Here is a 144179-nt window from a genome sequence, read left to right as displayed (position 1 = left end):
AAATCACGGCGCCCCACGTTTTTGCTCGCTTATAGTAGAGTGATCGCTTGCATTATTGTGATGTAGGGCCTATAGCATTTATTTTCTACTTTTTAGTTCAATCAGAAAACGTGGGTTTTTTAAAACTTTTTTAATGATTATTATTTTCTACTTTTTAGTCTTTGTCTGTTTGTTTGCATTAAAATCTTGCTATCGATTTTATCTTTTCACTTTTTTTGGGTAAACGAAGACAACTCGTAAAAAGACAACTCGTAAAAAGACAACTCGTAAAAAGACAACTCGTAAAAAACACTTTGTTTGAATACGTTACTGACTAGAACACATAGATTTGAACCCGTGTCGAGTGGGATAGCAATCGTGTGCCCAACCACTCGACCATATCGTCTCCCCCAAACTGGCCTACCTCCTGTAAGTTTAAACTCGGTTCAAGCTAAATTCTCTGCCCCTAAGCCTGTGGCGACATGTGATCGTTCGCTTCACTGCGCGCGAGGTACGCGTCGCTGGTTTTTTTTCTAATGGCTAGCAGAGGAGAATTATATATATAGATTATATAGCGGTCTAAAATGCTCAATAAAATGTTTCCATTGATCAATTTAGTAATAATAACAATTGAATATTCAATGGTCATCCAAAAGAAAGCTTCCCTGAAAATTTCAGCGCGCTAGCTAACTGGGAAGTGCCAGAAATTTCGATCGCAAGATTTGATTGGAAAGACAAACAGAGAAAGCAAGTTAAAGAAAACGTGGGAAAAAAATGGTATACATATTTATTATATCGAAATTTAATTAACGCGTTGTATACAGAGTTTCTTCCAGGCATCTCTTCTATCGCCCCCGTCCTCCGAGCGAAATAGAATTTATATAGAAAATATATACTTTTTTTTAATGTTTTTTTTTTTAAATGTGGCAATATTACCAATATTATATTAATGTAATTTATAATAATTAATAGTAATACTATTAGGCCTAATGTTTGTAAGCCCCTGACTTCGCCTCAGTTAGTGTCAAGCAGATAGTAGGCCTATATTCTTTTCGGTTTTTTTTTTTTTTTTTTTTTTTTTTTTGCATGAGGTTTTAGTAAAGGAAGGTTTTCATACAGTCATAAAACAGTTCACTCGAATCCGAAAACCAAAATCGCTAGCTCTACCTATTTCAAACGGAAGTGACTTGTAGTGAAACCGGCAGACGATCCACGCCGACCCTCCGGCCATTTTGGATTTTTTTTCCCTTTCTCTGTTTAAAAAAAAAAAAAAAAGTCCGCCTAACAGCTTTATCTGAATCGATCCGGTACGATTCCATTCGCGTCTAGAAGGAGAATTGACCAATCCATCAGAGAGGTAATTATGTCTTCCAACACGACTCGATCTAGACGGGGTGGTTCGCGCCGATGGAAAAATTTTGGAGGGCCGCTGCCTGTTCTATAGACGATCTTCTTGTACAGTAGTGGGTAGCGGTGGGTTTTTTTTTTTTTGGTGTGATTGTTTCGTTTTGGTATGATGGTTATCGCTTTTAGAATTATTGTTATCATTTTTTTTTTGTATAATTGTAATCGCTTTTAGAATTATTGTTATCGTTTTCTTATCGTTTTTTAATGATTTATATCGTTTTGGTTTGATTGTTATCATTTTGATATGGTTGTTATCGCTTTTAGAATTATTGTTATTCTTTTTCTTATCTTTTTGGAATGATTTTGATTGTTTTGGTAAGGTTGTTATCGTTTTGGTATGGTTGTTATCGCTTTTAGTTTTAGAGTTATTGTTATTCTTTTTCTTTTTTTTTTTGGAATGATTTTGATTGTTTAGGTATGATTGTTATCTTTTTAGTATGATTGTTATCGCTTTAGTATACGCTTATTGTTATATTTTTTAGTATGATAGTTGTCATTATGGTGTGATAGTTATATGATTTTTTTTTGTATTTTTAATGCTTGTTGTCGTTTCCAAAATGAAATTTCTAAATTATGAATATTATAATTTAAGTATAATTGTTGTCGTTTTGGTATTGTTTAGATTATACATTTAAATTTTTGAATGTGTTGTCTTTTTTGTGTGCAGAATATGCTTTTTTTTTAATTTTCTGTTGTTTTTTGATTTATCATTTTAGTATGACTTTTATACTTTTCAAATGACTATTGTCAATTTGTTATGATAGTTATTGTTTTGACAGACTATGATAGCTATTGTAAAGGTTGTAGTATGACTTACATTATTTAGCTATGATTTGTTATCACTGAAAGACCTCTGTTTAATGTCGTCTTGTCAATGTTGAAAAATTTCACTGAGATTTTAACTGACATATCTTGACTGTTGGGATAATCCAGGCGTAGCGGCCCCTCTCGTCGCCAGGTGATAAACTTTCAATTTGGAACCCCCCCCCCCCCCCCCCCATATATTTTTTTTATTTTTATAATTCAAAACTGCAGCTAAAATTAGCTTTTAATATTTTTTTAAAAACCATTTTGGCACCCCTAGGGTCGGCGTTCGGGGACATATGTAACCCCGCCCCCCCCCCCTCCCCTTTCGCTACGCCTATGGGATAATCTCAACGTTTACTGCATACTTACCTGTTTTATATTTCAATCGTTTAAACTGGTAAAGCTGGAAGTTTATATTATGTGTGTCTTATACATCCAGGTGTGACAGTGTATGATATATGTCACATCCATCCATATATGATAGTGTATGATATATGTGGCCAGAGAATATTTTTTAGAAGTATGCACAACTCCAGAGGCGTAGCGACCCCTCCCGGCGCCCGGGGCGAACTTTCAGTTTGGCGCCCCCCATATATATATATATATATATATATATATATATATATATATATATATATATATATATATATATATATATATATATATATATATATATATATATATATAATATGCGTGTGTGTTTGTGTGTGCGACAGTCTGGAAAAAAAATAACAATTACGCTAATTTTCGTTCCCTAAAACTCCACTGGACGCCAATTAAATTCCCCATAAAATGCCGAAACGAATAGAAAGTAGAATATCAAAATAGCTTAAAACAGTGGGCTCCATCGAACCTGAGAGGTTCCGTAATTCAGTCTCAGGGCTTCCGCGGAGGTCAAGACACACACCCGACTCATAGGATTCACGATCGGATTTTGTCATTGTGGACTATACAACTATTAAGGAGTGCTCGGTGATTGCGCATATGAAACTGGTAGGGTTCGGTACTCCAAAAGTTAAGAACCACTGCTTGGTTTACTTTTGGTCGTGTCTTTAGAACAATTTCGATAATAGTAGACCAATATTGCAATTTTGAATTATCAGTTAGGTTCAACAAAGTAATAATCAGTACAATATACTTATTTTCTTCTCTCTTAAAATTTTGGCAAAGAGTGTCGCTTCCCATCCACCCGCTCCAACAGTCTGCTATTTTACTGATCGGATAGCGATTCAAGAATCCGTGATATTTATTTCTCTTTAATGCAGTGATCCAGGCAAGATGTAATACAATCAAGTAAAAGTATCTGATCTATCACGATCAAGTTGAGAGAATCGTAAGAATCGTACAAAGAAGTAGTCGCGTTATTACTTATCAAAACTGGGTAGTGAAATCGTACATTAAGTGTTAATACAAGTGGTTTCTTTTCTAAGTGTTAAAAAAGTTATCTAGCAACCGATCCAGTACAAATCCTGCGGTTTTTGTTGATGAAAAAGCGCCCCCCCCCTCCCCACCATCTTGGACAAAAATGGTAGAGCGGATTTTAAACGTCACTAACTCTTTTTTTGTTACACAATCGTAAAATACGCTTTAGTTCAATGTGTTTCTTTTCTGACTGATATCGGTTTTTTATTCCTTAATCTGGTGTTAATTTTTCCGATTTTAGTCTTCGAAAAAGCGCCCCCCCCCCTCCCCATCTAGGAAAGCTGGAAAGCGGTTTTTCTGGCCACTGTTTCTTAAAGATATACGTTTTACAGTTACACAATCAAGGTAGAAAACAGTTAAATCAGTATGCAAAGGCTCTCAGCCGTTAAATTTCTTTACTTTGACTGTTTATAACTCAAAACTGCAGTTTAAAATGAGCTTTTAATTTTTTTTCCTACCCCTTTTGGCGCCCCCCTAGGGTCGGCGCCCGGGGCGGCCGCCCTCCCCGCCCTCCCCTAGCTACGCCTCTGTGCACAACAATATGTTCCTTTATATAAATCCAATGTATGTTGTGTCTTTAATTTACTACAAAGGGTCAAGCACTTGAAAAAACCTCAAAGATGCAAACAACTTTATAAATAAAAGGAGAAAATAGAGTTCTTTAGTCCCCTTAAGTAAAATAATTCTAAATTTTAAAAACTTAATAGATAATTACAATCTTTGTATTCTTTCATTTCTAAATTTAGAGAACCAACGAGTCAGGTTGGCTGATGAGTTAAAGAGATGGTAAGTGAATCATCTTAAAGCTGAGGATTGGTGTCCTGACTTAAAACACGGGTCGTTTGAGTGCGATGATTGACATACTATGACCTATTTAACAACAAACCTGGGCCTCAGTGCACGACAAATGTGGTCTAGATCTGATGGTTGGTTTGTTTGTTTACAAACATTGGCGTTCGATATTTGTACAAAAAAATATTTAACGCAACCTAGCTGAAGAGAAGGTTGAGATAATATTTCAAGGGGCGTATAAGAGAATATTTCAAGCAACAAATAGACGGTATATTTGTTCAAAACTTGCGTTTGTAGAGAGTATTTCAAGCAATAGCGTAGTACACTTTGCTGCAGGGGCATGTAGGAGAGTATATCAAGCAATAGTGTAGTACACTTTGCTGATGGAGCATAAAGAGTATTTCAAGCGGCATCGTAGTACACTTTACTGCAGGGGCATATAAGAGAGTATATCAAGGACCAGATAGCGCGTCACACTTCGATAAATACTTCATCTAAGAAAAAGGAATCGTCACTTAAAATGGTAAATGTTTACTTATACTGGTATACATTTATTTTTATACAGCATGTATCCGAAACAGTAGATTAATCAACTACAAATACTGATGTGGCGAGCCAGCCAAGCTTACTCGGTTACCTGAAGTAATAAACAAAATTTCGGCCTCCAGAGTTTGAACGGGCAGATCAGGCTCGTTAGCTGGGGACAGCAATCCTTAAAGGAGTAAAAAGTCCAAAATCAAACAACTGGTGCCTTGTAGCTTGTTCTTAGAAGGACAAAGATTTTGAAAGCAAATCAAGAAAGAAATTTTAATTTTAGAGACCAGAGTTTTTGTTTTGGTTCAGAATTATACAGATTATTTATAGAAAATTATTTATTTTCTACTTTTTAGTGCATAATTAAATAAAAACTTTTTTTAATTAAAACGTTTGTATGACCTTTTTTTTAAATTAAATTATATTTAACTATGGATTTAACACACATATTTACTGGTTACTGAAGACACAAATGGAGCATCGATCACTTGCTGTGGGGAAAAAGTGTTTGCATGACTTTAAGTTCAATAGAGGGATAAGGTGTTCGATCAGACATAGATGCTATATCGTGTATTTAAATTAGTGTTCTTCTATGACTCCATATTATATGTGATTCGTGTATGAATATGGTATGTAGAAAATGTACGCGACTGGGAATAAAGAAGTTTTAGAAAAAAAAAACAGACCGAGTTCTAGTGACTTATGGTCATGTGACTTGGGCATTGGGTTTACACTGAGAGTATGTCGTAAAATGTTGGCTTGATGAATCGGACGATCACTCGCCTGAAAACTCATGTAGGACTTACCACCCCTGACAAGAGTTAATCCGCCGTGTTTTAAAATCGTTTATAACTTTAAGCCGTTTTTATGTGAGGTAAGATTATATGTCACCTGGTGGATGGGTCCATGGGGTCTATGTCATCTGGTGGATGGGTCCATGGGCTCCATGTCATCTGGTGGATGGGTCCATGTCATCTGGTGGATGGGTCCATGTCACCTGGTGGATGGGTCCATGTCACCTGGTGGATGGGTCCATGGGCTCCATGTCATCTGGTGGATGGGTCCATGTCATCTGGTGGATGGGTCCATGGGCTCCATGTCATCTGGTGGATGGGTCCATGGGGTCCATGTCACCTGGTAGATGGGTCCATGTCATCTGGTGGATGGGTCCATGGGGTCCATGTCATCTGGTGGATGGGTCCATGGGCTCCATGTCATCTGGTGGATGTCACCTGGTGGATGGGTCCATGGGGTCTATGTCATCTGGTGGATGGGTCCATGGGGTCTATGTAATCTGGTGGATGGGTCCATGGGATCCATGTCATCTGGTGGATGTCACCTGGTGGATGGGTCCATGGGCTCCATGTCATCTGGTGGATGTCACCTGGTGGATGGGTCCATGGGGTCCATGTCATCTGGTGGATGGGTCCATGTCATCTGGTGGATGGGTCCATGTCACCTGGTGGATGGGTCCATGTCATCTGGTGGATGGGTCCATGGGGTCCATGTCATCTGGTGGATGGGTCCATGGGCTCCATGTCATCTGGTGGATGTCACCTGGTGGATGGGTCCATGGGGTCCATGTCATCTGGTGGATGGGTCCATGGGGTCTATGTAATCTGGTGGATGGGTCCATGGGATCCATGTCATCTGGTGGATGTCACCTGGTGGATGGGTCCATGGGCTCCATGTCATCTGGTGGATGTCACCTGGTGGATGGGTCCATGGGGTCCATGTCATCTGGTGGATGGGTCCATGTCACCTGGTGGATGGGTCCATGGGGTCCATGTCATCTGGTGGATGGGTCCATGGGGTCTATGTAATCTGGTGGATGGGTCCATGGGATCCATGTCATCTGGTGGATGTCACCTGGTGGATGGGTCCATGGGATCCATGTCATCTGGTGGATGGGTCCATGTGGTCCATGTCATCTGGTGGATGTCACCTGGTGGATGGGTCCATGGGGTCCATGTCATCTGGTGGATGGGTCCATGGGGTCCATGTCATGTGCTGTATGGGTCCATGTCACCTGGAGTCAAGTTTCGTAAATGGCATCACATATCAATTTGTGTTCATTCATTATCTCTCTGTTTATGCTGAGCTTGTCATTTTCTGCACTGTTTTGTCGAAAGCATTTCAATACATTTATTGTTGCTGTATCCCTTGTAATTAAGTTTTTCTTTCACATTTTAACGTTAGCACATCTTCAGAGATTTCAGTGTGTTTTGATGTGCACATGTGTAGACAATAAAATGTGATTTGGTGTCTACATTTTCAGACACGACGAGCTATGAAAGATAGGCGTGATCTAGGATAGATCGACGTGATCCAGGAAAAATTGACGTGATCTAAAAATATTGAAGTGATCCAGCAAAGGGTGGCCTGACCTATGACAGACTGGCGTGATCTAAAAATGGATGGCCTGTTCTATGACTGATTGACGTGATCTATGTAAGCTTGACGTGATCTAGAAAAGATTGGCGTAGATCTGGAAAATTTCGAGACCAAAACAACCCCCCCCCCCCCCCCACCCCAATACCTGCATGGGTTTTCTATATCCGCCAGACCACTGTCCATTCTGTATGAAAAATTACGGACGCGCAACTCGCCGCTAATTAACATTAATTACTCCCCGGTGATAAACGGGCGGCTTTGCGGGCAATGATGGCCTCCCCGGTACGGCTAGGTACGGCAGAGCTTCAAGCTGCACCTCAGAGGAAATGAATTATCCCCTCCTGCGGCTGACGTCCCAACTTGCGCGTCCGTCCGAGAGAGCAAGGGGAGAAGGCATTTATATATGGATGGAGATTAGAGTTGTCTCGTGCAGATAAACCCGGTGAAACTTTTTAAAACAGATATTTTTGTTTTAAAACAGAGGAGTATTTTGTGAAATAGTGCAAGAAATAATGTTGCGGCCATACGTCTTCGTCAGAGAAAAAAAATAATTTTTAACAACAAAAAAATATAGAGCACATTTATTAGAGAAAAGAATACAACGTGGATTTAAGTGTAGTCAGTTGTTATAAATATTGTGAGTGGTACATAATTTAAGTTATTAAAAAATGAAAAGGCGCGTCGTATATCTTTATATTTGTGTGCAGCTACTATTTGTAAGATGAATAAGTAGTTGAGTATTAGTGTGATACTTGTACTGGTTAAAAACAAAGTAGAAATACTGTATAATTTTAAAAGTGTAAAAAAAATTAAAACAGATCTAATCAAAATTTATTGTCTTGATGGTTTGGATCAATATTGTAGAAATTTTAAACACCCCCTCATATTACATACTTTGGTTGTTTTTTTTAATTGAAATTTTATATATTTGCTTATCACGATGTAAAATTAGGGTAGGATGTTTTAATTCTTACAATGATTATTAAAGATTGTAGGCCCTCTGTGAACTAAGTTTGATGAATCTCAATGAGTAGAAGAACTCGTCTCAACATGTCTGACTATTTAATCCTTACCATCTTTTATAAAAATGTCACGTGAAAGGCAAACTAAAAAGATGGAATTAAAATTTAGACGAAAAAATTGTTTTCCGACTTAGACTTCAGGTCGGAGCTTTTGTTTTGGTTTTTTTTTAATTTCATTTATAAGATTTAGTGGACGTATATTTTTTAATTAATTAGCTGGGGATGTTTTTTAAATTAAAAAAAATAAGATCTCTTTATACGCCCATAATAATTTTGCCATCCGAGAATGTCAAGATGACATGGAAATGTCATGGTGGCCTGGAATAGAGATTTCAGGTCAGATAGTGGGGAGAGAGTCTAGGTCAGGTAGTGGGGGGTCTCTGTAATTTAAGGACAGATATTGGGGGTCTCTGTGTTTTAAGGACAGTAAGTGGGGGTCTCTGTGTTTTAAGGACAGTAAGTGGGGGGGTCTCTGTCTTTTAAGGACAGTAAGTGGGGGGGTCTCTGTCTTTTAAGGACAGTAAGTGGGGGGGGTCTCTGTCTTTTAAGGACAGTAAGTGTGGGTCTCTGTGTTTTAAGGACAGTAAGTGGGGGGGGGGTCTCTGTCTTATAAGGACAGTAAGTGGGGGTCTCTGTGTTTTAAGGACAGTAAGTGGGGGGGGGGGGGGGGTCTCTGTCTTTTAAGGACAGTAAGTGGGGGTCTCTGTGTTTTAAGGACAGTAAGTGGGGGGGTCTCTGTCTTTTAAGGACAGTAAGTGTGGGTCTCTGTGTTTTAAGGACAGTAAGTGGGGGGGTCTCTGTCTTTTAAGGACAGTAAGTGGGGGTCTCTATATTTCGAAAACAATTCTTAGGGGTCTATGGAACTGCGTGGTCGAACCTCCAAGGTTGCTAAATCCAAAAATCTTGAGTAGATGAGGGTACACGAGCCACGATAGCTGATTCAAAATTCCAGAAACTTCTACCTTACAAATTGTTCTTGGGTGGACTAAGTCTTCGGAAGCAAATTTGGACATCTGTCCATAATGCGCATGACATGTTGACGCGTAGGACGGATGTTTGACATTTTTATCTATTGCTACCGCTAAGATCGAAGAAGAAAAAGAAAGTACATGGGGGGAGAGGGGTGGGTTGGGGTTTTTAGAGGACAGTTAATGGGGATCGATATTTTAAGAATTGTTTGGGTGGGATGGGGGGAGAGGTATGTGTTCAAGCGGAAAACGATGGGTATCCGACCCTACGAATTAATATTTTGTTTAAAAAGGGGGTTCCGACATGTCGCCTTTGTACGAACTGCTCATAATACGAGCTGGTTTTTAAATGAAAAAGAAACATACGGTAAACAGTATGTTTAATAACAATTTACTGTTTGATAGACTATAATCGTTTACCGGCAATATATGTTTCCCAGAATAATTAAATTTTAAGTATCGCAGCTCAAACTAAAAATGGCGGATTGAGAACGGTGGTCGGTGCGGATTGAAGCGTTAGACAGAAAGATAAAATATGGCTTTCTGGCTATCTAGAGCTAATTGGTTCTTATTAACATACCGAAAGGGCAAGGTAGTGTTGTATTGAAGGTTGCTTTATGGGGTTTTTTTGTTATTGTTTTTTTTTTTTGTGGGGGGGGGGGGGGGGGGGGGATGGTTAGAGTACAGGGTCAGGGTTAGGGTTAAGTCTAGGGTCGAGGATAGAGTTCAGGGTTAGGGCTAGGGTTATAGCCTGGCTTAAAGTTAGGGCAGCGGTATTAATTTAACGTCCATTTCAAGGCCACAGATACATTAAGAAATCATGCAGTGAAAAGGGACACGCCGATTCTTCGTTACACCATATAATATTATATAACATTTCCATTATTTCTCACAAGTAACTACACATATACTAAATATATACTGCTCAAGTGTTGATATCTAAAAATAATAATTGGAATCAAATAATGTGGTACAAAATAGCGTTTAACAAATTCATTATAAAACTATCTCAAAGCCTTGTATTGTGTTAAGCAGGTATTGTGTAAGTAACCCTCGACAGGTCTAATCATTCTAATATGGCAGAAATTATGCTCTTATGTTCTTTGTATAGCCAGGCACGAGTCAGACACTGGCCCCTGCCCATCCCACTGAGGGAAAAATTATATGGGGCACCTGCCAAACTGGAGACCACAGTCCGGTTTGTTCACGAAGTTGGACTTGTTGTCTGAATCCTCCACCATATTCTCAATTAAGAACGAAGAAGAAGAAAGATGCAAAACATGTATATGAGAATTTTAACAATTAAACGTTAACATTTTAAAAATATAACGCTTTCTAAGCCACACTCTACCCCATAAAACATATTCCGTAATTGGTTGTATACATAGATTGAATACTAGTTATAAAATGTCAGGCATATTTTGGAACCAGGAATAACAAATGAGTTCAAACTTAAGAGAATCATTGAATGTATAAAGGTGAAAAAGTTTCACGCAGATTTATTTTTTTAATATACTAGCTCTGTTTGGATGTTGAGTGAATCTAGAATGATTGAAGAGAAATGTAATTAGCATTATATCAGTTTAGTAACATAATGATCAGTCAGATTAATTAAAGACTATTAATAATTTTTAAAAAGTAAGTGCACTGATTTTATAATTCTATAACAAATAAAAATTTTAAAAAAGAAAATCAATGATGTCCATGGTCCCTTTTCTAAGCCGGTTAATTTTTTTGAAGACTTTTGTGAAAGCCATGGTAGAATTAGCAAGACCAAAACCACGAAACGTTCTTTGGAGGGCCACTTTACCCCAACCGACAGTCCTACAATTCTCAGGCGTGTAACGCCATGCTTCACTTCTTATCCATGGATCATTGAGTACCCCATAAAACACAATTTTTACTTTTAATGTTTTTAAACACAATATAAATAAACCGGGAGTGATCTCAATTTTTCAATTTTCTTGCGTTTTTTGAGAAATCGGAAATAGCGTAAATTAGTACTTCCGGTCAACGGAAATTACTCAAAATTTGACAGAAGGCAGAGAATTAGATCTTTTACTTACATGTGAAATTACATTTATCTATCTGAAATAGTACTCAAGTTATAGGCTTTTGAAAAATTCAGAGTAGAAAAAGTATCACTTCCGGTTATCGGAAATCGCTCAAAAGTTGATCAGGATCTACGATTTTTATAAAATACTTATATATGAAATTTCATCAACCTAGCTGTAACGGTACTCAAGTTTAGTGTTTACACACAGACAGACAGACACGCACACACACACACACACACACACACAGACATACGGTAAAGATTGCAAAATTATGTGTTTCCGTATCAGTGAGGTGTAAAACGTCGAGATTAGTAAAATTTTCGTCTTTTTTTTTTATTGCACGATTACAAGACTTTCTCTATACTACGTATATACGAGAAAGAAAGTAAAAATAATAAGCAATCCTTACAACAGAATGAAGATTAATGAATTGCGCACTATTTGTGAAGAGCAGTAGCCAGATTTAATTTGTTGATGGTGCTTACGTAGTACATTTTAATTATTTTTTAAAGAATTTACTTTCCAATTAAGTCTAATTGACGCTATTACACGACATACCATTAAATTGTAAACTAAAATGCGACACAATGACGTCACGCGTGGTTACGATTTTTTGGATCACCTGTTTGGAAAACGTTGCGCTTTTAAAAGTTGCCGCCCTTTAGTGTAGGTCAGCAGATTTTGTCAGGCGGCGAAGCTAATGGGGGATGGCGGCCGCCCCGGAGCCAATTTTAGGGAGGTGCCAAAAAAGTTTTAAAAAAAGGAAAGAAAAAAAAAAGAAAGAAAACTTTTCAAATGCTGATTTCGAGCTAAACTACTGAATTATACAAATTAAAATTTTGATGAAAAATTGCCACATGTGCATGGGTATTCAGACCGATTGAACTATTTTTTACGAGAGCAAGACATAACCTCCGGTCCCCCCCCCCCCCTTCTTTATTGCACTTAGAAGGATTATTAAATGTCATTTAGCCCCCCCCCCCGTGTATTTCCCCTTCTGTATATCCCCCCCCCCCCCCGCCAAAATAACTGAAACAGGGTATCACCCCCCCCCCCCATAATTATGTATCTAAATCTAATTAGGAATAGGACTAGGTTTAGGGCTAGCATTAAGGTTAGGGTTAGTTTTAGGAATAGTTTTGAAGGGAATAAGCTTATTCTTCACGCTGCCATTTACCCTGCTTTGCGTTCTATTCAGAATGCCTGGCAAAAATGCAAAACTTTATTATTTGGTATTCTGTCAGTTCATTGCATTAGTATGTCTAGGCATTGTATAGAATGCCGTGTTTCTAACTGATTACATGTACAACAGGTATTCTTAAAGGCTGGGTGGAGCCGAACTCGAGAGATTGGAAATAGCTAACATGCGCTCTACTACACGACCACGCCGCATGAAAATACATTACGTTCATATTCTGTGTATGTGTATGTTGGTACTTCTATGCGATTGTCTTCCCAGAGGCGTAGCGATGGGGGGTGGGGGCAGGGGGATATATGTCCCCGGGCGCCGACCTTAGGGGGCGCCAAAATGGGTTGGAAAAAGTAATCAAAAGTTTGAAGGGGGTGTAGAAAATCGAAAGTTTGAGGGGGGGGGGGGGGGGGGAGGGTGCAAATCAAAAGTTTGAGGGGGGGGGTGCAAAGCGAAAGTTTGTCCCCGGGCGCCGGGAAGGGTCGCTACGCCTCTGTGTCTTCCTTTACCTTCTGAGACACCGTATGTTTTCCCTCTACATGTGTATGTGTATGACTGTGTATGTTGGTACTTCTATATGAGAGTGTATTTTTTTCACATTCTAAAACACAGTATGTTTTTCCCTCTATATGTGTATGTCTGTGTATGTTGGTACTTCTATGTGACTGTAACTTTCTTCACATTGTAAAACACCGTATGTTTTCCCTCTATATGTCTATGTGTATGACTGTGTATGTTAGTACTTCTATATGAGAGTGTATTTTTTTCATATTCTAAAACACCGTATGTTTTCCCCTGTATATGTGTATGCCTGTGTATGATGGTGCTTCTATATGACTGTAACTTTCTTCACATTCTGAAGAACTCTATATTTTCCCGTCTATATGCGTATGTCAATGTATGTGTATGTTTTTACTTCTATATGAGTGGAATTTTCTTCACACTCTGAGACACCGTATGTTTTTCCCTCTATCTATATGTGTATGTCTGTGTTTGTGTATGTTTGCACTTGTATATGAGAGTGTCTTTCTTCACTATACGTGTCGGTGTGCTTGTCCTTAGCATGAGACACATTGGAATTGCCATTTGTCAGGATTAACGACCATCATGTCAGGTGCGCATGCGCCTAGAGTACACCAAACCTCAGTACGCCACTGTCAAGGTCACGTGTTTAAAAATCTTACTCGCCTAGATACACTGATTTAACTGTTTCAAGGGGCGTAACTGACGGATTACGTAAGACACGGATTATGGTTTACGATGTGTCCACTTGTGGTAATTTAGCTGACGCGAAAGACGACCTACTTTTTTTTTCAAATAAAATTTGGATTAAGACATCTTAATTAACGCAATCAATCAATGTGTTAAAGTACAGCTATCTATTTTGAAAAATAGAAAGTTATCATGTCACGATGTAATTGAAAAGTAATGATGACAAACTGTAAATAGGAAAGTAACAATGACACGATGTAAATAGAAAAGTAATGATGACACAATGTAAATAAAAAAGTATTGATGACACAATATGAATAGAAAAGTAACAGTAACACAATGTAAATAGAAAAGTAATGATGACACAATGTAAATCAAAAAGTAATGATAACACAATGTAAATAGAAAAGAAGCGATGATACAATGTGGTCAGCACTACGCCCCGCCGCTTCTACTCTCCCCAACGTGATTCAGGTACTCATCAGAGCTGAGTGGACTCAGGTACGTCTTATGGACTTGAGTCCTGGGATCCGAACTCTAGAATTTCTTGTTGATGCGCTCTACCGTCCGACCACGACGACAGTCAAAAGTGTACCTTGTAAATATGTCTTTAGGTCATCTGACCAATGGACCATCTAGTCTACAAGGGTACCTTACAGATACATATTTACATCATCTGACCAATGGACCATCTAGTCTACAAGGGTGCCTTACAGATACATATTTACGTCATCTGACCAATGGACCATCTGGTCTACAAGGGTACCTTACAGATACATATTTACGTCATCTGACCAATGGACCATCTGGTCTACAAGGGTACCTTACAGATACATATTTACGTCATCTGACCAATGGACCATCTGGTCTACAAGGGTACCTTACAGATACATATTTACGTCATCTGACCAATGGACCATCTAGTCTACAAGGGTACCTTACAGATATTTACGTCATCTAGCCAATGGACCATCTAGTCTACAAGGGTACCTTACAGATACATATTTACGTCATCTGGCCAATGGACCATCTAGTCTACAAGGGTACCTTACAGATATTTACGTCATCTGACCAATGGACCATCTAGTCTACAAGGGTACCTTACAGATACATATTTACGTCATCTGACCAATGGACCATCTAGTCTACAAGGGTACCTTACAGATATTTACGTCATCTGACCAATGAACCATCTAGTCTACAAGGGTACCTTACAGATACATATTTACGTCATCTGGCCAATGGACCATCTAGTCTACAAGGGTACCTTACAGATACATATTTACGTCATCTGACCAATGAACCATCTAGTCTACAAGGGTACCTTACAGATATTTACGTCATCTGGCCAATGGACCATCTACATATTTACGTCATCTGTCCAATGGACCATCTAGTCTACAAGGGTACCTTACAGATATTTACGCCATCTGGCCAATGGACCATCTACATATTTACGTCATCTGTCCAATGGACCATCTAGTCTACAAGGGTACCTTACAGATATTTACGTCATCTGACCAATGGACCATCTAGTCTACAAGGATACCTTACAGATATTTACGCCATCTGGCCAATGGACCATCTACATATTTACGTCATCTGTCCAATGGACCATCTAGTCTACAAGGGTACCTTACAGATATTTACGCCATCTGTCCAATGGACCATCTAGTCTACAAGGGTCCCTTACAGATATTTACGTCATCTGGCTAATGGACCATCTAGTCTACAAGGGTCCCTTACAGATATTTACGTCATCTGGCTAATGGACCATCTAGTCTACAAGGGTCCCTTACAGATATTTACGTCATCTGGCTAATGGACCATCTAGTCTACAAGGGTACCTTACAGATATTTACGTCATCTGACCAATGGACCATCTAGTCTACAAGGGTACCTTACAGATATTTACGTCATCTGGCCAATGGACCATCTACATATTTACGTCATCTGTCCAATGGACCATCTAGTCTACAAGGGTACCTTACAGATATTTACGCCATCTGGCCAATGGACCATCTACATATTTACGTCATCTGTCCAATGGACCATCTAGTCTACAATGGTACCTTACAGATATTTACGTCATCTGTCCAATGGACCATCTAGTCTACAATGTTACCTTACAGATATTTACGTCATCTGACCAATGGACCATCTAGTCTACAAGGGTACCTTAAGATATTTACGTCATCTGGCCAATGGCCCATCTAGTCTACAAGGATACCTTACAGATATTTACGTCATCTAGCCAATGGACCATCTACATATTTACGTCATCTGGCCAATGGCCCATCTAGTCTACAAGGATACCTTACAGATATTTACGTCATCTGACCAATGGACCATCTACATATTTACGTCATCTGTCCAATGGACCATCTAGTCTACAAGGGTACCTTACAGATATTGACGTCATCTGGCCAGTGGACCAAGATACCTTACAGATATTTATGTCATCTGACCAATGGACCATCTAGTCTACAAGGGTACCTTACAGATACATATTTACGTCATCTGACCAATGGACCATCTAGTCTACAAGGGTACCTTACAGATACATATTTACGTCATCTGTCCAATGGACCATCTAGTCTACAAGGGTACCTTACAGATATTGACGTCATCTGGCCAGTGGACCAAGATACCTTACAGATATTTATGTCATCTGACCAATGGACCATCTAGTCTACAAGGGTACCTTACAGATACATATTTACGTCATCTGACCAATGGACCATCTAGTCTACAAGGGTACCTTACATATACATATTTACGTCATCTGTCCAATGGACCATCTAGTCTACAAGGATACCTTACAGATATTGACGTCATCTGGCCAATGAACCATCTAGTCTACAAGGATACCTTACAGATATTTACGTCATCTGACCAATGGACCATCTAGTCTACAAGGGTACCTTACAGATACATATTTACATCATCTGTCCAATGGACCATCTAGTCTACAAGGGTACCTTACAGATACATATTTACGTCATCTGACCAATGGACCATCTAGTCTACAATGGTACCTTACAGATATTTACGTCATCTAGCCAATGGACCATCTAGTCTACAATGGTACCTTACAGATATTTACGTCATCTAGCCAATGGACCATCTAGTCTACAAGGATACCTTACAGATATTTACGTCATCTGACCAATGGACCATCTAGTCTACAATGGTACCTTACAGATATTTACGTCATCTAGCCAATGGACCATCTAGTCTACAAGGGTCCCTCACATCGCCAGGTAGGGCATGCCAACACATGTACCTGTTGCTTTCATCCTTGACCCCCCCACCCCCACCCACCCCCACCCCCATGTCACACAGGCGTGTCAGCCTAACCACAGCGACACGTGCTGGCACTGATGGATTTAATAAATGGTGTGATTTAACGAAACAAACCTAAAGAGGTGCATGTTTTACATCTGTCCATTTACGAACTAGCAAGACAGGTGTAGAATTTGCTGGGGATTTTTTTTTTAGTGTAATTACGTGAATGTGGCGGTGATAGGGTTAAAGTTGTAACCTATGGTAGTGTTTAGATTGTGACCTATGTAGGATAGTGTTTGGGCTTAGACCTATTACATAGGTATGGTAGCATTTAGATTGTTGGTATGATGGTTTTCAGGTTGAATTTGAGATAGTGTTTAGTTTGTAACCTAGGTATGGTAGTGTTTACTTTCTACGTATGATGGTATCAATGTTGTATGTAAGATAGTGTTTAGGTTAGAACCCATGTATGGTAGTATTTAGTTTGTTGGTATGATGGTGTTTAATGATGTATGTAAGATAGTGCTTAGTTTGTGTGGATGATAGTGTTAGGTTTGTAACCTAGAAATGTTTAGATTCTTGGTATAATGGTGTTTATGTTGTATGTAAGATAGTGCTTAGTTTGTCTTGATGATAGTTTTTAGGCTGTATATATTCTTGTGTTAAGTTTGATATTATGCTAATTTTAATTTTTTTTTTCTTTGCATTTTAATGCTCAATTGTGGCTTTATTGTTTACTTTGTTATTGTTCTTACAATGTTTAGACTGTTACATTAACAAGGTAGCCTATATTGGTGATTTTAGATTTAGTACCGTAATCCATATATATATATATATATATATATATATATATATATATATATATATATATAGTACCGTATATATATATATATATATATATATATATATATATATATATATATATATATATATATATATATATATATATAGTACCGTATATATATATATATATATATATATATATATATATCACCTCTTCTGACCACATATCATCGACCTCATCATCATCATCATCATCATCATCATCATCATCATCATCATTATGTTTTCGTGCTATAGAAACGTAGGGCAGACGAAATAGAGTTTAGCTATTTCTATGATCTCGGCATGCAACAGCCTTAGTTTCCCTAGCTTGTAAGGTACTCATCAGCTGGGTGGGTTCAGGGAGGTCCTAGAGAGTAGAATACGAGATCCGAACTCGAGACTTTCGGGTTAGTAGTCGTGTGCTCTACCAACCAACCACTATCTTAGATCAAGGTATAATAATCAAATTAGGCTTATAATCCATAAACAAGATTTTAAAAAAAACTTTATACAACTTTTCTTGTAATTGTCTTTAATACATCTTTCATCAGTGTTTTCCAATATCCGATTAGTTTTGTTTATAATTAATTTTTTTTTTAAATAAAATCCGCAGAGACAGACTGCTTGTCTGTTTTTTCTCTTTTAGTTTAAGAGAAAGAGAAGGAGAGGGAGAAAAACATGGCGGTAAGTGTAAGAATTCTCCGAGCATTAATCGAAGCCCGGACAGGGCTGTGCACTTGAGTTGAATAGCGATATTGGCGCTCCTAATGGATGTTAACGGTAAAAGATAAATATTTGGTACCGTATAATAGATATAATAGTAAAATCAGTGAAATGCTGGTATTCAAACGGTAAGAGGGTCTGTGCCGCTTCTTTACCGGGAATATAGATTCTAGTATTGTATAACTAGAGGTAATATTATTAAGGTCTGATGACTAAGGGTCAATTCAATGCCCAGAGTTTACAGCCTTATTAAAATGATAATTGGTTCTTACCAGGTCCGATGACCTCTTGTCTCTGGCAAGGGTTTACGGCCGGTTAATAAAATAAAATAGCAGGTCCGATGACTACGGGTCAACTCAATGCCCGCAGTTTACGGCCTGTAGTAAAATAGAATGAGGCTGTGTATGATATATGATATCTACTGCTCCGTGGCTGATACACGTGCAGGATAAAAGTAGTACAGCAGGTAACAAATATCTACTCAACTGCCACGTGGAATTACATCACAGGCAGGAATAGTTTAGGTCAGATAAGTATTTAAATGCCCTGTGGGCTAAGGCACGGGCAGTGTAAAGTTAAGTAATTCAGGTAAGTCATCGACTAGCACAATGTAAAGTAACAATGTATAGTGTTTATGAAAAAATACATGACAGCAAGATAATATCTATATATGGTATTTATTAAAACTCCTTGATACACTGTTAATCAATTATGCATATAAAAAAGTAAAGTTAAGTAAAAGTAAGAAATAACTAAGTAAAACCAAACCCAGAAAAACACGTGGAGGTCGGGCCGACGGCCCCAACGCCGCGTGCGACACCACCAGCTGAGCTCAGTGCTGGGAGAGTGCGAGATTTCTTTGTTGCATCCCCTTATATTCATTAAAACATTGGCGGTGTGTCACGTGGACAATCTAGCCAACTAGAGAGGGGCCTGCGAGGGGGACGAAATATATGGTTGTACGTAGCAGTAGAGAGGGGCGGGGAGTAATAGAGCAGGTAGAGGGTGGTGGAAGAATAAAATAGAGCTAGCCTAACGGTTTTACCGTCACACCCCCTTTCCTCGCTAAAATTTCGTGGTAACGCAATTTTCAGCGGACCAGAAATAAAACAATATCTATCTTTTCATGTGTCTTTCAAAGTATAGTTAAACAAAAATGTAAATGTACATTGTCTTTAGACGAAAAGTTAATAACATTGAAACATAAGCCATTAACAGGCAAAATGAGTATACATTGGCCATGATAGGCGAGTACAACATCAATTACAACATTGTGATATGCCATTAGAGGGCATAGTAAACAAACAATTTGTTTTTTATGTAAATTGTAATAAGACATAAAGACAACGGTGAATAATGGCTTTTTTTTGTTCAGTATAAGTTTACATTGTATTCATGAAATTAACTAATGCCAAGTTCTGTTTTAGAAGTATGACAACCAGGTCTAAGCAGTCAATGGAAACCTGTGAAAAATACTGCAAAAACAAGGAAAAACAACCAATTTATGACATAGATATTAAGTTATGATTACATAAGATATGACAATAATAAATGCCCATAGCATTTTTTAAAGTAATGCTTGTGTATACAACATATGTCAAAGTAAGTCATAAAATAGCTTCATTATTATTTAACTGGGCAGCTTGCATCAATTGAGTGCAAGACTGGATTTGAGCTAAGTTCAGGCAATCGACCATGACTTACTAAGAAATTCCACCCTAAGTCTAACTAGCTAAGTTATGCTTAGTGACTTGTCAAAACTCAGAATGGGGTGGGTGGCAAAACGTGAAGCGCCAGTAATTAGAGATGGGTAGACATGGACACAACAGCTATAGAGCAAACGGCACGTCTCCCGATAACTTAGGCTGGTGTCCTTGGACCGTTGTTTCATCAAGTTGTATGTAGGAGGGCGGGGCTTCCAACGAGGTTGTCTGCGTTGGCCAATTTGAGCGTTAGAGTTCTTGTTTTGGCCAGGTACGCAGTAATTGACTGTGCTGTTAGTTGGGGACGATAAGTCTGATTCGGTCCGCAAGGGGCGAGAACCAGTATTTGTTGCTAAGGGTGATAATTGTAACTTGCTTTGTTGATTATCTGCCCCTTGTATAGCTGCGACAGGTAATTCAGGACCGAGAGCGATCCTCCTCTCGTCGGCGAATTTTTTCCCTCTGGGCAGGGGCTGGTAAGGTTTGGTATGTGTGGTAGGTATAACAATGGGGCCGATAAGGCTGACAATCTCAGTGGTTGGGTTGTTTGCATAATTAAGGTCGACTGAAGCATCCGGTGCTGTGTTTATTGATGATTCAGTCGGGGCAGGGGAAGTAATTTTAACGAAGTTGCTGCTATGGCTCAGTGTAGCATCATGAGTGTTATCTTCTCCCTGTGGCAGGGTTGGTGTGTCTGGTGTAGCGGGTGTTGGTTCAGGTCCTAATATGGTTATATTTTTTTTTGTCAGCTGCTCAAGCATCGCCTGCTCGGCTATCTGCAAGCGTGCTTTCATTTCGGTCATTCTTCTTATACGTTCGTTACAAATAATAATTTTCTCAGCTATTGATATGCTGGTATCTGCTAACATTTCGTCTTCTTGTTTTGCTATTGGTTTGATACTATCCCACTCCGATCTTTCAAATTCATAGAACCTGGCTTCTATAGCCCATTTTCTCTCTTTTAATTTAATTTCTTCTTCCCACTGCAGCTCATTTAATCTTTCTTCTTCGTCTAATCTTCTTCGTTCCTCTTCTTCTTGTAAGTCCTCTAAATTCTCTTGGTATCTTTGTCTAACAAATGCACTGAGTGCCGCCCCTTCGTAGCCATAGTCAATGGCGTACCTGATAAGGGCGGGGATGCTAGTGGAGCCACTCATTATGCAGCCTGGCTAGGCCGTTGACACTGGTAACGTGACACGCGTGTGCTCAAGCCGTGTACCGGGTCACGCCTAACAATAAACTAACTACAAGAAAAGTATTTGACAGACTAACAGAAGTAGGCCTATTCTGCAAATAATAGACTACTAAGCTAACTACAAGAATAGGAGACCAGTTTTAAAAGTACCACTAAAGGAATCAACGTAGTAAGTCAGAGTCAAAAGCTAAAACTTGACACTTAGCTACAATTCCAGTGGTCTTGCCTTTCTTGTGCAGCCGTCAGTTGTACAGAATACTTCTTGAGCAGGTAGCAATAACACACAGAAATATTTTTTCTGAAAATTCAAAGTAAACAACAGCAGTAAAATTCAAATATGTGAAACAGCAGGATTTATTCAAATACGAGTGGCTAACTCGTGTCTAGTATTTAGTTTGACGAGCCCCCATGTTAACGGTAAAAGATAAATATTTGGTACCGTATAATAGATATAATAGTAAAATCAGTGAAATGCTGGTATTCAAACGGTAAGAGGGTCTGTGCCGCTTCTTTACCGGGAATATAGATTCTAGTATTGTATAACTAGAGGTAATATTATTAAGGTCTGATGACTAAGGGTCAATTCAATGCCCAGAGTTTACAGCCTTATTAAAATGATAATTGGTTCTTACCAGGTCCGATGACCTCTTGTCTCTGGCAAGGGTTTACGGCCGGTTAATAAAATAAAATAGCAGGTCCGATGACTACGGGTCAACTCAATGCCCGCAGTTTACGGCCTGTAGTAAAATAGAATGAGGCTGTGTATGATATATGATATCTACTGCTCCGTGGCTGATACACGTGCAGGATAAAAGTAGTACAGCAGGTAACAAATATCTACTCAACTGCCACGTGGAATTACATCACAGGCAGGAATAGTTTAGGTCAGATAAGTATTTAAATGCCCTGTGGGCTAAGGCACGGGCAGTGTAAAGTTAAGTAATTCAGGTAAGTCATCGACTAGCACAATGTAAAGTAACAATGTATAGTGTTTATGAAAAAATACATGACAGCAAGATAATATCTATATATGGTATTTATTAAAACTCCTTGATACACTGTTAATCAATTATGCATATAAAAAAGTAAAGTTAAGTAAAAGTAAGAAATAACTAAGTAAAACCAAACCCAGAAAAACACGTGGAGGTCGGGCCGACGGCCCCAACGCCGCGTGCGACACCACCAGCTGAGCTCAGTGCTGGGAGAGTGCGAGATTTCTTTGTTGCATCCCCTTATATTCATTAAAACATTGGCGGTGTGTCACGTGGACAATCTAGCCAACTAGAGAGGGGCCTGCGAGGGGGACGAAATATATGGTTGTACGTAGCAGTAGAGAGGGGCGGGGAGTAATAGAGCAGGTAGAGGGTGGTGGAAGAATAAAATAGAGCTAGCCTAACGGTTTTACCGTCACAATGGACACCGCTAAAAGCGGGCGTTACTGAGAGCCGCTAGAGGGGGTGAGGGGGGGGGCGGTTATTCTGGAACTTTCTTGCTCCATTCTCGATCTATAGCTGAGTCGATAAAATGAAAATTTTTAAAAGAACTTTCTGGAAGATTTTGGGGTTTAAAATTTTATTTTTGGTTGATCCACAATTTGAGGGTTAAACTGGGAAAAGAAATATTTTTGCATCTTCTTAAGCCTATCCTTATATTTTTTGTTTTACAAAATATTTTGAGCTACAAATTGAATCCTGTAGAGGCGCCTTTGTGAAAACTTGAAATATGAAATTTGGCGCAATAATGCGTTTTTATTTTCGAATACGTGAGATAGACCTACACAATAAACAGTGAAATTCATTTGTAAAGAGTATGGTGTATCACACTTTGTAAGGATTTATCGCATTTTGTAAGGGCATATCACGTTGTGTAAGGGTGTATCACATTTCGAAAGAGTGCATCATATTTTTAAAGGGTTTATCGTATTTTGTAAGGGTGTATTGTATTTTGTTAGGGTGTATCGTATTTGGTAAGGGTATATCACGTTTAGTAAGGGGGCATCACATTTTGTAATGGTGCTTCATATTTTGTACGGGGTATTACATTTTGTTAGGGTGTATCACATTTTGTGAAGGGTGCATCGTATTTTATAAGGGGTATCAGATTTTGTAAGGGTGTATCGTATTTTGTAAGGGTATATCACGTTTAGTAAGGGGGTATCACATTTTGTAATGGTGCATCATATTTTGTAAGGGATATCACATTTTATAAGGGTGTACCACATTTTGTAAGGGTGCATCGTATTTTTGTAAGGGGTATCACATTCTGTTTCCTCAAATGAGGGAGATGAATCGTTATTTTGGCAAACTGTTGAAAACAACTCACCAACAAACATGAAACTTCCTGGGATGTATGGGTAATTATGTTTTTTACTTCTTGAGATATTTTATATATAAGAAATTCAATTTTTTTTTAAATCTCTGTTTAATTTTTTTTTTAAATAATGCGCCTTTGGCAATATATTGGCAATATTTTAAAAATCACCAGCAATTTTTCTACAAAAGCATTACATACCAAAACAATTCAATCAATTATCAAACTGCAAATTCAGTTTTGGCGTTTATTATAAATCATTGAACTACATAAGCATTCAATATGTTCATAATTGAACTACATCAGCAATCCAACATGTCCAACAATATATATATATATATATATATATATATATATATATATATATATATATATATATATATATATATATATATAATTCTCTTCTTGGAGACGTTAGAAAACAAGCTGTAAACGAGCCTTGCAGCCCCCTCTCTTCCTCTCAAGGAAGTCTGGTGAGCTGTGGTTCACGCTAAATGTTTACAATCGTAGAGCCGGGTTTAGTGACGGCTATTAGGGGCAGATAATTTACTTTGAAACGATTTAAAACTTAGGCGAGGTAACTAAGAGGAGTTTACGTTCACGGGGGGTGGGGGGTAGGGTAGGGGTTGGGGAAAGGAGGGGTTAATCGTCCTTAACGAGCTAATGATAGTGTTTTAAAGCAATAATTTTCAGTGGCAGCGTTGGTACTGTCGATTTCACAAATTATGAATTACTGAAAAGTAGAAAATAAAACAACTAAATAATGGCGTATGATACGTCGCGGGTCGGCTCGTGAAATAAAATCCATGTATGATAGACAGTGTGTTGTGTGATGTGCTATTTTTATAATTAATTTCATTTCAAGTAAACGTCGAGGACAACTAAAGGAAATTCTCTCCCCAATTTTTTGCGACAAGCGCATGCGTCGACGGAAGTGACATGAGGATGTCTATAAGAAACCAAATGTCAAACCCCCGGGGGACCCGCAGCAGACGATGGAATGACAAGCAATCACGCTATGCCATTCGGTCAACACGGCTCCTGCTAGACTTATCCAGAATTCAACTTATCTTGAAATCGAAAGGTTTTTTTTTTAAAGTAGGATTCAAATACTATTTTATTCCAAAAAAAAATATTTTTTTGCAAAAATTACACTGTAAAAGATGACAATAAATTTTGAAAGTATTTTTTCTAAATATTTGAACGCTAAGTTACCAGATCATTTTTATTTGATCGAAGTCACTCGTTTTATTGAATGATCGCTATTATTTCTTATTGTAGTTCAATAACGGTACAGTAATAAACATCATGCTTTCCATGTTAGATTAAAAGTAAGGATATGTGTGTATGTGTGTGTGTATGTGTGTGTGAGTGAGTGCATGCGGGCGGGCGTACGTGCGTGCGTGTGTGTCTGTTTGTGTGTGTGTGTGTAAACGAAAAGAGTACATCTTTTAAAAATAGTCTGTCCTTTAACATCTCACTTTCCTTAATGACCATAAGTACAAAGGAAGGGGAGTGGAGTGGAGGCGTCTACCTGTAACACGTTGACTTGTGATCTCTGTTATTGGTGTGTCGCCAAAGGCTTGACGGATTAATGAGACCTCTAACGTTAATCTGATTGAAAGAAAGCTTAACCACGAGGTAAGAGTTTAAACGTGTAGAATTAAATGTCCCCTGTCGAAATGACCCTAAGGATGGTTGAACAAACCCGGGGAGGGGGTATTTATAGTACATTGAAATGTGGGGGGGGGGGGGCACCTCAGAAGTAAACAGATCAGTGTACTTTAATGAATTCAATTGCACGTAATTTGGTCAGACAGTGATTAAGAAAAGTTCATTGTGTTTTTGTTGTAAACTGACGTGACCATAGATTGTTTTTGCATTCGTCTTGAATATTTTTTTGCGAATTTTAACAGCTTTTATTCAATTTACACCATCCAGTCATCAGTGGACAAACATCATCCACTTATTGCTGTAAGCTCCAGGTCGAACCCACCATCACTATTCACGTTAACTTGCACGCCGTTCCTTCACTTTAACACTAACCTCCTCCTGATTAGAACGTATAACCCTAACCCTGCACCCTGCACCTAACTACTAACCTAACCTGAACTTAAACCTAACTATGAACACCTCCTTCACCCCGCTTAAATACTAACCTGAACCTGAACCAAACTTCACCTTGCACGTTAACCTACACCATATACGTCATCCTTCATCCAACCACGAACCTAAACTTGAACCGAACCCTACAATCAGATGTGATACAACCCAGTCCAGCACGCTATCACTCGACCAACTCAACCCCCCCCCCCCCAACTCCCCCTTCCCCAGCATTGTTCGACAGCAGACAACGCAGTGAGCGTCCAGCCTCTGCCTCCCCCAAATCTCCGCGTTTTGTGCCGCTCGTGTTTACCCTCAGCTCTGACCAGCGGTCAATCGGTCAAACCGCGCGGGCTAGCACCGGTCTAGGGTTTTCTTTTGTTCTCTGCTAGCGCTGGCTTGACTCGCTGGTCGGGTTTGACCCAGGTACTTACCGTTGCTCTAAGGCTCTGTGCCAGCGTTGCCGTTTAGCTTTGGATTGAAAGAGTAAAAAAATGAAAATATTCAGGTACAGTGGCGTAGCCAGGATCGTCTCAAGGGGGGGGGGGGGGGTTCCAATTTTTACCCGGGGACAAACTTTCGATTTGCACACCCCCCCCCCCTTAAACTTTCGATTTGTACCACCCCCCCCCCCTCTCAAACTTTCGATTTGCACCCCCCATCAAACTTTCGATTTGCACCCCCCCCTCATACTTTTTCTATATACCGAGGGGTCTATGGGGGGTATGACCCCCCCTAACCCCCCCCCTGCCTACGCCACTGTTCAGGTAACTACATACGGAGAATGGGACAGCATGGTTGAATGGTAGAGTATATTACTGATAATTCGAAAAATTGGCGTTCGAATCCGGGTTTAAATATGTAGAACGTCATTGAGTCAACGCAGCTCTGATGAGTACCTGACTCACGCTAGAGAAAGTAATGACGGCGGGGAGTAGTACTATCACACTATCCCTTCATAGGGGCATTGTAATTACCACACTATCCCTTCATATGCTGTGGTCTCAGAAACAAAGGAACTCTACTTCTCTTGCCCCATGGATCGTCATGTTCGAAACCGAACCTGATTTACTTGAATCCTGCCCTTCATCTGCCTTTACTTGAACTCTACTTCATCTGCTCTACTGACCGCCAGGTCTGAAAAGATGGCATTAATGTTACATTTTAAGCTGGAAATTTTTTGGATGAAATTAATAATGTTACATTGGATTCGATGGATTCGAACTCGTAACGGCATCTCACATGGGCGATAACTTCCTAGGGTCTGTCGACATCTTACATGGGCGATAACTTCCTAGGGTCTGTCGACATCTTACATGGGCGATAACTCACAAGGGAGATAACTTACATGAATCAATCGACAACTTACAAGGGAGATTACTTATATGAATCAATCGGCATCTTGGAGAGTGGGTGAGGCAGGGGGTGTAATTTCTTAACGAGCGATAAACTGCAGAGAGCCGTGAAGGAAATTTTAATTTAAATAAATCTCAAGATCGAGTTCAGTTCGGGAAGTGTTTGTGTGTGTATGTGTGGGGGGGGGGGAGTAAGTTGGAAGAAGACGACGAATAAAATCGTGCGTCAAAATATGTCTAGCTACGCTATTGGCATTGGTACAATCGCTAGCAGCGTAGCCGCTGGTTTTAAGCTAATTTAGAATAATTATTTTCCAGACCACGAGCTTGCAATCTCATGAAGTAAAGAGCCTTCGTTGGAAGAGGGGATAGTAGCATTTCAACCCCCCCCCCCCCATACACACACCATCTTCCTAGAAGATATTTCGTTTTTTTTTCTTTTTGGGCCTAACAGTTATCCTAGTTTTCACAAGAGCCGCATTAACATACCAGCGACCCCGAGGCCGCACGTGGCCGACCTATGGCCCACCCCACCACGTGCATATATCACAACAACAACGCCATGATATAACGCTATATGCCTATTACGTTGTATCGAGCACCTTGCAACTGTGTCTAAAAATAGCGCGCCAGCAGTTTTAAAAAAAAAATTCGCGTGTTGATTTCTCGTTGGACAGAAATGCGGTCAGGTAGATGGCTATATTTAGTAACACGGACGTGACATGTTGGTCGTGGGCACAGCAGTCAAGGTGGGCGGTGTCCACTGACCACGTCTTGGCGTCTGCTGGACGGTCCCCCCATACACAAACAGACTATATTTGCTGATAGGCGAAGGAGGTAAAAAAATTAAAAAAGAAAAAATAGCGAAACCTGAGACAGGGGATGGGAGGGGGGGGGGGGAATGGGAGGGGGGAGGCAGGTCAGGCGAGATCGAGACCAGGGTCACGGAAGTGGCCGAAGCTGGACAATAACAGATGGACGCATCTTACTTGACCTGGAGGGAGGGGGGTGCTGGGGAGGTAGAGAAGAAAAGGTAACCTCCCTTTTCTACAGCAGAAGTTGAAAAAAAAAAAACGTTCTTGATTCTTAAACGAAGGGAGGTAACTGAATATATTGAAAAAAAAATGGAAAGTTCAGAATGTAGATTAACAAGACTGACCATATGGGATTTCAAATATATTTAAGATAACTTTTTATATAACTTTTTTTTTGTTTAAAGTATTTAGTTTTACCCGTACAGTACTTGGCACGCTTTATAAATCTTTTAGAAAAAAAATCAGAATTTTAAAAAATGTTATAGGATAATTTTTTCAATCAAAGATGATATAAATAACAAAAAGATGATATTATCTATTAAAAGAAATAATGTTGAAACAAATTATATTAAGGAAAGATTACAGAAGTTAATAATATCAAAAGATAATACAATTAACAATATCAAAAGGTCATACAATAATAATATCAAAAGGTAATACAATTAATAACATCAAAGGCAATACATTTAAAAGATTTTTTTTTCTAAAGGATTATCGCATCAAAAAATAATATTATATATCGCTGATTTTTACGAAAGCTTATGCTGATAAAAAAAAAGGATGTTAATATTAAAAGATGATATATGGCGTAAATATCGTTGCTATAAATAGATATAAAATTCAATTAATTCGGCAATTTATTGTTTGAACAAAAATTAATTAGCCGCAGTGTTGATTGAAGAAATGCCGTCTTGGAGCAATACATTTCAGTGATTTATAACCCGCCCGCATCGGAAGACGAAATAATCCAAACAATAAAATTATTAATAAACATAAGTCCGAAAGGTTTTTTTTTTGGAATATCTAAAACTTTTTTGTAGAATATATTATATATAGCAATACTTTTTTTTTTCTATGGAGAAATAGAAACTGTGTCGACATCCGTGCATAATTTGGAAGCGGTTTTCATTTCTTTCGTTTATAAGTTGGGTTGTTTTGGCTTTTTTTTTTTTTTTTTTTTTTTTTTTTTTTTTTTTTTTTTGTGGATCGATGCATCAAAATTAGAAAATTTGTAACACGTTTTATGTATACACGCTGGGACATAAAAAACACGAAGCCAGGAATAAGTGTTACACGTGGGGGGAGGTTCTTCGTTCTGGGGATGGGGGTGAGTTGGGCAGCTTACGTTTTGTTCGTTAATTTATCTGACAGCGGATATTTTGTGAGCGAACTCATCAGAAATCATAATTTTTTATGGCCAATTTATCAGAGAAATGTCCATTTTTTTTGTCTGCCAATTTATCAGACAAATGTCTATTTATTTTGTCTGTCAATTTATCAGGCAAATGTCCATTTATTTTGTATGCCAATTCATCAGGCAAATGTCCATTTATTTTGTCTGAAAATTTACCAGACAAATGCCCATTTATTTTGTCTGTCAATTTATCAGACAAATGTCCATTTATTTTGTCTGCCAATTTATCAGACAAATACCCATTTATTGTGTCTGTCAATTTATCAGACAAATGTCCAAGTATTTTGCCTGCAATTGATCAGGCAAATGTCTATTTTGTCATGCAATTTATCAGAGAACGTAAATTTTGACTGCCAATTTACCAGATAAAGTGTACATTTTGCACGCCAATTAATTAGAAAGTGTACAATTTGCCCGCCATCTTTTACCAGAAAGTGTACATTGTGCCCGGCAATTTAGCATAAAGTGTACATTTTGCACGCCAATTTATCAGAAAGTGTACACTGTTCCTGACAATTTAGCAGAAAACGTAAATTTGGTTCACAATTGTACATTTACAATATTCGGATGTTACATTGTAAATTTTAGATATTTAACACTAAAGACGAATGTGAAAATTATGAGTATATTTACTTGTAATGTTTCCGTATGTCGGATCAACACTGAGAATGTATGTTTTATGTATGTGTTGATTTTAACCAGTCTATATTATCCATTTTGTTAATGTATATCAGGGAATTATATAGACAACTTATATAGACAACTTTTTGTTAATGTATATCAGGGAATTATATAGCAAGTTTTTTTGTTAATGTATATCAGGGAATTGTATAGAAAGTTTGCCCTGCATAACGCTGGCCGGACACTCGGAACTGTTCGTTTGAATATCACAACTGCCGCGCGCTCCGAGCCAATTTAATCAAGTTAACGCACGCGCCGTGGCAGCCATGTTGTTTGAGAAGGTGCTTGGGGACGTCAATGAAGGGGAGGGGTGGGGGGAATAAAGTCAAGCAGAGTAGCTCCCCTTTGTGGAAATGCACCGCAATTTTTTATAATTTTTTTTTTTTTTACTGCTGAGAAATGTCATTATTGTAGCAACAGCGTACAAAAAAAACGACACGGAGCCACACGTATGCATCGGCAGACTCGGTCGTCCGTCCGCTGACATGTACACAAATTGTGGTCACGTGGTGTTTGTGTGCGGGGTTGGTTTTTTTTTCGTTAAAATGGCGCCTCTCAAAATGGACTGGTATGTATTCCCATGTTGGATACATCCAAATATCAGTCAAAATTTTAAAACGAATGTTGAAAAGTTTATTCCAGACCATACAATTTTATCTTCACTTTTTATGTTAAAATTAAAAATCGTAATATCGTTAAGAAAGTAAAAAAAAATAATGACCTTTGTTATGAAAACTTTGAGAACCGTTGACACAGAAATGAGGATGCATAAAAAGTGGCTATTCTCGCTGTTATTAGGTTATTAGGTGGGACACCGTACTTCATCATTACCACTGTTCATCCTTCCGTCCATCCATCCTCTCCTATTCCCCAGTTCTCCGTCCCATCCTTCTTGGACCATAATTTTGTGGGCTGAATTATGTATAAACTAGAATAATAAAAAAGAATTAACCTAATAAAACGTATTTCAAACTATACATATGTATATAGTATATATAGATCTACAAATGTATTATAGTATAGCACTCTTCTTCTCTCAATGGTAGAAATTTGACGGAGGGCCTTCCTTCTAACACAATTTTCCACGATATTGTTCATCAATATTTATCGTATTTACAAATTAAATGGTAGTTTTTTTCCCTTTACTGTTCCTGTGTCTGTGTTGCTGAATTATTCTGCTTGTTTTGTTTTATGTTTGTTTTGTCTGTTTGTTTTTGTTTATTTGATGTTGAGTGCAACTTTACTCAATGGCGTAGCAGTTGTTAGGTGAGGGCTAGAACCCCACCCCTACTTACCACAAAATAGCAAATGTATTTCAATACTCTGCTGAAAGGGCTATGACCCGATCGTGTCGCCGTCAATTTTTTAAAAATGTAAATGTCTTAAAAACCGAAATAGTAATTTGCAAGTAAACATACAAACTGTATGCACTATACAGCACATATATATCTACTCACATAAAGCATATATATATATATATATATATATATATATATATATATATATATATATATATATATATATATATATATATATATATATATCTAATATATAAAGCTCAATTCTGTAACGCATATGTTTGTCGTTGGCATTTCTACGGATTTAAGTGTTAGATCAATTATCGTGCGCAGTTGTCTAAATTTATGAGTTAAAAAATTACTATCAAAAGTGTTGGGAAATCATTTTCATTTTTCAAATTATAGTAATAATTGTCGGCATGTTCATTAAACACAAATTTTAAAAAAATATCATCTTTTACAAAAATTCTAATTATGTTTTTATTTAGTCCTATAGCGCTTACTTCCCTTTGATAAATTAGGCAAAACACAATTACTTCCCTTTATGAAATCATTGCATTAGTTGAAAAGCATTTACTTTTTAATTACTTTGTTTTGGTGTTGGGAAAAAAATAATTACATAATTAGCGGGGATTGATCAAGTGCAAATGTTGTAGGTATTTTACGGATAAGCTTGGAGTATTATAATTGTTCATTAAATTGAAACAGGCGCGTTCGTTTAAGTGAGTGCAAAAACTATGAATAAGTTGGGGTACTATAGTCGTTTATTAAGCTAAAACAGGCGATTCTGCCCCGGGCGTTTATGTTCGCGTTAGTGTTTTCTTTGTGTTTAGGTGGGTTTGCGTTAGTGGTTGCGTTTTGATTTGGTTCGTTTTTGTTCTTTCTTTTTTCGTTTTTGTTTGTGTTTTTTTTTTGTTTGGGTTTGTATTTGTGTTTTTGGTTGGTTTTGCGTTTGGATTTGGTTTGTTTTCGTTTGCTTTTTCGTTGTTTTTTTTTTTGGTATTGGTGTTTGTGGTTGGGTTTGTTGTTAGGTTTTTGTTTTCGTTTGTTTTTTCTTTGTGTTTGTATTGGTGTTTGTGGTTGTGGTTGGGTTTGTTGTTAGGTTTTTGTTTTCGTTTGTATTTCTAATTGTGTTAGCGTTATGTTTGCGTTTTGTTGTTTTGGTTGGTTGTGGTTTGGGTGGGCAATGCCGGGTTTATGATGATTACTAAACACACAGGTAATGGTCTTTAACGGAAATGTTTTTCACAGAAGCCAGAGCAGGGCCTGGCCGGGACGGCTAGTATATATATATATACTACCCACACGTTAAAAATTACACAACGCAAACATAATTGCAATGTCCACGGCACACACACACATAGATACACTTTTCACCACATATACATACACGTTCTCTCCCATAAAAGGCCTACTACAGCTTACATGCACACACATACACACACACTAGGCCTCCAACAGCTTACAGACACACACATACACACACACACACTAGGCCTACACAGACGCACATATACACACGTATTCTGTCAAAACAAAACTCGCGATTGAAGTCTGCGACGCTGCCAAGCAAAACGTCAATGACGCATTCAAATGGCGCTTCAGAGTTCAGCAAGAGCAATTTCGCATCACCCCCCCCCTTTCAATACCACTATTCTCCCCCACCCCCACCACCTCATCTCCATATTTCCCACCCCCCACGTCGCTTACTCTCCCTCCCTCCCTCCCCTCCCTCCCAATCAACGGTGACAGTTGCGGCACGTTAACTAATGGCGGGAGTTGATAATTAGAGCCGCCCTTTTATCAATCCAATCACAACACAGAGAAAAAATTTAAAATCTCTTGCCGTGAAGTGAAAGACATCGCAGCATAATTTGTGAAAGGGGGGGGGGGGGGTTGCGGTTATTTGTGACGGGGAGGGGGGAGGCGTGGAAAAAATTAATTGAATAAAAGCTTAATTAGAGCTAATTAATCGGCGGGTACCGCGTCGTGTGTCGTACTGTCTGAATGGCGTTAATCCTGGAGATAACCGGAAGTGAATTGGAGAATTCTGGGATGCGCCGTGATATTAATCTAACGTATTAAGATTAAATTAATGAGGAGTCTAGGACAGAATGGGGGAGTAATACACTAGGGAGCCGGTTCCGGTCGCTTAAACCGTTTACGACCGGTTCATTAAAGTTGTGGGCAGAGATTTGGAACCCAGTTAGTTTGTCATGTGGTTGATTGAAAGAAATTCCTCCTAATGTAGGCTGGTGTTCGGATCCAAGTCTGACGGGTGGTTCTAAACTTTTAGAGATATGTTACATTTCTTAATTGTTTTTTTTTCGGGAACATAAATTGTGAACTTAACCGAAAAGTCACCATTTTTTTAAATTACTTTCTCATATACGAAGCATAGAGAAAGTATTGTAATCGTGCAAAAAAATCGACATTGAGATTTTCACAAATCTCGACGTTTTACATCACCCTGTGTCGGAAAACTTTTCTTCTGTATGTATGAGTATTTTTCTTTTGAACATTTTGTTTTAATTTTGAAAGATTTCCGATAACCGGAAGTGGTATTGTGCTGTATTTTCTTAGAAACACGCTAACTTAAGTAGTGTTTCAGTTAAGAAGACGAAATTCCATACATAAGTATGAGATCTTATACGTGAATCACGTTTGATTTTTGAGTGACCTAAAATAACTGGAAGTGGTACTTGACTCTATTTCGGGCTTCTAAAATACAGATAATTTGAGTACTGTTTCCGTTAGGTAAACCAAATTGTATACATAGGCATAAGATCTTCTTCTCTCGCTTCTGTCAAATTTTAGACGATTTCCGGTTTTTAGAATGTAAGAATTTAAAAAACGTAATTAAAAAAAATACAGTTGGAAAAGTTTAGCATGCACGAAATAATAAACGTGCATTCTTCGTTGTTCTTAACGTTACAGATATCGCAACACAATTAACACGTCAGGTTAAGCTGACACTAATCCATACACACTCAGTGAACTGCGGGGGGGGGGGGGGCGCTTGAAAAAAAAGGGCACATGTTGTGTCACCATGTGTAGCATTCAGACTTCAAATATGACTTTATATCATCATTACGTTTGTGGGGGATGAGTGCAATTACAATATAAAACCAACGGACACATTGACATATATATATATATATATATACATATATATATATATATATATATATATATATATATATATATATATATATATATATATATATATATATATATTATATATCGGAATTTTTTAATGTAAACAAAGACGAGACAAGCGTGAAATTAACATTTCCGATAACGGAAATATATTTAATGTTCGCGTGACAGGACGAAAAAAATCATTATTTTTTGCGGCAAGTTGACGATGTGGCGAGAAAATGATTCATTACGGATTTTTTTTTTATCATTTGCTCATTTTTTAATTTGTTTTTAAATAGATAGGCGGCTAGATAAAATATGGCAAATTGTAACACTTACCGGGCAATGTTGCCAGATTTAGGGTTAGTGGTGGGGTGTAAGAAGAGCTTAGGTCAGTTTTCTGTGGTGTAAAAGTGGATGGACGCACAGATAAATAGATGAACAGACAGACAGACAGACAGACAGACAGACAGACAGACAGACAGACAGACAGACAGACAGACAGACAGACAGACAGACAGACAGACAGACAGACAGACAGACAGACAGACAGACAGACAGACAGACAGACAGACAGACAGACAGACAGACAGACAGACAGACAGACAGACAGACAGACAGACAGACAGACAGACAGACAGACAGACAGACAGACAGACAGACAGACAGACAGACAGACAGACAGACAGACAGACAGACAGACAATCGGAAAGACAGACAGATCGACAGATCGACAAACCAACAGACAGACAGACAAAATGTTCTAACTCGCGTGGACAGCAAGCCAAAGTGATTGAAGTGGCCAATGACTAGGGAATGATAGCTCCATGTATCCACTTCATTTAGGGATACTCATAACGGCTGGGCGTTCCAAGGGAGGGGGGTGGACGGGTTATATTGGAAAGAGCAATGAAGGATAATCGAACCGAGTGGGATATAGATTTTTAAAGTGTGAGTTCGGTAGGGGGGGGGGATACAAAACAGGGAATGGGGGTAGGGGGAATTCATTCGTTCAACATCCTCTGTGTCAGAGGAGAAATTTAGAAATGTGAGGGATACATCGGCCATCTTGACTCGTCTGACAGGCCGGTAGGTGGCGGGAGAGCCGGTGATTGGATTAGGGGGACGGGCGTTCCTGGCCACTCGCGAGGAGTGGGGTGGGGGAGGGCTCAATTAGTGCGATTAGTTGGCCCGGCCCCGCAAAACACACAAGTCTCTAGGGAGAAGGATGGAGAGGAGGGAGGGAGAGATGGAGGGATGGGGGACTCTGATTGGAATTACCTCTTTTGATGAAGTTGATGATCTTGGAGTGAGAAGTAAAAAAAAAATGTAAAAAAAAAAAAACCGCGAAGAATCAAAACAAGGACAACCACTCAATTTTTTTTTTTTAAATTATGAATAATAAATGAAATATTTTTTGAAATTCTCGGAGAGATTGAGAAAGATTGAACAGTGGTAAGGAAAGCAAAGATTATGATTAGATTAAATTGAGATGCAGAGTTGATATATTGTTGAAGATTATTTGTAGTGCTGTGTATTCAGGAGTGGACTCGATGTATCCAAGAGGCCTTAGACGTTTTTAAAAGGGCCCTTAACAACAGATTGATATTTTCATGAATTTTTTTTTTTTATTAAATTTTGAATTTTAAGCCTTGGTACCAACAATATAAAAAAAAATTAAAAACCCAAATATAACCCAAGAGACCCTTAAATTTGTAAGGTCCTTAACAACAGAATGATGTTTACATGAATATTTTTCTTTATTAATGTCTGAATTTTAAGCCTTGGTACCAACAATTTAAAAAAAAAATAACCTAAGAGACACTGGACAGTTTTAAAAAGGGCCCTTAACAACAGATTGATGTTTTCATGCATTTTTTCTTTATTAAAGTTTGAATTTTAAGCCTTAGTACCAACAATTTTTAAAAAAAAATTAAAAACAAATATAACAAATACAGCACCATTCTTGTGGACTGACCAAGATTTTCTTCCTTGGGGGCTACCTGAACTTGTGCCTTGTAGGTCGGCAGGCCAGTCCCCTTCCACCAGTGTATCTAGGGAATAAAGTACACACACCATAATCTTATGGACAATGTCACATGTAATCATATGGATATTGCCATATATAATCATATGGATATTTTGTTAGTTTTTAATTGAAGGCCACTAGACTATAATTAAGTTTTTAACCAGGATTACTCTTTGTGTAACTCTTTTGCTAAAAACCCCACATAAAGCCTACAAAGAATGTTGTTTATACCACTAAGAAAACTTTTTTTTCATGTCTTAATTAAGAATAATATCACGGGAATAACAATGGCGAATATCATCTTAGACGCTACGGGCAACAAAAAAAAAGTTTTGAAGTGTTGACCCCAAAAAAATGAATGCAAGCTTAAACTTCCTAAACCAAATAGAAATGAGAGTATAAATTAGGAAATGAAGTAAGAATTGATAATTTTTATAAAATTAAGAATGAATGCAAGCTTAAACTTGTTTTTAAACCAAATAAACAATAAGGATACATTAGGAGAGCAAGACGAATTGATACTTTTTTTTTCAAAATAGCCAAGCAACTGTTATTTCACACTTGCTATTCTTTTTTTCGAAAAACGACAACGATCAATTTAATAAATAATTCAATTAAATCAGAAAGCTTAATTTTTAAAAAACATATTTTAACTACACAAACACAAAGAAATGCGATCGTAGTATTTTTATAAAATTCAAACAAAGCTTTGTTGTTGGTTTTTTTTATTCGTCACGTAGGTTTTCGAAGCAAAAATATTTTTGTATTTTATCAGTTTTTTCTTCATATACGTAAATACGATTTTTAGATTACGTAAGTTTTTTTTATCACTTTTTATTGGACTAGTGGCCTCACACAAATGAGAGAGGAAATTTATTCCGTAATAGATTTGCTCAAACTGAAGTGGCGTTTCGGTGCTTTGCGTTGTGTGTCGGTGGGTTTCTTTTTTTTTTTTTTTTTTCTTTACCGGAACAATTCTAAAGTGATGTTATGCAAAAGAGGGGAAATAATTTCGTTTCTACCAAATAGGCAACGGGAACATAGAAGGGCATTGTGCATAACAAATACACCAAACTTTATTTACATCATAAAGTAGAGGGGTTTTTTTGTATTTCTGTTACTCATATTTTTTCGTCTTTTTAAACTCTATTTTCCTTATATTTTTGTATTTTGTTTCGCTATTTTTCATATCGTGATTTTTTTTTTTTTCGTTTCTTGAGGTTTACTTTTTGGTGCTATAAATAATACAGCATATACCAGCACGTGTATAGAGGGTGTCTAAGAAATGTAAATATAGAGGGACTCGGTCTGTTTGTCTTGTCTGGGCTTACATTCAAACAAGAAAACAAATAGTATCCAAATGAGACGGGGGGGAGGGGGGTGAGTTAAGCGTTGAGGACTGTGGCTACGTGAATGCGTCACGTGGTCTGAATATGAGGTTTGGTTATGAAAACCATTTAACTAGAGATGTTTCGTTGGATTAATATTTTAGTTTTTTATATTTATTTCTTTTTTTATTTACAGGAACGAAATGTGTAAAAAAAAAAATGGTCAAGACCCTAATGGTAAAGAAATTTTTAAAAACGCAAATGGGGAAAGATTTGACACATTATTCGCAAACCAACTAGCAGTAGCAGCATCACCAGAAAGTTTCTAGATTGGACTCCTCAAGGAAAGAGGAAAGTAGGTAGGCCAAAAGAAATTTGAAAAAGTCGGCTATCAGTGAAGCAGAAGCAGCCGAAATGACGTGTGCCCATCCAGAACAGAGTACGATGAAGAGGTGTAGTTCCGTCCCTATACTCCACAAGGTTTACGCAGCAATTATATATATATATATATATATATATATATATATATATATATATATATATATATATATATATATATATATATATATATATATATATTGTAAATGTGACCACACGTTAAAGACTGAGAACATTAGTTACAGGATCATAACAAGTTAATAACCTATATCATACAAATAATAAATTAACAAAGTAGCAAGACACATGTGAACAGTAACACGTTATCCTGTTCTGCTTGTGACGTCACACTTTAGAGTACAGCCATTTGTGTGAGCGTGATATTTTGTGACAGGAAATTTTAAAGTTTCATGGTGTGTTTTTTCTATGAGGAAGGGATGGGTGATGGGGGGGATGTTCAAGGAAAATCCTAGATGAACGTTATGTAGTTATTGAGAAAAAAATATTTACGCACATAGCCTTTTTCATTTTTGGTTTTACAACAGGTATTTTTTTTTTAAATGTTGCAGCTATATATTAGAAATTTGTTTAAAAGTTCTGAGTTTAACCTGTAAATTCAGGGACAATTTTTCTTCAAATACACTTAGTCATTTGCATAGTTTATCCTTTTTAATTTAGAGCTTAAATAATCGTATAATCGTGAGGATATATTTTATGGAGCCAAATTTTCAATAGAGAAAACACAAAGTAATCGAATAGGATAAAAAAAATGTATTAAAAACTGCATCGGTACAACCCAAAAAATAAGCTAAGGCATATAAAAGTCGAAATTGCGTAAAGGAAAAAAAAGAAACGAAACAAAAAAAAATATAATAAAAACTCTATAGTCGATGATTATAATGGGGAGGCTGGCGTCCATGGGCGAATCCGCAAGCTGTAATCGAATTGTAGACGAAACGTTACCATAATTTCACATTATTTGGCCATTCTGTGATGGCTAAAGAAACGCATTTACCACAGTGAAGCAATTTACTCGTGGAGCGTGGCTTGTAGCTAGTTTTATCATTGCTTGCGGTGAAACAACGAATGCCGAGAAAATTCGGGATTTAGTGTTAGGAGATTAGGCGAGTCTGATGGGTTTGTCCATGAGATTAAGAATTTGGGAAATTAAGACCAGTTATGCGTGATGTAGGGAACGGAGTAGCCTAGCGAAAGAGTGTAAGACGGCTAACCTGGCAATAGTTCTGACCCCACTATCCCTGCATAAGCCGAGGTCACAGAAACAAGTGATCTACTTCACTTGCCCCAAACACCTTCAGGTTTGGAAGGGAACTTTACTTATGTGATGTGTTGGTGTTTGAAAGTGGATCATTGCTTTTAAACTTATTTTTTATGTTTTGATGTAGGACGAATTTTGATTGATATCTTGTAATTATAAAAATATACTTTTAGCTTTATTAGCCTTTTTTTTATTCATATTTTTTTTAGCTTTGATTGGTCTTTTGTAAATGTAAAAATTACACTTTTAGCCTTTGACTGATCTTTGGTAAATGTAAAGTGCACTTTTAGACTATGCTGTGAATTCAGCACATGAAATTAAGCTATCTGTTTCTTTGGCCTTAGAGTATGCCGGTATTGTGTTGAAGCGTTAAGCTAAGCAATGTTTTTACTTTCTTGACTTGGCCAGGTTCTCGTCAAAGCTGCGTGCATTCAAGAACTTCCTTACTGACTTAATTAAGCTCTATTCGGCGAATTGAAAAATTCAAATACGCCAAAATGTATATAACTTCTCGAGCAAGTACGGGAGAAATCTAATGTTAAGGAAAAAAAATAGTTGAAAGCTACGTAATTTTATTGACGTCTAGCGTCAGATATCTCGCATTTCTCATAACGTTGCCCAAAGTTCAGTCTGGTTAGATCAACTGTATTTAATTTAAAAAATTATTTAAAGTAATTAGAGACATGCAAAAAAGCACCTGCAAAAACGATAGTTCTCTATGGTGCTTCCAATGCAAAATGCATAATCGAATTCATTTTAACCTGTTTTTTTTTTATTCTTTCTTTTTCTTTTAAAAGGGTTATAATAGTTATTTCATAAAAGAGAACTTATAAATTAGCTTTGAAAAATGTGACCTTGACATTGGTTTGATTTTAATTTGCTTTTAAATATCTGTGAGACAGTGATAAGACTCATGAGTGTTAGTATTTAGGCGATTATATCTTTCTGAGAATCCCTTGAATACATATATATATATATATATATATATATATATATATATATATATATATATATATATATATATATATATATATATATATGCTGAAATGCCAGGATATATCCACAACATCAAATATTTCTATTGAAAATCTTTCTGTTAGTTTACCGCATTGTAAAGAAAATTTGCCATTCGCTCGTTTGACAGCTGAACAGTGTTAGGGCGGCGTCATTGGCTGAAGATAGGAACGAGGCAGTCCTGTTCGTTACTCAGGGATAAGGTGCCTATAAATTTATTGGGACTCGTATGCAGATTTCTTCGAATGGAACCAAAAGGATGAATGGATGGACGAAGGCTGGGAAGAAATACGGGTTTGGATTCTGAGGACGTAAAAAAAAAATCGAGGGGGGATATAGAAACGATAAAGAACTAGATATTGGAGGAGTCACGAGTTTGCCTATGAGTTGCCTATTTTAAATGGTGGATAATACAAGGGGAGCAAGTCTGCAAGTTTTGAAGCAGTAATAGGTTATGTCCCTGTCGTGTGTAGTTATGGGTTGCGTCCCTGTCGTTTATATCACCAGGATTATGGGAGGATTCCTTTTAGTTGAGTTGACTTATGGTTCTGAAATCAGAAGTTGAATTCACAGAACTTTAAATAAATGCATAGATTAAGATTTTTTTTTTCAAGAAAATGTTCCATTTTACACGTTTTAAGCATTAGTCGAGGAAGAATTTTCTAAAAGAAAAATATGATTCGTTTTATCTAAAGTTAGGCCTTATCGTTCTAAACTGTCTTATTATTCACGTAACGCCGCTTTTGATGTTGCCTCCGCGAATTTACTGATGGCGTTAACACTAAGCCATAAATAAAACTACAAAAGTAGCGAATTATCTCCCTGTTGGATTCTGTCCCTTTACAAACATGCAGAGATTTTTTTTTTCTCACGTTCGCAAGCCACCTCTCTATCTCACTTTACCTCGCTAATTATCTCCCTTTATCTCTGTCTTTCTGCTGATGTTTATCGTGTTGAAACTACACAAAAGAAAGATCTAAAGAGAATACGAAACAAAATATTTTTTAATGGTTGGTATGTGTTTCTTAAAACAATACTTACCTTCTACCTATTTTTCCTATACATTTTTTTATATTTTTTTTCATATGCATCTAAAAGAGCTACAATTTCCTCTTGTTTTTGTTTTGTTTTTTGTTGGCTTTTTTTTTTTAAGTATTATTCGTTTCACCATCGTCTCACTTTTTAATTACCCCACGCGTTATATTTTACACCTCAACCCATTTATGCTTTTCCTAAATTTTTCCACCCTCTCCCTCACTCTCTCTCACTTCCTCCCTTTCTCTCCCTCTTTTCAACTCCCTCTTTTTACCCCCAAGTGCACATCCCCTTTCTATCACCAAGCTCCTCTCTTTACTTTCTCTCATTCCCAAACGCATTATTTCTATCTCCCAATCATTTTTCCCCCTTTCATTCTGTCCGGCTTTGCTGGCAATTCGTCATCAATACGAGCAGCCAAACTAGAAGGAGGGGGGAGGGGGAGGGAGGGGGATCGTTTGTCGTATCGACAGCCGGCCATCCGGAGAGCGAAACCCCCCAAATGGATACATTCAATCAAAAAGATGGGCCGCGGCTACCCGGGCTCCTGTTTCAGCATAGCAATCATAAAAACAGGGGAGAGAATTGAAAATACAGTCAGTTGGGACACGGACTCGCGTAGATAGATGAAGATGTAGAGGAGAGGAGATGATACAAGGAGAAGTTGTATCGATGTGGGGTGGGGCAATATGTGGTGTTGAGTAGAAATTGATGTAACTATGATGTGCTGGTTGGGAGAAATCGATGTAGCAAACTATGATGTTTTGTTCAGGAGAAATGTATGTAACAATGATGTGTTAGTCAGGAGAGATTGATGTAACAAAATATGATGTTTTGGTCAGGAGAAATTGATGTAACAAAATATGATGTGTTGGTCAGTGGAGATAGATGTAGCAAGCTGCGTTGTTGTGTTGGTCAGGAGAACTATATGTAACAATCTGTGATGTTCTGATCAGGAGAATTATATGTAACAATCTGCGATGTTCTGATCACGAGAATTATATGTAACAATTTATGATGTTCTGATCAGGAGAATTATATGTAGCAATCTATGATGTGTTGGTTAGGAGAGATTGATGTAACAATCTATGATGTTTTGGTCTTGAGAGATTGATCTAACAGTCTATGATGTTTTGGTTAGGAGAGATTGATGTGACAATCTATGATGTTTTGGTTAGGAGAGATTGATGTAACAATCTATGATGTTTTGGTTAGGAGAGATTGATGTAACAATCTATGATGTTTTGGTTAGGAGAGATTGATGTAACAATCTATGATGTTTTGGTTAGGAGAGATTGATGTAACAGTCTATGATGTTTTGGTTAGGAGAGATTGATGTAACAATCTATGATGTTTTGGTCTTGAGAGATTGATGTAACAATCTATGATGTTTTGGTTAGGAGAGATTGATGTAACAATCTATGATGTTTTGGTCTTGAGAGATTGATGTAACAATCTATGATGTTTTGGTTAGGAGAGATTGATGTAACTGTCTATGATGTTTTGGTTAGGAGAGATTGATGTAACAATCTATGATGTTTTGGTTAGGAGAGATTGATGTAACAATCTATGATGTTTTGGTTAGGAGAGATTGATGTAACAATCTATGATGTTTTGGTCTTGAGAGATTGATGTAACAATCTATGATGTTTTGGTTAGGAGAGATTGATGTAACAGTCTATGATGTTTTGGTTAGGAGAGATTGATGTAACAATTTATAACATATGTTAATATGCAGGGAAATATGTAACAATTTATAATGTGTTGGAACAATTTATAGTTTCTGTTGATAAGCAGAAACAAATGTTGTAGTTTATTATTTGCTTGTTTGTAAAAGAGGAATAAACGTAACATTCTAAAATATGTCTATAAAGATGAATGGACAACCTATTAAATTTGTTGAAGTATGGATACACTTTCAGTACATAAATAACGTGTAATATTTTAGGGCTTGATCCCCCCTCCCCAAATCTTATAAAATAAATAAAAATATCACTTGCATATAATATTCTTCAAACATCATTTCCATTACGTGTGATTCGTCTTGTCTCACACTTTTCACACACACACACACACACACACACACACACACACACACACACATACACACACACACAATACACACACTTTCCGACTTTCTTCCTTTTGTATCTGCTCATCAAATTTGACCACTGAAAATTAGATTATAACCACTGATTCATTTAACGTTCATTGGGGCTCCCGCTGATTAATTAACTGGTCATTATGGTAGCCTAATCCCACTCTCCTTCGCTGGTCCAATTCATTTTGTTACTTTAAAATTATCTCCTTAATTGATTGAAAACCAAAACACAAGTAAAACAAACTAGTATTGTGAAAACATGGGTCGGCGTGGCCTAGCGGTAGAGCGCTAGACTGCTAACCCGAAAATCACGATTTCAAGTCACTACAACGTCCTTGAGTACACCCAGCTCTGATGGGTACTTAACTCAAGTTAGGGAAAGTAAAGTCGGCTGGGCATAGTGCTGAACACACTATCCCTTCATAAACCGATGTCAAAGTGTTAGAAACAGATGAGCTTTACTTCAATTGCCGATGTGGACCGTCGGTTTCGAAAAGTGAACTTTTTATTATAAAAACATGAATCTATCATTGACAAAACAACGAGATTGATGCTGCCATCAAATTAAACATCACATGTTTATGTATTGTTATTCTAAACAAAGCCTTGGCTGAAATATCAGTTAAGTCAGTTTTGTTTTGATTCTTGGAGTTTTCCAAGCTATACTTTTTAATGTTTTCTACCAGACGATACAGCGAACAGTCACGTGAGACCATAAGCAAGAACCCAATGCCCAGACAACATAATATAATTTAAGTGAAAAAAAAGTTTCAAATTTTAAAAAAAACAAAAGGCAAAAATCAAAGGTAATAAAAATGTTCGAAACAGACAACTTTTCGATTACTTTTTTTTTTAATTGTAATCCCTGGCATTCATGTCATTATTTGGGTAAACATTGAACTACAAATTTGGACTAGACACTGAATGGTGAATACCTGCATGTTCGTGCTACAGAGTAACAGACCAGAGTGTCTTCTGGTAAATGTTTTGGTTTGTAACATTTGAAACAGCTTAGAATAAACGCTTTTTGAGGAATGGGCCTATTTTAATAAACTTAATCAGCGATTCAAGTGTTATTTCATTTTTATTTTCCGTAATTAGTTTTACGTTGAGTTGCAAAAGAAAAAAAATTCTTAGGGTCCTAAGGGTTTGTTGTTGTTTGTTTGTTTTTTAATGGATTGATTGGCAGAAATTATTAATAACATCAAATACATCGAATTTGTCCAAAATCGAGAAAAAAATTTAACAATCCATTTTTTGGTAATCTTTTTGTAAGTGGTTTGATTGAATTGATTGTCTTATTTCTTTTTATAAAGTTGGTCTAGTAACATCATTATTATTAGAAATAATAAACAGCTGTTTATGTTTAATAGAGATCAAATCTTCTGTTTTTGTTTTATTATGTTGGTGTTAACAGCGACATGAATATGATATAATGAAAAGACGTGAATTTTTTGCGCTAAGGGAGTTAACTGAAATATGAAATGAAAAAACTTAATTAGTCATTTTTATGTTCCCCTCATTTATTAATGTTTTTTTTTTTTTTTCTATTTATATTTTTTAAAACTTGTGTTTCTAGAAAATAAACTAGTTATATCAAAAACACACGAAGTCTCTTTCTTCGTTTTGGGACTAGTCGGATCATTTCTTGATCAGGTCCTGTAAAATTAACAAGAATAGGACCCAGCAGGAAATGATACATTTATTTATAGTTTTTGAACGTCAGATTCTTATGGCGGAGGGGCAGCGGCGTGTGTGTGTGGGGGGGGGGGGGAGGGGGGGGGGAGGGGGGGAGGGAGGGGAGGGGGGGGGGGGGCAAATGATTCGGACCGCACCTGGTGACACGAATGGGGAGGATGATGTGATAGCAAAACCATAAATTGCTAAATATACTGAGAACACGATTTGTCCCGTTTATTTATTAAATAAACCATCTGGAAAGGAGATTGGTGGGCATGACAACTTAAACATCTCTACACACACAGCCATACATACATACATACATACATACATACATACATACATACATACATACATACATACATACATACATACATACATACATACATACATACATACATACATACATACATACATACATACATACATACATACATACATACATACATACATACATACATACATACATACATACATACATACATACATACATACATACATACATACATACATACATACATACATACATACATACATACATACATACATACATACATACATACATACATACATACATACATACATACATACATACATACATACATACATACATACATACATACATACATACATACATACATACATACATACATACATACATACATACATACATACATACATACATACATACATACATACATACATACATACATACATACATACATACATACATACATACATACATACATACATACATACATACATACATACATACATACATACATACATACATACATACATACATACATACATACATACATACATACATACATACATACATACATACATACATACATACATACATACATACATACATACATACATACATACATACATACATACATACATACATACATACATACATACATACATACATACATACATACATACATACATACATACATACATACATACATACATACATACATACATACATACATACATACATACATACATACATACATACATACATACATACATACATACATACATACATACATACATACATACATACATACATACATACATACATACATACATACATACATACATACATACATACATACATACATACATACATACATACATACATACATACATACATACATACATACATACATACATACATACATACATACATACATACATACATACATACATACATACATACATACATACATACATACATACATACATACATACATACATACATACATACATACATACATACATACATACATACATACATACATACATACATACATACATACATACATACATACATACATACATACATACATACATACATACATACATACATACATACATACATACATACATACATACATACATACATACATACATACATACATACATACATACATACATACATACATACATACATACATACATACATACATACATACATACATACATACATACATACATACATACATACATACATACATACATACATACATACATACATACATACATACATACATACATACATACATACACACACACACACACACACATATATATATATATATATATATATATATATATATATATATATATATATATATATATATATATATATAACAAATAACCTGTATTAAGTTGGTTTGATGATTTATTAGTGACCACCTGTAAAGACTTCACACTTCTAGGGGGGAGGGTGCTGGATTTTGTAATGATGTTTGGCGAAGGAGGTCATAGTGTGTGATGACACACTTAAGTATCTATCTATATATATAATTCTCTTCTGGGAGCCGTTAGAAAACAAGCTGCAAGCGCCTCCTTGCAGTCCCCTCTCTTTCTCTCTATCACTATCACTACCACCCCCACCCCACCCCCACATTGTCTGGTGAGCTGTGGTCAAGCTAAATGTTTACAAAGCTAAATGTTTACAAATCGTAGAGCCGTAGAGCCGGGTTTCTATTAGGGGCAGATAATTTAGTTCGATTTTAAACTTACAGGAGGTAACTAAGAAATAACTAAGAGGAGGCTGCTTTCACGGGGGGGGGGGTGTAGGGTCGGGGTTAGGGGAAAGGGGGGGGTAGTGTTTTAAAGCAAATATTTTCAGTGGCAGCATTGGTACTGTCGAATTCACAAATTATGAATTACTGAAAAGTAGAAAATAAAACAACTAAATAGCGGCGTATGATACGATGCGGGTCGGCTCGTTTTTTTTAATTGATATCAGTAACTGGACATAGTATTTCGCGGTTGTTGTTTTTTTTTTAAGAATTCGTTCGTAAATTGTGAAAAAAAAAAGTACCAGTCTTCTCAATGTTGACCAAGCTCAGTAAATAGTTTACATTGAAATTGCAAATTAAAACAAAAAAAAAATTTCATTTTGATGGGATGTGACTTCATTTTAGAGAAGAGAATTGGTATAACGTCACCATCGACCCTTTTTTTACACAGCGTATTGCTCCTGACTTTGACGGCTAAGTAACTGACAGAGTTTCTCTCAGACATCTCTTCGAGGGTGGAGGGGTGAAGTGCCCCTCTCCCGATTCCCAAAGCATATCAACTGCCCAGCACGAAAATATATACGTTTATTCTTCCCCCCTCCCCCCTCTTGGAAGTTTTAGTCCGCCGCCACCTCCAGGAAATTTCAAGAGCACCCCCCCTCCCCCGGAGAAAAATGGCTGAAAGTGATACTGGTAAATGATCATTGCTAAATTTGTTATCGAGATGACAGATTTGAAAATGTAAAATTGCTGGTTAGAGTGGGTAGTGTGGCTTTGTCTCACATTTGGTTAACATCACAAAATTTTCCCCACCCCCTTGGTTTACCAGTATTGCATCAGATTTTTGCTATTTTTTTTGTCCATTAAAAAAAAGCTACTTTGTTTACCTCCCCCCCCCCCACCTCCCACACACTTTTTTTCTGTCCTTATAATCACAGATGTATGATGTCTGTTGTTTTTTTTTTGTTTGTTTTTTTTTTAATTAAGTTCAGTTTTTAATATAACTTTAAAGCATATGACTATATTTTTATCCATAAAATTTGAAATCAGTCTAGATCTTTATCCTTGTCCATCTTATATAGATAGGACTATATCTAATTCTAGATCTAATGTTCTGTACGACAGTGTATGTAGGGGGGGGGGGGGGGCAGTCAAGGTCTAGTGTACGGAGGATGAAATGTCATTACCTACAATTCTGTTTGACGTTTCATCAGACAATATCAAAGATGGCTGCCTCCATCAGAACATGGTTTCATGCAAGTGCGACCTTCAACACCGCTAATTTTCTTCGTATGCGCCTCACGAGCAATTCTTTACGAACAGTACCGGTCTATGTTGCACAAGCTAAAAAATACAAGAGTACATGTAAGTTTAATTTCGTTAGTTGACCTCACATTCGTTGCTTTTTTAACAGACGCAATCAGACGGTCCAGTTCGAGACCAGCGCAGCGAGAGGTCACTACTGACTAGATTCCACTGAGTACTGTCCAGGCATTGTCACTGCGTTTTATATTTTACTAGACACCCGTCCCCCGTGCGTTGCCACGGGGATAGAAGAAAGTTTGACGAAATGGTAAAACCTTAGTTTAGCGTCGGAAATTATCGGGTAATGTTTGTTGAGTTTCGGTAACTAGAGTTACGGTAAACCTTGGTTTATTTGACAATTGAAATATAAATAAATTGAAAGTCAAATGTAGTAAATTAATGTTTTAATTTTTTAAGTTTAATCGACAAAAGGAAACAAGAATAAATATAGATCTTATAGTAGATTTAAATTAGTAGATCTAAAAATAAATAAAAACATATATTAATATAAATAATGAAGTCAAATATAATAATTTAATGTTTTTAGCTTGCAGCGGATTTGCGACCATTAATTAATTAGATCTAGATCTAGCTAGATATCTAGCTGCTAGGCCAAGTTAAAAAAATCTAGATTACGAAAATAGTAAAAATGATTACAAAATGTAAAAATGATTACAAAATGTAAAAATGATTATAAAAATAAATCTATCCAAATTTTAAATATTCTGTATAAAAATAAAAGATGACGCCAAATAAAGTATGGTTTACAGTACTTCCGGTGAATTCCGCCGAATTCCGGAAGTGTGTGACAGACTTTGACATTGTTTTACTGTTTTTTACTGCTATACGATTCCGGAATAATAACCGACGCTAAACTAAGGTTTTACCGACGAAATATATTAGAAGCATTTCACCAACGCATTATCAATCATATGTTCTTAGACCCGTGACCTTCTTTTCTAAAAGTGAGTTATTTAAATGTAAATTCAAGTAAAGTGTAAACAATGCCTGCGCTTGGATCATAAATATCAGGACATGGGTTTACCTACACTACCGCATGAAAACCTTGAGTGTACATTAATCACTCGCCGAAATAATATGGAATAACACACTTCAGTGACCGCCCATGTGTCTGAGACGTAGAGGGGCGCTCTCAGGATCCGAGCCCCCCTCCCCCCGATTACACTACCGCATAGAAACGCCGTACGACCCCTGGCTCCTTAAAACTAATAGGCGCCATTGTGCCAAACAGCATCCTGTTAACAATGATGCAGATTGCGGCATTCACTAAACTAAAGTGACACAAATTAACAGGCTTTGTTATTTAACACGTAAAAAAATTATTTGACGTGTTTTAAACATCATTGTGACTGATGCAATATGTTAGCGTTACTAATGGTCTATTCTTAGATGCTTGATCTCAATTTCTGATTGAATTATCTAAAAATAGATGTTAATCCATGGGGGCCGCCCATGCAAAATTAAAACCCCCCACCCACCCCAGAAACCTTCTCGGGAGTATTCATCAACTCCCTAAAGTTTTATGGCACCGGGATAAATTGTGTCGAACCGCAATCGTCTTATATTTTCATATACCGTATATTGAGAAAAATCCCACCATTCCGTGGCGCCGCCCTTGCGAAATTTTTAAAAAAAAGTTTTTTTTTACAGAAACCTTCCCTGGAGTGTTCAAATCAACTCCCCAAAGTTTGATGGCGATCGGATGAACGCTGTGAAACCGCAATCGACGTTTATTTTTATATACCGTATATAGAGAAAATCGCACCCTCCTGTGGCGCCACCCTTTGCGAAATTAAAAATGATTTTTTACTGAACCTTACCCTTGAGTGTTCTAATCAACATGACGTTATCTCTGACTTCATCTTTCGCTCCTTTGTACCAAGTGTATTGAACAAATATAGCAGACATTATACTGCTTTGTTTTACTCTAATCAGTATTGTTATAAAATTTGCTTGAAAAACTAATTATATAATAGAGTTTTGAAATGACTTTTAAACTTTGTAACAAAACGAAAACATAGATTGTTTTTTTTTTTATTTGATAAGCCTAGGCCTTCTTTAACAGACTATAGATCTAATTATAGTATTTAGATTCTGTTGATTCTAATAGTAATACTGTTACTTTCTCTTCTTTGCTCACCATCAGTCTGGGTTTTCATAATTTAACAATACTTGACTAAGCAATCATTTCTTTTAGTTCTATATTCAAATGATCTATATAAAGCACACTTATAGTTGAAGGTGTTACCTATTCACATTGACATTTCAGATACAAGCAATAGCCCTACAGTTCTCTGTAACTCATCACACTTGTGGTTTCCTAAAAGATCAATAAATACATCTAGAGTGCTTTGGAACAATCAAGAAGAAGCCAAAGAGGAAACGGATGAAGATTATCATAACCTTATCAAAGATACAGAAAGAGGGAAAGGTCAATTATTGTTTAAATTTGTTGGTTCTGAATTCACATGTTTATGTCCAATAATATTAAAAGATCTTAATCCACACTTTATTCTGAAAAATAATTGTATTATTTTCACTGCTGCTAAACAAAGGAACAAAATCTCTGTTCCATAAGGAAGAAGTAAATCAAACTATTATTTATTTTTTCATATTTCTTGCATTAAAGATGTGTTTTATTTTAGTCTAATATTTTTTTTTTATCAGGACCTGCTGACACACATGAATTCCAAGCTGAGACTAGACAACTGTTGGATATTGTTGCCAAGTCTTTATATTCGGAAAAAGAAGTACGATGTTATTTATTTTACTTTTTTTTTTCAATATCTATGCAATGGAAGGAAACATAGTAGTATGTTTGGCTGCTAGACTAAAGGTCTTGATTAAGACTTGTCACTATATGACGTTGATAAGTCCACCCAACTCTGACAGGTAAGTAAAGGCGGCAGGGCAAAGTACTGACTACACTATCCCTTCATATACTGAGGTCAAGAAACACATGAATCTATTTCATCTGCCCAATTAAAGAGGACTTTACAGCTTTACTTAGTTTTTTAATGGAATGAAACCTAAATTTGATTTTTTTAAACTTATTTTCTTCTAGGCAAGTAAAGCATTTCCATTTGATTTTATTAACCAAACAGGATTTCTCCTTACAAATGTTCAATGAAATTTATCTTCTTTTTTTTTCAATTTTAACTATTGCATAAAGTTAATTGAATTTGGTTTTGTCTAAACAATCAGCTGAATTTTTTAAACCTAACAGGTTTTCATAAGGGAGCTGATCTCTAATTCAAGCGATGCACTAGAAAAACTTCGGTATTATGAATTGACCGGCCATGAAATTGTTGACAAAGATATTCCATTGGAGATTCACATTGCAACCAATGATGACAAAAAAACATTCACCATACAGGTAGATTCTTGGAGTTTCTCAGTTTTTAACTGATTGTTTTAAGTTTATTTTAGTCATTTTATTTCATTGATCCATGTTTTTATCAAGGTTGTAGGCAACATAACAATCAAATAGTATAAAATTCAATACCTGTCACTTACCCAAAATTAGTCCCTAATACTTTTTCACTAAATTATTATTTTTATGTTATTGCTCAGTTTGAAAAATATTATGTTTATTTATGATCTATAATTATTTTGTTTTTTTTTTAAATTAATCTAGGATACAGGTGTTGGTCTTACAAAGGAAGAACTAATAGATAATCTTGGTACAATAGCTAGATCAGGTTCAAAGGTATGTCTAGATTTTGTAAATCTATATTTTAACCCTGTAAAAGTCAAGTTCATTTGTTCTCTGGTGCTAATATTATTTTCAAATGCTTGTCAACCTAAAACCCCATAACTCTTTAAAAGTTTCATAAAATCAAGTTGTTGTTTTTTTTTCAGATACTTCATTCTGAAAAATCTTTTTACTATACTACTTTCAAAAAGAAATTAAGAATTTTAATATTCATAACTTTGAAATTTCTCTTGCTAACAGTAAATAATTAAAACAGTAGATGTATTAGAAAATATATTTATTAAAGTAATATTACTGGAATAAGGGCAGCAACTATAATTGCTTAGTATCATTTTTTTATTTTAACAGAATAAATCAAAGAGACAAGTACTTTTTTCATTTTCTTATCCTTAGATACATTCTAAGTGTCACACATGGACATTTTAAAAGTTAAAAAAAAAAGAAAACAATCTGCATATGAACAAAAATAAATGTTGATAGACATATTTTTAAACAGGAAACAGGAAGGGAATTGATTTTTTTATTTTCCCTTTACCAACATAAATTAAGTAATTTGAATTTTATGCCGATTTTAATCATGGCTCTTGTCCATAACTCCATAGAAAGAACATAAATTATGACCATCACCCGTTATGGGTTGTAGAGAATAATATATTATTTTATTTTTAATTTTCCTTTATATTTCATAGACAGAAGTGTATTACTTTTTTGTTTTAATTTAAATTACACTATTTTTACTTGCATCCAGGCATTTTTGGAGCAGTTGTCTGACAAAACTTCAAAAGGCAATGTTAAAAGCAATCTCATTGGCCAGTTTGGTGTTGGCTTTTATTCCACTTTTATGGTTGGAGACAAAGTTGACGTGTACACAAAGTCTTTTAAACCTGACTCATCTCCATACAAATGGTCATCTGATGGGTAAGGCTGTAAAGCTTTTAGGCAGCCTACAAAAAGTACATTCAAAAACAGATTGTAGTTGCTCATTGTTTGAAATTGTAGCTGTTCACAGTTCATTAAAATTATTTTTTTCTCAGGTCGGGAAAGTATGACATATCTGAAGCTGAGGGTGTTCAGAGAGGAACCAAAATTGTGATACACCTGAAAGGTGACAGCTATAATTTTGCTAAGGAAGAAATTATTAAAGGTAATAGTTTTTCAAAGATACTTTTGTCTTTAATTATGTATTTTTTTTACTTCAGAGTTGAACTGATCTATTAACATTTTATATCACCAGAATTTATTATTTTAATTATAATGCTCTTAAAGTAATAATCCTATTATGAAAGCCGACACTTGTGTTTATATTTTTAAAAATGTCATGAAAGAAAAATTTCAATGAAGAAAAGCTGTTGCTGAATGATTTTCCCTATGATGACTATTCACTGCGCAAATCTGACTGACCATACATTGTTGGACTCCAACCATTGGTTGTTGAGGCCTGCTTTTATGGAAAGTGTGATCATAGGTGAATCTGAGGGTTGAAATAAGTCTGTTAAGTGATATTAAATGGGTTGCAAAATATGGAACCTGATTGAGCCATATAGAATTGTAGTTTTAAAACAGTGCATAGCATGGCACTTGCATTTTAATTTGGAGGGCAGAATCCTTTTTATCACACAGAACTTATTTAATGGAAAATGGGTGCTTCAAAACAATTACACTTCATTTTAACACAAGTGCCTTTGTTTTAAGTACTTAGATGTACCATGATTTTGATCATATTCTAAACAATATCTGTTTTCATTGAAGGTTCAAAAGCTTATTTAAAATTTTTTTTTTTAAATCTTTGCAGAAGTTGTGAAAAAATACAGCAACTTTCTTGGTGTGCCTATTTATCTGAATGGCAAAAGGGCAAATATTATTCAGGTATGCTTATATCTAGCTCTGATATTAAAGTATAAAATTTAATTGTTTTTTAATGTCTATTGTAACCAACAAAATACAATTTTAAAAGAAAGATCTGTTAAATACACAGAACTTAAAAAAAATTAGTTCCAATATATATATAAACTAATATAAATTTATTTGTTCCGTGTAATTTTGAAAATGTTTGGAGAAGAGCCCTACACAGACTGGGGTTTTTTTTTGTATGCATGATAATTACTAAAGTACTATCATTAAACAAAACATAATTTTTATAGGCTCTGTGGACCATGGAACCTAGAGATGTAACCCCAGACATGCATGAGGAATTCTACAGGTTTATTGGGAATGTCTATGACAAACCCCGCTATAATCTACACTACAAAACTGATGCACCATTGAATATTAGAGCACTTTTCTATATTCCTGAATATAAACCAAGTAAGTAAAGACTGAAAACCATTGAATATTAAGCCCTTTTATTTAAACCTGAGTATAAACCATGAAAATAGCTGCCTAAATATTGTTTGTTTGGCTCTGTACCAATATTTTAAAAGACTTACTGAAATCAGTTTGATAAGATTAACTGTCAAGCCTACTGTGAAAAGTCATTTCTTTTTCATTTTTCAATGTTTTGTTTCTTGAATTAGCTAACAACTTTTTTACTGTTTTCCTTCACAGCTATGTTTGACATGAGCAGAGAAACTGATGTTGGTGTTGCACTCTACAGTAGAAAAGTGCTCATTATGGCTAAAGCTAACCATGTGTTGCCGAAATGGTTGAGATTTGTCAAAGGTTTTATTTTTTGTTCATACTAATAGTAATAGTGGTTAACTTACTTTAACATATTCCTTTGAAGCCCCTGAAGAGCAAAGGGCTGCAGCTACACCTCATCACTGAACTCCATTTTAGACCTCTCTTTGGTAGAGCCCACATAAACCCAGCAGCCATTGCTTTTCCATCCACTGTCTTTCTTCAGGATTGCTTTTCTTTTCCCCTGGTGGTTCCAGCCACACCTACGATTGTCGTAAGATATTAACCTATCCATCCCCAATTACCAGTTTTAATATCATTGTCCATTGGCTGTTGCTTTGTGGTTTGCCATGGGTCTTCATTGGTAATGTTGTCTGGTAGACATCTATTTGTGAACAGCTGTAGTCTGTTGGTATTTGACTTGGTAACCCTCCAGGTCTCTAAGCCATAAAGCAATACAACCAGACATTTATATTGAAGTGAGGCTGTATTAAATAGAATTTATTTAAACTTAAGGTAAAAATGGTTGGGTTGATTTTAAATACTCTAACATAACATTTTGCAGGTGTTGTGGACAGTGAAGATATACCTTTAAACTTGAGCAGAGAATTGCTACAAGACAGTACTTTGATCAGGTAATATGGTTGATTTTATCTTTTGTACTTTCTTGAATAGGTTTGTTTTTCTGCCAACATCCTAACATTGATTATCAGGTTTTAATATTAAATATATTTTTTAAATATTTTTTTCTTTATTGAGATAATCAATCAGTATGTAAAACATTTTTAAAAACGGTTGTTTTTTTAAAAAAACGAGAGTGCTTGTGTACTGTCCAGTGATGAATGACCATGCCATTTAGGCTCCTGTCACCGTGTGGGTGACGTGGAGATCTGAGCTGTTACTGTAATGTGGACATTGCATGGGGCCATCTGAGGACTGAAACAGGAATAAACCATAATCTCAAATTTGTGTATTTTTTATAATTTATCATGTATAATATATCATTTTAATGCATGCTCATTGAGTGGGAAATAATTTAATTTTATTGTTTTCGTGATTATTATAAAGAAATTTAAGTAATTATTAAATATTGAAATTATCCTTAAAATTTATCAAAGAATTATTTATCTGTATTTTACCCATCAAGTAATGTCTTTTTCCACCTAGAAAATTGCGAGATGTTTTGACCACAAGGCTTCTCAAGTTTTTCATTGACCAAGCTAAGAAAGACCCACTGACATATATGAAGTTTTATGAAGATTATGGCCTGTTCTTCAGAGAAGGCATTGTTACAACTGGGGACCAAGCTCAGAGAGTAAGGAGTTGTTTGTTAGCCTTTGTTAATTAATTAACCCTTTGAGCCCTGGCTTCCCTGACCTAATTTCTCCCATTTCCTGAGCTCCCAGGGCCAAACCAATTTTCACTTATCTGCTTCTAACTTTGCCTATAACTTTTGAACGGTTTGAGATAATCAAGCCACATTTGGTATCCAGACTCAGGATCAAACAACAATGCAGCAAGATTCTGAAATTCTTTATTTTTTTACAATGTATGAACAGAACAATGTATATAAAACGAACACATAATTATTATCAAAACACCAAGGAGACTGAAGTTTTACAGCACCATGTTCATCGGAACGTACTTGAACAGTTTCATTGTCACTGTCAATTTCAATGTCACTGTGTTCAGTCTCAAATTCAACGCCACTATCATCACAATATAGACCAGGAATATTATCTTCTTCATCAGAATCAATAAGTAGTTGTATTGCCTGAGATGCAGTCATTCTACTTCTTTTGTTGATATTTTGGTCTTTTGCTTCATCTTTTGCACCAACTTTATATGCTGAAGTCGATGGCTGTGGCTCAGCTTTTCGTTTTGGCGGCATTGCTACAAAATGTAAACACTTTCACTTTTCCTAAAATTTATTTTTAGAATCATAATCCCGCACTAAAAAGACATGCGCAGTTTTAGTCAGTCTTCCGCTAATTATATTTAATTAGACGGTATAGCGGCCTCTATATCATCGGGCTGGAAAACCGGCTTTTCTGACATATATGCCTAATGTTGAAGCCGGTTTACCGGCCTGCCTGGCTCAAAGGGTTAACCTCTGGTGTCAGTAGTAAATCTACTTTAACCAGCTTAGATGAAAATAGTCAAAATATCAGTGACTGTGGTTTTTTCTGAGTAGATTTATTATGGTGTTTTGCATAAGTTAGGATAAAAATATGTTACATTTATCTTTTTACAGGAAGACATTGCTAAGCTTTTGAGGTTTGAATCTTCAAAACTTGAGAAGGGGCAGTTAACTAGCTTAGATGAATATGCTCAAAGGATGAAAGCAGGGGAGAGAAACATTTATTTCTTAGCAGCTCCTAGGTAAAGGATAATTTGATACCTTCTCTATGCATGTTCTCTTAGTTATTACATTTTTAAATTTGTTTTTAATTGATTAATTTTTTATAATGAAAATTGCTGTAGCTGGTTTCAAAGTAAACATGAAAGATGGTTGTCTGAATTAAGTTGACTTTTAGCTTGTTCCCTATGATGACCATTCACTGCGCAAATCTGACTGTCCACATAAAACATGTCTCCAGTCTTTGGCTGTTGAGACAGTTTTTTGTGGTCAGTGTGATCACAGGTGATTCTGAGGGTAAAGATTAGCTGATAGGTGTACTGCCAAAATTGCATGTGTTCAGATAATTATTAAAATTTGCTTCCTTATGATGACCATTCACTGCGCAAATCTGACTGTCCACATAAAACATGTCTCCAGTTTTTGGCTGTTGAGACAGTTTTTTGTGGTCAGTGTAATCACAGGTGATTCTGAGGGTAAACAGGTGTACTGCCAAAATTTTGTGCTCAGATGATTATTAAAATTTGCTTCCTTATGATGACCATTCACTGCGCAAATCTGACTGTCCACATAAAACATGTCTCCAGTCTTTGGCTGTTGAGACAGTTTTTTGTGGTCAGTGTGATCACAGGTGATTCTGAGGGTAAACAGGTGTACTGTTAAAATTGTGTGTGGTCAGAGAATTATTATTAAAATTTGCTTCCTTATGATGACCATTCACTGCGCAAATCTGACTGTCCACATAAAACATGTCTCCAGTCTTTGGCTGTTGAGACAGTTTTTTGTGGTCAGTGTGATCACAGGTGATTCTGAGGGTAAACAGGTGTACTGTTAAAATTTTGTGTGCTCAGATAATTATTAAAATTTGCTTCCTTATGATGACCATTCACTGCGCAAATCTGACTGTCCACATAAAACATGTCTCCAGTCTTTGGCTGTTGAGACAGTTTTTTGTGGTCAGTGTGATCACAGGTGATTCTGAGGGTAAACAGGTGTACTGTTAAAATTCTGTGTGCTCAGATAATTATTAAAATTTGCTTCCTTATGATGACCATTCACTGCGCAAATCTGACTGTCCACATAAAACATGTCTCCAGTCTTTGGCTGTTGAGACAGTTTTTTTGTGGTCAGTGTGATCACAGGTGATTCTGAGGGTAAACAGGTGTACTACCAAAATTTTGTGTGGTCAGAGAATTATTATTTAAATTTACTTCCTTATGATGACCATTCACTGCGCAAATCTGACTGTCCACCTGAAATATGTCTCCAGTCTTTGGCTGTTGAGACAGTTTTTTGTGGTCAGTGTGATCACAGGTGATTCTGAGGGTAAACAGGTGTACTGCCAAAATTGTGTGCTCAGATATTTATTAAAATTTGCTTCCTTATGTTGACCAATCACTGTGCAAATCTGACTGTCCACCTGAAATATGTCTCCACTCTTTGGCTGTTGAGACAGTTTTTTGTGGTCAGTGTGATCACAGGTGATTCTGAGGGTAAACAGGTGTACTGCCAAAATTGTGTGTGCTCAGAAAATAATTATTAAAATTTATTTTCTGCAATTTATGTTGTGCATAAAATAAAACACCATATGGTGAAACTAATTGCCCTGAAGGCAATGTCTGGGCAATTAGTCAATATTATTATTTAAAATACTTAAAGAAGTGTTTAATAAGTTTAAGATAGTACTGAATTTTAACCTTTTTCTTTAGCCGCCAGTTAGCTGAAACATCACCATACTTTGAGGCTCTGAAGAAAAAAGACACTGAGGTTCTGTTTTTATATGAAGGCTATGATGAGCTAGTGTTGATGAACCTTGGTCAGTTTGATCGCAAGAATCTTAAATCTATTGAGAATGAATTATATGAAGACAAAGAAAATACAGATACCATAAATGAAAATGGTTAGTAATAACTTTTTTTTTGTATTATAGGAAATTATTTTGTTTGTGAAATGCTGTAAAAGTACCTAGCAATCGGTCTTTTGCGAACTGTCCATGAAATAATTCAGAGATTAACCTCTTCATATTGTCTCTAGTTAATTTTTAGCATTGGAAAAACACATTTTTTGGTAGTTGGTTACCGATGTGTTGATTACACTTGAGTAATCAACTTGAGGTGGCTTTTGTATGTAATGATTTACAAAGTCAGTATGAACTATGTTGATTAAATCTCCTTTTGCTTACTACTGTTTTCTAAACTTCCAATGATCATCAGCAATAATCTTTTTCCAGATGAGAAAAGTCTTAAGCAGCAAGAGGCTGAGGATCTGAAAGTTTGGCTCAAATCTATTCTGTTAAATAAAGTCAATAATATTAAGGTAAGCAAGCAATGTTAATATGAAAACTATTACAGACAGGCAAAACCATTTTACCATAACTATTATATTCCTTGATGCGACTGCATGGTTAGATAGTACAGCATTTGGCTGCTATTCAAAGGTCTCGAATTAGGATCTCGTTTTCAGACTGTAGGATGTCCCTGAATCCACCCAGCTCTGGTGTGTACCTGACTCATGTTGGGGAAAGTAAAGGCGGCTGAGCATAGTGCTGACCATACTATCCATTCATATGCTGAGGTCAAGAAACATGAGAACTCTATCTGCCCAATGGATCACTAGGTCTAAAGAGGAATCATTACTTTATTATATTCTTTTATGAAAGTTTAATTTTATTTGAGAAAAATTTTGTGTTGATCAATCGTTAGTATAATTAAACTGTAGGGTTAGATGACATTAGAAACTAAATAACTTGCCAAAACATTGGTAACTTCACTAAACTGTACCTAAAGTATCGCCAGTTTTGTGAGGATCTTGACAAGAAAATAATTAGCTATGTTAAGCTAAAACTGCAAGCATCTGGTTATGTTTGTTGTGGTCTGTGATAAATTAAATTATTCTACAAACAGTAGCAGTTAAAACTTTGAGCTCCTTTGATTTATAACTGTGTTGCCTATATAAATTTCTATGAAACCAGGTTACCAAAAGACTAGAGAGCCATCCCTGTGTTATCACAGTTCTAGAGATGGGCTCTGCCAGACATTTCCTGCGCACTACTCTAGCAGATAAGAGCCAGGATGAGAGGTTGCGCCTGTTGCAGCCTACTCTTGAAATCAACCCAAGGTCAGGGTTAATGCATTTTTTTATACATTTCTTTTAAAAATTAGTGAGCCTCTAATTTTAATTTGTATGGAAATATTTTTTTAAAACAACTTTTTTCTCTATAGAATAAATCTTATTTTAGCTGTAACATGACTATAGAAATATTATTTGTGTTGTTTTTTAATTATAAAAAGCTCAAAAGTATTTTTAAAAACTTAAGTATCAAACAGTTTGCCATATTTTGATGTATAGTGGTACAATATCTAGGTACAATATTGCAAATTATCTTAATGGCTTCACATGTTCAGTGTTTATTTTTAAATGATTTTTAATTAAAAATCTGATCCTCTTTTTTATTTCCAACAGTCACCCGTTGATTGTTAAAATGCACAAACTGATGGCTTCTGATCCAGAGCTTGGCACACTTTTAGCTGAACAGGTATGTTAAATTTTGTTTTTAGTGAGTAGCTGTAACAGCTGAAAACAATCTCAAATACTGTTGCAACCTTTCAAAAACTGTTGCAAAAAATGTAAGAGTGCTTGTAATTCAGCAACACCTGGCTTTTCTAATTTGCTGTCCAGGATTTGGGTTTGAGTTTTCAAGGCTCAATCATATTCTTAAATCCTGTATCAAAATAAAGATGAATTTGCTTTTTGTTTTGTTTAATTTGAGAAAGCCCCACGTTTTTGTGTTTCAAGTTCTCTATCATAAATCTATTCAAATAAAAAATAATCATTTTTTAATGAATCAATATTAATTAAAATCCCAGAATTAATTGAATTCCACATTTTCCGCTTTTAGTTAAAATGGCAAAGGCGCAACATGACGTCATTTCTGGTATTTAGTTACATTTACAACTCTTCGCCTGCCATTTTTGGTGTGTCCATTCTGTCTATAAATAGGACTACTGAGAGCTAACTTTTTAGCAGTCAAGTTATTGCTGTAAAAATGATGGATTACTCCTTAATTTAGGTTGATCACTACATAAACTTTCAGATTTTCCTAGCCATTTTAATAGCTAGATGTGACTTGTGCACAGTGACTGAATAGTAAACTAAATATTGAGGTTTTAATTGTGTTCAGCTTCAATTGGGTGTAAATATTTAATAAAGTATTGACAGTTATTTAACCTGTACACTTATTTAATATACATCTTCAGTGGATAACTTATATTGTAACAACTGGATATCTACATTACATCACTGTTTTGTTACTGTAAAAGGTTAATGTTACTAATGTCTCTGTTTCCAATTTTTGCAAGATACAGCTACACAGCCATTTACTGATAAACTGTGTAGCACATTTGGTGTTTTATCAGTCTCTTCTGGGGCAGTTTATCTTATAAGTGTTTTACTTGGGATCTAATAAAAGTGTTAGTTCATGTCTGAAATACAGATAAGACACCTTCAAAGTCTTAACTATTTCTTGATTGGTATGTCAAGAAAATGGTTTGGGTGGTTCTCACACTGGGCAAAGAAAGATTTCTCTACTTCCCAAGTGCAGGGTTGACTTATTAAAATATTAATTTGTTACCAGAAAAAAAATTAGTAGTGAAAATGACTCATGTTTCTAAGGGTATAAAAATAATAGTTGTATTTCAATGGCGCTTGTGCTCCCACCTTTAAAATGTTAATAGTTGTTACTTGCTCACAGTATTAAAAAAAAATAATTTATGATTTTTTTATTTTTTTTTCTCCAAATTTTTTATTGAAATGTTTTTCAACATTTAAAAATAAGAAATTAATGTGACAATAGTTATCAAATTACATTTTAAAATATAAAGTGAGATGACAATGATACAATGTAAGAAATATTTTAAATAACCCTTAATGTGAGCATACAGACAGAGGCGTAGCTAGGGGGGGGGCGGCCGCCCCGGGCGCCGACCCTATGGGGGCGCCAAAAGGGGTGGGAAAAAATTTTTAAAGCTGATTTTATGCTGCAGTTTTGAATTATAAACTGTCTAAGTTAAGAAATGTAATGGCTACACGCCTTTACATACTGATTTAACTGTTTTCTACCTTGATTTCTTAATGTAAAACATATACTCTTAAGAAACAGTGACCGGCAAAACCGCTTTAAAGCTTTTGCTAGATGGGGGGGGGGGCGCTTTTTCGAGACTTAAAACGGAAGAATTTACACTAGATTGTTGAGTCGATAAACATTACCACTATTAAAGAAACCAATTGTATTAAAACGTATTGTACGATTGTTGAACTGTAAAATACGTTAGTGACTTTTATCAAGATGGTGCAGGGGGGCGCTTTTAGGCTAAATAAAATAGCAAAATTACACTGGATTCTGAGTAAACAACCTTTAGCTCTCAGAAAGAAACGAATTGTACTGTGCATTGTATAATTGTGTAACATTTTTAAAAAAAAAGTTAGTTACGTTAAAAACCGCTCTACAAACTTTGTCCAAGATGGTTGTGATGAGTGTGTGTGGGGGTGGGGGGCGCTTTTTTCGCTAACAAAAATCGCAAGTATTTGTACTGGATTGGTGGGTAGATAACTCTTTTAACACTTAGTAAAGAAACCAAGTGTATTAACGCGTAATGTACAATTTCACTAGCCAGTTTTGTTAAAAAAAAGACGCGACTAGTTCTTTGTAAGATTCTTACGATTCTCTCAACTTCAACGTGAGAGATCAGATACTTTTGATTGATTGCATTACATCTTACCCGGATCACTGAACTATATTAAAGAGAACTAAATATCACGGATTCTTGAATCCCTAAGCCACTAACCACCACTTTTTTCCATGCTCTTATTTCATTCTCCACTGTCTGTAATCTAGCTCCAAGCCATACAGTAAAAGAGACCACATTTAGTTATAGATCCTGATTGAATTTTTTTGACAATGCATTTGAATTCCACATTTTCTTAGAGTGTTAAAACGCGTTTTATTGCTGCTGATTATAATCAGAACGTCATGGGCTATCATTAAATTGATTGTTACTGCTTCTTCAACCAATACAATTAGTTCTGCATTTGTTGTTGACGTTGTGCGAGCAGTGTTTCTTCCAGACTTTTTTCTCCGGGGGGGGGGGGCACTTGAAATTTTCGGGGGTGGGGGGGCGGTAGACTTTCTTCGGGGGGGGGGGGGGGCGGACACTGTTAAAAGTATATATTTTCTATATATAAATTATATAAATTTCATTTCGTTCGGGGGGGGGGGGGGGGGGGGGGGGGGCGGTAAAAAAAATCGGGGGGGCTTCGCCCTCCCCCCCCCCCCCCCCCCCCCCCCGAAGAGATGTCTGGAAGAAACTCTGTGTGCGAGAAGGCAGGGCAAATCTGCGAAATCCAAGACCACGAGCTGTTAACATCCGTTGGATTCCAGTTTGTTTTCTCTAGCTTGTTTTGTCATACCATAAACCAATCAACGAAATACCCATGTCGTATTCCAATGTGAACAATAAATATTTCTGATAACTTCTTCTTGTATGTCACTTGTGTGTCCTTACTCTAACTATCTTCGAATCCAACTATGTACCATATCACAACAGAGATCGTTCCAAAACTAGAACATAAAAGGCTGGTCTAAACATATTAGCGTTAGCTACAAACTACCCTCTAACACAGATCAGGCTTATTTTTTTTTTACTGACATTACTAATCTTTTGCAAAAAAAGTTAAACGCATCTAAATGGAATTAAATTGTCGTAAAGTTTTAAGGAATGAAAATCATACAATGTAATTATTAAACCTTGTCCGGACTGTAGCACACACGCTTACACACACGCTTACACACACAAATACTCTTACCCACACACAAGCTTATATATAAACACACTATTACACACACATAATTATACACACACACACACACACATATATATATATATATATATATATATATATATATATATATATATATATATATATATATATATATATATATATATATATATAAGCGGGGGGGGGGGGCGCCAAATTGAAAGTTCGCCCCGGGCGCCGGGAAGGGTCGCTACGCCTCTGCATACAGAAAAAAATATTGCACAAGATGTCTCTTAAAATAACCATTCTATTTCATAGTCAACAACATTGCAACACTCTCCCTCCTTTAAAACATCCCTTCTCAACCCCATTACATCTGCAATTACAACAAACTATAAAATATGAGCTAATTATAGTATTGTTTGAGGACACCTTGTAAAAACAAGAACATACAAGCAGATAAGAACTGATCCAAGCCTAACACATTTTGAACTGCTGCATATTTTACAATACAAGCAAACAAGAACTGATCTAAGCCTAAACACACAAATTCAACTGCTGCTAACATAAGGATTTTTGTTGAGATCTCTTGGACTCATCTCTTCTCCAATGATTTAAATTTACTCTCTAAACGTTTGGAATACTGGTCCAGATTATAAGCAGCTTGTTCCAAGAGCTGTCACACTGAGCTCAATCTGGTCAATCTGTTCTAGATAGGGCTGCAAACTTTGATATTTCTCATTGAGGTCATGAAGAGCTCCACTGATGCTGAGGGCTATTTGCTTCATCTCTGAGTACTTGCTCATTGTAACTTGGTTCATTTTTTTCCCGAAAGTCTGTAATCTTCAACGCTGCCATCCAACTCTCCTTGCAAATATTCTGCTGTTTTTATAAAAGTTTCTCCACATAAATCCACTACATTAGATGGTGGCGCCACTTGTGCATTATCTGGAACCCATCGTTTTATCCTTGTGTTTATCTTCGTTATTAAAATGGATCTCTTGATTTTGTGTTGGTGAAAATACAGATCGATTTTCTCTCATATCTGCCATTTTGTTTACCATCCTAATTATGATTTTTTTAGAAATATAATTCTTTTTGTGCCCTTTTTAGTAGTAAAGACAAAGTTGTGCTTGCCACTTTCTAATTCTCCAGTTTGCCTTTTGGAGTTACATAGCATATTTCGGTTACTTAATTCAATGTATTGTTAATTTAAATTATATTTCCCTAGAATTGTAACAAAAAATGTTATTATGTGTTATCAAAAAAATTGTTTAGATTTTTGCTCCCTTTATTTAATTTAAAACTTATAAGAAGTAAAAGTCAAGGTACTCTTTAAATATATTGCCTTTCGGTATAATATTATCTCCCTTGTTTATTTATGCAGTTAGTTCCCCTACTCCATGTAATGTGTTCTGGTCTGAATTTTTCATAAATATCTTTTTGACTTTATTGCATTCAGTTTAAAACTGAATACTAATATGAGAATAATATCTCTGCTTAAAGTAATCACTTAAAGTATTTATACATTTCAATTGATCAAGAAAGTTGCCAAAGTAATCTTGCTACACTTTGTTCTTGTTCTCTTATTTGTTTGCTCATACATACTTAAACACATTTGCCTAAAGCTTTTTGTTTCTTTCAACTAATATTAGATACTATTAAAATCCTTTATTTGACCACTTTTTATCTCTTTTAAGTTTTTCACACACCTATTATGATCCATTGTTTGACTACATTTTACATCTTTTTAAGTTTTTCATTGTCCTATCATTATACTGTTCCAGTTTATTATGATCCTTTATATTATTTGACTACTTTTACAAAGAGTTATCTGGCATTGTTTCTTCAAGCTGGAGATAATGTGAAGGTGTGTTTTACACACCACACACCTTCACACTTATTCTGCTGCTCCATATTGTGTCCTTGTTTACCACCTTTTGTTTCTGCATGTGTTAATTACCACCATGCCTGGTGGTCTGTATAGATAGTTTGTTTATCAACTTTGTCATGGTCTGTGTTGATAGTTATTCATCACTTTTCTTTCTTGTTTACTATCTTTGTTGTTTATGATCTTGCTTTAGGGGCCTGTATTGATAGTTGTTTACCACCTTTCTTTCTTGTTTACCGTTTTACTTAAATGACCTATATTGATAGTTGTTTACCACCTTTCTTTAGGGGCCTGTATTGATAGTTGTTGACCACCTTTCTTTAGGGGCCTGTACTGATAGTTGTCTACCACCTTTCTTTAGGGGCCTGTACTGATAGTTGTTTACCACCTTTCTTAAGTGGTCTGTATTGATAGTTGTTTACCTACCACCTCTCTTTAGGGGCCTGTACTGATAATTGTTTACCACCTTTCTTTACCGGCCTGTATTGATGGTTGTTTACCACCTTTCTTTAGAGGCCTGTATTGATGGTTTTTTACCACCTTTCTTTAGGGGCCTGTATCGATCGTTGTTTACCACCTTTCTTTAGGGGCCTGTATTGACAGTTGTTTATCACCCTTCTTTAGGGGCCTGTATTGATAGTTGTTTACCACCTTTCTTTAGGGGCCTGTATTGATAGTTGTTTATCACCCTTCTTAAAAGACCTATGTTGATACAGTTGTTAACCTTCCCTGATATTTGTTAAGGACTCAAGTTAAATCAGGCTACAGCACCTCTTCTTGTGCTTGTTATTGTTTACCTAAATGAAAGTACAGCAATTTTTATCTATGGCAAATTTTTCGTAACTCATTTAATAAAAACAGGCATTAGATCTACTTTATGAGCAAGTCGTATTTAAACAAGCATTAGATTTACTTTATAAGCAAGTCTTATTTGAACTAGCATTTGTTTTAATTTTTTAAAGTATTATTTCAACAAATCTGTTATCACATGACAGCATGTGATCGCCGAATGACTGCTGTGACGTATATCCGCTTCCTTTAGCTGGGTAGTCCCAATGTGACATAACACATCCACCTGACTAGAAAATATCGCCCAAAGGACGAAAAGCGTTCAAGCGTTTCAGAAATTTTATATAAGGTTTTTTTTTCCCTCTGTTAAAGTGTATTTAACTTTTAAAAACGTACTTATTTTTTTTCCTTCTCATTCCTTTTTGCCCCCCTTGAATGATTCCTGGTCAACGATGTGTAATACCTGTCAATAAATTTCAACACTGGTTATGTTATAAAGAGAGTTTTCACTGTGTATTGTTTACTTACCGGTTATTTTCCTCCGGGTTTATTAATAGACACATAAAAAAATCCTCAGCCTACATCCGCTTTATATCAATTTTTAAGAAAAACAATTTTAACCGCTGACAGCTCTTTAGTTAATTAACGAAAGTTAAGGGTAAAAGATTGTGTGTGTGTGGGGGGGGGGGTATTTTAAAGACGTGTTTAATGTGGTGTAACACATGAGGTCAGACGAGGGGGGGTATTTTAGGGACGTGTTAAATTTTATTATAACACATGAGGTCAAACCCCGTATCGGGTGTGTCTAGGCGCGCGTGTGTATGGCCAGGGCGAGGTGAAGAACGTGATCTTTGACCTTGTATACTCTCGACACTTTAAAGTTCACTAACTCCTTCTCTAGTGATTGCTTAAAGGATCACTTCTTATCGAATTCTACAGTCGTCGTGCACCCCTCTCTCTCCTTCAACCTCCTTCTGTTTAACCTATACCTCACAAGCCTGGCCCGTTCAGCCCATATAGTGTACCCTCGCCATGGGTCTCGCCTAGTGTCCCACGCGTGTAGCGAGTAGTGACAAATATCGTCCAGTGAACCGGTTTCAAGTTTACCCCCACCCTGTGATATCCCAGTCGGCGATGTTCTGCAGGAACCCTTGTCCTTCAAAGAACCTTCCCTACAATTGTACACTTTACTTATCTCCTTTATTCTCTTTTTAACGTCGGCTAACTTTTCTCGTACAGAAATACCACTGTAGATATGTCTACTGCTCTTTATGCAAATATTCAAGTGTTTTCGACAAGACTGATATGGCATCTGAAAAATATTTCTATTTGTGTTTTGTTTTATGATATATATATATATATATATATATATATATATATATATATAGGCCTATATATATATATATATATATATATATATATATATATATATATATATATATATATATATATATATATATATAGGCCTATATAATTTATATAAACAGACCTATGTATATGTGCGTGTATATAGGCCTATACATATAAACTGACGATCGTATAGTTCAAGGCAAATGTAATGAACGTTGAAGGACTACAGTGATCTTTAATTTATTTAAGCCCCTAATGAGCAGGCGGTGAATACAATAGTATATTAAATAATGGAACAGATGTTGGTAGCTTTAAACCCCGCATCACAAGTGTAAGGTCCTTTACACTGGGGGGATAACGGTTGGATAGACGTTAATAACGTGGGGTATGATTCGAAGGTTGTTCACATCACTGCTGGTAATGTTTCTACATGCTCGAAGATGGTCGATCTGTATAGCACTTGTGTTCTTCACATAACGTGTCTGGAAGAGTTTGAGTTTGGGGGGGGGGGGGGTTGATGTGAAAAATAATGAATAGCAAGTCAGCTGTAGCTATAGCATCTAGACGAACTAATTTGGTATGGGATGATTTAGGGGAGAAACTCAATGTATAGCTACTTTATTTAGAGGATTTTTGATGGCTTAAGGAAGGGGTCGCAACCTTTTGAGACGGAAGAGCCAAAAGTTGAATTTACAAATTGTCCCAGTTTATAAAGAGCCACATTCATATTTCAATGTTATAATATTTGATTAGGATTAGGTAAATAAATTTGATTTTTTTTATTTAAAAGCATGGGATTGTTGCCACGATGCTGTCCACATCACGCTGTGGGGGCCGGGCCTGGTGCCCAAGCGGCTGTCAGCTGTCTGTATACTTTCTACCTCACCTATTCTCACTGGTCTCTGATGAGTGTTTTTATCCTGTTTAAAGGTGTTTTTCTTTACAGTATAATATTTGTTATGAGTTTTGAAAATGAAATAATGTAACTGTTATTTGTGCAAATAAGCTGGAGAGCCATATCTTGACATCAAAAGAGCCGCATGTGGCTCGTGAGCCTCAGGTTGCCGACCCCTGGTATAAGGTAGTTTTCCTTAAGACATTCCTACGTCCTACCTTTACCTCAACTACCTTTAGATGTTTGTTAGTATAGGTGGTTTTATTTGAGAGAAACATTTTTATCACCATTGTATTTAGATTATCTTGATAGGTATAGTGTGGTTTTATTTGAGAAAAACCTGTATCGCCTCTGTATTTAGACCAGTGGTTCTTAACCTTTTTGGAGGTGCTGAACCCCACCCTGTTTCATATACGCATCCACCGAACCCTTCTTAATAGTTCTATCGTCCGCACTGACAAAATACAATCGTGAATTAAATGAGTCGGGTGTGTGTCTTGATCACAGAACCCCTGAGACTGACTCACGATCCCCTGGGGTCCGATCGAACCCAGGTTAAGAACCACAGCTTTAGACGATCTTGATAGGTGTAGGGTTAATTAAGTGAAACCCCTGTATCAAAACTGCCGTCCACCTATTGACCCCAATATTTCCCGGTGTGTTGAGATATGCACGCATAGTTTCGATTATTAGATATAATTAGCCCAGCGTTTAACATCTGTGAATATCGGCTTTGCTGTATGTAGGTTGGTTGTTTTTTTTAATCGCGCGTGTTGTGAGTGTGTAGGTAGGTGTTGCAATGTTTTATCACTCATATCTACAGGATAATAGGTCAACTGGTCTCACATGGGCGTTTTTTAACATTCCTCTGGTATTCTATGTTAACTGTTTAGGGTGTTCATTGCAATAGTTGGGTGATTAGAATAAATGGTGTTAATCAAATTTTCGAAAACACAATTTTTTACTTAGGGAATCCGTTGTTTACCCCCCGTTGGTGTCTGGTGAAGTTAAAGTTTTTGGGAGTTGATCATTTGAAGCTGTCTATGTACGGACCGACTTGTTTTATCATTGTGTCAGCATTGCTATCTCTCCAGGTAGCCGAGGCCTAATTGTATGAACGTAATGCCGCTGTGTGTGTATCTCAGCCCAACAGTTTGTTATAACCTAGAGCAGAATGGTACGGTTAGATAGGCTGTCTGCCTCATTTCCTAATCCATGATGCTTGAATTTTTAAAGTATTTTTATCATAAGTATGTAACACAAGTGTATCGGTAGTGTATGTCAATTTGTAAAGGCGGAAGGGGGGGGGGGGGTGGCATGTACATGTTTACAAATAGCTAGCAGGTAATGAATGCACTGTTGGTAAGGTGTAGGGGTCATAATATGCGTCTGTACTCTCTAAACCTCTGGCTTCTCCTGACCTCCATAGACGTTTTATCGACTGATTGGCCGACTACCAGCGGCCTAATATTTTAATGAATCAATTCACTAAAACAAAGCATCATTAATCTTAAAGTACTGTGGGGAATATTTAGCTTAGTTTTCAATGAGGGGAGAATTGGGTACTATAGTATCGTCACATTACTTTTGTTTGTAATTTTACTCGCATTTCTGGTGGCACAATAGGTCATTTCCCTTTCCGTCTGATCTGCTACAATAGGTCATCTCTTTTTTTTCCAAGCCGACCTACTTCATGTTTAATTCAGTGTCTGTGAGATCACGTTTAATTAGTCCGCTTGTTGTACTTTGGTACGTCTGACAAATGTGCTTTCAAAACCACAAGAATCACGCCTTAATTAGGGGCGGATTACTCTGGACAACCTGTGTCTCTGACTGCTGTCCCTTCATAGCATAGTACAGAATGTACAAAGTATTGCAAGTCATTGTTACAATGAAAACTATGTCCCGTTTTGATGTACTTGTGCCTTGTTGCTAACGTTTGATGTTAGAAAATTTTGAATATTTTGTCTGCCCCAACAACCACACCATCCTTGTTACGTAACTGGTGCGTCTTTACCATCAAGCTTATAAACATATATCTATTAACCATCAGTGTTTGGATGCTTCTGTTTTATGCATAAACTATTAGCAAATAACTGTTACTTATAAAAGTAGTGAAAGTAGTATCAAATAAAATCGCTCAAGTTGTTTCTTAAAAAATACATGCTCAGCTACACATTGGCAGGACATGCAGACACCCTCCCCCCTATTTTACTGGAACAAAAGTGTTTCCTCCAAGATACACCAACGACATAGATAGATAGATAAATAGATAGATAGAGAGATAGATAGAGAGATAGAGAGATAGAGAGATAGATAGATAGATAGATAGATAGATAGATAGATAGATAGATAGATAGATAGATGGATGGATGGATGGATGGATGGATGGATGGATGGATGGATGGATGGATGGATAGATAGATAGATAGATAGATAGATAGATAGATAGATAGATAGATAGATAGATAGATAGATAGATGCACATACATACAGACAGACATACACACACTTCGCTATGTCTGGTGCTTCTATCTCATGACAAAGTGTGTCTTGTCTTCGTATAGATAAAACAGATTATCCTTCCCAACTACAGATATGTAATCAGGCACAATGTCCTCTTTCTTCGTGGCCGTGGGTATTTCTTCATTTTTTTTTTCAATCCAGTGTTTGTTTGATCAGAAAATATTCCTACAGTTAAAATGTGTTTGAATTTCTTTAGACCAGGTCCACATACACTGACACCTAGACAAGGCCGGGTCTGTCGCTTTATGGGTCGTTTTTTTTTTTATCTCTTACATCTGATGTTGCTTTGTGCTTAAGTACTTTGGTCATACATTTCATTTTTTTTTTAAAACTATATATAATAGATTCTAACCAAATTTATTAATAATGCATTGAATTGACGTTTGATATGATTTTTTTTTTAAATTGTGTTGCTATTTATAAAAATCAAGGGAAGGCGTGGTCGATTGGTAGATCGTTTGGCTGCTAGCCAGAAGGTCTTGAGTTCCGATTTCTATGACTGTAGGAGTCCACCCAGCTCTGATGAGTACCTGGCTTACGTTGGGGAAAGAAAATCGGCTGAGCATAGTACTGATCACACAATCCTCTTCGTATGCCGAGGTCAAGATACTTTTGTAAAGATTTTTTTCAACTCTTAATTCTACTCTATTATTTTTAACAAGAGCTTTAATGAAGCATGAAATTACCTGCAATCGGTATCATACTGACCACACCATGCTGATCACCGTATTGAAACAAAGCTGATCAAACTATAAACTTACATTGACCTAACCATTCAAACCATGTTGACCATTTATTGTTCGGCCATGAAGTAGTCCACTGGTGCACCAAACGTCTCCCCTAAGTACTAATTAGCGCACCTTGATGACACCTAGAGTAAGGTCATTCATTGTGTGGTGGCCGGCCATTGTTTGACTGTGTAGCCGCCATTTTGTTGACAGGGGCTGAAACATGAACTTGGAGAAATGTCTGACGTGATGGGGGGGGGGGGGGGCTGTGGTAACGACGGCTTCATCGTTAGTCATATTCAACGTCTACGTTTGTTGGTTTTTTCTAAGCCGCGCTTACCTTTTGAGATGAGAAGAGGAGGGGGGGGGGGGTATTTTTTTTTTTAATTTTTTTTTTTTTTGGATTGGCTTATTTAAGTTTGCACATTGGCTAATGAGCGTAACGAGTAATGGCACCTTTTTTCCCATAATTTTTTTTCATAAAACTACATCTCAGTGGCATTAGAAATGACAATTCCCTACTACTAGTAATGAACAAACATGGCTGAAACATCTACATTGGCTACGTTTTAACAGCACAGCACAAAATTGTTTGATGTTAGACTGTCCTGGTAACTTACAAATATCAATATCATGTCATCAAACTCATAACATGATTGTCATGTGATCTGACTATCATCACTTTACCATCCCATCAGACTGTCATGGCATCACATTGGTATCACATCAGACTGTCATGACATCACATTGGTATCACATAAGACTGCCATGACATCACATTGGTATCACATCAGACTGTCATGACATCACATTGGTATCACATCAGACTGTCGTGACATCACATTGGTATCATATCAGACTGTCGTGACATCACATTGGTATCACATCAGACTGTCATGACATCACATTGGTATCACATCAGACTCTCATGACATCACATTGGTATCACATCAGACTGTCATCTTGCCCACTTCTATCAAGTTGGCCATATCATGTTTCTACTACCACTTTCATTGTTGATTTCACTTTAATCTAACCTGTTGGTCCGTCTGTTTATACGAGGACACTAGAATGGACATCCTTAAGTCACTAGCGGCTCCAGCCTCTGTTGTATGGAGCTAAATTTAGATGCATTCCAATTCCATAGATCCGCCTATATCTTAAGTATGCATGCAATGGACATCTTCAAGTCCTGTGTTCACTGGGTTTTTAGTTTTTGTGCTGGGTTAGTTGTACGCATATACAAGAGTAGTTTACTACAGGTGTCTTATCCTTAAAGACTTTAATCCTTACACGTTTTATCTTGGACTTCTCTTATCTGATATAGATATAGACGTTATTATGTTATTTAATGTAGTTATTCAAATTTGCTCTCAAGTCCTAGTAAGATTGCACTTTGGTAAGTTTTGAATGCTGACGAATAGCAATAAAAATGGGTAGTGTTAGTATCCTGGCGATTTAAAGACAATTACATGTACCACCGGACGTTTCGACCCAAGGTCTTCGTCAGCACATAACAGTGTGATTAAAGACTAGACAAAAAAATGACAAACAGTAACATAAGTTTGGACTGTGAAAACAAGTCTTTTCTAAATACCACTATACGCAAATGAAAAGACGCGTGTTTAATTAAGGACGCTTGGACAACGTATAGAGTTGGGGGGGGGGGGGGGTGAAAGATACCTACTCGTAATAGCCTTCTGGTGTTCGAGTGCCCAAATTAGTTTTGACGATGTAGCAATGGTATTTTCTTATACTGTTGAAAATAGCCTTTAGAATACACGCATTACAACAAAAATAAATACACAAGCAAGTCCTTCACCCAAACACCCGAGTCCGACCCTTCGTCGCGTATAATTTGTCCAGTGACTATCTTTAGACAGAAACCAACATTCTTCTCGCCACGCTAAATCCTATAAAGTCGACATGGCTGCACTTTGTTGTGTATGCTTGTTTGTTTTTTTTCTCTTGAGAATGTTAGCACACGGCACCAAACCCTCTTGTGTTATCGTCAGGTTTTCCTGCTGTAAATGATAGCATATAATTTAAAGAAAGCTCTTAGCTTTTATGTATTAAGGGTTTTAAAAGTTCTTCTCGTTTTGTTTTGTTTTTTGTGAGAATATTGTCCAGTGGCTGTGTAAGTGCACAGGTTATGTCATGTTGATTTATGTCTACCCACACGTTCTCAGTGACTATCACGTGACACTGCCCAGGCACCTAGGGCACGTAGAATGGTGTAGGGGTGACACGTAAGATCGAACACAAGGCTGTGTTCAAGTAATCGATAACTCTCGCGGCTTGAGAATCACCGGGTCAATGGGGCCAGTGGAGGGGCAGACTTTCTGATGTACAGGGGGGGGGGGCTATCTTTTGTACAGATGTGTGTGGGGGCGGACTGTTGGCAGACTTTCTGATGTGTGTGAGAGTAAATTTCTGCTGTATAAGGTAGACTTTCTGCTGTATAAGGCAGACTTTCTGCTGTGTCTGTGGGCAGACTTTCACCTGTGCGTTAAACTTCTGAAGTATAATCACACGTTCCGCTGTATGGGTAGCTTTTCTGATGTCTTGGGGGGGGGGGGGGGGCAAAAAATGTACACACGCAGACTGTTTTGAAGCTGTGCGAGATTTTTCGCTGTTGGGTTTTGATTTTACATGACCAGTACCCCGTTAAGGTAAATCAACCCGTCTATCAATAGTATATCCCGTTACGTAATAGTCAATAGAAAAGGGCGTCACGCCACTAGTGCAGAAATAAAATTTCTTATTGCGTTGTGACCTTTGGCGGTGGAATTCGACAAGCGGACAAGAAAAAAGAAGAGAAGCCGAAAAAAAAGTACTGGTTAGATTAAAACAGTAATGTTGTGGAAGCCGAATGACAACTTCAATGCTGCACAGTCATGGTAGCTGTCTGGTCATAAGTTGCCTATGTTGCAGTCTTAAAAAGACAGTAGTTGTCAAGTAACTAGTATCTAAGCATAGACCAAGCAAATGTGAATCATGTTTGGGGAGGGTGTGGTCGGATGGTAGAGCTTACGACTGCTAACCTGAGAGTCTCGTGTTCGAATCACGGATTCAAGTCTATCAGATGTCCTTGACTCCACCCAGCTACGATGTCTAACTTACGTAAGATCTTTGAAACTGGTGATTTATAATTTAACTGTCCCATGTGTCTTGGGCACGAACGGGAAAAGATAATGATGATGAATGCCGTCGTATGACATGAAACAGGACGTATCTCTCTGAAGGCCTTATTTTTCTAATTAATCTACGTGACAGACTGGTAAAACCATACACGCATGCTTGTGTCATTGATAGCAATAGCCTCAACAATAACCGTAACCTGAACTCCTTATAATGGTAACAAGCTAGTACTAACAACCAACAAACCCTGTCAGAGCAGTGACAATTTGATTACATCTGGTAGGTTTAGTTGGGATTTTTATTTGCTTAACCAAGTCATTTTTTTTAATTTGTAGTTGTTGTGCCTGTTAAATCTGCGTGTCGGTGGGGGGGGGGGGGGGGGGGTTATAAAGAAAAATTCTGAAACTCAGGTAGAATAATTTCGATACCCCCGGGGCAGAATAAATTTAAGTTGCATCGGTGTTGAATATGTGTGAAAATTTGAGTAAATCCAAAATCTGTGCGCTTGAGTGGTCCATGAATGAGCTAAGGAAGAAGTATGCGACGTGTGTACAGTCACAAGTGGAATGTACCCAGTGTAAATGTCACTTGGAGGACTCAGCCACAATGACGGTGGGTGTCAACGGTCGAAGTTCACATCTGAGACACATCAAGTAGTGGGGGGTCGTATGGTTGGATCACTACCCTGGTTGTTCAAGTCGGGGGGTTCATTAGTTGGTCCGTTGTCTGTCAAAACTCGTATGCATGTTGTTTTCGTTTTAAAATATGCGTTATCTCCCTTTCTGCTGCGGCGACGATAGAGATGTCACTTTGTGATAAGGCTTAGTGAGTGATGGTGGGGAGGTGAGGGGGGGGGGGTATAGTAAGACGTGGGTAACTTTGTTTTTATTGTAATGTAATTCAAGGCTGAGGACTTGATATATATATATGTAAAACACAACTATATTATAAATGCATTGACATTCGATTGTTTGTTCAATGTTTGGTTAAGTACTGGGTATGAAGAGGCTTCACGTTATACGGAAGTATACTCATGTCAGCGTCTTTGTTTTAAATGTATGCCTCTTATATACACACTCATACATACTATACGTAAATAATCTATACCTATAAACAACACGGGGTATGAAGAGGCTTCACGTTACACGGAAGTATAGGGCCTACTCCTGTCAACGTCTCTTTTTGTTTTACGATGTATGCCTCTTAAATATACACACATACATATTATACGTAGCTAATCTATACCTATAAATAACACGAGGCGTGAGATCGACGTACGTCAGTTTAAAATGTAAGTCATTACTTTACCCCGGGCCGTGGGTTAAACAAATGTTATTCCCCTGTGTGTGGCAGGTATGACTGAGGTAGAGCTACATTGTAATAAGATACACTAAAACAGGACTGGAGTAGAGCTACACTATCATAAGATACACTACAACAGCATGCTGGATAGTTGAGTACATGGGTACTGGACTTTATTGTACGTTTGTTCCTATGATTAACACTTGATGTTGTATTTGTGCTCGTCGTGTGTTACCATGAAAACGGTAGACTAACAAACTTTAGCTTCTTCACATTACTGCGGTTGTATAGGTTGGAGTAGAGCTACATTGTAATAAGATACACTAAAACGGGATGCTGGATAGTTGAGTACATGGGTACTGGACTTAATTGTGCGCTTGATTCTATGGTTAACACTTGATGTTGTATTTAGGTTCGTCGTGTGTTACCATGAAAACGGTAGACTAACAAACTTTAGCTTCTTAACATAACTGCGGTTGTATAGGTTGGAGTAGAGCTACATTGTAATAAGATACACTACAACAGGATGCTGGATAGTTGAGTGCATGGGTACTGGACTTTGTTGTACGCTTGTTTCTATGGTTAACACTTGATGTTGTATTTGTGCTTGTTGATTGTGACCATGAAAACGGTAGACTAACAAACTTTAGCTTCTTCACATTACTGCGATTGTATTATGTAGTATATGTATCTCTAGATCGGCATATGTTGGCTTTAATTTAATATCGATAAAACATACCAACGCATTTGATGGTTTGCCCCAGTTTCATGGAATGAGTATGAGAAATTATTTCTACTAATGGCAAAAAATTGTTTACTTGCAGTATCATGTGACCGCGCAGATCATTAAAAGTTTGACAAGTTGTTTTACTATTTTAATGAGGTCCTTTTGTTGATCCTTACCAGTTGTTTTGTATCGCAGTTTATAGATCTACAGCCAGTTTTTTTTAACTGGATTGTTTTGTTTGTCCTGTTGCTGTGTTGGTTGACCTTAAATCACGTGATCCAGCGGTGTCTTAACTACCAACTATACTAACATGTAATTTTTATAACTGTATACAGTGTTTTGAGTTGTTGTTTATACTTTCTGTTAGTTGTAGTACTCCGCTCACTTGTAACCACTACGGATGATCCGGTTTGTCAAAGCTCCAGTGGTGTTTTTTTCCCACACCAAAAAATTTACTAGGGAAAATATATCCGGTAAACACCTTCAGTCTGTGTACGTCTCTACACTACCATATCCTTCATTGGCGCATTTGGGGGAGGGGCTACGGCCAATGGCTCCCGGTTTAAGCTCACTCATACCGTGTTAATTAGTTAGCTGTTAATTTTTTTATATTAGCAGTGATGTTCATTTTTGTGGTCAGCTACTCGTGTGGACCGTTATGACATCGGCCCCAAGTCTTATAAATATTTCCTTTAAACAACAACAGTGAAATGAGTGCAGCATTGTGGCCGTCACTCAGACGTAATCCCTCCGTGCTAAACGCTCGAGAACTCGGACAGTATAGGCCTACACGCCATCTGTTTGTGAAGTGTACCAGTTGTTGTTTGGTGAGCATTTGGAGCAGTGCAATACAATTAATTACGTCACGTGTGCTAGCTATGGTGCTCAGAGGCTGTTTTACCCCAGTCAGTCAGCCCAGTCCACTTCTATTTTTTTTTTTACAGTCGAGCTAAGCCTGTACTAGAGTCTGTATCTGTAGTATATAGTATGTACGTTTTACGTTGTTGGTGTGCTGTAGTTTAAGTGTGTATTCACATTTTTTTTCTAATGATAAACTGCTCTTGATAAGATTATCTGTGTTAGGTCTTGGGGCCTTTGTTAATATCTCATTAGATAAAGATTTAACTTTGGGTAACATTAACTCAACTTTGCGTTTATTTTAAATGTGAATAATAAACTTTCTTTCAATGTGTCTTTTTTTTAGTTTTCACTTGTAATAAATATTTATTAGTACACAAAAACAAAGCAACACAGTGTATTTTTTTTTTTTTACAAATTTTTCTTCCACTTCTGACATGGTTTCGTCTGTAAAAGGTTCATGCTGGTTGGCGAATGCCAAAAAGGTCATTCCTCCCTTCCCTAACCCTTGCAAAGAGTGAATTTATCCCCAAGGTTTAGTCGTATGTTCCCACACCTTACATAAGACACTATCGAATGAGAGATATATAATTTTTTTTTGCTCTGAAGCAATCACATAGTACCAAATATTCCCCCTGTTTTCTCCAATAACTCTTACGTTACGTGAGGCGAGGGAGGCGGAAACAGGCAGGTTTATGTAGAGGCTGTGGTGACAATGATAACTTGATGAGAGCCAGTCAAATTAGTATCTGTCACGTCTCGGTGATGTGTTTATGTTGTTGTGTTTTATAGGGCGGTGTGGTCTGCTTGTTAAGATACACATTTTTTTTAAACGCAGTTACAAAAGTAAAAAGATATTTTGTTGTTAGCTTACAGGTTGACTTAAGTCTAATTTTATCTAACATAACAAAAATAACGCATTAATAATTGTATTATTTCGCCCTCCAAAACGAGGTCCATTGCACATTTAATGAGTTAGTACATTGTCACATAGATGTAGAAGCATGTGACAGTTATTATGAGTAGGTGAATTAAGAGGTAGGACCATGCATAAGGACCGTGGGGTAGTTAGGACTGGTAGGAACTTGGGCTGGTAGGACGGTGGGGTAGTTAGGACTGGTAGGACGGTGGGGTAGTTAGGACTGGTAGGACGGTGGGGTAGTTAGGACTGGTAGGATGGTGGGGTAGTTAGGACTGGTAGGACGGTGGGGTAGTTAGGACTGGTAGGAACTTGTGGCTGGTAGGACGGTGGGGTAGTTAGGACTGGTAGGAACTTGGGGCTGGTAGGACGATGGGGTAGTTAGGACTGGTAGGAACTTGGGGCTGGTAGGACGGTGGGGTAGTTAGGACTGGTAGGACGGTGGGGTAGTTAGGACTGGTAGGAACTTGGGGCTGGTAGGACGGTGGGGTAGTTGGGGCTGGTAGGACGATGGGGTAGTTAGGACTGGTAGGACGGTGGGGTAGATAGGACTGGTAGGACGGTGGGGTAGTTAGGACTAGTAAGACCGTGGGGTAGCTAAAACAAGTAGTACGCCATACAAATTTTAGCAGTATTCGATAATTGTTGTTATTGTCATTAGTTTTAGTTGAGCAGTTAAAATTAAGTAGTACAAGGCTTTACTCTATAAACTTGTCTTCTTTTTTTTTTCGAGCCATTACTGAATGTTCAAACAATTTTAAACTAATTGACAATACTCATAGATGATTTATCGACATCAAATTGGTAAAAATCCGTGTAAAATTTACTTGATTATTAAAGTTTTGTCGTATCACTATCAGCATCTTTGAAAAGTCTGTTTACGTATAAATTAAGAATATAACGTAAACCACTATATCAGCTGAGAGTTGATTGGTGTAAGCCTCACACCAATCAACTGTCAGCACATTTTATTTTCCTACAATTGGCTATGTGTTCTACAACACTTGTCTACACACCAATCCAGTAAAAAGCGGGCCACAAGCCATTAACGTCGGCCGCAACAGTATTAAATGTGATCCTTTACTATCAATGTTATGCCGCGGATTTGGCTATTTACTTTATTTCGACAGTGTATAATAAACTAATGCAATTCGAAAAATAAAGTATCCCCCCCCCCCCCCGGCTACGCCACTGGGGGCCCATAGGTACAGCAAGAATTCTTACACTAGCGACTCGGCCTCTGTGTCACGCGTGATCTTTGTGTTGCTGTAAAACATGTGACAGAACGATCGACTAGAGACGTGTGACTTTCATCTGACCGTTTCATCTCGATGGGCAAGCTGGTTCCTGCCCTTTAACATCCACGAGACGGTCACTGACGTCCATTGTTGAAATATTTTTTTTAATCGTTGTAATACATGTCCAATATAGATCCCCATAACTTGTTACCCCAAGCACTTTACAACACTGGTCACACAACTCATGCGTATTGCTGTCATATTTTTCATAATTAATAAAGTCCTCTCCACCTAATAATTTGATGCCATGTACGTAGGCCATTCTTTAACCCTATCCCTACAACCCTATTTCACTGTATTCGACTACAAGGCGGGTCATTTTGACCCGTATACATTTTATATAAGAATCTATTATTGCATATGTATATTTTTTCCAGCATAACTATTATTTTAATGATAAATGGTCTCTAAAATTATAGTTTATACATTTCTACACTAAATTTTAGTTTTAGGTATTTTATTATTATACTTTTTAGGCATAAATAAAACTAGACGTTACTAAATATAAAAACTTATACCTTTACTATCAATATATTTTTCATATGCAAGAAAACTTAATCACAATTATTATCAGTTTGCACAGTAAAGCTATATACTATATAGACTAGAGATAGAATCTATATATTTGACAAATAGTTGATATTTTCTCATCTAACATGTTATCGTATCTCGCAGAATAACTTTTGTTTGGATGGCGCTATTGGGCCCAACACTCAGTGGGTGGTTTCAGAAGGCATCATTTTGTCTACTATTTGATCTAATGTGAATTGCAGCAGCTTGGACATAGTACTCTGTGCTCAAAGCTCAACTTGGGGCAGAACCAACTCTTTTGACAATATACAAATTTTGTAAATCTGCTGCTGTCTATTTGTAATAGCTGTCACTCTGTATTTCAACTTATTGGAGACATTAGTTGCAAATTGAAAAATATAGTAATCAGCTATCACTTAGTTTGCCCACTGGGGCATATTGCTAGAGCCATACATGGATGAATCTATGCAGTCTTTCCATTTTGATGTCATCATTTTGGCATCAATATACATGCTTGACACAGATTAGTAGCCAAAAACTTAGTTCAATGTAAAGTACAAAGTTATAGAGATAACCAATGTATCAATCTCTGATATCAAGATCCATTGATTTATCAAAATATGGTTCCATGTTCTTCACAGCTGTAGTCAAGGAGTTGGTCCTATTTTACCCAACTATGGTTGGACTGTCTGAGGTGACATGGTCTAACACCCACGGACCATAAAACTGACCTCATAAGATGGCTTTTACCACAAAAGACTGCATAGAGACAAATCAATATTGACTTTCTGCTGTATTTTTACTATATCAAAGCCTATTACACAACTTCCTAAATACTTTATTGACAGTATGGCCCTAATTTCCAAATTCAGCAGCAAAAATAAGTTCAGGTCTGATTCATTGCTTTCAAATTGATACAGTAGCCAATGAACCCATGCAGTCATCGGTTGGTATGTCTTTCCTTACACCTTCTCAATGTGTAGGCCCAAACCTAGCAATCCACTACAGTTTTATTTGTAACAAGAAGGTTGAGTCTAAAAACATGCTATCAACAATGTTGAACAAAGGATTGTTGTGCTTCGGCGATGAAAAAAATGTTTCTAATTGGTGTCTTCAGTAAGGCAGGAAGGGATACAAACTTATGAGCCCAAAAGTCTAGCCCCAAGGGAAGTTGTTTGAAACTTCTATAGATTTGTACCACATTCCCCTACACTAGTAGAATTTTTCTCTATATAAATGTATACGGGTCAATTTGACCCACGTTAGTAGGGAGAGGAATAGTGAACCTAAACCTGCTCACCCTCATGCACACGTGCAAAATTAAACATTCATTTTTATGTTGAAATCAAGCATTGTATGTGTAGGTAGCATATCTAGAAGCTCAAAACAATTGGTCCATTGGTTGACCGGTAATTAACTAAAATGTAACATCGTCGGGTCAATTTGACCCGCCTTGTAGGGATAGGGTTAAAAAAAAAAATTTCATTGCAGCTGTACGACAATGCCATGATAAACGCAGGGCTGATAGATGATCCAAGGATTGGAGTATCCAGGTTACAACTCCTGCTGGAGAAGGCACTGGCCAAGATTGAATAGTTTGTCTTCCACTTCGTTGTTTTGTGTTAGTCCTTCCTGTTTATACACATTTTCATGTAACGTGTACCAAGATTTGTGATTTGATATTTTATAATGCATCCATGGATTTCATAAGTAGTGAATAAACCATGCCATCAAATGCTCCCTGACTTGTTATGATTGTATTTGGTAAAAATGTTCTCTGGGTGTGAAAATATGATAGGTCCTGGCAAGTGTTGAAATATCCAATTGAAATTCACTATTTGATATGCCAGTGAAATGTTAATTAAATGCAAGAACTCCATAAAGATTTAAACTTTTATTGACATTACTGCATGACACCAATAGAAAAAACATGCACACTCAAACCAACTTTTCTAGGCAAGAATCACTACTCTTACAAAAGTTTCCTTATGAACTTATGGAAGTTTTATACCTTTTATTTTCTTTTGACCTCACTCAAATGCACAACCAAAAATACTACCAAACTAAAAAAAAAGGTTCAATCATCCACACAATGATAATGTTTAGACTCTCTTACAATAGATTAAATACACATGATTGCCTCTACAGTTTATTAGGATTCTTCATAATACAATTTCCAAGTATTTTGTTTTTAAAAGTATAGAATAGTATAAATTAGCTATCATCCTGACACTCATAATGATGACTTAGTATTTACTGTTAAAATACGAGTATCAAATGCTTGAGTGCACCACACAGATCTTTCTATTTTAAAAAAAATAGAAAATGATAACATGGACACTAGTAATTAACAAAAAATACGAGTCATTCTTGACAAACATTCATTCCATAAATTATCTAGCACTAGACCTGTACAATAACATGGCAACTATCTACAACAAAATCTGGTGAATACCATGAAACTAACACAAAGATGCCAACATTCAAGATAATTTGACAACCAAAAATGTTCTACCCTTCAAAAATAGAGTGGGTACTAGGTGAAATAAGTAGTAAACATCAGAAACAAGGGTTACATCAACTACTTAAAGCAAACAAGTGATTGGACAGATGAAAGCTTTAAAAATTCTACTTTAATTTTCCAAGATTACAATGAACGGAATGTTAAATTTCATAACATTACATGTGAAGTTTTGACCAAAAATTGCATCCCAAGAATCTACAGATTACCCTTTTATTGACAAAGATTTACAGTCACAGAGCTCCTCAATGCTTTATTTTTAAGCTAGCAAAATTTCTTTTAAGCTGTAATTTAGATAAGCAGTTGAGCTTAGAGCTGACCAAAAACTGATTAACATGAACAGAAATCACTTTGAACAAAATGAATTAAAAACAAAATCCTGTTATACATGGCTTTTAAAACATGACATGAAATAAGGTTTATATATATTATATATATTGACACCTGTTTTCTAATTCATCAATTGATGAACAACCATCTTAGTTGTGCATTATTCAATTTAATCCACAACAAAGTAGAATGCAACAGTGTCCATTAACTAATCACAGCAATTTAGTGGAAAATTCGCCCTTTAAGTTGTCAAAATTATAGAGAAAGAAATAATACCTATTTGGCACATTCCTAAATGGTAATTTGCTTTAGGCCAACCTCATCAGAAATTATTTAATTTTTGGGGCCAAGAATATTTTTACAAATAGACAAGAAGGGCCTATACAATGTGCAAAATATTTAAGTTCTGAAAAGTTTTGATTGGGAAAGTTAGTCCAAAAGTTAGCTGCAGAATTTCTCTGTCTGGTATAAACGCTTGTCATGAAAATAGTGGTAAAAATTAAACTAACAAAATGAGAACCAGTTCAAAAATTAACTTTATCACTTACTAAACCCACAATACAATATTTATCAGGTACACTATATGCTAGATTCAAGGGAAAGGATCAATTTCAGCTAACACTTAAAACTAAGAAGACCGCCCTTAAGTTGGCATTTTGAAAAATAAACCATACTATAACTGCTCTTTTCTTGGCTTTAGAGATATTAACTTTGGAAAGATCTACTTTACTGACAAAATAAGGGCAACGATGAGCCCATATAGACCCAACACTTCCGCAAAAATGAGAATTAGAATCATGCCGACGAATAACCTTGGTTGCTGTGCCGTACCCCGAACACCTGCGTCTCCTACTATTCCAATAGCAAAGCCAGCAGCCATCCCACTAAGACCAACACTAAGACCTGCACCAAGATGAGTGAAACTCCTGAAATTTTAAAATTGAACATTAACAAACTCATTGACAGTAACTATTAAAACATAATGATCTAACAGACACCAAAATATTTAGTATAAAACAGTTTTACATCGGAAACTGAATATACTGCCAAAATTCTGACAAATACAAAGGCATTTTAAGATCTTTATACATGGAAATTATGAATTTAACAGAAAGATTAGGAATAAAAAGTGAAATGCAAATTTACTTTATTCTCACACATTAAAATTTCTCTAAGGGATAAATATTTCTTGGAGAAAAAAAAAGAAAAATTGCGCCTCTGGTAGACTCTAGATGTTATAGATTATAGAATCTAGATCAATTTAAATTTTAACTTACTTGAAAAGTGAATAGCCATCCTTTGGCATATCCTGTGTAATAACTACAGCCACGACCAGACCATAAATGGCAATGATACCAGCCATGACGACTGGAATAACAGATTTCATGATGAGTTCAGGCTTCATAACAGCCATTGCTGAGATTCCAGTGCCTGATTTGGCTGTTCCATAAGCTGCACCCAATGCTGTAAAGACATTCAAAAATAGAATTAACAGTCAACCTATCGAATATGTAAAATTAACTAAATCTAGATCATGAAAATTACAAAAGTCTTTTAAGTTTTAAGCAAAAAAACTTAAATCTAGATTATTCTAGATCTAGAATCTAGATCTAGATCTACATTAATTAAAATATAATTTCTCACTTGTATGACTTTTCACTTTTTTTTAATGAGAAAATTGCCATTGCAGCTAACTTCATTTTAATGATTTTTTTGAAAATGTCTGAATCTAGATCTAGATCTTAGCTTTGAACTTTTAGTAATAGATCTAGATCTATCTAGATCTAGTCTAGATTTAGATAAATTCTATAATATTAATTTTAATACTGGTGATTTTACCAATAAGTCCAAAATATTGAAAATAAAAACACCCACAACTAGCAGACGTCATAATTTTTGTTTATTAATATGAGGAATACTTACCACAAAATGAAATAGCAGACGTTACTCCCATTACGCCAAAGAAGCCAGCATAGGGAGGTGCGTTCATATCGTATGTAGAGCCAGACATTTTCTTTGGTTTTAGGAGTAAGCTGGATCTAGAAACTACCTCTAACAAAAATGAATGCAAAATGAATGCTTAGCTCGGGATCTGCAAGATGGCGAGTGACGTAGTAGTCATATGATCATGTGACTCTCATAAGGAAGGGCTCTTTTATAAGGCAAAATAGCATTGGTTTTACATAACCGTGTAGTCCAATCACAATAAGGCTTACAAAGTTACAAGTGTCATATGCTTCCGGTCTACTTTCGGGAAAAAAATAATGCTATAATTAGGCCATAACTTGCATAGAAATCGTGAATCTATGAAAGTCTATGGCTCCTAATGACCTAATGTAAGCGAGCGAACTATTAAACACTAATAAATAGGCAATCACATATAGATCTAAGCTTTTTGTGACGATTTCCTCCACACCCCACAAATACCGTATTTCTCCCCTCACTTGAAATGACAGCATGCATCAACAAACCACGCCCCCCCCCCTCTCCCAACACAGGTAGATCTGGAATTCTAGATCTAGGTCTATATTGATATTAAATTTTTATGACTATTTATTTTTTTAAAGTCATTATTTACATTCAGAAAAAAAAGGCAAACATACAGTTGGATCAATCAAAATAAACTTTAGGTATAACGTGGTAGTCGATGTGGGCTTTTGGCTTTTATATTTAATAATAATAATCTTTCTATGACATGATACTAATCCGATTCTCACTTGTTATTTTGTCATTGTTCCAAAGCACGCTTATAATCAGCCCTATCAAATATAAATATGTATAACTAAAATTTAGTTTTAAAAAGGTTAAATGAGAAGATGCAGAAATAATTATAAATAATGGAAAATTAAACTCGTGCGAGGGCGGGTGTAAATGTAAAACAGTAGCAATCGAACACAGCGAAACGAAAAAAACAAAGACATGCTTCCTTCAAAATAGAACTCTGATTTGATGTAGATCTACAATGAAGTTTTCTTTTCAGGTATTAAAACCTTTGCAATTAGATCTGGATCTATATCACCGTAATCTTGAGATATGCGTTAACTTTATTTCTTTACACTTAAACTTAAAATCATGCTTTAATGATTTGATTTAATCACTTCAATGTAGGTCTAGAATCTAGATCTAGAGAATCTAGTTAAAAATTAAAAAGTAAAAAGGCCGGGTAATCTTAATAATCTTATCGTTCTGGGTACGTAAAATCGCCCGCGGCTTCTAATGTACGAAAAAGTTGCCTCATTGTCAAGGCTTTAATAGTTAATAGAAGTATATTGGGTAAAATCACGATATAGCGTCGGAAATTATTGGGTAATGTTCGTTGAGTTTCGGTAACATTCGTTACTGTAAACAATACTTTATTTGACCGGTGAAAGAAAAATAAAAGTCAAGTGCATTAAATTAATGTTTTAACTTAATTTAATGTTTAACTGACAAAAAATTAGCAACAATTAGTAAATCTAAATATTATTAATAAATTCGAGTGTAGTAATTAATGTTTTTTTTAAGAAACAGAAAAAACCTGCAGAAGATTTGCGACAACCAGCTCTAGTTCTGTTAGTAAATAAGACGATTAGGCTAGATTAACTAAAGTTAAAAGTAGTAAGAATAACCAGAATAATGTTTAGTAGCAGCAATAATTAGCACATAGACTTAAATAATTAGAAATACAAAATAATTAGCAAAACAGTATTTAAAATGCAACTAAAATCAATCCTTGCACATTTTTAAACATTATGTACTAAAAATAATATGGCGGCAAATAAATGATGGTTTACAGTATTTCCGGTGGTTTCCGGAACGGCTCGACAGACTACGCCATGGTTTTACTGTTTTTTACTGCTGTACAGTTCCGGAATAATAACCGACGCTATATCGTGATTTTACCGTATATTGTGATATATTTGTGTCAAATATTGTAGATAAATGAATAATAATTATAATAAACCTAAATCAATGGTTAGGCCTAAATATTAACAAATTAAAGTTAAAGAAATTAACTTTAGTTTAGGCCTAAACTTAAACAAACAGCAGTGTTTGCGTGTAAGATTTGCTATATAAACAGCAGGCATTTGTAATATAGAGTGGCTTCCCCATGAATCTTGCACTATAAGTTTAGAAAAAAAACTTAGACAAGATGGCTAGACAACATCGCTAGTCTTCATTTATTACTGAAAACTTTTAATTCAATCGTTTAAAAACAGGTTCATAAATGAAACAAGGAAACATTTTTGTATTTTTCTAAATATAACTCCTCCTCAAAATGTGAAATAATTATTAAAATTTATGGAGTCACCTGTTTTTCACATTACTAGTCGCGGCGATTTTACGTACCCAAAACGAAAGATTACCCTAAAAAGAATAGATCTAGAATCTAGACCAATCTGAATCTAGGGTAAAACTCCATTTTAATATTTTAGTGTAGGCCTATTATTTTAATTTTATTCCCCGCTTCACATTCACCTCCAGTTGAGCGTATGTTATTAGCCTATAAACACACAAAAACGTTAGGAAATCATTTGCCCTATTTTTTCATGAATTTTTTTGATGATTATAGATACCGGTGTCCAATAATGGAATCTTCTTTAAAAAAGGGGTGTTGGGTTGTTAGTTTAGTAGTATTGTAATCTCTACTAATTTTATGGTTAGAAATTAGGGTTAGGCGTATGGTAGGACCAGTGTTAGGGTTAGGGACAGGGTTAGCATTGACATTAGCCAGCCATGTGTGTACAGTATTTAGTTCACTACCAGTAAACTATAGATTCACCGTGGCCAAGCACGGGTATGCAGCTCGTTATATTTTGAGCAGGCCTGCATATTTAGTATTACTCTCACAATTTAACCTCAATTCTAATGTTTAAAAAGATTTTACTTTAGTCTAATTCCATGTCCATTGTTTTCATATTTCTCAGTTCTCCAATTTACTTGGATCTGTCTATAAAAAGGGAAATGTTATTTTTACCCCAGATGGAAACAGTGTAATTAGCCCTGTTGGCAATAGAATCTCTGTTTTTGATCTTAAGAGGTAAGAAATTAGAAATTTATAAACCCTTGTAGTGGTAAGCTACTAATTTGGCAGAAAACACATTCAGCTACTGTCATTTTATTTGCATGGGCTTTTGATATTTTTTCTCAAAGTAACAATTATGTCATAGTATAAACCAATTTTGTGAGTTGAAAAATGAGATTTAGAAAACATTTTTGAAATTAACATGCCCATCTGAATTTTAAAAATAATTATCTTAGTATATAAAAAAAAATCACTGTACCCTACCCTCACCCCCATACAATTACAAAAAATGCTCCATTAAATCACATCTTGTGTAAATTATATGAAGTATATTTTAAAATGTACAACTAAATAAGTCAGCAAATAATGTATAATGTGGTTATTTATTTTCATTTGCACAAATTAGATAAATTTCTTACAAAGATTATCATTTATTAATATAGGAAATACTTTATGCTGTTTTCTTCCTTATTCACTTTGAAAAAGATAGTCACCGTGCATTTTTAATTATTTAATTGTTCTGAACATGTCTTTTTTGTGCAGCAATAAATCCAATACCTTGCCTATTGAGACCAAGGTCAACATAACATGTACTGCCATTTCTCCTGATGGACGCACTGCCATATTAGTTACTGAAGGTGGTACTTTATATATTCATATTATATCTATTTTGATTACTAAATATAAGAGCTGTACGTTTCTGTTTTAAAATGTTATCACATTTGTGACACTAGCACTATGCTTTTAGGTGGTGAAGCCATCCTTGTAAGTCTGATAAGCAACAGTGTGCTAGGTAATTACCATTTTCACCATGAAGTCTATCAGATCAAGTTCTCCCCTGATGGAAGGTAAAAAAAACTCTTTGTTGTCAAAATTTCTAATTTCTTTTAAATTTCTTAGTTCTAAAAAGAGCTGGCACTTTAGTTTACAAGTTATAAATGGGGGCTGGAATTATGTTTATGTGTGCCTTAAACTTAAACCTCATTGTTCTTCTTTTATGTGCTTTATTTTATTATTGTGTGTTTTTTTAAGACAGTTCTCATATGACATATTTATTGCCTCTCTAATTAGGAAATTTGCTGCAACAAGAGACAGTGTTGTGCAGGTATTCCATGCACCTGGAAAAACTTATGAGTTTAATCCATTTGTTCTGTACAAGACATTTCCTGGTCATGTTGATGATGCTGTGTCACTGGACTGGTCATCAGATTCAAGGTGTTTTGATAAACTTTTGTAGTTATATTAAGTTAAATTTAGTTTTATTGTTTTAATGTACTATGAATTTTAATGTTAAAGTAATAGGTTTATTTTGAGGAGTAATGAATTTAATATGACAATAATATGATTGTTTTGAGGAATAGACAAATTTTATTACATCTGCATTTTCTTTTTAAATATATTATTTTCTTTTTAACTATATTACTTTCTTGCTGTTGCTAAATATGTTATTTTTTCTGTAGGGTTTTATGCACTGGTTCAAAAGACAGACGAACTAGAGTTGTAGCAGCTGAGAGATTAAAGAATCTCAATGTATATGACTTGGGTGGTTTACGTGATGTTGTAGTTGGGTCTTATTTTGACTACAATTCTTTAGATGTATCCTTTGCTGACATTTACTTTATGATACGTGTTTGTTTTTTACACGTTTTTTACTTTGTTCACAATATCTGTAAGCAAGTCAATTTTGACCTGTTTCTAGTAGAGCAATTTATTTTACTATCATAGCTTAAGAATAATTATTTTATTTTAATGCATTTAAAAGTTTTTAAACTTAATGAATTTATTTTTTATCCAACTAATTGTTATTTTTTCAATTAAAAACCACATTGATAATGAAAGAAAACTATGATAAGACATCCTTAACCAAACTTGCCAGCTTTATTGTGTCGCTAGAGATGGTTATGTGTTTGTGTGGAAGTGTGATACAAAACTAAAAGATCTACAACCCTGGGAGGAGCAAGTTGAGAAAAGCCAAGAGGAAGACGAGGAGGTTGAAAAATCTAAGAAAAAGGTGACTGCAAAGAAAGATGAGCCAGGTTAGTGGTCCTTGTATGTATAGGTAAACTGTTTAGTTGATATTTGATCAGCTATTTGTTTATCATCAGTCTCATCTGTCATTAATTATTACAAAACTTTTGTTTCCAGTTAAAGGCGTGTTGTATTCACCGGGTGGAAAGTAAGCATTACATTTTTATTAAATTACTTTATATAGTTTTGTTACAATTAATTATTGTTGATAAAAAATGTGTAAAATACACAGCAAAAATAATCATTATATTATGTTTTAATCTCATTAATGCCTTAATTAATCTGCAGTCTTAGAATTTATTGTTTTATGATTAGAGATGGAAATTTTTTTTTTTTAAAGTTTATCCTAATTTGTTCACAATTATTCTTGCCATAGATTTTCATATAGAGATGTCCGTAAAGGATGTGAATTTTCTGAGTTGACAGCCACAGCTTTCCATAAATCTTCACATTTACTGGTGTCTGGTTTTTCTGATGGTACATTCTTCCTTCATGAAATGCCAGGTTTCAGCTTGATTCATTCTTTGAGGTAGATTTTTTTTTCACAAACATTAATTTATTTTTAACTGCTCTCCTCTTTGTTTCATATTTTGTATTTATTTCACATTCTAATTTCTTATTTATTTTAAAGAGCTTATGATAAGTATAGTATTTTAGTTTACAGCTTTTTTTAATTGTTAATAATACATACACATTTTTTTCTCTATTTTCAAGTATATCTGAACAGAGTATAGACTCTATAGCCATCAACAACAGTGGAGACTGGATAGCTCTTGGCTGTGGCAAGCTGGGACAGCTGCTAGTGTGGGAGTGGCAGTCAGAGTCTTATGTGCTGAAGCAGCAAGGTCATTTCAACAACATGACGTGTGTCACGTACTCACCTGATGGGCAGAACATTGTCACTGGGGGTGGGGATGGAAAGGTAATATTTTTTCTTCATTTTTTTTTTAAAGTTATATTTCTTCAGTAACTATAATAGGTATTTTTGCTAGAGCTTAAACAGTTATATTTCTTTGGTCATCTAATTAGTTCCTATTTTTTGTACGCTTTAAAAGGAAGATGTTTTTTTTAAGAGTGCAAATGTGTTCATATTTCAATTTTTTCAAATTATTTTGGAACATATTTTTTTAAAGTATTTAAGAAATATTTTAAAACATGAATTTCATTTTAGATATCAATTGCATGTATCTGATGTTTTTTAATGTAGTTTATGAGTGTACCAAGACTTTTTTCCCCTGCTTGTTTTAGGTGAAGGTGTGGAACACAATGTCTGGATTTTGTTTTGTTACATTCACTGAGCATTCAGGGGAAATCACTGGTGTTAAAGTGACTCAAAATGGCAAAAGTGTTCTGTCAAGTTCACTGGATGGGACAGTGAGGGCTTTTGATTTAACCAGGTTTGTTGGATTTCGTTAGAGTTCTTGTTAGCGGAAGCAAAACAATGTATTTTCTATCCAGTCTGACTATTCATTGAATCATATCAATTATTTCTTGAATAGGTATCGCAACTATAAAACATTTACATCACCCAAACCAGACCAGTTTTCATGCCTGGCAGTTGATGGCGCTGGTGAAATTGTGTGTGCTGGTGGGACCAATGAGTTTATTATTTATATCTGGACTATGAAAACGGGAAGATTATTACAGGTTTGGGTTTTTTTTAGTTGTTGTTTCAGGCATTTTGTCTTTTGTTAACGAAACTTTAAAATGTTTTTTAGATATATTTAACAAGCATTACAATAAAACTTTTCAACTATGTCTTAGAAACTGTGAAAAAAAGTAAATAATTTCTAAATTGTCAGTTAAATTATTTTAATATTATGAAACATAACATGAGCCACTTTTCTATTGGTTTGTTAGACTCTAGCAGGCCATGAGGGTCCAATCAGTGCCTTAGATTTTAGCCAGTCTGAGGGAATCTTGGCCAGTGGCTCTTGGGATAAAACTGTAAAATTGTGGAACATTTATGAGCATGGGGGAAGGAGAGAAACAATAGATCTTAATTCTGATGGTGAGTATGGTATTGCCTAGTTATATATCATTGACGCTATTCTGTTAAGTGATGCATTTTTATTCATGAGTTGGTGTTTTTTTTTTTAAGTGTAATTGTTCCATACATTTTTTATTTGGTATGTATTTTTTTTTAAATGTAATTGTTCCATACATTTTTTTATTTGGTATAATACCTCACTTCAGCTTAAAAATATATTTTTTTCAGTTCTGGCCTTGACTTTTCGTCCTGATGGAAAAGAACTAGCAGTGGCAACACTTAATGCCCACATAACATTCTGGGACACTGTATCCACCCAGCAGAAGGGAACTATAGAGGGTAGACATGATTTGGGATACTTCCGTAAGGAAACTGAAAAGTTTTCAGGAAAAACAGCAGCTGAGGGAAAGTATGTTTCATCATGTTTTTTTTTTTAAACTTTTGCTTTAAGTTTACTTTAACCTTTATTAAAAAATATCTGGTGTTTACTGCTTAACGAACGATTCTTCATAGGTGTTTTTTTTTATGTCTTGCAGAGCTTTTGAATCCTTGTGCTATAGCGCAGATGGTGAGTGTATCCTGGCAGGAGGGCAGTCTAAGAATGTTTGCATCTATTCTGTTGCTGACAAGTTGTTGATGAAAAAGTTTGTGGTTTCATGCAACTATTCCTTAGATGGGATGGAGGTACTTAAAACATTATTTAGTTGGCAATAACTCTAGTTAGATATTGAATTTCATGCTTGTTTACCTCAGTCTTGTTTGTTTACTATTAACCCCTTAGTGACATAGCAAGTGGTTTTTTTTTTTTGCTACCTACATTAGGAATTAAAGTTTCCCTTTCAAACCTGACGGTCTATGGAGCAAGTGAAGTAGAGTTCACTTGTGTCTGTGACCTCGGCATATGTAGAGATAATGTGGTCATCACTATGCCCAGCCGCCTTTACTTTCCCTAATATGAGTTAGGTAACCATCAGAGTTGGGTGGACTCAGGGATGGTCTACTGACTTGAACCCGGATTCAAACTCGAGACTTACGGGTTAGCAGTCCAGCTCTCTACCGTTAGACCACTCCGTCCCACCATTAGGAATAAACCCTTTTATAATTTAAATTATTTGTAACTTTTCAAATTTTTACTTACCTTCTTTGGATTTCAACAATTTAGCATTTGAAATTTTAATATGTGAAATGGCAAATTTCTAAGTTTTTTCTTTAATTTCTTGAGGAATTTCTGGATAAAAGAAAGATGACAGAGTGGGGAAGTCTGTCGCTGGTGGACACTGGTCAAGGTGAGGACGGTACAGCTATAGCCCTGCCTGGTGTCAAGAAAGGTGATCACAGCTCCAGGTTTTGGAAGCCAGAAGTTAAAATATACTCCTTACATTTTTCACCCACTGGTAAGATATGTTACTGTTGTACACCTTTAACTTTGGAGAATAATTTTGTATCTACACACGTATTATTGTGGTTGTGAGTTAATACTTGAAGCTTAACTATATAAGTAAAAAGCCCTGATTACATAACTAAGTCATTTTATTTGTAAAGAAGTGAACATTATTTTTCAATGGTACATATATTACAGCATTGAGGTTTCATCACTATGATAAAAAAAATTTCAACTTACAATCATCTTTTTTTTTACTAATTAGTCTTCAGCTAAGTGATGTATTTACAGTAAAAATAATCAATATTCCAGCAATTATTAAATTCAGTTAAATAAAATATATATCAGATCCATGTACTGTTCATAGTGATTTTTTAGCATGGTATTCTGGTGTCGTTCTGGGCAGTGATTTTTACTATTGTGCTCACATAAATTTAAGTCTTAACTTAGCAATCTGTTCTTTGATCAAATTTTTGAACTCCTCACGAAACCTGGACCCTGCCATACTGTAGAGAAGAAAACTGACGGCATTAAAGAGAGAAGCTAAGATGACAAAACCAAACTTGATTTCTGTGTCTGACGAGTTCATAGGCTTTTCAATATTTGAAAATCCTTTGAGTGTCATGCCATGGATGAAATATGGTGCTTTAGTTGCAAGAAATGTGAAGTTTATGAGAATCAAGATAACGGTCATTGTTCTTTCCTGACGCTGTTTGTTAGAAATATTCTTCTGCTGTTTAGTTTTAGAATTGTCACAGGTGTGTCGGAAAGTTTTGTGCAGGTTCTCATTTGTTGGTGGGAAATTGTCCCAGTGTGATTCATGGCTGTTTGTGAATGGGATCTCGTCATCATTGATAGAGCTGAGGGTACTGATTACAGTTTCAGCCACAGAAGATTTACGCATTTGTCCAGGTGTCTGAGTGTCAAAGTCTGATAAGATAAATAATCCAGTAAAATTTTCTTCATTTATTTGTTTGTGGCACTGAATTACAGAATTGCAAAGATCCTCTCTGTTTGTTGCGTTTAATGTAATATCTGTGATCTGGTGGCTTTCTGTGTAATTATTAGGGTTGTCAACAGCTTCTGTTTTACTATTATTTTTATAAACAAGGTTCATTGTTAGTTTTGATGTTGATTCATTATTATTGATAACTTCATGGTCACTCCTTTGCTCACTTGTTCCTTTGATTGATTCTTGTGTTTGTATTATCATATTGCAAGTTGTCTCTGTGCTAGGTTGCTGTGCCTGGTCTCCTTCTAGAGCTGGTGGGTCAATGTCCTTCAACTTACCTTCAACTTTTGTGTTTGTTTTACTCCAAGAGTGAATCAGTTTACTTTTCTTCAAGTAGAAAATTATTAGAAAGTTGCTTAGAACAAGTAGAATGCATGGGAGAAAATGCATGAAGATTATTTCTAACCATGTTCTTGTGATCTCTAAATATGAATCATCAAAGTGATAGAGGCAGACAAAAACTAACGAGGAGTTATTTCCCATGGTGTTCAAATTTGTGTCCATGTAGAAAAGACCACTGTAAATAATGATGGTGAAACCAATTAGAGAGAAGAATAACACAAGGATTCTCTTCTTGGTGCACAGAATACGCACTCTCAAGGGCTGTACAACACATGTCAGACGCTCAGCCGTAACTATAACAACCATCCAGTTGCAGATGATGTTGATAACATGCATCAGATAGAGCAAGAGCAGACAAACCAGCTTTGTCAGAATTATTTGCTGGTGAATAAGAGTTATGCCCCATGAAACAATACCCATGTACACTGTATCCAACACGCACAGCAGTTGATGACTGAGAGAAGCTGGTGAATCTCGAAAAGCTTTACGGCTAAACACAACGATGGATAGAATGTTTCCAATAGCGCCAAGTGAATACAGGAACATTAAAACGAGATAGAAGTTGAATGACACATTTAACGGCACTACAATATCAGAGTTGTTGGATTGGAGTTGAACATTCTGCTCCATGTTTTAAGCTTAAGGTGTGCAGATCATTTGTTTTTTCAAGTTTTTTGTCTTCTGATTAGTTTGAATCCTTCTTGTTGCTCCCTCTAAATTATCACTTTTTATCATACTTGTGTCCCTTTAATCCCAATTGTGAGTTGTGAAGTCAAATTTGAATTACCAATCCACCATATAGATGTAGTCACATTAAATAAATGTTGATGCTACACCGATAAAGCACCAAGATATTTCATTGGTCAAACACAGTGTTCAATAACAGAGCAGCTTCAAGCATCATTGGAACTGTTGCAATGACAGACAGAGATAGTGCTTGAAGGACAGCAGATAATGGGGTGTTTGTTGTGATTTTGAAGGCCATCGTCTAACTCAGGGGTCTCCAAACTTTTCAGCCCGAGGGCCGCATTACCTTTCAATTTTCAGTTCGGGGGCCAGTTTGTTCCAGGCATGTCTTTGATTTTTGTGGGCAAAGTCCCTCAGCCATCACCCACTAACGTTTTTTCCGTGGACAAAAAGATCTCCGCGGGCCGGATGAGAGGACCTCGCGGGCCGCATCCGGCCCGAGGGCCGTAGTTTGGAGACCCCTGGTCTAACTGATAATTTTTAAATTTAAGAAGCCAGTGAAAAGCTTTTCTACATAGTTGAGCAGATAAAAGAGATTCATCTTTTAATGCCTCAATGAATGTAGTTGTCATTGTTTTGTGTTTTTTTTTTTTTTACTTCTAATCAATTTTTTTTCTTGTAAAATTAAATTAAAATTGAAAGTAAAGAACACTTACATACATGACTTAAGACATGCATGGTTAAAAATAAAGTACCTATATCTGATTGTGCATTTTAAATAAATATTTATTTTTTGTCCTCTAATTTGTAATCTGTTTTATATATATATCAACTGAATTTTTATTGAATTGCTAACAGAAAAAGATCAATATTTTCTAAATAGGTTTAGAGATAAATTTTCATCAATTTGAAGACTAGTCTTATCTATTGATCCATGTGTAATCTTTTTTTTTATTACCCTTTCTTATCAGCCCTCTTGGTTTACAGGATAAAAGGATTTAAATCTGTTGTCAGATATTTTAACTTAAATAATTATATTGAACATTACAATTTTTAGGTTCAGGTTTAGGGGTGTCTAGTTGTTTTTTTTTTAGTTATTGTTATTAATGAAAAATCCCAACAGTATGTTATACATACATATCAAACTTTAATATTTTAATAATTTATGAATACCAAAAAAAATTAACACAATTAAAGTTGGTTGAAAAAATTTGATATCCTAAATTTAATAGTAAAATGTATATTCTGGGTTGTTTTATTTTTTTAACAAAGGGGCTATGGCTATGGTTCTGCTTGTTCATAGATGCAGCTGCATCATTACTGAGTTGGATATTCTTTACTCTTACATTTTAAAGCTGTCCGTGCACTCTGTTCTTAAATAAACTTTGCAGTGTATTCTATTAAAAGTAATAGTTTTAAAAATGATTCTTCAGGTAGATCATGGGTTGCCTGCTCAACCGAGGGGCTGCTCGTTTATTCTCTGGATCAGGGACTGGTCTTTGATCCTTTTGAACTAGAAATGGACATCACCCCTGCAAATGTCCGGGCCACATTAAACAAGGGAGACTACTCTGCTGCACTTATGTTGAGCTTCAGACTGAATGAACAGAATCTAATTATGGAAGTGCTGGAATCTATTCCAATTGATAGTGGTAAGAATTTAAATATCTCCTGTATCAGGTGTAACCTGTAATGATCAAATGTAAGTGCTGCAATTTAAAATCAACCTGGGGTTGTTTTTCTAAACTTGGGATATTACATTTTTATATCACTTTTCTTTGTACTGCTATTGCATGTATTTTTATGCTTAATATTTTTAAAAACAATGGTTATCCTCTATTTGCACTTAATTATCTTCTTAACTACTTTAAGCTACTGTATAGCTTTTTTTTTTAAATGATCTAATTCCCAAATAGCCTTAGGATTGTATTGAACATTCTGCTAAATTAGCTACAGGTATAAAAGAAAACAGCTTGCTTGATTAGGTTTCATTTCATAAGGAAATGAGTGATATATTGATCTTTAGAATCTGCTAAAGAAAACATAATGTAGAGCTAAACCATGTATAATTCCACGATTAAAATGTCTCCACAGCTTCTGTTATTATTGAAAATTTATCAGACACCTATGTTGACAAGCTGCTATCCTTTGCTGGTCACATGATTGAAACCTCTGCTCATATTGAGTTTTATTTGTTGTGGCTCCTGCCCTTGTTAGTCACACATGGTCCCAAGTTGAAGCAAAGGTCACAAAAAATTATGGCATCACTTAGGACACTTCAGAGGAATATGAGCAGGAAATATGAGGATCTCAGGAAAATGTGAGTGAAAATTTTCACTTTTCTTGACTAAACCAGAATTAACAATGCTTTTTTTTAAATTATATTCTGTTTGTGTATGATTAAGTCATTTTGTTTGTTTATTTTGTTTGCTGATTGTTTTTATTTAAGATGGCTAAAAGTTTTCACTCCTATTTCCCCAGATCTGATTTTAACAAGTATACATGCCAATATCTGCTAGCTTTGTCCAAGTTAAAGAGAAAGAAGGAACATACTGGATCTGGAGAGAGTGAAGAGGATAGTGATAGTGAATTGGAAGAACTGCCTTGGCAAAATGCTAGCTCTGAAGATAGTATGGACATGACTTAACTCACTGATGATTCCTGTATGATTGTGTAGGGTTGACTGTGACCATTTAAAAATAAACTTGTTCAAATTTGTATCTCTGACTTAGTTAAGTTTTTTTTTCTTTCACTCAAAAAAACAGCTTTTAAAAATCAAAGTGAAAAATTATTTTGATATAAATCTATATTTTAATTTTAAAAATAAATAACAAAACAAAGCATAATTGAAGGAGATAAATTTAAGAAAAATACCAAATATTAAAATGCTGCATAGAAACCTAGATAATGATTACTTAAATTTTATTTGACAAAATCAATGCCCATAATTTTCATTTTAGTTGTGCACTGTAAAATATGTACCTTTCAAAACTTTATAAACTGCATTGAATCTGTTTTTGTTTTAGCATGGAGCAACTATTTAATTAAAAGAGGTTAAAAAGCTAGAACAGAAAGAAGATATTTTACCCACAAAAAAAAGCTCCACCACAATAAAATGAAAGAAAAAGATTTGAATAAAGGAATTACATATACAATCAGTCATTGCATCTATACAAAAAAATTGTAGTTTTTAGAGTAACATTTTTAAAAAAGATGTAACATTTTCTGTAAATGCAACTGAACCACAAAATTCTTTGATTTATTTGTTTCTAAATAAATGCCTATTTAAAACAAAAGTTAAAAAACAAATGTTAGTTTCTAGTGAACATTTTTAAAAATATGTAACATTGTAAATGCGCCTAAATCACAAACTATTTAAATTCATTTATTTCTAAATGAATACTAATTTAAAAGTAATGTATCAATGAAATATACTCTGATTTATTTGAACTTTTTTGATAAACTTAAAGTTTTAAAACAACTTACTACAAATATTATCAACACTATTTTAAAGCTTTTTTATACAAGCTTGGTCAAATAGCATATTACCGTTTCAACCTTTCTAATGAAAAGAAAGGTGTCAAAGATAACTTGAATATACAGTTAACAAATGACATGACAACATGAAAAACAATTATTTGACAGCAGGACCAGCAGATTTTTTTTACTTGAATAAGAAGCTGTAAAATAAATAAAAATTCAGTTAATATGCTATGACATTTAGGGTCTAACAATAATAACAGTAAGCTAAATCTACTTAAAAATTATAATAATTTGAAATAAAAGCTATATAATAATAATAAATACTCTCAACACGAGCTGTGTTGTGTAGTAAAAGGTAAATTTAAAAATTTTATGTTGCTTTGCCTCTTTAACCAAACAGCTTCCCTTTCTCATAGCTTCATGTCCAGACATGTTAATTTTCATTTTTTAAAAAGGTTATTGAATTTAAAGTAAACAAGGCATTACCCAAGTACAAGGCAGTATGTCTAGTGGAAAGACATGCCTCATACCCAGTTTTCCTTGGTAAGTTATAAAAAAATTGGGTAGAATTTAAGTTTTTTACATCAAGCTTGGTGTTGATGAAATGTCTTCAACAAATTAGTCTGTAGAACTAGTGAGCCAGGCTGAGACTGGTTAATGAATGTTAACAACATTACCAGCAGAAATGTTTAAAGTTCATAAAAATGATTGTTACCTATAAGGATAACCCTGATACTTGGATCTAAACACAGACAGCAGTAGACTGAAGAAGATTGTTACACATCCTAACCCCACTAAGGACAAAACTGAAAGAAAAACATATTTTAAAGTTTTAAAACTAGGTTGCTGTAAATAAAATTGCAACTGCCTTACACAGTTTCTTAAACAATAGAATACTACTCCTTTAAACAATTTATTCAATAATGGTAACAACAGTAGGCAAGGAGGCCTTTGTTTACTTTGGCCATTAAAAAAAAACAACAAAAACATAATAACAGCATTGTAATAAAAAGCAATGGAATAGTAAACACCTAGCAGTAACATAGCATTCAAAGATTTGGAATACAGAAATATTATGTTAAAATACGAAATGAGAATATAATAGATGAATGAGAAATGTTGCATTGAGTCAGTTAAGGAGTAATAAGTTGTAAAGGAAGAAGTGTTAATTTCCATTCTAAGTTTGGTTTTGCTAGGTGTAAAGTTTTATTCATTAAATAAAGGGATATATAGCTGAAAATCAGTTTTATATTTACTTCTTTTTTTGCCCGGATCTCCTTTCATAGTCTGTGCTTCATTCAACATAATGAACCCAACAACAACAGCAGTGTCTAGTGTTGGTTAAGGATATTTGAATATGAAAAAACTAAACTAGTTTTCTTTTTGTTTTTTTTTTACAGGTCATGAAGTTTCTATTGCAAGCTCTAATCTGAGAGCCTATATTTTTTTTACTATTAACACTAATTTTGATAATTTGTTTGGAACATTTGTTTAGCATGGCTTATGAAAAAATATTACTTAAGCAAAAATAAGTTAACTGCACCAGTCGAAAGGATACTCAGCAACATGACAATGTAGGTTTCCATGATGAACTGTCCTTGGCTGCTGCCGTGGATGTAATGCTGGTAAAAGTAAACAAAAAATTGTGTTTAATTTGTAAACATTGAGAAAAAAATAATTTTAAAACATTGTTCAAAGAGGGCTAATTTAGAGGGGGGAGATTTGATATATTTACAAAAAAATAAAACTGAGTAATATTTTTTTTTAAACAAGAATTGTTCTTCTTGGGTAAGGACAACCTCTTGATCTATAACAAACTTTAAATCCACTCAATTCAACAATTAAGGAAAAAGAAACTTTAGTTTAATGTTTACCATTTGACCAGTGTTTGGATTTCTGTGCATCACTGGTGGTCCTCTAATGTGATTCCACATTTGGCCTGAAGTCATGGCAAAAATCACAGCCTGAAGGATGGTCAAAGATTTAAACATAAACAAATTACAATGAAAAAAAATATTCATAAAATACTGATGACATAAGCTTTTAAGCGTTTGTAGCAAGACAACATGACCCATAATTTATGTTCCTTAATAAAGTTAAACAATATAGGCCTACAGATTTCTATTTTTAAAACCAGCTTTACCAGTGCAATAATTCCCCATGAAGTTTTGTTGTAGAGGAACTCAAGGTTGTTTCGTTTGAAGTATAGTAACCCGCCAATCATTGCAAAAAGCAAGGCTAATGCAACTGTCCCAGAATAACTTGGTGGACGGAAAATGCGAATCTGAAAAATATCTCATGAATGTTAAGATTTGATAGCTAGGAAATAGGACAGAAACATCAAAACTATGGTTAATGCTATTTGAGTTGAAACCCTACTACTAAAAAATTAACATTCCGCTATTATAGTATTATTACTGAATATTTAAAGAAAAATATTTGTTAAGATATTAATATTTTTCAATGGTTTTTTCTCAAGTAAAAGAAAATATTTTTGTTTCAAAAAGTGAATTATAAACATCTTACCTGAATGTCAGTTCTCTCTCCAACCCACTTAGCCAGCATTTCTGCAGCAAATCCAACCCTGAATTTTTTTAAATGCAATTATTTTTATTTACACTATTTGAATGCTCATACATTTGTATAAACTGATACTGATGCACACATTTTAAAGAATAAGAAATCAAAATAAATAGCCTACCTGTGAATATCAAGGGTGTCACCTTTCTTGGGTTTTCCTTTTGGGGGGAAGTGAATGAAAGCTGGTGCAGTGTTCAAATTCATCTAAAGCCAATGGGACAAGAAATATTTTAAGATACTTTAAGTTGTTACACTGAAGAGTAAAACAGTCCACACATGAGAACCTCAGAAATTCACAAGGAACACTCACTCATATTTATTTAAAACAAGGAGGCTACACAGCCTTTATAAAAAGTTGTTTAAGCTCCATTCAGGAGGTAAATAATGTTAAATTGAAATTAGTTTATTAAAATGATAATCATGGATACATACGCTTTTGAATATGTCAGGGCCTTCATCGTAATCAACCAATGCAAAAAACAGTCGATTGGAATACTGTTGAGAATATCTCCATGAGTTGGCTAAAATCTGGAATTCATCATTAGCTTGCCTGTGGTGATTAAAGAATAAACATTACATTAAGAGAGAATTTAAAAATTTAGAAAGGTGTCAAACATTTTGTAATGAGGATGCTACAGATTTATTCTCTTTACTCTACAGCTCTTCCTTGATTTATTTAAAGTGTACATAAATATCTCTTGTATAATGCTAACAGACTAATAATAATAATTTTTTTTTAAAATTCCAACTGTTACAATAGTAGACAATGCAATCATTTTTATAGTATAGCGACTGTAATCATCATTTGTTGTCTACTGCAAAGCTCAATCCATACATAAAAAAAAAATTTTAAGCTGTTATAATTTATCTATTTTAAAATATGCAAACATACTTGCAAACTGAACACCCCCTCTGAGGTTGGAGTGCTGTCAACATAACGACTATAGAATAGTTCCTTGGTGCAGACTTGACATACTGGCGAAACTTGTCTCCATTCATTCGAATCACTGATTTCTTGTTGTTCCATTCCATTAACTGGTGAACTTTTTCTGATATGGATTCCTGAAAATAAAGCAACAACAATTTAAGTACTGCATTCAGGTCTATCGATTGTTTTGTTATAAAATCTTAAATAAAATAGATATATAAGAAACATTTAAATGTTCTATGCACCCACGGTCGCCCAAGAATTTTTTGTGTGGTACATTTATTTTCATGTAGTAAAGGAAGTCTTGTTGGTAATGAGATTTTGAAGATAACAGCAGAAACAGGAAATAAGTTTTATTTTAAATTGTTTTCTTGTTCTTTCACTAGTGGTTTGTTTTCTACAATTTATCTTAAGAATTATTTTATTTAAATTACAGGAAATATAATTAGAGAAATTAAATTTTATTAAAATGCCTCTGTTGTTGAATCGGGTTTTAATATTAATATAGGGATATTGAAAAAGAAAATAGCTCCAGTGATTACACTGAACTTTTTTTAGCATTCAAAATAAATTTTCTATAGAAATAATACTACAATTAGCTGAGTTTTTCCCCCCAAGTTTTTTGGGATTAATGTCATTTTTAGTTATTATGCTATTTTACCTCAAACATAATAAACTAGGACCAGTTTTGTGTATGATTTATATTTAAAATTAATTTTTAACAGTAGTTTTGGTTGTTTTTTTTTTTTAAATAGTGCTGCGGTTGAAAAATGTGTTGTCTGTATGCCTAGCCGTACGAAGAGTAAAATAGCTTTGATGCCCTGGGCAGTAAATGGTCAAGTAGCAAACAAACAACAGTACCAGTTATAGCACTGGCCAAAATTTCAATAATGTAGTTTGGGACTTGATGTTTTGTTAACTTGTAATAGATATTTTTGGCAAGGGTAAGTTAAATTTTTAAAAATAGTAATTTAAAATTTAGTGAGACAAGCTAGAATATCAATATCAGGCTCTACTGGAAATGATAAGACTCACAAGAGAAAATAGCCTTAAACTGAATTTTTTTCAGACCCTACATAAGGCTAAATCAGTTAAGAGTTGTAAATTTGGTGTTTTGTTAACTTATAAATGATATACATGCAATAAAATAGGTTATATAAGATAAAATTAGGATAAAGATCTAGTTTAATTTGTTTTTAATTTAAAAAACCGATTGGCCTACTTATTAAATCCATATTTTTAAACATCAAGTACTTGAAGGAATAGAAGATCCTTGCAATTTTTACAAGCGCATCCAAAATGAGGGTGGATATAAAATTGAGGGGTTGATGGTTCATTGTATAGTTATAATATATCTAGTAAAAAGTTCTAAACTTTAAGACAGTCAAGAAGGCTTATTAAAAAAATTGTAATCTATTATAACAGCCTATTATTTAAATCTACTGTTAAAGTATTTATTATATTAATCCCTGTTCGATCAAGACAACACATAGGCCTAAACAACAAACAAACATTTAGATGACAAGAAAAACCAGGCCATTTTAGCGCATCTTCTCATTGAATCGGCCAAAATATAAATTACAAACAATGACCTAGAAAAATTTTCAAGTAGGTCAAACCAAGCCAATTGACTTAGCTAGCTTGTTGTAGCATTTTAATGGTTGTTTTTTTTTGTATTTTTGTTGTCATACATAAAATGAATAGGCCTAAGCCTCTAGGTAGGCATTTTGTTGACAATTTCAAAATGATTTTTTTAATTTAAAAAAGTATCAATAATAGCTAGCACACTAATAAACTAAGCCAATTTATCATATATTAACTTTCTGTGCAAAGTCCTTATTAATGAAAAAAATTCCAAAGTCAGGTCGGCGTGTGACACCCTTCACTGAACTTGACTAAAGGAAAAAAATATTTGACCTGTGACCTTCATTAAAACAGAATTTACTTACGTTTTTTTTAACTATTAGTAAACATGTGCTTAATATTACCCAATAAGTAATAAAAATTTGAAAATTAATTTTAATTACTGTTGTAAAGTGAGATAAACAGCTTAATAAACATGTGTTTTCTTGAGGGGGTGTGACATTGCATTGTAACTTTTTATTTCTGTGTTTTATGACTATATTTGTTCACAATCAGCATGCTATGCTTTTAAAATTGATAAAGGGTAAGTATACCAAGCTACAAAACCTAAAATCTAACTAATAATTATTAGTTTCAGTTTAAAAATAATAAAAAACGATCATCAATGAAGAAAGCATAAAAACTCTATTTAGGTGTGACATAAAAAAAACAGTCATAAACCTAGCCAAATGATTGGATTCTTGCGCGGCACACATTTTCCCGCGCCTCCTGTTCACCAAAAAAAAGATTATAATAAAATGGCATTATTATTATTGAACGGAACACATCTCATTCCGACCATAAGTTATTACCAGAATTGTAATGTGTGTAAAATTGATACTTTCAAGTTTCATATACACATAGTTTGGTTTATTATACATGGGGTATTTTAGAGTTATTTGATTCGAAAGATGAGAATTATATAGAGTTTCTTTCACTAAGGCGCCGCTTGCGAGACAAAAAAAGAAATTAGGCCAAAAGTAGATCCGACAATTCTTAATTAATAGACTTAAATAGAAACGGATAGTTCCGATTTCTAAAATTAACGATGGCTTCGTAATCTTTATTTTTATCCCTCTACCCATTAGTGAAAGCAAAACTGGTCGCCATTTTTGGTAAGCGCATGACCCGTGAGATGGCTTCAAAACAACAAACTCGGAAGCTGAGAATCGAACGGCCTACTCTAGGCTAGGGACCTAGCTAGGCCTACAATGGCCTAGGAACACTCTAATTTAAGTAATTTTAATAACACAAATGGCCTAGGAACTCTAATTTAAGTAATTGTAATAACACAAACAAAAAACACACAGGCAGGGATATCACTTCACTAACTTTTGACTATTAATCATTAGATCTAATTTCAATAGGGAAAAATCGCTAAAAGATACGAGCAATTTGAGGTGCGAACAAGGTTATGCAGTTGCCTGTAGTATTACGCTACGTCATATTGGTATTGATTGAAGTATTCGTTCTTCGTGGGTACCCAGAAAATAGCGGTGAGCACTGCCACTATCTAAGTAAAATTATCTGACATTTGTTAATGCTTAACTACTTTTTAAGTTTGATTTATATCAATGAAAACAAATCAAACAGCGAGGGGAAACATTTTAACAAACAACATACTTCTTTCTTTTTAATCTCCGATAAAACATTTGCAAATAGGCAGCTTATGATTAACGCCGACAAAACAGTGTAAGCTGCCATTTTGATATTTCGCAGGAAGTCAGTACGTGGATGAAACAAATACTTTCATTGGGTAGCCAACAACCAATTAGATGATGCTACACGTCCGTATCCCACTGTACAGTTAATTTTCTTAGCCATTTATTATTTACGAACAAATAGATCTAATTCTTGGTGTCTCCCTCCAGGTCACGTCTCCAGGTCTTTCTTGGTCTGCGTCTCCTCCTCCTGCCTTGTAGATTCCAGTTGAAGGCCTGTCTTGTTATGCTGGATACAGGCTTCCTGAGTGTGTGGCCAATCCATTTCCATTTTCTCTGGGGGATCTCTTCTTCAACTGGCAGTTGATTTGTCCGTTGTCATAGAACATCATTTCTGAGGCATGCGTTTATAAACAGAGTTTCTTCCAGGCATCTCTTCGGGGGGGGGGGGGGGCGGAGCCCCCCCCCCCCCGAACGAAATGAAATTTATATAATTTATATAGAAAATATATACTTTTAACAGTGTCCGCCCCCCCCGAAGAAAGTTTACCGCCCCCCCGAAAATTTCAAGTGCCCCCCCCCCCGGAGAAAAAAGTCTGGAAGAAACACTGTTTATAAATGATTGTATTTTCTTCTTATTTATAGCAGTTATTCTCCATGTCTCAGCTCCATAGAGTGTTATTATTGACAAAGGTAATATAGACAAAGCAAGAGGATCTTCTTCTTCTTCGTTCTTAATTTTAGTGTTTGAAGGGATCCCCCTCCAACACAATTAAGGATACGTGTCAACTGGTTATACGCCATTGATGCTATTGACTCCGATTTCAGCCTGCTTTTCTTTTTTGGATTTGCTTCCATAGCCTTTGTCCAACAAAGCAAGAGCTGAAATCACATAGCTACTAGCATATGTGCTGCAGTGAGCTTTGCTTGACAACCAATGTACGCCTTTTAAGTTTTTAACTCCAGTGTAAAATCAGTACCGCTGTGTGAGGTAGAGATTGAGTATGACAAAGACCACCATTGATACAGGGGCGGAACTACAGTGCCGCCAGACCCCGCAATGCGGGGGGGCCCAGACCTATTGGGGGCCCAAAAATCCTGGCTAAATTATTTTAAAAAAAATTAAAAAATTAAAAAAAAAATTAGGTGGATGTCGAGTTATCTTTCTTCTACAGTTACAAACAAACACGATAGTCGGCAAACGTCTTTGAGAAAAATGCACAGACTATAGCTCGAGAGACCGCCAGACATATAGACAACTTCAAAGACGTAGCCTACCGTTCTTTTTAGTGGCGTCGATTAGGAGAACAAAAAAGCATTGTTATATTGTTTACATTATTAAAATACATATCTATGATTGTGTGTTTAAACTACTGGCCTGAATTCTACAAAAATATAATTATTTATTTCGATCTCATACATTTATAATTGCGTTCATTTTTTCTTTAACAACTGTATCAATAAACTTGTAGCGAAACATCTGAAATTTGACTGTGCCGGCACGCTTTGAAATCGGGCTGGGGAAATGTTGCGGCGACTATCCTGGTCTTCTAGACGACCGGAAAAAGTCGGCACTATTGATGTAGATGTTTATCGGCGCTTTCTTGTCCCCTTCCAATGAACCTTCCCAACTCTCTCCCCCCCCCCCTCTCACCCCTCCCCCTCCCCTCTACCCCTCACCACACCCTTACTCTTACAATAAGATGTAATGCATAGATTAACGAACCGTCTATGAACTACTGAACTGTAAACTGACCACTTCTGCACATTTTGTTAAAGACACTAGCCAGTAGTTGTTCATTTACCTGATGAACAGGGGCGGAACTACAGTCCCGCCAGACCCCGCAATGCGCGGCAGGGGGGGGCAAGCCGTTTAGGGGCCCACGGCTGATTAAAATTAATATTTTTAAAAATTTTGAATTTAATTTTCGTGCATTTTTTGCCTTAATATTTGGTTTGTAAAAGAAAAACACTGTAGCTGCGGTACGATTATCTTTATTTTACAGTCACTATAAACGCTCTTCCGCAAAAGATAAAATCCATCACACAAACTAGTGTAAAATATAGGTAACTCTTCAAATTTGAATGACTTCTTTGACTCGTCCCCCCCCCCCTTTTAATAGTTAAATAGAGGACACGTAACTGTTTGACCGATCCTCCAAAGTGTACTGTGGCGGGTGGGGCAGGGGATGGGGACCAAAAAGGGGGTTAAAAAATTGTCGACACATTTTTTACATATTTAAAAGTTATTTATAGTTGTATTTTTTAACCATCGTCAAGGCCGAGTTCTATTTCCCTACAATCAAACACACGCTGTCGCCGGCAAAATTCTTTTTAAAAAACAACAAAGTCCATAGCACGAAAAGCCGCTACACATGAAGTGGGCTTTCATGATGCGCGGTTTTTCTTTGCGGCATTTTGTTGTCTCTTTCAAGTTTTTTCCCGAGCCGAACCCTATCCCATCCCTCTTTCTCAACCTCACAAGTATCGAGGAGATAAATGTATCGTTTATGAACTACTTCCTAACCGTACGATTCACCACTTCAGCACATTTTGTCAGACACTAGACAGCACTAGATCTAGTCAACAGTTATTAATTTACTTTCATAGTATTAGGCACATCTAATTCACAAAACAGGGCAGGTAAGATTATTTTTTATATATATTTATATAATTATTTAGAAATTAATTAGAACGTTTAGAATTAATTGAACATTATTAATAGTCAATTACTATTTATAAATGACGTCATTGAGGTGGGAGGTGTGTGAGGGTCTGGCTTTTTGTTAGTTCCCCCGCGCCCCCCTCCCCTAAATCAGAAGGTTATCCAACGCGTGACCTGGCCACATACAGTTGTACATGTGAAAAACATTTTTCTGTCTATTATGCATTACTGCATCATTCACCCAATCGCCATGAAAACTTGGGAAGCTGTTGAGTACAGCCCCGCAAAGGTTTCTGTCATAGGCCTAACATTTGTACATATTGGAGTGCGGACGCCTAACGGAAATATGTGATTTAACGCCCGAAGATCCTGCATAAGCGGATGTACTACTTGAATACAACCGGCGGCAGTGTCATCCTGAGCGCATCACATATGATCAAGTTGGCCCCCACAGACAGTCGATTAAAAGTTCCCACAACACTAGGAATAAGTCTCGCTACAACACTCGATGACTAAATCTAATTAGGTGTCGCACCAATGTTTCTTCCAGGGTAGACTGTTTTCGGGGGAGGGGAGGGGGGGGGGAGCTCTGCCGGAAGAAACAATGTGTTGCACCCATCACCCGTGCAGTAATGTAACCGGTAGCTCCAAGAGCCCCGTGACTCCCCTGAAACCTGGGCCGTCGCCGAGGGACTTACAGCATGCCTTGGCGTGTCTAGTTGGTAGTGTGGACAAACCCGCGCCCTAAGATCCAAGAAATGAACTGCCGACATTGTTAACATTTAATTCAACTTCTGGAAAACAGGGCACACGGTTGGTAACGTTTTGATGAAAGCCTCAGTTTGGTGTGTTGGACTAGATTTAGAGAGTTTGTGCTTCTCACTTGGAAAACTGAAAGGGGCCAGCTCGTGTGTTGGAAAACCTCTGATTTATTCGTGTACCAGATGGAACTTTTTTTTTAATTTAGAGCGACCCATGTTTTCCATATATATATATATATATATATATATATATATATATATATATATATATATATATATATATATATATATATATATATATAGGGGCCCAAAAAAAAATTCTGCGGGGGGGCCTGTTTTTTCTAGTTCCGCCACTGCATTGATAAAGTCCATCAGCTGCCTCAGATACTCAAGATCCGCTGGAACACGACACCATCAGAAACACACATCTATGGGAAACTATAGGACCTTTCTGCTGTCGCAGAAATCAGGAAAAGACGATCAAGTTGAGCACACATTGCGCAGACCTCCTGCCAGTATCACTAGGCAGACATTGGTATGGAACCCGCAAGTAAAGCGCAAAAGAGCTTAATTTAAAGAGGTCGACCAAGGAATAGGTCTACTTGGCGACGGGACGTTGAAGCTGGAACTACAAGGCCGGTTAGCAGCGTTTCTTCCAGGCATCTCTTCGGGGGGCTTTGCCCCCCCCCCCCCCCGAAAATGTTTTACCGCCCCCCCCCCCCCCGAACGAAATGAAATTTATATAATTTATATAGAAAATATATACTTTTAACAGTGTCCGCCCCCCCCCCCCCGAAGAAAGTCTACCGCCCCCCCCCCCCCCCGAAAATTTTAAGTGCCCCACCCCCCTGAATTCAAGTTGGACAAATGAGGCGCGTTCTAAAATAGTTCTGGATCGAATCGCAGCGATTACTGATAGCTTAGAAGATTTTGAAGGCGACAAAGCTGCTTTACGAGGTCGTCCATATATAACGTTACATTCCTAAGGAGCGGGTGGCTCGAAATTTTGTGACAAGGCTGGGAGGAAGGGTAATTAATTAGTCTTTGAACCTGAGTTTTAGCAGTCTCTTTGCATTCAAAAGAGCATTTTGTTTTTGAAAAAAAAAGTAAACAATAATACAAATTGACGAGTAGCCTAAATCTAATGTTGATCCAGTTCGTCAAACATTATAGAAAGAAATCGATGTTTCAAAAGACTATGAGGGAAAAATAAGGGAGTTAGGTATAGGCTAAACAAATCGAGACATCACTTATTATTGATGAACTAATTCCATTGATGTCGCCAAAGCTTTATTAAAAGGGGGGGGGGGGTGGCTGTAGACGTGACATCATTTCTTTTTGTGACGAAAAGGAGGTAAAACTCGGCAAAAATGCGTGAAGCCATTTATGGATGATACCCATGTAAATAAAAGACATCCAATACTTTTAAAAAATATCTTGACTACAGGCCTACTTCCCACTCATGACTACAAGATTACCAAGGGAGACAAGCTATAGCCATTGAAATGTAGAGAAACTCAATAGCAATGGTTATAGTTATAAAGATTTATTTTTACTAATATAAGGTTAAACGTTATAGACTAGACAATAATTATTTTGTCCACACTTCTGATTTAATAAATTTTTGTTTAATCATTTGACTCTTATTTATTTGTGGGCTATTAATTTTGTAATTCTTGGTTTGTTTACATTCCCAAGCATTTTGATTTACAGAAAAATGTGAATTCTAGATTATCCAATGGATATAATAAGTGTTATAATTTATTAGAATAGAAGAACAGAAAGGCCCACAAAGATGCATTCCGTGTACCACTTTTTTTATAGATAGCCAAAATCAGCTTCACTTTATTTCTATTCTTTTATCATTCATTTTCTTTTAGTATGTCTAGTAAACTACATAGATCTATTTATTTTTTAACCTGGTTACACATTTTATCCATTGAATCTTGTTTATTTATACTTAATATTCCATTGTGTCACACAGAGGCCTATTTGAAATATAAGACCATCATCACCCCAAAAATGTATTTCATTAGTTTTTTTTGGCCTTATAACTAACATTTTAAAATTATTTTAAAATATAATTTTTTTAAAATAACAACATACCTAAAACTGAAATACAAATTCAAATACACACACTTACTAGCATTTAATATCATTTATTATTCACACAATTAAAATACTATCCTCAAGCTGTAACTAACAAAACTGTACGGTGTCAAACACCAAATAAATAATTATCACATTAACCAAACATTACAAAATAGTAGAATGATATTCACAACTTTCTTAGTATAACCAAACCAAACGAAATAGAATGATATTGAAAACTTTCTTAGCAAAAGAAATGCAGCATTTTTTGCCTTTACAATAAAGCAAACAAAAATCTATACAGTTTACATTTTTTAAGTATTACAAATCATATTGTTACAAGTTATTTTATGGATATAGAAACAAAGTTAAAACATTGAAAAATTATTCTTCTCTCTGGGTTGAACGACTATCAATGGCGTGTGAGCAGAATTTTAAAAGCTGTACATGAAAGCGCTGCATTAAAACATCATTCTGAAAGAATAAAATTAAGTCAATTAGTTTATTAATCTTTTAATAACAATGTATATATATGTAGCTATTTGCTTATGGAGTTATCTTTAGAAATAAAGAAAATAAAATGCCTTAAAATTGGTAGTAAATGTTTATTACCTCTTGGCCTAAGAGCTCACTAAGTCTGCTGACCGGTACATTTACTTGAGGATGAATACTCAACACAGATAATCCTGTTAATAAACATCTTAGTTTTAATAACCTATGAGAATATTTTAACACACAAAAACAGAATTCGACATCTATTTATAAGAAAAAATATGTATTCATAATCATCAAAGTGTGTACTTAATCAACAAAATGTGTATTGATTATATAGGCCTATTTTATTAATAAATATACATATATATATATATATATATATATATATAAATATATATATAAAAATATATATATATATATATATATATATATATATATATATATATATATATATATATATATATATATATATATATATATATATATATATATATATATAGGCCTACTTAACGAAAATGCTGTTTTTTTTTTAATGTGACAACAAATAATTAAATAATTTAAAATAAACCATTTACCATATCTCATGGTCAAACTTTCCTCATACAAATAAACTGCCATCAAAGCATCACATTCACTGACTACTGCCTGCAGCTTGAGTTTGGCAAATCCAGTTGCTAAAGAAATTCTATCAAATTTCAAACACTGCAATTAATACTAGTGATTGCTACTGTATTGTTTTTGCAGCATAACTTGGCATAAGGCACACTTTTTAAAACTCCAAAGTGGGTGCAAAAATCTCATTAGTCGTACATAGCCAGACAGTGAGAGCATCATCTTGTCAGAGTCAAAAAAGTTATGCCATATATGAAGAAAGTAAAAAATTTGACACCAGTGATGGTCAGCAACTGAGCTTAAACTCTGACATGATGAGGTCATGCAGACAACTACAAAAATATTTTTTCTCATTTGTGCGGAGTGATGATGGTATTTGGGGGTGCTGTTGGGTTTTCTTTGTTGATATTGTGGTATGTTGTTTTGTTTTTTCTTAAATTTGTGTTTTTAAAATAATTTAGCCAACTTATCATTTTTTTTTTAAATTTTCTCAAGACCACATGTGCATCTTAAGTCAGGTGTGTCTTCGGTGCAAAAAAAAAAAAACAACTAAAAAAAAAAACAGTAACACTGATACTAGGTAGTCCAAACTGAAATTAACTATTGATTGCAGACTTCTGGAGTGAGTATGTCATGAAAGAACTTTTAATTGTAAGCTCTATGCCACAAATTTTATAAAAATATCTTAATAAATAAAAAAGTTCTGCGATTTTTAAAAAAGCAAAATTTGGTAAAAAACTGATTTTTAAAAAGTGCCATTTTTGAGAACCCATATTTTCTAAACTAAATAACATAGAAGTGTAGAAATTGGTAAAGTTACTGCAAAGTTTGTAATATATATGCCCAATTTTTTTCAGTTATCTAAAATGAGTCTTTCTAAGGTAAAAAAATAATTGAAAATGACAAAAATGCGTTTTGGTCACTTTTATTTTCATAATTTTTTTTTTTTTTTTTTTTTTTTTTGCTTTGGACATAGAATAACTCTAAAACTATTTTGTTGGTAACATTAACAGGAATAATGTGTTCATTATTTTCAAAAATCACATGAGTTAAAATATTATTTTTTAAAAATGCCACAGTTATCTAGAGCAGGAGAAACAGAATCCAAATTTAGTGGAGTAATGTAATGTAATCTAATAAAGACGTGATGCCTACAAGTAATGCAGCAGTTGCTGCTACATTCAAACCTATTGGGTTGATAACTGCTTTGGGGGAACAGTTTTTAAAACGACAACTCCACATCTTTGTATGTCTTGTTTCCCCCAACCTTGATCTTGTGGAGCATCAAGAGTAAGTGATATGTTTTGGGAACTGTAGTTGGGGGGGGGGGGGTTTGGCCTTCTTCCCTTCCCTTGTAAGGAAAGTTCTGGATAGGCCACCATAAATGTCTCCAGCTATGGAATAAATAATTGATTTAGTGATTAATAAAATATAATTAGATTTACTACTAGCCTATTGTGTAGGCCTACTATTTATCATGTGACTGTAGCTGGAAAGATGAAAAAGCCTGAAAACACCTTTTTGTTTAAAGAAATTTATACTTGATAGTATATTTTGAACATTAATTCTATTGAATGAAATATTCGTTGTTTGTGCCACAATGGTTGAGATATCCAATGATGAAGATGCCATACTGTGGTTCTCAACATCATATAGGACAACTTAACTGTCCTTCAGTGTTACTATATGCATATAAAATAAATAAATAATGAGAAATACTACTAGTACTACTTACACTTACAACTAATATAACATTTAAAACTAAGTCACAACATGTACAATCTTATTAAATTGCACCACCATCTAAAAATTGATCTGGTACATTTTATTAAGGAGACTGGCGCAGACCATTTCACATTATTCAGCAGGGGAATCAGAATCAAAGTGCACAACAGAAAATTAAAAATTAATCACATTAGTCCTTACAATTTAGTGTATTTTGTTTTAAATAAATTGATAAAAATGTATAGTTATTACAATCATAAGTTTCTTTTGTGTTTCAATAATATTTTATAAGTATTTAACCTTCGTTCCCTGTAAATAATTGAGTTCGTCCACATAGTAACCAAGAATGTCTGGTGGCCATTTTGAATTTGTCGATTCATAATTTTGACGCGATAGTCCAGATAAACCGTAGTAATACGACCCTATCATTAATCCCATTCGATAGATTTTAAAGAATTAGTAAACACTAGCATCTAATAGTTAAGTGCATCCATATTTTAAGTCCCTAGAATGTCCTGAATTAAATAGCTTCACGTTTAAACACACCATGTGTACAAGCGTAGTTCACGCGCTAAAACCGTGGACTAGTAGGGTTCAAATTTACATTAATAACGTGTGCTAATTAAACCAAACTGACATTCAAACTTAAAATTCATTTATTAAAATGGAAATGAAACTTTAAAAATGATACTTACAACTTGTTTGAAGGCTCTAGCAAGGGTAAAATCCGTTTAGCATCATCGGTCGTCAACCTTTAAAACCGTTCGGCGAGCAACTGACTCGGGGCTGAAAGTTGACTCGAGGGTTATATGCTTATTGAGGGTACGGCTTCGCGACCGTAAATCAGAAAGACTTGAATTTACAACACAAAGTAGTTATAAAAGTGAACTTTACATCGGTGTAAAGATTGAAACAGAATTAGTTTGTTTTCGTGTATATATCGTCATTTAAAGTTTAAAAACTGATTTTTTAAAATGAAATAAGCAAGTTATTTTTTCAATTTATACATCAAACGATAGACTAGAATTCGCTCTTTAAAATGACATTAAGATTATGCTTCTACGATGCTTCGTCGCGAAGCCGCAACCAAATGAAACAGTGTGGGGTCGATCGGTACACGCAAAACGGTGAAATTTGTTGACGTAACTGATACTTTTCAAACAAATATAAAACACATTCAAACATGTGTTACAGATATAAAAATACCAGATTACGACAGATAAAGGCTTAAACTTTATTGACATATAATTTTTATTCTTATAGGACAACTAGAAGTAGTGAAATTTTATTTTTGAAAACCGCAAAAACTGACCCTAAAACGCACTTTTTCGCCAGTTTGGACTACCTACTGATACAATACCCAACATAATATGTAGAAAATATATAATTTAAAAATATCTACCACGATAAGCTAAGAGCTTGTATTAATTCCTTACAATGAATGCAGAGCTGAAGAAGGAACATCAGAGCCACCAAAACCTGAACACCGGGCCATTCTGCTAGCTGTGTAGTAGTTTTGTAGCAAACTCTCAGCTTCAGGACTAACTTTAGTCTCCACTTTTTTGGCAATGGACAAGAACTGTTTCAAAGTAAACCATTAAATAAGTAATTTGGTTACTAATATTGATTGTAAGAACTAGTGATAGGTTTATTCGTTAACGCAAGAAATGTTTTAATTAGACTTACTAAAATTTTGAGTTATGTGGAGTTAGCGACACATAATTTAAACTTAGAAACATAAACTAAATATATAAATAGGGCTATAATATAAATTAACACGTGAAGGTTTATAATCAAAGTTTGGGTGTGTAGTATAAACGTTTCCTACATTCAAAACAACTTAAAAACTTTGTTATCTTTAGTTTTAACTAAATAGTATCTATCAAATAATGAAAATTGGATTACTTTTTCCAAATCCTCAAACATGCTACTTTTATAATAATCTTCATAAGCATTACACCAGGTTGAGAGAGTGTGAGTAGTCATATCATGATAGATTTCAACATCTGTTGATGAATCAAAGGAGTCCAGGAAAGAAATGTAGTTGAAAGCACTGGGGAAGAAAAGTATTATAAACTTTATTATGTATTGGTTTTAAATAGTTTCCTATTAAGCATTTTCTTTTAGGCTAAACAGATTTTGTTTCTGTGCTTGAAATGTTTTGGCAATTTAGATTTTTTTTTTTAATCTCACAGTATAATTTTTTTTTAGGTAGGCCTAAGTCATTGTCTTTTTTTTCTACACTAAATTTTATAATTATTGATAAAGAAATATGAAATTGATTAGATCTCTACAGTTTCATACTCTAGAAAACCCTTTGGTAGGTCACCAGTACTACAACTCCCCATGAAGACATCCTTTTGAGGACTGGCCTTGACACCTGAACCTGTTGGGTCATATACACCCCAGACTTGACACTGGAGTGGAAAGGTCAGCTGCTGCGCCAATCCACCAGTATGCTTTGATGGGAGATCCAGATAAATTTTATTTCCCACCAGGACTGAAACATACAACAGTTGTTTTTTTTTTTTGTTGTTGTTTTTTTTTGAAAAATAAATTAGTTTTAATATAGTGAATACAATTATTATTCATAAAGAAATAATAAGTAACACCTATATCATTCTTTACCTGCCTGCAGTTGTTCTCTTTTTATTTTCTTCCATGTGCTTACATCTCCTAATGAACAAACACCACCATTTGAAAGAAGCAATGAGCCACCTGAGGAAAAGTACCAAATAAAAATACTAGCCATTAGTTACCATTTAAAAAAAAACACGTTAAGTCTGTCAAAACAAAAAAAATAACGAGAAATTGTAAATTTGACAAAGGCCAACACTAAAAATAAAATCACGGGTTGCCTCAGAAAACATCTAGAACGTATACTCCTTACTTAACGTCTTTGACAGCAACATTTTATTGTTAACAAAGAAAAATAATTTGATAAAGCAAAGCTAGAGTTGTGACAGTAACACGGACAGCACTAGAGCGGGCACCTTCCGTTGATATAATGATTTTCAGGGGATAGCGCGAACGCAGTCCCCCCTACGAAAAAATTACGCACCCGAGTCACCCACATTTGGGGTGATCGCAGGGGTCAACCCACACGAAGTGCAATGTGCAGGCCTCGCCCTGGGAGGACCTCCTTGCTGATCAAGGTGCCTCCTGTGCCAGGTAAGTATGCTTTGATTAGGGGACCGATCCATCTTTTCTAATTGAAAGTCATAAAAAGCTACGGTGTTCATTATTTTTATACTATCGGTTATATTATTCAAATTTTATTAAAATATCACGGTTTTTGCTCTATATCGTTACACATTTAGGACAATTTAAAAGAGATCATTTTATTTTTTGAAACTTAAAGTTTTAACATTAATATTTACTATCTTTTGTTTTTAATAACGTTAAGGAAAGTTGCTTCCCTTTGTGTCATTCACTTATAGTTACTTCCCTTTAATGTTAAATATTCATGGCAACGTAATGGTTTGTGAATCTGTTAACACGAATGTTAAAACTAATAACATCTTGTCTTAATACTTTCACTAATTTTCGTGCACTCAATTTGGAGTTTTGATACGTAATTGTTCGTTTTTGCATATCATACTTATACACCTTTTGTTAAATACACTTAGTATTAGTGGCCTATTTCAGGGGTCGGCAACCTGCGGCTCGCGAGCCGCATGCGGCTCTTTTGATATCAAGATGCGGCTCTCCAGCTCCTTGAACAAATACTAATAATCTTAATAAAAAAATAAAATATTTGAAATAAAAAAGTGTTAGTGGCTCTTTAAAACCAGGGAAATGTTGAAAATTGTAACTTTTGGCTCTTCCGCTTCAAAAGGTTGCCGACCCCTGGCCTATTTGTATTGGTCTCATGCTGTGTTTTGTATGATCAAATTAGACACATTTTTTAAAAACAGAATAGGGTGGTTTGATTATTTTTATCACTATTCACATTGTTTATTTTAAATTATTTTTTATTACAGTTCAAGTGTAGTTTTTTTTTCAACAGAAATTTTTTTTTATTACAGTTCAATTGTAGTTCGTTTTTTAAACAGAAAATTGCAGTATACTACAATTATTCATTCAAATAATGTTAAAAACTATTAGGCTTACTTTCAAGAAAATAAGGAGCCCATGTAAATTTATCAGTAATCACTTTTCCACTTAATGAAGTTGTACAGACAGCAGGGAAACTTCGCCTGGAAAACTTTTGAGCATATTCTATCAAGTATGTAAATACACCAGTTTCTTTTCCAATCCCTAAAATGTGAAGCAAGTGAGTCTGTAGAAAAATCCAAATTTAAAATCACAACAACAAAAATTCACTACTTATTCCTTATTTAAATGGATTAAAATGTAAAAACTTCCATTATTTACACAAACAAAGCTAGAATATCAATTATTATAATAAATTGCGATTACCTCTGGATTGAGCACAAGACTTATTAACAAAACTAAACGCAACTTTATTAGGCATCCACCAGAAACCAATCTGTCTAAAAATTATAATTTTAAAAATAAATTAATAAATTTAAAAAATATATATGTACAAGTTCAGTTTTTGTTTTAATCATAAATTTTTTTATTTCTTACCTCCAAACCTGTTAGCCAGATTGATAGGCCAACTCCAAGGTGATTTCTTACAACCTGCGATGGTTTATTTGGTTTTTGAAATGATTTTAAAAAAAATTAACACTTGTTTGGTTATTATATATTTTTAGACATTTTAAGTAACTTACCTTCAAAAAGTTCTTGAAGGGACGGAGGAATAGTTCCTACACTGTGCACGGTATGTACCTGAAGCTAATTTTTCAAGAGTACAATTTAAATAGTCGGCCGGGATGAGTAAATTAATGATGTTTTGTTTTCAGTAAAATATCTGAATTAGAGAACTTTTGTAATTTGCTAGTGCTGCTAGCTAAAATGCAAAGGCTTGGTATGAATAACGATGACTTATAATATAAATAACTTGCCTTAGAAATATTGTTCGCCTGAAAAAAAAAATTCTTGTTTTATTAATTTTTTTTTATATTTAGGCTAAAGATGATTTGTAAATTATATATATATATATATATATATATATATATATATATATATATATATATATATATATATATATATATATATATATATATATAAACAATTTAACTCATTAATATAAATGATATAAAGTGACAATTAATATTAACTATTCTGCATGCTTGATGATAAAATAATGCCTTAGTTATGAACATGTTTCATGCATATTTTTTATTCTGGACTTTTTTTATTTAAAAGGAGGTCAGTGATAATCTAATAGTGAATTAATGCATGAAAATTGATGACAGTCTAAACAAGTTTAACCTCAACAGTAATGAGTGTATCATCTCCAACTCTGTCAGTTCTGATGGTGCCTATAAACTCATAGGGTTTGCCAAGCTCTATGACATCCACCAATTCATCTGAATTTAATAGACAAAAGTCTTTTAGGTTATAAAACAAAATCTTAGTTCAAGTAAATTTAGTAGGATTAAGTTAATATATACGAATAAAAGTATCAAATTATAATTAAAGCATCATATTACTTTCTTAATTTGAACTAATAAATGCAAGTAAAATTATTATCTTCAATTGAATAATACTAATATGAAATTAAGTTTAAAGGTATTTTTAATTATTGAAAAACAAGATTAATAATTCTGCTTCAATTCTATAACGAGGGAACTTTGTTGGTTTAATATCAAACTGACCTGTGGTATAAATGGTGAACAAACCTAAATAACAGATTTACCTCTTACATAGACTGTTAATGCTTGCTTTCTACCTTTTTCAATTATTTCTTCTTTCCCTAGTCCGTTCTGATGAACTGGGATGACCTCTACAACAATTTTAACTAAAGAAGTACAAAAACATCAATCAATATTGAGGAATAAAATTACAAACCTATCATATGTACAATTTTTAAGTCTATTACTATTCAAAATGGGAAAAGTAACTTGGCTTTTATTCTATACAAATAACATTTTCTTTTAGTTGTGAAAAGTCCAGAAAATGTTATAAATAATATAGGCACATAATTTTAGTTCTATAGAAAGATAATCTAGTCTTGCCTACCAGATAAATTACGCAATGATTTTACTTCCTCCAAGATTTCTCCACAGAAATTGCAAATAAAATCATTTCTGATTTAAATAGATAAATGTAAAATATTTTATACAATTTGATTTTGAATAATACATTCCATATATCTTTTCAACTATGGCAGCTGCTGTCTTCTCAGTTTTAAGTCAAAAGATCAATGCTACAAAAATATTATCATATACATCTCATCAAATTATAAAAAAAGAAAGTGGTACTCAAATAAGTATTAGTTTTTATACAATTAAGATAAAAAAATTATAATAGAAATATTTTTCAAAATTTGATTTACGCACAAAAAATAATACTTTTTACAAACTAAATACTGTATCATCTGTAAATCTACAACTGCGTTAAAAAACCTGTTACTACCGAATTGTTTGAGTTTCAGAAGCTCCTGATATGTGCATACGAATGAAGTGATTCCCCGCATGTCCAGGGCATGTAGTAACAGCACAAATGTACTTTGTGCTCTGTCTGCCATTGAAATTCAAATTTAAATATATAATAAGCTTGTCTCATTAAAAACATTATAGTATACTTCTGAAAACCAATCAATAACTACATTAACTTTAAAAATAGGATAAAATCTCATTTTTTTTAAAAACAATATTGAGAAGCACATAATCATTAGTTAGCAAGCAGAGCTAGATATATAGCTATATATAAAACTGGAGACATGTCCACAGATTATAATTAATTTAATAAAAATTGAACTACTGAAACTTACGTATATTTTGCACTGCCAGAGATACCAGCTACTACACCAACTAGCTTGATAAGTCCAGTGTAATTAATATATTTGGTTAAATCGGATATATTGAAGACTTGCATCCTAAAATCATGAAATGATTTAATCTTTAAATGTTACACTTTAAAAAATCTAAACATTTAATTTATATACATGTATGGTGGATATTATTTGTATAGTATCATTATATATATATATATATATATATATATATATATATATATATATATATATATATATATATATATATATATACAGTTGTATATGGCCTACATAATCAATTTATTTATATAATTAAAATATACATATGGCATGTTAAAAGTTAAGTAAAGATTTTCTTTCTATAAGATCTACCTTTTAACTATTCAGAGAAGATGAAGTAAGTTCACTAGAATTGTTTTAATTTCTGGTTAATAAAGTTTAAAAATATGACCTCACCCACAAGAAGGAAAATTTGTAATTTTTAGCCTAGCACAGATCTGTGTAGAAGTCGTCTCAGCTGGAAGTAGTTGGTGACCCAGGCAGTAGTGATAAATAATCTTTAACAGAAGAAGTATTTTTAAACATAAATTGTGCTACATAATCGATCAAATGTTTTTAAATAACAAGATAATTATAATTTCTGTTTCTTGTTAAGTATCATTGAATCAAATAATGTTTTCAAAAAGTGTAAAATTTTAAAAAGAAATAATATATTAAAATGTATTTTAAAAAACATACTTCTTGAAATAAACTAGAACTGTCAAGTGGTGATGTAAGTATACTATGTCCCAAAGAAACTGAAACAATAAATGCACAAGTAAGATCTTTATTAATAGTGCAGATGTAGTCCTTTATTGAAGTTATGAAGTATTTTTTGGCCTGCTAGTTATAATAAACCAATTCCATTAGTATAAACATTTTTAGCAGGAGCATAGACTGATAGTTCACAAACTTTACTATTAAAGTTTAATTCAGTCTTTATTAATTAATATAAAAGAGTATTTAAATCTTACCATCTTGGTCAAAGATATATCCAAGATCTATGTTTATGTTGAAAGTATAAACAAAGCACCCCTAAGAGTAAAAGTAAAATAAATGCACTACAACTTCATTTATAACAACAGTTATAATAATAAGGATAAGTTGATAAGGAAAACAATAACAAGGGCTAAGAACCTTTGCACTGAATCAAAACTATTAATAATTTTAGAAATAATTTTTTTCCAGTAGATAAGCTCAAGTCCCATTGTAGCCTACTACCAGATTACAGGGTTCCATAAAGCGCAGCACTTTGCTATACCAACGTATTCCTATGGCAGGTTTTTCTGTCTTAAGTGGTCTGCCATAGAAGGCATCACACTTCAGGGGTGGGGGTTTATGTTTTTGTGATAATGTGTGATGAGGGGGGGGGGGGGAGCATAGCTAACTATGGGCTTACAAACCAATTAGTCATTCAGTCAAATAAACCGATGAACGCTAATTTCATAAAAAAAATTACTTTTTAAAAATATAATAGGCCCCCTAATATTAATTCTTTAATTAATAACTCTAACAACATTTAATTAATAATTAATAATGATTGTGGGGCACATAAATTCAGAAACAAAAACTAGTTCTAGATTCTAGATCTATATGGATATTATTATTTATTTAAATGATTAAAACCAGTATAACCTCATCAAATTGTGAATATTACTGAAATCGGTAATCTATCGTTTTAGGTAATAGGTACGTAAAATCGCCCACAGCTAGTAATGTACGAAAACGTTACCTCATTGTTAAGGCTTTAATAGAAGTATATTGCGATATATTTGTCTCAAATATTAAAGATAAGTGAATAATAAACCTAAATCAAAGGCTAAATATATCAATATAGGCCAGAAATTAACTTTAAACAGCAGTGATTGCAAGCAAGATGTGCTATATAAGCCATTATAAGCGCTATCTATAAGTTTACGAAAAAAAACTTAAACAAGAAGGGGGTCATCCATAAATGACGTCACGCTTTTTTTGCCGATTTTTACCTCCCCCCCCCCCTCCTCTGCGTCACACGTCGTCACAAAAAGCCAGACCTCCCCCCCTAAAATGAAGTCACACTTCAGCCTACAACCCCCCTCAAAATTGCAGTTGAATTTTTTTAAACATCGATATTTTTCCAAAATCTTGTCTAAAATATGTCAAAATAGAGTATTTTAATCAATTTCTATTATAATTTATTAAAACTGTTCTCTAAAACGCTAAATAATGTCTAAAATTCGTTTTCTAACATGTATCTATAAAGCAAAAGTGTGACGTCACACCATCTGAACCCCCCCCCCCCCCTCCCCACACACCATCACAAAATTACCGACCCCCCGACCCCCTACGAATGTGACGTCATTTATGGACGACCCCATGGCTGCTATAGTAAATGAGCATGGTTGCATCTGTTAGAAACATCGCTAGTCTTCATTTATTACTGAAAAGTTTTAATTCAAATGTATAAAAACAAGTAGATCTATTCTAGATCTATATAAAATAAATGAAACATTTTTATATTTTTCAAAACATTAATTATAAATCCTCCTCAAAATGCGAAATAATTATTAAAATTTAAGGATTTTAAGGAGTCAACTGTTTTTCACATTACTAGATCTAGTCGCGGGCGATCTTACGTAGATCTAGATTCTACCTAAAACGATAGATTACCAAAAAATCAAATAGAAATATTCAAATAAATAATACTAGATTAGCTACTAAATTTAGATCTAGAAACTATACGTACTTTATTTTCAGCAGCTTCTTTTTTTATATTTTCGAATTCCTTATGTTTATCTAAATACAAAAGTGACGAGCGCAAAAGACTCATTCTATGTTCGAGGGAAGACATGAGTAGGGCCTTGCTAGTACTAGATTTCTAGATCTAGATCTAGAAATCTAGTAGATCTAGATTCTAGCTATTTTACTAACTAGACCTAGAATCTAGATCTAGATAGATTCTATGATAAAGATCAAGAAATCTCGATCGTGAAGGTTTACTAGTCTAGATCTACTTGGGAAATTTATTTTTATATAGATTTTTAGATCTAGATCTAGAATCTAGATTCTAATTATTCTATTTTAATCTTAATTCAGATCATTCTCAAATTTACAGTTTTAGCGCTTTAAAACTTTTATGGCTTATGTGCCGTGCGTAGTAAATGGAAGAGAAGCTGGCTTTTAATAATATGTATTACTAGTACTATTACTATCTGTTACATTGTAACACTGGTTATTTATATATATATATATATATATATATATATATATATATATATATATATATATATATATATATATATATATATATATATAATCGTTTTCATACATAATAACAAAGTCTCGAGTTCAAACCCACTGGCAGATAAATCTCGATCCCCTTCAACACTAATAATTAAGAACGAAGAAGAAGAAGAAGATACATAATAATAATAGATCTATAAATATAACGAAACCATGCCATATGTCGCACACGATCTAACTAAAGCTTAAAATGGCAGTGCTACGTGCTATTGATCTAGGTCTATATTATTTTATTTTGATGAAACGAATTACCATTCATGCATTTTGTTTTACTCTTAACCACCCTACATTTACAAATTAGTTATAGCTTAATTATAACTAGATCTATATGTCGATGTCTATAACATTTAACATAGGCCTACGGCATAACTTAATGGGCCCCTTAGAGCATACTCTGTTTAAAAATATTTACAATTACTAAAAAGAAGAGCGTAGGTCTATATATTATGCCTAGAATTCAAGAAGCGATACACTCTTTTATTTTTAGTAATCTAAATAGTAGATAATGATTATATATTTAAAGAAATGTGTTTTTCCTTTGTGTTGTATTATTACATAAAAGCTTGTTATCAAAACATTTGTATTCATTTTTTAGTACTTTAAAATTTGTAGTACAATAGAGTTGCACGACAAAAAAAGCTGCGCACTAAATGAACACGAAAAATTAATGAATTCTTTAAAGTTAATTACGCATTCAATTAGGTCAAATTTGATCTCAGATTGCAATTTTGAAACGAATCGGTAAGTTAGAAGTGGTTGAAATTTCGCTCGCCAGTTTTGATCGATGACGGACTAAACTCGACATTCAAAAGTCAAAAGACATAGATTCTAGATCTAGATCTACAGAAGAAGCAAGTTAAATAAAAAAAAATGTAAAAGTTTGTAAAATATGAATCTGCCTTCTACAAACGTAATGCGTTTCTGGATATATTTCTGTTACTAAACTAAAACTTTAGTCGATAAATCTATAACTTCAATAGACTGGTAAAAGCTAAAAATCTGTTGGCCTAATAAATACTTAAACAACAATCTAGTTAGGCCTATGTGTATGTGCGCCTGTTTACTTAAACAATCAAACGGAGCAGTAGCCTTGAAGAAAAAGTAAACGATAACCAGGCCCTACCTACAAAGTCACGTAGTATAACCTAATTTTAAGTCCAGTGTCACTCTGTGTGTGTAGTGTAAAAGTGTAGGCTAGCGAGAGTAAATTGCACCGTGTAGTGTAAATGATGTGTATATTTACAGTTCAATATATTCAGTGACTGAGTTTGTTACTTGAGTGAATAGTCACAAAACTAATGGTGTAATCATATACGACAAAACAGTCTAATCAGTCTAATCTGAACTTTATAAAAAATTAAATTAGCAATGTCTTCTGGACCGCCTTTGCCAGATCCACTACCTCCTCTTGACAGACAAAATTTAAATAACCCCATTGAGACACAAGGGACTTCAAGACACGAAGAAGCTCAAAACGTTTTGGCAGTGAGTATGTACTAACTAAAAAAAAAAAAATTAGGGCCTAACTGCTTGGCATAAATATTATTAAATATAATTAATATATTTAGATTAAGATTCTATATGTGTAGGATGCAGCTATATACTATATAGTTTTTTATATGTATACTGTATTATACTGTATACTTACTGCCACTTACTGGGCAATACTGGGCAGCTATACTACTAAATCTACTATGAAAAGCTATATTCAATAATTTACTAGAGTCTACTTACTTAATTATTAAATTAATAACTTTTACAGTAAAAAATAGTCTTATAAGACAAGTAGTAGATCTAGTTGGTTAGGCGGCCTATTGTTTTGAATTTTGATTTATCAAAATTAGGTTATGTCTCAACTCCATGATTTTGTTAATTAATTATTCTGGTATTTTAATTTTCAGATGTTAACAGATGAAGAAAGAATGATTATGAAAGAATGTGAAAGAGACAGCTTTTACAAAAGAGGTAACTATTTAAAAGACAAAAAAGATGTTTGAATTTTATTTAGGCTCTTAGTAATTAGTTAACAGAAACATACATTTTTTTTAACTGCATACTGCATACATAAATTCTCAAAACTTCTACATTATTTTGATTGGAAATGACAATCCTTGGGCAATGTGGTATAAACTAACACAACTATTTGTTTTAAAGCTCTACCTGCATCAGTTGGTGCTATGTCTGCTGCCTTCATGATGGTGAAAAGTGGTATGTGGATTTTACTATTAAAACATATTAAAATTATTTAGGCCTAATGTTGGTTAAATTTACCAACTGACTTTTAAAAATATAAATTAATCTCTCATCAAAATTGACAAATTATTTTTATCTCTTACTCTTAGGAAGATGGGCTGCACATCCAAAATATGGACCTATACCTAAAGTCATTAGTAAGATTTTAAATATACTTTTCATATGTGTAAACATCATACATTTTCTGAAATAAATGTAAACATTACCCCTTTGTTGTTGGTAGGTTTTAACTAGTTGTTTTATATTTTCTACAGTTGCTGGTTTTGTTGGCCATTTTATTGGTAAAGTGATGTACCTGCCTGTTTGTCAGCAGAAAATCCTAACTAAATTGCCTAACTCCAACTTGGCAGCTGCTATCAGGAAGTCAAAGGGTTTGCCAGACCCAGAACAACAGTAATGATTATAATAATTTTTAATAATGATCATTTAAATGATTAATTAAAATCATATTTCCAAATAAGGTTTCTAATTACAAAAAGTTTATCACGGGATAAAATTAAATGTTTTTTGAAAATAATCTTACAGGGTAGATACATGGGAGGAGGGTGCAGGTAGAAGTAACAGGCATTCTAAGCTAGAAGAATATAAACCTGTGGATGGTCTAGATGACAGATTTCGTCCCAGTGTCGATAGAGATGGTGAGAGTTAAAAGATTTTGTTTTTATTTCCCTATTTCATATTTGTGTAAATCTATTGTAAAATTTAGGCAACCATTTTTCACTGAATATATGATAAAGATATTTTTGGATGAAAAATTGATATTGCAAATTCTGGATTTTAATTTTGAAAATGTAAATTTAACTCATTCCCGCCGGATGCGACTAAATGCGTCCTCCGGGGGTTCCGCCTGATGCGTCTAAATGCGTCTGGCCACACCCCCCTACTTTTCTTTTCAAATTGATAACGAAATCGCGCATGCCCGAGATTTATACCGAGAACCATGTTGTAGCGAGATTCCACGATATTTCAATAAAAAAAACCGGATGTTTTTATCTTGCGTGGTTCATTTTCAAATCGTGTTTTCAAGAGAGTAGGAGTGCGAGATATTTTTGTGATTTTTATTGTGATTTTTGCTGTGTTTTTGACTTATTTTTAAAGATGGCTTTTGAATTCCTTCAATCTATAATTGATGGAAATAAACAATTAAGTGATGTAGAAGAAGAAGGTTCTGATATTGAGATGAATAATGTTGACTCTGAGTCTGATTCTGACTTAGACGACATTCCTGATGAAGCTGACCTGTCTGACACTGAATGGTCTGATCAGCTGTCTGATGTGACTGACAAAATGGGCTTCTTCACTGAATTTGAAGGAATGCTGCATGAAATGCCCGCTGACAGTCTACCATTAGACTACTTCAAATTGTTTGTAACTGATGAATGCATTGAAAACTTTGTCATTCAAACGAATTTGTATGCAGAGCAGTACTTTGCAAACCAGTCTGCTGCTAAAAAGACTCAATTCAAATGGACTCCAGTGAATGCTGATGACATCACTAAGTATATTTACATCAATATTATGTTTGGCCTGCATCAGATTCCAGATGGAAGACTTTACTGGTCTTCTGATCCTATGTGGAGGGTACCTGCAGTGGCTGATGTGATGAGTCGTGACAGATATGATGCCATACACCGATTTTTTCACATCAACGACAGCTCGCAACAACCCGCTAAAGGCAATCCTAACTATGACCCTCTCTTCAAGGTCAGGCCTTTCCTAGACCACATTAGGCACATCTGTGTGTCTCTTTACAAGCCACAGCGTCAGCTTAGTGTTGATGAAGCCATGGTTGGCTTTAGAGGAAGACTCGGCTTCAAGCAGTATATGAAGGACAAGCCAACTCCCTGGGGGTTGAAAATTTGGTGCTGTGCGGAGGCGAAGTCGGGATATATACTCAACTTCAAGGTCTATACTGGGAAGAGTGAGAGGAGCTCCACGAATGGTCTAGGTTATGATGTAGTCATGACCATGACAGAGCCCTTCCTAGACAGGCAACATGAAATTTTTTTTGACAATTTTTTTTCATCGCCAAAGCTAGCAGAGGATCTGCTTGCTTGAGGCACCTACTGTTGTGCCACCATCTGGCCAAACCGTAAAGGCTGGCCTTTCAAGAAATTGAAGCAGAAGAAAGGGGAGTGCAGGATGCAACAGAAGGGGATGCTTGTGGCTTGTCAGTGGACAGATAAGCGGCAGGTCAATCTTATCTCTACCAACTCCAATCCAGCCATGGCCAAGGTTCAGCGCAGAACCAAAGAAGGCCCCATTGACGTGGAAATTCCCTGCAGTGTAGACTCCTACAACTCGTACATGTTTGGAGTGGACCTGGGTGATCAACACAGGTCCTACTACCCTGTAGGCAGGCCAAGCCATAAATGGTGGAGGTATCTGTTCTGGTATCTTATCCAGATATCCATTGTCAATGGCTACCTGCTAATGAAAAAAATGAACCCTACATCCCCTCTGAGCCAGAGCCATCTAAAATTCAGGGCAAAGCTTGCGCAGCAACTACTGGCAGGGAAATCGACAGCTGCAACAAGGCCCCAAAACATGCCTAGTGTTGCTGGCGTTGCAAAGCCTTTCAGCCCCCAGCACATGCTCTCTACCATGCCAGGCAGAAAACGCCGTTGTTATCAGTGTGCCATGGAAGGGGCAAAGATGCCCAGTGGCAGGACCAAAGAGACAACCAAAGGCTGCCACTTATGTCAGGTGTATTTGCATGCAGGACAATGCTATAGTGCATACCATGAAAGCCTAAGATAAATTTTTTTATGCATTAAATGCTAAAAGTACAACATTTTTTGGATTTTCCTTCATTTTATGTTGTTGTTTCATGTTGTTGTGTCTGTAAAGCTATATTTTTCTGAAAGCTAATCCATTTATGAGTGCCTTGGTAATTTTTAAACTTAAAATAAATAGTGTTTAGATAGTGAAATTAATTTTTTAAGAACATATATGTTATAAAATATGGAGTTACTTCCCTTTGTTCAGGAATGGGTTTGTAAACAGGAAGTCGGGGCTCAGGAGGGAATGAGTTAAAAAAAAAGAGAAATAAGCAATCATATTTGAATAGAAGGGGCCACCAAAAATATTAGAAATTTTAAAAAATGTAACAATTTAGTAGCCTATAGCAAAACCACATACTTAAGAATCTTAAATTGTACATTACATAGTAACCAAAATTATTGCAAGCTTGGTGTTCTTTTTTAAGCAACTAAAAAACACAAGCCAAATCTGATTACAAATGTATTATTTTCTAGTAAAGGAACCAGCTGTATCTCCACAAGAGAAGAACACTATTACTTATGATGAGCTGCGGCGAAGGAACCGCCAAGAGCATGAAGATTATAAGAAGCAGCAGGTACCACCACCTGGTTCACAGAAAACATGGCCTGACTCTGGTGATAGAGCTCAGCCAGACAATAGAGAAACAGACATCAGGATGGAACCACCACCTTACCAAGCACCCCCAAAAAGTAATTGCTTTTTATATTGTTATTTTCTTATTAGATTTACAAGAACTGTAGCAGATGAGATATACTTTGCACTTAAAGCCACAACATTAAGCTATGTTTGATATTTTAATATTCATTTGCACAATCCAACAACTGATTTATATGCTTAAGAAAGTGTCTTGAATTTACTTAAAAAAAATAAAGTGCTGATTATTTTTAACAAAAGTATTTCGGCTTTCTCTTTTTTTTCAGGAAAGCGAACTAACATGTGGGGAGATCCAATTGAAGAATAATGTACACTTAATGCTTAGGTGTTCAAATTATATTAGTGTGCTGTATAAAGCTGAGTTTGTCATTTATAGCTGTTGGTACATGAAGCATTAGATCTTGTTTTGTTATTGACTGATAATGTGTATGCAAGAAGCAGAGAGCCCAGCAGATGTTATAAAAATTGACAATTGTTAACAGATTCTAAGTTTATGATTGTGATAATAAGTTAAAGATAGATTGCTTTGAGAACAATAATAGATGATTACATTGGCATGAAAGCTATTGATGAGAGCAATTTAAAAGTACAGTATATCATTGTATACAATAGAGCTTTGTTTGTTTTTTTACTATATATTATAAATTAAAGTTAACATTCAATTGTTATGAGTTAACTTTTATTGTTGCTTAATTACATTCATATTTTGCTATTTATATTCATATCTGAATTTTTCAAATCTATTATTGGATACTCATTAATATAAATCATACTCAAGGGAAATAATGAGATGTGGGCGCAGTGTGAGTAAAAGTAGGTGTTCTCCACTCTGTGTTCATATAAATAACATACTACCTAAGCAAAATTTCAAACTTTAAAATAACACTAAATTTGTCACACTTGTATAAAAGTAACAGTAATAGCTTGATATATATTTATATTGCAAGAGTTTGATAGGCTTTTATAATTATCAAATTAAAATATACAATACTATGCTATATTTCCTAAACATTAAAAAGTAGATCTTAAAAAATGCATTTCTTTGTGGAGGTCGGGTTGGTTAAGCTCATGGTTGTTGAACCAAAAAGCCCTGAGTTCAAACTCTGGGCAGATGAGGCTTGATAGCAGGGATAGCTACTCATCTATACCAGGGGTCGGCAACCTGCGGCTCGCGAGCCGCATGCGGCTCTTTTGGTGTCCAGTTGCGGCTCTTCAGCTCCATGCACAAATATTAATAATTTTTTATTTTCAAAACTCATAAAAATATTAGTCTGCAACACTCGGTAATAAACGATATAACAATAGATATAAACAATAGGCCTAAACATTCACTATTATTTTAAAATATTTAGTTACTCCATATCTCAATGTACTTCCTATTACATTGTCAATTCCGAATTGAAACATTAAACATCATAGTGGATATCGCAAAGAAACTAAACCAGCTAAAAAACTGAAAGGAAAACCCGGACTATGTCTTGCTTGAAGAAGTGGTTTGTTTCGAGAAAAAAAATACTTTTTTGTTGAATATATGGTGAGCGGTAAATTACTTAATTACAAAAAAAATCTGAAACAAATATCGTTATGAAACCAATGCTACTATTCAATCACTTCAGCATTAATATAAACAAAATGAAGGGTGTTTTCACTTTGAGATTTTAGCAATTCAAAAGAAATGCAAGTACTCTGACTTACATAGTAGATCCTCTCAACACAAATTCAAATGAGATTATCTCATATATTCAATGCTATTTATTTTTTAAATTATATGTATATGTATATATATATATATATATATATATATATATATATATATATATATATAGGCCCCTATATATATATATATATATATATATATATATATATAGGCCCCTATATATATATATATATATATATATATATATATATATATATATATATATATATACTAGCGTACCCGTCCCCCGCGCGTTGCCGCGGAGATAGAAGAAAGTTTGACGAATGTATTAGGATTTCACCAACGCGTTACCAATCATATGTTCTTGGACGCGTGACCGTCTTTTCTAAAAGTGAGTTATTTAAATGTAAACAATGGATCATAAATATCGGGATACGGGTTCACCTACACTACCGCATGAATACATTGAGTGTACATTAATCGCTCACCGAAATAATATGGTAGAACACTTCGGTGACCGCCGTTGTGTCAGAGACGTAGAGGGGCGCTCTCAGGGCCCCCACCCCCCGATTACACTACCGCATAGGCGCGGCGTACGACCCCTGGCTCCTTAAGCAAGGTGACCAAACTGTACAGAAGGATTTCCTCTCGTTACAAAGTTAATTTTTGAAGCCTGTTGTAGTTTTACCGCTGAATATAGTAGTACCCCTTACTCGCTATGCAGGACGCTCGATTAACGGATGCCAAGTGCCAACATAGTCGCTCTAAAACTCTGGGCGCCCAACCGTGTATTGACGAAAGTTGTACCCTATATGGCGCCGCCCATAAGAAACTTTAGTTTCCTTTTTCGCAGAAATATTCTCGGAAGTATTCTCATCTACTCCCTAAAAGTTTCATGGCAATCTGATGAACCGCATCCGATTTTTATTTTTTATATACCGTGTATAGAGAAAAGAAATCGCCCCCCCCCCCCCGGAGGGCGCCGCCCTTGCAATATTAAACAATATTTGTTTTTTTTGCAGATTCCTACTATTGAGTGATCTAATCATCTCCCCAAAGTTTCATGATACACGGATGAACGGTGTGAAACCGAAATAGACTTTTATTTTTATAAACCGTATATAGAGAAAAATCGCACCCTCCCGTGGCGCCGCCCTTGCAAAATTAAAAATGATTTTTACAGAACCCTTTCCTACAGTTTTATAAGGAACTCCCCAAAGTTTCATGGCGATCGTGTGAAAGGTGTCACCCCAATTCACTTTTATTTATTTTATATACCGCTTAAAGAGAAAAAAACAAATCGCGCCCTGCCGGGGCGCCACCCCTGCAAATTTAAAAATAATTTTAGCGCAGAAATCTCCCCAGTAATATTCTCTACATGTTCCCAAAGTTTCATGGTGATCGCGTGAACGGTGTCACCGCAATTCACTTTTATTATTTTTATATACGTATTAGAGAAAAATCACACCCTCCTGTGGCGCCGCCCTTGCGAAATTAAAAATTATTTTTTTACATAACCCTTCCCTAGAGGGTTATATCGAACTCCCAAAAGTTTCATGCCTATCGGATGAACAGTGTGAAATCAAAATAGACTTTTATTTTTATATACCGTATATAGAGAAAAAACAAATCGCGCCCTGCCGGGAAGCCACCCTTGCGAATTTGAAATTATTTTTTCGCAGAAACCTCCCCAGGAATATTCTCAACAACTTCCCGAAGTTTCACGGCGATGTGCTAAGAGGTGTGGTAATGCATAAAAGACACACACACAGACACACACACACACATACATTGCTTTATATATATATATATATATATATATATATATATATATATATATATATATATATATATATATATATATATATATATATATATATATATATATATATATAGTATGATATTTGTTTAGGATTATATATATATATATATATATATATATATATAGTATGATATTTGTTTAGGATTATATATATATATATATATATATATATATATATATATATATATATATATATATATAAACCAATATACTATTGACATTAAAATGTTAGTGGCTCTTTAAAAACCGGGTAATGTTGTAAATTGTAACTTTTATTTTTATACACCGTATTTAGAGAAAAAACAAATCACGCCCTGCCGGGGCGCCACCCCTGCGAATTTGAAATTTTTTTTTTCGCAGAAACCTCCCCAGGAATATTCTCAACAGTTTCCCGAAGTTTCACGGCGATGTGATTAGAGGTGTGGTAATGCATAAAAGACACACACACACACACATACATTGCTTTATATATATATATATATATATATATATATATATATATATATATATATATATATATATATATATATATAGTATGATATTTGTTTAGGATTATATATATATATATATATATATATATATATATATATATATATATATATACTAAACCAATATACTATTGACATTAAAATGTTAGTGGCTCTTTAAAAACCGGGTAATGTTGTAAATTGTAACTTTTGGCTCTTTCGTCTCAAAAGGTTGCCGACCCCTGATCTATACATTAATAACCGTTCTGAAACCATTCGTATAAATGCTTTTATCCAATAGATATAAATATGTATAATACATACAAAATTTCAACACTCCATGATTGTATCTGACAGATCTTTTTACAAAACAACTGAGATAAATGAAAAAAACTATTGCAAAGTCAATTTCAACAATAAATTCATATTAAATATCATACAATGGTTACATTTTAATCAACTATGTCAGTGGTGGACATAAAAAACAATAAATACAAAGGAAATGTTTACAAAAACCATGGGATAAAATTACAGACCAAATAAAAAAAATAATATAAAAAAGAAAAGTAATAAAAAAGAAAAAGCATCGCTTTTTACTGTAATTACTTCCAAATTTTTTATATATTAAAAACCCATAGTGAATTTGCTTGAGAGCAATATATTTTAATTCATTACCCCAACTAAAAAACAATGGAAAATGAAGAAGAAAAAACCCACCCTTATCTGCACCCCCAGCTTAATAAAGATGTCCCTCTACAACTTCTAAACCCCCCTCCCTGCTATTGTTATGTAAAGTTCTCTTTGCCCTCCTAAGCTTCACTTAGGCTAATTCATACTTTTCTGACCTCACAACAAAAACGTTCATCTCTCCTAATCCCACTCATTATGTTATTTGACAAGCTACAGCCTACAGCTTTCACAAAGTCAAGCATTCCGTTTGACCCCCTGTTAAAATTAGCAACAGCGAGTGGTTAGGCTAGGGCTAGACCCGAGTCTTTTGGGATCATGATTCATACATTCTCCCTTTTCTAATGCAATATCCCCATAAGGGGACATCTTTTGAAGCTCAACCAGTGTCTTACTATCTCCATCACTAATCAGTTTAGTTCTTTGAAAGCAAAGGACTTTGGTGGCAGCTACTTCCATTGCCCTGCTGACCCAGTGTAGTTCGCACAGCAGTCACGAACTTAAAGATAAAAAGGAACAAGGTGTGCCTGATTTTTGTGAATGTGGAGGTTAAGAAATGTGACTAATGCAAATATGAAAATGCCTGTTATTTTTATATTATTTATTGTGATAGTTTTTATTTTGGGACGGGGTTACAGCTTTCAAACGCGTTTAGTAATTTTAGAAGAGGAAGGTTCTGATTATAGGGTATGGGAACATACGTAGACGGGATGGGGGGGGGGGGGGAGAGAGGGACTGGTGTGCTGTCACCATTCACCAATGGACGTTTTTTTCTGATATAGCCTACCTACCTTTTCTTGTTTTACCTCGTCATATGTTGTCTTTTACTATGGTGGGATGTCTTTAAAAAAATTAGTACAGTCCTAATGGTAAACTGTAGACATACTAGGTATTAATAGTATTATCATTTTAACAGAGACTAGCAAGGGGAAACAACTGATCTTTTTTTTCAACAGACATTATTTTTTTTTCCGTATGAGATGCGAAATAGACGGAACATACATATTGACAAAGCAAGAAAAAAAAACCCAGTAAAGAGCTTTTAAATGCACTGAAAACGAAACAAAATTCTCTAATTGGTTAAAGCAGGGTCTCCAAACTACGGCCCGTGGGCCGGATGCTGCCCGCGAGGTCCTCTCATCCGGCCCGCGGAGATATTTTTGTCCGAGGAAAAATCGTTTGTTGCTGATGGCTGAGGAACTTTGCCCAGAAAAATCAAAGACATGCCTGGAAGAAACTGGCTCCCGAACTGAAAATTAATAGTTAATGCGGACTGAAAAGTTTGGAGACCCCTGGGTTAAAGCATTAGTCGCTAAAATGTAAAATGTTTAAGAGATTTTAAGAGCGACCATATAGTCGTACTATAATTTGGCTGTAGGCCTACCAGTGGCGTCGCTAGGTCGGGTATCACCCGGTGCGGCACTTTGTAGTGTCACCCCCTCCCCCCCCCCCCCACCTAAAAAATCAAATGTCTGTGTGTGTATGAGTGTATATGTTTATAAGCTTTAATCAGTGCAGACTTAATAGTAACGATGTTTATCTATAAGTAAAGTTTCCCTTTCAAACCTGACGGTCTATGGGGCAAGTGAAGTTCACTTGAAGAGATAGTGTGGTCAGCACTATGCCCAGCCGCCTTTACTTTCCCTAACATGAGTTAGGTGCCCATCAGAGTTGGGTGGACTCAGGGACGGTCTACTGACTTGAACCCGGATTTGAATTCGAGACTTAAGAATTAGCAGTCCAGCTCTCTACCGCTCCATCCCCACCTACTATCTAAACAAGACAGAACGCACTGGAATTTGATACTATACACTGGAAGATAGACCTACCTGTTCCTCAATGATGTTGTCAATGAGACCAGCTTGTTCAGCCAGGGCCTGTAGACCTTCCAGAGCTTCAGCGGTGAGATAGGTACCCATCAGAGTTGGGTGGACTCAGGGACGGTCTTCTGACTAGAACCCTGATTCGAACTCGAGACTTACGGGTTAGCACTGAGTTATTTTAGCAGTCCAGCTCTCTACCGCTAGACCACTCCGTTCCATATGTTTATCTATAGTCTGTTAATAATACAGTTGGATGTAGCATTGTTTTCTCTATTGTTAGCACGTTTATGTCATGATGTCACCCCCATTTAGTACTTAAAAGACTATTTAACTTTAATTAATCATTAATAGAATTGGCAAAAAAGCATTTTTCTTCTGTCCATTTTGCCATTTTTTTGCCATGGTGTCACCCGGTGCGGTCCGCAACCCCAGTCCCGCCCTCGCTACGCCTCTGAGGCCTACCATATATGGATAAACTCACAAGCACTATTATCTTGTACTTCCGTGTTCTAGTAAATTTTGCCCTCGATATGGTAATTGCATTTTCTCATAGATCTATTTATTAAAAACACGAAGATAGCCTACCTCTTGAAGTTTTTTTTTATGGTGTTTTTCACCTGCAACAGGTCGATACAGCATCTATCATATAAAGACACTTGGCATACACATCTAAATAAGCTTACTAAAAGGCAAGTGCTTTTGGTACATTTTTATTCATTCATTTACATCATTGTACTGTCATACTTGTTTAAAGCCTATAATATAGAGAAGTCAAATGCGAATTATTATTGATGGTACAACGTAGAGGGTAAATATAAACGTTAAACATAGATCAAATGGGTTGCCTTTGTTTTACTTACTGTGATTTCTACTAATTTTAAATTTAAATACGAGCATAAAACTTATTTAATTTATTGGATGTAGGCATATTTTTTCAATGTTTCTTCTTCTTCGTTGTTAGTGTTAGAAGGGATCCCCTCCAGCACAATTAAGTATACCTGTCATTTCAGCTTTTTTTTATTATTTGATTTTCATTAAAATATTGCGGGAAGTGTCGGCGTGGTCGAGTCGGTAAAGCTCATAGTTGATAAGCCGAAAAGACTCGAGTTCAAACCCTCACCCTCAAGTAAATGAGGCTCGTGTTAGCTGGATACAGCCACTCTTCTAAGAGAGACAACTCCAAAATCAAACAACTGCTGATTAATTGAATTTGTCGGACACCTCATTCCCTCTACAACATAATTTTGTTATTACGCGGAAATCACTACCACACTTAGCGTCCTAATTTGCATCTCTTTTACCTGTGTCCGCCCCCCCCCCCCCCGAAAATTGCAAGTTACCCCGGAGAAAAAAAAGTTTGAAAGAAACACTGCGTGGATGGATTTGTTTACTAGTTTATGCAATGTTACACCGCGATTACACTTACGATATGTGCACTCTAAATGTCTAGGTGGGAAAACTCGCAGCAACTAAATATAGCTTACATGTTCCGGAGGAAAAATGATTTCATTTAGCTTTATCTTTTCGTGATTTTTTTCCCTTAGACATGTATAGTAAACATATCGCAAATGTAAAAGCTGTATCAGAGAGAAAAAAAATTATATACATAAACTTTTACAGATGATGTTTTCAAACCTAGTCACCGCAACTATTTTTCTGGGCTCTTTCATATTTGCTATAACAAGCAAGTGGTTCTGGTTCTCAAAGACGCCCACAGTGTGTTTCATCGTGCTAATGTCCTCTGTGATTTCTGGAGCTTGCACTACCCTTTTGGAAGAACACGCGCAGGCGTCTGACCTTATACACGGCGATTCTCTTTTCTCGAAAAATCCTAGGAAATTCGCCAGCAAAACTGATCTTACGAATAGTTATTCTGATTACAAGAGTTACAAGAGCCGGAGTTTGAAAGGTTATAATGAGTTTTATAAAATAAAAGACATTTTCCTCTGTGAACCGTGTGTGTGTTGCCGTATCAGTTTCTCTTTGACAAGCGCGACGTGTCAGTCAAACGGTGATTTAAACATGTCCACAATTCCAGACAGCCTGCCGAGAAACATAAACACACTGTTCGTTAAATTATCAGATATTACTGCATTCAATGCACCAGAAATTTTGCCTTATTTAAACATAACATGGGTATATATAAATAAAAACTCAAAACTATACCGAATTAATTCTTACAATGTTACTTCAGAGAAATCTTCTTTACTCGTTCTAGATTTTAGTGATAATAATATTACAATTGTCGAGGAAAATAGTTTTAAAATGTTTTCGAACTTGAGTACATTATCTTTATCTAGAAACCAGATTGCATTTATCACGCTATCTATGTTGAATGGTCTCGACAGTTTGAAAGTGTTAAACTTTTAAAAAAACCAACTCCTTTTTTTAGAAAACTCAACCTTCAACCACATGAAAACGCTTGAAGTTCTTGACTTAAGTCAAAATCCAAGGTTAGGGTGCATGTCGAAGCATTTCCCCCTGGGCGTATTTTCTAGCCTGCAAAATTTGAATACAATTTTTATCGAAGGCAATGCCCAAAACGGAGATGAATACCCAAACATGGTTCTACAACAGCTGAAAAATCTGGTACTTCTAAGCGTCGACGGGATAAATTCTCCCTTTAGTGCTGCAATGAAATCTTTAAACCGCTTAGCTACTTTGTTCATTGGTTATAATGTTGGGAAATGTAATATTTCACATTTCAGTGATAATTTCTTTGAAAACTTTTTATATCTAAAGAAAATTAAAATAAAAGGCTGCAGTGCTACAAGTATGAACATGACAATGTTTTTAGCTTTGACAAGTCTCAGGAGTCTGAGTATATTAAATATGCCTCATTACGATTTGTATGATGCTTTAGAAGATCTTCAAGGTATAGTAAAAAGCTCTATGATTGAGTTACAACTTTCCAAATTAACTTCAACTTTCATGTGTCGTATTCTTGACGAAACCCATGCCAAATACTTGCAACACATGCGATTAAAACATTTAGATTTGTCGGATAACAGTATCGTTATGATGACGAATATGTTTGCTGTACTTCTCCCAAAAACACTGGAAGTCCTCATTTTAAAAAACAATAAGCTCGACCCGCAAGTGTTCGTACTGCAACAAATTACATTTTTACCTATACTTCAAAATGTTGACTTGGGTTTCCAGAGCTACTGAGTTTGCTACGGGTTACCAGGAAGAGACAAGCCTAGCTGGTCATGACATTGACCCGGATGACGATTTGCATGTCGCTAATCATGGTTGTCCTGTTACTCAAAGTCATTATCCTTACTCGCGAAATGGCATGGTAGACTCAAATTCAAAAGACCGAGACGAAAAGGAAATATCAATTCCGGAAAGGCTTCAAATTCTTCTGGCTCCACAGTACCTCCATTTTGGGCTTTATATTCTCTTTTGTAAGATCGATGAGAAATCAAACTTACATCAATTGGATTTTTACAGTAGTTTCATATCACACTGGGGTACAGGAGAACTACCAAAGAAAGTAAAATATGCAAATTTCGCTAACAATTATTGCAGAAATTTGACAAAACATTTTTTTAGTAAAAATAACGAGCTGGAGATTCTATTATTAAGAAATAATGTGTTAGGCGATGTTTTCGCTACAGATTCACACGGTGAAATATTTTCTAATTTAGGTAAACTTCAGCACATCAACCTGTCGAAGAATTCCATTTATAAAATTCCTCGGGAGTTTTTTCGCGGCTTAAAAAGTGTGGAGATTATCATTCTTTCACAGAACAATATCCAAGTCTTGAACGTCAGCTTTGCTAGCACAATGAATCTTAAGTTTATTAATCTCAGCAGGAACTCAATTTTCGCGATCACAAAAAACACTCTCCACGACCTGGATAACATAGCTGTCCAACACACAATTTTTGTTGATTTAACCATGAACCCGCTGCCTTGCACCTGCCCAGGTCTACCTATGATATTTTGGTTAGCCAGCACGAATGTCTACTTGTTAAGTAAGGATCTCTTAACGTGTGTTGATGAAGAGAATAACGTTATTAAAATTGGGAGTCTTGAACGAAGACTGAAGTCTTTACAAAGGCACTGCGCTTCTAAGGAGTTGACGCCAATCGTTTCTTTGTTCAGCGGGGTGTGTATAGCTCTGATTGTTTCGTTGTTAACTTTGTACAGATTTCGATGGAGATTAAGATATTTAAGAACTGTCGCTATAGTAAAATTATTTGGTTTTGAGCCTAAGTTGCCAAAAAATCCGCGCTACAAATACGACGCTTACATAATTTATACAGACGAAACAAGAAATTTTGCGCAACAGGACTGCGTTCATGAGCTGGAGGTCAAGAGGGGTCACAGACTATGCATTGAAGAACGAGACTTCATGCCGGGTACCTACACCGTGTCGGCCATTGTAAGTGCCGTTCAGAACAGCGCCAAAACCGTACCTGTGGTCACACCTGAATTTTACGACGGCGAGTACGCGGAATACAGCTTGAAAATGGCGGTCATGGAAGAGATATTCAGCAAACGTTCCGTCCTCCATCTTTGTATTTACCAGCCGGTTTCGGCAGACGACATGACACGTGATCTTTTGGCTGCCATGAAGAAAAACCATTTCACCGAGTTCCCAGCAGACGATCATCTTGCTGCTGAAGCCCGTTTGATATTTTGGAACGACATGTCCAGTGCGATCGGACGTAATCCTAGAGAAGACTAACAAAACACATGACATATTTTGTATCCAGATATAGGTGCTAAGCATTTCTTTCAGATACAACATATTACTACTCACTTTTTGAATAACTGAAAACATGTATTTAAAAAAATGTAGACAATTCAAATACTTTATTTTTAATCGCCATTTAAACCGTTAAACCTTGAAATAGCAAGTTAAATTGCTCAGTGGCGGAACTAGAAAAAAAGGGCCACCCCGCAAATTTTTTTTAGGGCCCCCATATATATATATATATATATATATATTATATATATATATATATATATATATATATATATATATATATATATATATATATAAATATACATATACATATATATATATATATATATATATATATATATATATATATATATATATATATAATATATATATAATATATATATATATATATATAAACACAAAATACGAACATATGATACTCATTGCTGGCCTGTTCTAGTTGTGAAAAAAAAAAGTTTTTTTTCAATTAAAACAAATTTACATCATGTCAAAATATGTGTGTAGATCTAAGTGCTTTATTGTATTTTGTGAAAATCAGTTTTATCTTAATTCTAGTTTAATACATCTGACCCACTTTCAATCAAAAGATTATAAAATATGAAAGCTTTGAATAAGTAATGGTGTCTCGTATTATGTTTATTTATTTATTTATTTTTTTGTATTTAAATTATTAATTTTAAATACATTATTACCTTTTTATACAATGTCATTCTTTAGTAAGTTTAGTAAGTATTTTATTAAAAAAAATAATAATTAAAAGAGGTAATTGCTTTTTAATTTGTTTAGTATAAATCTATTAAATGGAGCTTATGAGCAACCCTGTTTGATTTTTTAAAGAAGGGAAATAAGTCATGGAAGTGGTTTCAACGTTTGCTTACAGAATTTCTTCCCGGCATCTTTTCCGGGGGGGGGGGGGGGGGGGGGGGGGGGGGGCTAAGCCCCCCCCCCCCCCCCCCCCGAAAATTTTTTACCGCCCCCCCCCCCTCGAACGATATGAAATTTATATAATTTATATAGAAAAAAATATACTTTTAACAGTGTCCGCCCCCCCCGAAGAAAGTTTACCGCCCCCCCCCGAAGATTTCAAGTGCCCCCCCGGAGAAAAAAGTCTGGAAGAAACACTGTTTGCTTATCTTTGATAAGTTTGATTGTAGAAGAAAGATGACTCGGCTTTCACTAGGGTTTAAAAACAAAGGAAAAAGAATATACAAGAGTGTGGGATGGTGTCTATAGAATAAAGATAAACCAACCGCAGCTACAGTATTCTTTTTAAAAAAAACCATCAAGTCAAAACTGCAAGAAAATTATTTTTTTTTATCTATAAAAATAATTATTATGGGCGGCTTTGGGCCCCTAAATGGCGTGGGCTCCCCGCATTGCGGGGTCTGGCGGCACTGTAGTTCCGCCCCTGCAATTGCTAATCAACGTAAGTTCTATACGATTTACCACTTTTATGCTGTAGAGCGAATCTACTGTTTGACGGGTAGAACTACTAAGTCAGGGAAATGACTGGACACATTGCTTTTACGTGTTTAAGGCTTTTCTATAAATGCTAGGAAAAGAAAATGGGGTTGGATAGGGGACACTTTGCGAAGACCCCCAAGCAATAGCACCAGGCAGGCATTTAGGGGGAACACACAAGGAAAGCGCAGAAGAGGTCTGCCAAGAAACACATAGAGACAGGTTGAGAAAATGGCACAGGACAGAGAACTCTGGAGATCTTTGGTTTGCGGCCCATACCCTTGCAAGGTTGAAGGGCATTGGTGATGATGATGATGATCTACAAATGGGCTTGCCTAACCAGCGCAAACTTTTCTTTGACATGTTAATATCAGCTAAATAAATGTGTGAGCCGGCAGGCATCTCTCGGGGGAGGGGGGGGGGCGTAAAACAATTTCTAGACGAAAAGCTAAATGA

The 144179-nt window shown here is 35.3% G+C and overlaps 7 protein-coding genes and 1 non-coding gene across 9 annotated transcripts; 4 read left to right on the top strand and 4 right to left on the bottom strand.

Moving 5' to 3' along the window:
• Positions 1-48730: 48730 nt before the first annotated feature.
• On the top strand, positions 48731-83041 carry LOC131958254 (heat shock protein 75 kDa, mitochondrial-like). The gene is made up of 18 exons (XM_059323175.1): positions 48731-48885; positions 51116-51277; positions 51514-51596; positions 52073-52222; positions 52484-52555; positions 53310-53479; positions 53596-53705; positions 54354-54427; positions 54703-54865; positions 55106-55219; positions 55743-55812; positions 56345-56492; positions 57432-57559; positions 59246-59436; positions 59767-59852; positions 60508-60653; positions 60999-61071; positions 82796-83041. Exons 1-18 carry the CDS (start codon positions 48747-48749, stop codon positions 82898-82900), a joined length of 2184 nt encoding a protein of 727 aa, XP_059179158.1. The 5' UTR covers positions 48731-48746; the 3' UTR covers positions 82901-83041.
• Positions 83042-83183: 142 nt separating this feature from the next.
• LOC131958255 (V-type proton ATPase 16 kDa proteolipid subunit c-like) lies at positions 83184-86286 on the bottom strand. Its single transcript, XM_059323176.1, has 3 exons — positions 86079-86286; positions 85433-85619; positions 83184-85081 (listed from the first exon to the last, which is right to left on the bottom strand). The coding sequence occupies exons 1-3, from the start codon at positions 86164-86166 to the stop codon at positions 84877-84879; spliced, it is 480 nt and encodes a 159-aa protein (XP_059179159.1). The 5' UTR covers positions 86167-86286; the 3' UTR covers positions 83184-84876.
• Positions 86287-87020: 734 nt separating this feature from the next.
• On the top strand, positions 87021-99320 carry LOC131958256 (periodic tryptophan protein 2 homolog). Its single transcript, XM_059323177.1, has 19 exons — positions 87021-87135; positions 89063-89175; positions 89704-89798; positions 89909-90008; positions 90232-90375; positions 90621-90756; positions 91037-91196; positions 91306-91336; positions 91565-91717; positions 91903-92110; positions 92437-92585; positions 92688-92835; positions 93049-93199; positions 93407-93587; positions 93715-93862; positions 94401-94572; positions 98034-98252; positions 98695-98920; positions 99082-99320. The coding sequence occupies exons 1-19, from the start codon at positions 87118-87120 to the stop codon at positions 99245-99247; spliced, it is 2718 nt and encodes a 905-aa protein (XP_059179160.1). The 5' UTR covers positions 87021-87117; the 3' UTR covers positions 99248-99320.
• A 123-nt stretch (positions 99321-99443) lies between these two features.
• Positions 99444-106953, bottom strand: LOC131958257 (tumor suppressor candidate 3). Its single transcript, XM_059323178.1, has 11 exons — positions 106838-106953; positions 103556-103725; positions 103096-103213; positions 102785-102867; positions 102610-102667; positions 102227-102367; positions 101958-102047; positions 101642-101705; positions 101340-101414; positions 100799-100889; positions 99444-100280 (listed from the first exon to the last, which is right to left on the bottom strand). The coding sequence occupies exons 1-11, from the start codon at positions 106916-106918 to the stop codon at positions 100265-100267; spliced, it is 987 nt and encodes a 328-aa protein (XP_059179161.1). The 5' UTR covers positions 106919-106953; the 3' UTR covers positions 99444-100264.
• A 5523-nt stretch (positions 106954-112476) lies between these two features.
• LOC131958247 (minichromosome maintenance domain-containing protein 2) lies at positions 112477-124953 on the bottom strand. Its single transcript, XM_059323163.1, has 21 exons — positions 124839-124953; positions 123088-123148; positions 122813-122871; positions 122531-122631; positions 122072-122176; positions 121714-121818; positions 121318-121385; positions 120995-121096; positions 120568-120665; positions 120198-120215; positions 119964-120027; positions 119818-119871; positions 119647-119720; positions 119338-119506; positions 117853-117942; positions 117529-117724; positions 117130-117277; positions 116661-116803; positions 113463-113572; positions 113005-113078; positions 112477-112866 (listed from the first exon to the last, which is right to left on the bottom strand). Exons 1-21 carry the CDS (start codon positions 124941-124943, stop codon positions 112777-112779), a joined length of 2034 nt encoding a protein of 677 aa, XP_059179146.1. The 5' UTR covers positions 124944-124953; the 3' UTR covers positions 112477-112776.
• LOC131958263 (U1 spliceosomal RNA) lies at positions 118240-118403 on the bottom strand. The gene has a single exon (XR_009389212.1). It is a non-coding gene; the product is annotated as a U1 spliceosomal RNA (small nuclear RNA).
• A 1546-nt stretch (positions 124954-126499) lies between the features above and the next one.
• Positions 126500-131749, top strand: LOC131958262 (OCIA domain-containing protein 1). Of its 2 annotated transcripts, none has more exons than XM_059323190.1 (8): positions 126500-126880; positions 127297-127360; positions 127550-127603; positions 127738-127785; positions 127903-128041; positions 128174-128286; positions 130906-131121; positions 131353-131749. In XM_059323190.1, the coding sequence occupies exons 1-8, from the start codon at positions 126764-126766 to the stop codon at positions 131391-131393; spliced, it is 792 nt and encodes a 263-aa protein (XP_059179173.1). In that variant the 5' UTR covers positions 126500-126763; the 3' UTR covers positions 131394-131749. The 2 variants fall into 2 exon arrangements, with proteins under 2 accessions (XP_059179173.1, XP_059179174.1); XM_059323191.1 differs by having other exon boundaries at positions 126755-126884.
• Positions 131750-139165: 7416 nt separating this feature from the next.
• Positions 139166-142241, top strand: LOC131958245 (toll-like receptor 4). The gene is made up of 4 exons (XM_059323162.1): positions 139166-139678; positions 139916-140131; positions 140285-140574; positions 140705-142241. The coding sequence occupies exons 1-4, from the start codon at positions 139166-139168 to the stop codon at positions 142239-142241; spliced, it is 2556 nt and encodes an 851-aa protein (XP_059179145.1).
• Positions 142242-144179: the final 1938 nt, after the last annotated feature.

This window comes from Physella acuta, unplaced genomic scaffold (assembly GCF_028476545.2).
Source record: "Physella acuta isolate Inbredline_101_S28 unplaced genomic scaffold, ASM2847654v3 ptg001306l, whole genome shotgun sequence".
In the NCBI taxonomy this organism is placed as follows: Eukaryota; Metazoa; Mollusca; class Gastropoda; family Physidae; genus Physella; species Physella acuta.
This window is presented reverse-complemented; position numbering and strand designations above follow the sequence as displayed.

Excerpts from the sequence above, each read along its gene's own strand:
- LOC131958254 (XM_059323175.1), top strand. The coding sequence starts at position 48,747 with ATGGCTGCCTCCATCAGAACATGGTTTCATGCAAGTGCGACCTTCAAC. Across the intron at positions 53,706-54,353 it reads TAAGGAAGAAATTATTAAAG|AAGTTGTGAAAAAATACAGC; the intron begins GTAATAGTTTTT and ends AAATCTTTGCAG. Across the intron at positions 56,493-57,431 it reads CTGGGGACCAAGCTCAGAGA|GAAGACATTGCTAAGCTTTT; the intron begins GTAAGGAGTTGT and ends ATCTTTTTACAG.
- LOC131958255 (XM_059323176.1), bottom strand. The coding sequence starts at position 86,166 with ATGTCTGGCTCTACATACGATATGAACGCACCTCCCTATGCTGGCTTC. Across the intron at positions 85,620-86,078 it reads GTCTGCTATTTCATTTTGTG|CATTGGGTGCAGCTTATGGA; the intron begins GTAAGTATTCCT and ends ATGTCTTTACAG. Across the intron at positions 85,082-85,432 it reads GATGGCTATTCACTTTTCAA|GAGTTTCACTCATCTTGGTG; the intron begins GTAAGTTAAAAT and ends TTAAAATTTCAG.
- LOC131958256 (XM_059323177.1), top strand. Across the intron at positions 90,009-90,231 it reads AAGTTCTCCCCTGATGGAAG|GAAATTTGCTGCAACAAGAG; the intron begins GTAAAAAAAACT and ends CTCTCTAATTAG. Across the intron at positions 93,863-94,400 it reads ATTCCTTAGATGGGATGGAG|GAATTTCTGGATAAAAGAAA; the intron begins GTACTTAAAACA and ends TAATTTCTTGAG.
- LOC131958257 (XM_059323178.1), bottom strand. The coding sequence starts at position 106,918 with ATGGCAGCTTACACTGTTTTGTCGGCGTTAATCATAAGCTGCCTATTT. Across the intron at positions 103,726-106,837 it reads CGGAGATTAAAAAGAAAGAA|GAATCCATATCAGAAAAAGT; the intron begins GTATGTTGTTTG and ends CTTTATTTTCAG. Across the intron at positions 101,706-101,957 it reads ATCCAAACACTGGTCAAATG|CATTACATCCACGGCAGCAG; the intron begins GTAAACATTAAA and ends TACTTTTACCAG.
- LOC131958247 (XM_059323163.1), bottom strand. The coding sequence starts at position 124,943 with ATGTCTTCCCTCGAACATAGAATGAGTCTTTTGCGCTCGTCACTTTTG. Across the intron at positions 121,819-122,071 it reads TCTGGCAGTGCAAAATATAC|ACAGAGCACAAAGTACATTT; the intron begins GTAAGTTTCAGT and ends TTTCAATGGCAG. Across the intron at positions 117,725-117,852 it reads AAGAGAACAACTGCAGGCAG|TCCTGGTGGGAAATAAAATT; the intron begins GTAAAGAATGAT and ends TGTATGTTTCAG.
- LOC131958262 (XM_059323190.1), top strand. The coding sequence starts at position 126,764 with ATGTCTTCTGGACCGCCTTTGCCAGATCCACTACCTCCTCTTGACAGA. Across the intron at positions 128,042-128,173 it reads TTGCCAGACCCAGAACAACA|GGTAGATACATGGGAGGAGG; the intron begins GTAATGATTATA and ends ATAATCTTACAG. Across the intron at positions 131,122-131,352 it reads TTACCAAGCACCCCCAAAAA|GAAAGCGAACTAACATGTGG; the intron begins GTAATTGCTTTT and ends CTTTTTTTTCAG.
- LOC131958245 (XM_059323162.1), top strand. The coding sequence starts at position 139,166 with ATGTTTTCAAACCTAGTCACCGCAACTATTTTTCTGGGCTCTTTCATA. Across the intron at positions 139,679-139,915 it reads CTTATTTAAACATAACATGG|AACCAACTCCTTTTTTTAGA; the intron begins GTATATATAAAT and ends AACTTTTAAAAA. Across the intron at positions 140,132-140,284 it reads TACAACAGCTGAAAAATCTG|AAAATTAAAATAAAAGGCTG; the intron begins GTACTTCTAAGC and ends TTATATCTAAAG.